At 42.4% G+C, this 144,179-nt stretch overlaps 1 protein-coding gene and 2 pseudogenes across 1 annotated transcript; 1 reads left to right on the top strand and 2 right to left on the bottom strand.

The window, feature by feature from the left end:
* The first annotated feature begins 35,359 nt into the window (after positions 1–35,359).
* Positions 35,360–137,165, top strand: NOS1 (nitric oxide synthase 1). The gene is made up of 28 exons (XM_088449102.1): positions 35,360–36,068; positions 65,272–65,377; positions 74,966–75,103; positions 75,425–75,570; positions 76,398–76,560; positions 83,814–83,905; positions 84,251–84,392; positions 85,429–85,568; positions 87,544–87,718; positions 92,328–92,429; positions 92,667–92,861; positions 98,219–98,304; positions 98,407–98,551; positions 99,932–100,036; positions 107,968–108,026; positions 109,308–109,424; positions 115,976–116,150; positions 120,639–120,777; positions 121,686–121,764; positions 122,348–122,541; positions 124,160–124,329; positions 125,038–125,248; positions 126,229–126,316; positions 130,357–130,478; positions 130,815–130,963; positions 133,969–134,163; positions 134,460–134,591; positions 136,538–137,165. Exons 1-27 carry the CDS (start codon positions 35,374–35,376, stop codon positions 134,580–134,582), a joined length of 4,251 nt encoding a protein of 1,416 aa, XP_088305228.1. The 5' UTR covers positions 35,360–35,373; the 3' UTR covers positions 134,583–134,591; positions 136,538–137,165.
* LOC148502987 (5S ribosomal RNA) lies at positions 44,388–44,506 on the bottom strand (annotated as a pseudogene).
* On the bottom strand, positions 50,514–50,632 carry LOC148502986 (5S ribosomal RNA; annotated as a pseudogene).
* Positions 137,166–144,179: the final 7,014 nt, after the last annotated feature.

The following is a 144,179-nucleotide window of genomic DNA, read 5'->3' as shown; positions in this document are numbered from 1 at the left end:
AACGCGTTAGAGCATTTTATTCAAAGGACCTGACTTTTTGATGTATGGACGTTTATCCAGTCAAGCAGCGGTAATAACTTATCCGCGGATTACGGCACGGCAGAATGAGGCCAAACAAAATAAAGTACAGATTGCTCCTCTCCTGATAAGTCAACCGCTTTCTATATTGTCACATGAAATAAAACAAGTAGCGCTAGTGATATAGTTATTAACATAACATATAGACTGTGGTATTTGAATATATAAAACAATTTATTATAAAAAATGTTGCTGATTCCACAATAAAATATTGCCTATCAGCATTTAACAATAAAATCACAAGTTCTCACCCATATTCTCAAGTCTGTATTTAAACTTTGATATAAGATCCTAGTGGGGTACCATCCATGTTGCCTCAATTGGGGACTGTTCTTTAGATGTTAGTACTGGTTGCCGCTAGAGGAGCCCGATACGGGGTGGAGATCGTTTTAAGAAGCTCTGCAAACAAGAAGTATTCTGGATGTTTAGAATGAGTTGTATACATCCGGAGGGTTTGAATGAAGCAGTAGAACTTAATTCCATCAGCAACTAATATAGGATATCCATCATCACCACTTCCAATATATTGAATATATATGGTACTTTGGAACCATCAATAATTCTCTCCCTATGGTTTTCGTATATGTTCAATATATAAGGAGATTAGAACATTTGGGTTGTTATTTGTGTAAACATCATGTTTTCCTTATTTATATGCTAAATAATCTGAGATATACTGAAAGAACTATATGTAGATATATTATTAATCTTCTAACTACAAGTCCCAGAAGCCTCGGCTGAACTACCTTTGTTGATAGAAGTATATTAATCATGTGATCGCGGGATGTAGATTAGGGCGGATCACAAGACACTCACATGTGACCAAAATAACATCTACATCTAATTGCCAATGATGAGCTTAACTACGCACCATGTGACTTTACGTCACACAGGAGGAGTGACTCCGATATCTGACAGGGACATGTGACCGCACTATGAGCTATTGAACGCGGTACGGAGATTTACAGCTCAAAAATGAAGGTAATCACGATCTAGTGACCCTGTATAAACTCTCTTATAAGAGAAAATTTAGTTAGATAGCCGCGATCGGCAGAAATAAGGGATTAAATACAAACAGTACTCCCTTGTTTTCATCACGTGATGAGGTATTGAGAAATTGGAAACCCTAATAATGTTTTCTATATAGTATAGTAACAAAAGTTCTTTTGAAAAATGGGTCTGCATTCTAAATGTCTATATGTCTATATGTCTGCATTTACTTATGCATGGTTAAAATGGAAATTTGGTGAAAACGAGTAACAATTGTATCTGTGGTATTTTCTTAATTGAAATCAGGTGCCTCTTAATAACCCTATTTAAGGGTATAAAAGCACCATGCTTGACATACATTCCCTACCTTTGATAAAGCTGCGCCTAGACACAGGGAAACGTGTCAGGATTTTTCTCATACATCACCCTACTTTATAGCTCCTCAACGGAACATCGTTTGCACCATCATCTCTCATCCCAGCAGCTCTTGGAGCTAAGGACCTGGAGATTGGGTGACTATCTTCATATACAAGTACACTTTGCTGCTTAATTACCACACTAGCCCTTGGAGCTGAGGACTCAGTGATATACTTAACATAATTTATGCTGCATTCAGTAATTTGCTATTTAGCTACCGCATGAATTGAGGACCCAATACTAGAACTATTCTATACAAGGGACATTCCTCTAGCGGCACCAGGCATTTTACCAAACAGCAACTGTAATATATAGGAAACCGCATCACTTGAGGACCCACCAATTGGATTATAATACCTAAGGGACACTCCTCTAGCGGCAACCAGTACTAACATCTAAAGAACAGTCCCCAATTGAGGCAACATCGATGGTACCCCACTAGGATCTTATATCAAAATTTAAATACAGACTTGAGATTATGGGTGAGAACTTGTGATTTTATTGTTAAATGCTGATAGGCAATATTTTATTGTGGAATCAGCAACATTTTTTATAATAAATTGTTTTATATATTCAAATACCACAGTCTATATGTTATGTTAATAACTATATCACTAGCGCTACTTGTTTTATTTCATGTGATTTTGTATGTATAGGGAGTGACTCCCCTACTTCTCATAGTAGCTGCTAGAAAAGCAACACATTTCAGCGCCTGTTTATACCCAATTGGGTATTCCCTTTTTTCCACGCTTTCTATATTGAGCTGCAAAAACAATCCAAGTACCATGGAATATTTTTCCTATGGATCATAAGCACATTTGCGTTGCAGGAGCTGCTAGCGGTGAATCTATATGGAGTGACAGTGGTGACGATACCCACCAGGATACACAGGTATCTGGGACAATGATTTCACTATCTCGGCTCCAGCTATGCCAACATGTGGTAACAAGATCCTCTAATTGTGCACTAATTATTATCTGGATACTGTGCAGCTACTCTTCTCCATTTTATAAGGAGATAAAGACACTGCTTGACAATTTGTTTCCATTTAAATTAAGACTTTTTATTATTCTGGATACTCTATGCATATGCTACATATATTATTTTCATCCTGAGAGACACTTTGTCTCTTTATTTTTTATGTGTAATAAATTATATGTTTTTTTAAATATACATGTTTTTTCTGATTGTGTGTTCTGGTTACAACGCGCACCCATTGTGCATTATCATTTGCACATGTCATATACTCATTCTTAGTTTAAGCAATCCAGATTTGCTTATTGGGGAGAAGCGTGTGTAAAGTGTTTTGGGTTGTCTTAATATATTGGCTTTTATTATTTATTAAGGTTTGTATTCCACTAAACATATATATATATTTCAGAAGGGTTGCACCCGGTATTGGAATAACATGTTGTGATTCGCTGGTGTTTAATTCTATTTAGTGTAACCAGCATTTAGAGCAGGCAATATTTAGTATAAGCAGCATTTAATGTAAGCAGCATTTAGTGCAGGCAACATTTAGTGCAAACAGCATTTAGAGCAGGCAATATTTAGTGTAAGCAGCATTTAGAGCAGGCAATATTTAGTGTAAGCAGCATTTAGAGCAGGCAATATTTAGTGTAAACAGCATTTAGCGCAGGCAATATTTAGTGTAAACAGCATTTAGAGCAGGCAATATTTAGTGTAAACAGCATTTAGAGCAGGCAATATTTAGTGTAAGCAGCATTTAGAGCAGGCAATATTTAGTGTAAACAGCATTTAGCGCAGGCAATATTTAGTGTAAACAGCATTTAGCGCAGGCAATATTTAGTGTAAGCAGCATTTAGAGCAGGCAATATTTAGTGTAAGCAGCATTTAATGTAAGCAGCATTAGTGCAGGCAACATTTAGTGTAAACAGCATTTAGAGCAGGCAATATTTAGTGTAAGCAGCATTTAGAGCAGGCAATATTTAGTATAAGCAGTATTTAATGTAAGCAGCATTTAGTGCAGGCAACATTTAGTGCAAACAGCATTTAGTGTAAGCGACATTTAATTCAGGCACTTTTAGTGCAAGCAACATTTAGTGTAAGCAACATTTAATTCAGGCAGTATTTAGTGCAAGCAACATTTAGTGTAAGCAACATTTAATTCTGGCTCTATTTAGTGTAAGTAGCATTTAGGGCCATATTTATTAATATAATAGTTTTTGCCTGCAGCTTCGCCCACAATGAAATAGCTTCTGCTAACTTTTTTTCAATTTGAGGTGTTCTAGTTGTATTGCTTTGCATAGGGGCCCAGTCGCAGGAGTGGCCCACGTGACCAACAGCGCCATATAGACTGGCGGCAGCAGTGCCTTCACCCACCACTCACACCAATGTCACTGTGTGCCCTGTGCACAGACTGCTATGTAGCCTATCCTATTCAAGTAATCGCGGGCCCAAAGCACCTCTCTCCCCACCCCTTACCGGCCACGCTCATGGTGCCAGCCCTATCTCTTGCATTGATGATGTCAATAAATGTTGTTTTTATTACTAGGCATTAACTTAACTGATTGAGATGAAACAAAGTGCAGGTTATTTCTAGGGGTTTCTACTACAAAATGTTGCAGTTTTCATGAAAATCGCTTCAGTATTAGCTTTTGCGCCAAGTTGAACATACAGACAAACACAACGTTCTTATTATATTAATATAGATGCGGCCAAGCCCCAATATGAAAGCTTTCTTATTTACCTAAATGTATTATTTCTGAGTCACGATTACATTACTTTCTACTTCGGCCAGGTGCTGTCCTACTGCATGTGCGAGCAGGCAGCAGCGGACCTGTCCTGATAAATTTTACATTAGGTTACCATGGGCTAAAGTGCTGCAGCTCCTGTGTGTCCAAAGGATTGTGCTCCAGTACCAAAGACTTTAGCTTGTAAGACACACAGGGTGGATTCTGGAACCTTCCGGTTTGCAACCCCAAGCTAAACTCCATCCATCTTCTGGTACAGGCAGCACCGTAACAGTGCTCAAGTGTGCCCGGTGACAGCCCCTGTAAGTGCAGCACTGACCAGAGCATCCTAAGGACGCTGTTATCAGCTGTTCAGACTGCAGGGTGCATGTCTGGAGGGTCCAAAAGACGCTGTGGGCTACAAATCAGCAGCCATGCTGGCTGCATGGTGCTGTTCCCCATGGCCCGAACCAAAATCAAGGGCTGTGGGGCAGTGACAGTGCGGCCCACAGAGCCCTGTGCTCTATGCATTGGTACCACTCGCACACCCCTAGTTATGGCCCTGCTGGCATCTTTGTTACTTATGCTCTGCTGTGAGCTTTACTACTGACATTACATTCTCATGTTTGAGTTTCCTGTACTTTTTATTTCATTGTTTTCTGATAAAATAAAAAAATATTTTTTATCATGATTTTAAATTTAATTAATATTTTTGCCTAAAGGTGGAATGTTTTTTGTATAAGGTCAGATGACTATTCATGTTAAATATGTTTCTCTGTTCTCTTATTCTGTACATCAATGAAATACCTTCACATCCAGAACAACAATAAAGGGAGGTAATTATTTTCTCATATTTTATTAGATTTATTTTGTTATTGTATTTGATGTTAGGGCCCAGGGTACACTACCAATTAACTTTTCTGAATTGGTCAATCTGACAACCTATCAGCCCCCATTGAAACCTATGGGGGGCTGCTTCTGCTGTAGGAAATGGAAGGACCATGGAAGATATCGGAGATAATTGCTGGTGTCCCTCTATGGTACATCCAAGGGATCCTTAATGTTTGTCGGTACCCCCTGAAAATGGGTGCTTTAAGGGGATATCCTACAAATAGTATGATAAACAGGCCCCTTAGTGTAGGTAGTATCATGTGGAAGAAACATTTAGTGCAGACAGCAGATAGTGTAAGCTGCATTTAGTGCAAGTGCAGGCAACATGTAGTGTAAGTAGCATTTAGTGCAAGTGCAGGCAACATGTAGTGTAAGTAGCATTTAGTGCAAGTGCAGGCAACATGTAGTGTAAGCAGCATTTAGTGCAACTGCAGGCAACATGTAGTGTAAGTAGCATTTAGTGCAAGTGCAGGCAACATGTAGTGTAAGCAGCATTTAGTGCAAGAGCAGGCAACATGTAGTGTAAGCAGCATTTAGTGCAACTGCAGGCAACATGTAGTGTAAGCAGCATTTAGTGCAAGTGCAGGCAACATGTAGTGTAAGCAGCATTTAGTGCAAGAGCAGGCAACATGTAGTGTAAGCAGCATTTAGTGCAAGTGCAGGCAACATGTAGTGTAAGCAGCATTTAGTGCAAGTGCAGGCAACATGTAGTGTAAGCAGCATTTAGTGCAAGTGCAGGCAACATGTAGCGTAAGCAGCAGTTAGGGCAAGTGCAGGCAGCATGTAGTGTAAGCAGCATTTAGTGCAAGTGCAGGCAACATGTAGTGTAAGCAGCATTTAGTGCAAGAGCAGGCAACATGTAGTGTAAGCAGCATTTAGTGCAAGTGCAGGCAACATGTAGTGTAAGGAGCATTTAGTGCAAGTGCAGGCAACATGTAATGTAAGCAGCAGTTAGGGCAAGTGCAGGCAGCATGTAGTGTAAGCAGCATTTAGTGTAGGCAGCAAAACTACTCATTTTATCCTTCTCTGGGCATCTGTGTAGAATGATTCAAACACCATATTCCAGACAGCATAAAAGATGCTCCTAAATATTGAAGAGCATATTTCCCTTGCTGAGTTTCCTCCAGTGAAAAGCTCTTGTACTCCTAGCAGTGCTAAGCAGTATCTTATAGTCCACATGATACTGTATATACAGTACTAGTGCTGTCTAATTTGTCCACCAATAGATTAGATCTGCAGGAAAATTAGGAGGTTCCACTGCAGTCAGGGTGAGGGTTATCCTGCCGACTGTGTATAAAATATAGGGTGGTTGGAATGTTCTCACATATTCCATGGCTATTGGTTCTGTTCAAACATTTTGATAAACTAACCTAAGTGGTACGTAATAATCTCTGTTATTAAATTCTGAATATATTGCCTATCTTGTGACTGTGTTTTGGGATTCATTTTTAATGGTCCAGAAAAGTGCAGTGACCTGCAAAAGGAAAATGAGACAGTTTTAGAGTTCTAAAGATCAAAATACTGTCAAGAAAATGGCTAAATAGCCACTTAAAGTCAGCAAGTTAGTCTTATTTACTATGTATTAACAGTTAAAGCACCGTATTAAATTCTAAAATTTAGGCGTCAATTACGATTGAAGATAATTGGATTTTGGAAAGCAGTGGAATAACAAAAAGCAGACAGACTTTCTTGTTCCTCAGCCCCCATGGGGTCTGTTCATGTGGGATGCATCCAGTAAAATATGTTCAAACAAGGAGTAAAAACAAGACACTGTTTGCAGTGTAGATCATGTGCATCCAAGAATATTTTTCATTAAATGTGTGGATTACACTGTTCACTGGGAAACACAGATCCGATTGTTTAAGTGTCCTTTTGTAATGTGTGCTGATAACCCATGTTCTGGTACAGTATATGGCACATCACAGAAGGCTACACTGCCCACCTGGCTCTGTTTCATCTTCAATAGGAATCGCTGTCTGACTATTTCAATTATTTCATTTCCAAGAAAGACATCTTAGATTAATGAGTCTTTCAGCAGATCCTTACCAGCCTCATTAGCACTAGAGTGAAGGTAGAAGGATTGTCAACAGGTAAACCACACAATGGCATGAAAGAATAAAAATCATTCCTTTGGTCTTATTCTTAATAGGTCCCTAATTGCGCACAGATATTTGTGCTTGTTGAGATGTAGGGAATTAAGTTATGTAACAGATGTATGCATTTTCTTGTCTGCTGGTTCTCTAAGTTAATGATGACTGTTTCGTTTCACTCCACACCCATAAAACTCTGGTTGGATGTCAAAGTTAATTCGTTTCAATGATGATAGGATAAAGGAGGTACATTAAGCATTGGATTTCTCCACACCACCCTGTCTGAGCTCATGCTTCATCTCTTGGCTCCCTACGTATTTATAGAGCATTTCTATCTCCTACTTGGAGTGGGAGAAGGGTGGAGAGTAAATAAGAGGGAGGGAGGGAGGAAGGAAAGGGGTGGGAAAGACGTTTACTTGTATCCCCCCATTGTTCATACTCAAGAGGAGAGCATACATTAAAAACTCTTTCTGGAGAAGGGGAAGGGAAGCTTGTTGGAGGTGAGTACCTCTACTATCACTTGTTTTGTGCTGCACAAGTATGATTTACATCTCTGAGGGTAGCTATAGTGGCAACTCTACGGTACGTCCCATCACTGCACAGGTAAGTGTGCTAGCTTTTATTTTGATGGGGGAATGTACAAGTTTGACCTAGAAACAGTAGAATTACGTGACTCTAAAACATTTTTAATTGAACTTGTCTCTAGAAAGTGTTCTCTTCAGCCCAGGGTCTGCCACTTCCCACGCCCGATGGCGATACAGTACGTGTATATGTTATGTAAATACAGCGGTGGGGATGAAATGTATTGGTTTAAAGTAACTTAAGTAATTTTCCCCAGGGCGTTCTTGTGAGAGTGACCAGGCTTGCAGGGTTAGAGAAGGCTGATAACAGAAGAGAACAGGGCGTCTATTACAAAAACATGCTACACTGCATCCACTCTATATGCTAATAACAGTCATTGGAAAAATAGAAGAGGACAATTAGGAAACTTCTAATTTACAGAAGTGTGTTATTCACCTGACAAGCATCTCTCTCTACTACGGAGCATAGAACTTTAACTCAGTGGCCAAATCGCCAAGCCAGATTACTGTTTTGCAATGTAATGTGGTGAGGATTGAATTAGTAAACGTTATTCTATATCTCTGGTAGTGTATACAGTATATTTTATCTCATTTATAATTATGTGTAAATTGTCACCTTTGCCACGTGTATATGAGAGGTGGCAGTGCCATGCCTAGCTGCCTAGCTGCTGGGAGCATTGGCATCTAGAGCCTGTCCGGGGATAACAGTGTTTGACTCAAATGATGAAAATCCAGATCCCTCTCCGAAAACAGCCCAGATGTTTAAGACTGCACATAGATTTACTGGATAAAATAGCGTGGAACCCATATACAGATTAGAATACATAGTGGCACAATAAAGAGTTATAGCACACAGGACATTATTGTTTATATCACTTTTGTGGTGTTTTCCTTACGTCTGGTCTTTCCTTTAGCCTTCTCCACTACACGACACTTATTTTATCCCGCTGAAAAAAACTCCGCTACTTCCCACATTAAACTTAGTAGGTGTGGAAAAAACATTATGGAAGGGTCTGTCCTAACCAAATACATGTATTGATACAGAAGATAGCAGTGCATTGGGAATGACTTACTGACCTTTACTCTGTGCAAGTAAAAAAAAACTCAGATATCAAGAAACGATGATCTGCCCATCAGTTGACTCGTATTTGTATTATGTCGGTTGTATCCATAGCTTGTGTTCTATGTTTAGCTATCAAATTGCGTGTTTGTGGGTATGTATAAAGACGAACACAGTTAAATACTGGCAGGCAATCTTCAATCTGGCACATTGTAAAGCAGATGATATGCTAATGATTTTCTAAGGCTTTGCTAAAATATGATAACCCTTATGCTCAGTGTGTGAAGAGAGACAGGGTTGACCGAGAATCCGTCTTATGTTTAGCTTAGCAACCATCATAAACCCCATTCACAAATGTACAACTGGAATAGCATATTATTACTCATATCCCTCCCTACAAATCTCTGATCTCTCTCAATGATTGTGTGTGTGTGTGTGTGTGTGTGTGTGTGTGGTGTGTGTTGGTTGGTTTAGGGGACAATTCTGAAAGGCAGAGGCGCACAGGTGTAGTCCGAGGCGCAACTTAGAAAGCAAATAAAGCGCAGATAAACGCTTATTGTCAATGATGAGAGTACTGACACACTGTTCTGCATTAGTCTCAGTGAACATGGCATGCCTTTGTACACTCAAGGGGAAGTTTGTTTAAAATATATAGCCATGAAGAGGCAAATCTTGACATATTTTGTGTTTAGTCATGTATATGCTGAATTACTAGAGCAATATTCCCTTAATAATACACAGCTGGGGGAAATATTACAGGTGGTGTTAATGAACAACATTTTCTTAACATGCGAAAATATAATGATCACACGCTATTTAGAACGTTTCATTAATGAATTCTTCACATAAACATAGTAGATCAGGACTGATTAGTAATCTAGAGAGCGCGTGGACCGGAGGCGAGGGAGTCTCTGTGGTGCTACTGTACAATACCTCACACTCGCAATGCTCATCGTAACCCAAGACGGGATGCAGTTTATAGACAACGCTGCGCACGAATAGACTGCAAGCTCTGCAGCTGGGGAAGAAACATTGGCTATACAAATGTGAACATACATTGTAAAATCAATCTGAGGACAGACATACACACGTTGGAGTTTCCAGTCTACACGACATATCAATGTTTTGCCCATGCTTACCATAACAATTTTATGATGGTCCTAAATAATGGGCAGGTGCCTCTCAGGTTGTTATAAAAGTACAAGTCCAACAAGCCTCAGAGCCTTAGGAGTATTAGTTCCACAACAGTTGGAAAGACAAAAACTGCCCAGGTGTGTTCTAAATGTGTGACATACTGTAGTTAATAAAGACGACTCGTTAACAAAGAAGACAATTACTAAAGTCACACATGCACATTACCTGTACTGTATTATATAGTAGCTGGAGTATATTACTGCGGAACACCAGAAATATGTAGGAGTAAAATGAGTTGGACCTGTATAGGGTTATAGAGAAGTTTCAAGTCATTCTTTTAGATGTTACATAATAAGGGACTTGTTTTACAGTGAAATATACAGATCATTGCCACTTGAATGGTATTATATGAATGCGCAGAAGTCTATTTGTATGCAAGGAGCAGGCGCAAGAGGTATATAACATGAGCAAGTATTAGGGATTTCCAGTGAAGGAGGCAGAGAATCACCCTGGTCTATAGAGTTCTCTGTGCTCAGTGCTGAACAGACAGCTCCAGCGTGCGGGCGGAGCGCTTAGTACATTCTCTCACTCACTGAGCGCTCTCCAAGGTGCTGGAGGGAATCTCGTTGGATCTGAGCGCCGCCCGGAGATACAGTATGCCCAGGCTGCCGAGGGGAGCACAGCACACGCCGGGTATGTAATCTACTTCCAGGCTGCGGGCTGCCATCTGTCCCTATCTTGTGTCATAATGAATAGCTATGTATTGTAGGCTATACCCATGCTAAGAGTTGTAATGACTTATTATGTATATTCCAGAATCCTTAGACAAATTACACTTTACAGAAGACAAAAAGTGAAGCATTAGTACAGTATATTTCATTTCCCTGTAAACTGTGTAAAGCTGATCGCATATATTCAATACACTAATGCATTTGTCTTAAGAGTGACACATCCTCTAAATATGTATAATTGTGCCTATAAGATAACCTTAAGTACTTTTGGTGAACTTGTTATCAGTATACCTCTAGGCGTTTTTTGTAGTTAATAATTTTTAGAGACACCGTGTTAGCAGTTTGTCGTGTGTATCTTTTATATTTTGTATTGTATTTTATGAACTTGGAAATTGATGAGTACTACTGTATCATCTCAATACATTGTATAAGTACAACTGGCTAGTGTCAATATGGAATTTTAATACAAGTAATTATTAAACATGTTGCATAGAACAGAATTGCACATCTGCAAACCTTAGTCATACTTTAACCTAACTGAAAACTTGCTTGCCACTTTAGGACAAAGAAGATTCTATTATATTTGGTGCTCCAGATCTTACTAGTACATTTAGTGAAAGGGATTGAGAAAACAGATATATGTAGAGTAGTCCTTCTCTTAAACGTTAAATACATTACTTTTTTGTGTTACATAATGGGGCCTGTTTGTTAACTTTTGTTTGCTATAGCTTATGACATAAGTCTTTACATTCCTTCCGAAAGCCTTGCATATATGTAGAAGTTAGTTCAGCACTCTAATTCATAAACTAGACAATCACTGTAGTAATATGAATATTGTGTGCTCTGTATATAGCATATGAAAACAAGGTTGGCCACAGTGGATGCTGGTTATTAAGGTAATCTGTTATGATATATAGATGTCTCAAGCCATTTTTAAGTAACTACACCTGATATATAATTTGAGTTATGTAAAGTGAGAATATGCCATTAATAGAATTATTTGGATATTTAATTTCCAATTTCCAACCCGTGACTTAATGGGTGACCGAAATCTTTACAATAATGTTTCAAAATGCAGATTCTATTTGTGCCACTGTAGGGTACCTACACAATTATTTCCACACATTTTATATTCTCATCTTAGACTTATTTAGATGGCTCTTCATTTGCAGTCTCTTTGAGGGTTTTTCTCAACATGTTGTCATCCAAATCCCATGGGTGTTGCAGACAGAAGAGTCTAACACATTCTGAGATTATGGAAAAAGAACTTTACTCCCTGGGAAGTTCATTATCTCTTCCTGAAGTGTTCAAATGACAATTGTAAACTAGAGTATAACTGAGAATGATTGTTCTATGTTTCAGATTTGATACAGTTACAACCTGAGAATTGTTTTTGTTTTTCTCTTATAACAATTCTATTTTTTTTCTGAGATCTTTGTACATAATATGGCAAATATCTTAATAAACCCAGATCAGCTATATGGTACCTTTTTGCGCATACATTGCTATACATCAAACTATTATATGAACAATGCTGTTAGAGTATATTGCAATTTTTTTTAATACAAAACTTAAGCAGTAGTGCAGGACCATGAGATGATATAAATATATATAGATAACATTACTAGAACCATGTCAACATTACTTACATGGGATGAATAAACATGAATAAGGTAGGTAATGGTGCATTTGCAGCCTATGTATTCTTGTAAGGGGATATACATTTGGTGAATAATATTTTATATTTGACTTACTACTTTTATGATACAGCTCTTTAATTTTATAAGACTTGTTGGTATTTATTTTGAATATACAGTATGAGCTGCACACAAGTCATTGTCTCTGTGAATCTTGGCATGAATTTGAGAAGTGACTTTCCAAATGTTGTGGCAAGCAGACTCAAGCTTATTTCTAATAGTGGCAACATACCCTACGTTATACTGGGTTCAATTTTGCCTTAAATGAATAGTACACTGGTGTGTTAGTTTTGTGCCCTAGACACCTGGTACCTATAAAATCTATGCAATGTGTTGACACATTTCTTGTCATTCTTATATTCTTTGGAAAATTTCCCTTTTAGATGGGCACTCTGCTCGGCTAAGTGACAGCAGGAAGCACACACATATATAACATAGCATGCTGAATAGTCTATGGATTGTTCTTAAAACATCAGTTTCTAGTGTTCAGATTTAATATATGCTGTAGTAGACACTGTACAACTTACATTTAGATTGAACCTAGAACAGCCCGTTTGCTTAGTTACCAATAGCACATGGATTTCTTATTTGTCACAGAATGTTGTTTTTTTTTTGTTACCAAGAATAAAATTAGCAACGTGAGTCATCCAGCTCCATGTAAACTAGTGGTAAATGGATACGAGATCTCAGAATTATTTTGCTCTTTCACTTGTTGCATTGTGCCAGCCACAGCTACAAAAGAATATACAACGTTAGAATATAGTTATATCAAAATAGAGTATTGTGAAGGATATGGGCAAAAGAAACAATAATAACACATAGTCACCTCTTGAATATTTGCTAGAAAGTGGAAATGTAATCTTTGCTGCAGAGAGTAATGTTTGCCCCAAAAAATAATGCCTGAAACAATGTACAAAATGACTTCTATGTTTTGTGGCAATAATCATTGTTGTTAAGGGGTAGTGATATTAGAGCCCTCTGCTACTCCACTGCGGGATAACCTAAACTTAGTATCTTGTCTACTACCAAATCACTGCAGTTAGAGTGCTAAGTAGTGTACAGAGTGCTAGATTAAAGGTAAAGCATTCCAACAGATCAAGAACAAATTTAAATAATAAGATACATTGATCCACCTTGCAGTAATTCCTTACTTTCCATATGGACGTTCATGATACCATGCCTTAAAACACTTAATCTAAAGTATAATGTATACATTCATTTATGTTTTTGTTTAAATTTACACTTGATCTGTTGGAGATCTTTTTCTTCTGTCCAGCACTCACCATACTACTTAAGACTCTAACTATCTGGGTGGAAAGAACTGACAGGATGTAGTTCAGGAGAAATTGGAGTGCTGTGTATTACTTTTATCTGGATTGCAGTGTTCTTATCAGTATGTTTAGTAGAAAGAGTAGTTGGAGCATGTCAATATCTGCAGCTGACACACATGCTAGATTCAAAAACTGTCCTGGAGATAGAGATCCGGAAACTAATTTGGAGATGGTATAAGTCCCTGCACTGTCAAAAATTGCCTAGATGTGTGTAATATTGATAAATATTATCACTCGTGAATAAATCTGCTAAATGTGATTTCCATCATACTATAAAATGTCATGATTTGCAAACATTGTTAACCACTTCCCACTGTGTTTTGGATGCAAAACAGCATTAGGGGCATATTTATAAAAGAATATTTGCGTTATCCCCCAAAAACACTTGTTTAGGTGGGCTACCTGCAAGTACTAAGGATCCCTTGAATGTATGTACAATGGACCACAGCATATATAAGTGGTATCTGCTGCGATCCCTTGTTTTCAATCACGAAAGCAGCCCCCATAGGTTTTTATGGTGAATGCTAAAAGGCTGAATAAGCCACGATTCGGAATGTGAAGCTAATCCAGTAGCTAACACTACCTTTTAGATGGCTTTAACTATTGTAACCATTGTAACCTAGGCACTACATATCACAACATTTACAGGGAGAGGGATCCCTAGCATCGCTCCCTGGCAATGGCTGCTTGCACACGTGTGGTCTCACTAGCGATCACCTTTCTTCTAGCACATTGTAGGGAACAGCTCCTATTGGTGCCTTTGTCCCTGAATGTGACTATTCATGCATTCTGGCGATCCTTAATTTCTTATTACCACAATAATCAGCGATAATAAATTGTAATTATCAGGACCAAGTCTCAATAATTTCTAAGTATGCTCCTTAAATGTATTAGCTTGCCTGCTGTGCTAATATTAACTGTTTTTTCAGTGCAGATACCGTACTTGCAATATTGTTTCAACACAGTAGAAACTAAAGCTGGTTATTAACCTTATGATTATTTACCAACTAGTTTGCTGGTTGGAATAAAAATGTCTGGGAGCAAATGACAATTGTCATTTACTCCCAAGCACTGGAAAAAGGCCAAAAACGGTCAATTGGACAAATTGGTTAAATCCGTTTGATATAACCAATTGTCTGAACAACCATTTTTGTCCATTTTCTGGTGTTGGGGGGGAAATGGTCGATTGTCATTTGCTCCCAGACATTACCAGATGTTTATCAGGATACCGGTGCTTAGGATCCCGGGACTCAGAATCCTGACACCGGAATCCCGACTAGGTGAGAATGCCGACACCTGCAGGTAAGTATCCTAACACCAACCCTACCCCTAAACCTCGCACCCACAGCCTAAACTGAACCAAGGCTGGCTCTAGGGGTGTTCGACCAGTGCAGTCGCAAAGGGGCGCCACCCATAAAGAGCGCACCCCTCCCCAACATCCCGATTTCAGCGGGTCAGTACTGTCCTGCTGTTCCACCTGTGGGCCGGGTGGTCAAATCGGGAGGTTGGGGACCCCCGGAGTGTGAATGGATGCAGTGAGTGCATGCGCGCGCCATCCATTCACTGACGGGAGAGGGCTGGGGGAAGCCCAGCCAGTGACGGAGGGCTGGGCTTTACCCCCAGCCTAATGTAATTAGGAGGTGTGCGATGAGGGCACGCCTCCTAACAATGTCATTTAGGGCGTGTGGCCTATGGTAATGAGGCCACACCCCCAATTTCAGTCGCGCGCATCCTAATGGGCCGGCACTGGGTGCTCAGACCCCTGGAGCTGGCCCTGAACCTAACCCTTCCCTCCCACAGTCTAAACCTAACCCTCCACCCACAGCCTAACCCTAACCCTCCCCCTAATGCGTAATCCTAACCCCTAAAATTAAACCTAACCATCATACTTACCGTCAGGATGTCAGAGATCGGGATGCTGATGCCAGGATTCTGGCTGGTGTTGGGATTCCGGTGCCGGCATTCTGAGTACCGGCATCCCGACCGCCGGGTTTATAACTACATCCTCAGTTGAAGATATGACTAAAAAAACAGTACACGCCAGCATAATTGCTTTCCTTCTGTAAAGAAATAGCTACAGTAGCCTTACAGATACTCCCAAAGTTGTTTTACTCTGGGGCTTATACTAGGACTAAAAATGAATAACTAGATCTCTATAACTATTGCACTTTGCTAATACGGGGGCTCATGTAGAGTTGTAATTAATCAATAATTACACATTTCTTTCAATGGAAATTGCTCTTTTTTTCTCATATTTGCAACAAAAATTCATACACATCTTAAGCTATAACAAGTGATATGTGATTGATTACTCTAAGGGGGACGGGAGTTGTAAGCTCAGCCAATATACATTATGGGCATGTTCACATAAAAACTTGTCACATGGTGACCACAAAAAATATGCTGATGCACCTGTTAGGAGGTATATCACACCTGTGCAAAATGTGAACTGATGATGATGATTGGCTTAACGCTTTTGAAATCCTCACATTTATGTTAAGTCTGTAGTAATGTTAATGCTACAATCTATTGGCATTATTACAGTAATATTAGCTATCGATCCTTAATGTTGCTGTAGTTGTCCCACCAGTTTAGTAGAAACCATAAATGAGTTTGAGCACATTGTCCATGTATAAAGCTACCTTATGCACTTAGAAGCCAACTTTGATTCTGGAGATATCTGCTTGTGCTGTTATTCCGGTAGTAAATTGCTCCATCATTCATGAAAAGATCAGGGAGGGAAAGGAACATCCAGGTTTTGTGGCATTTGTTATTTCAAATGCATCAGTTGATAACCCATTGGTCTCCTGAGGGTTTATGGAATAAAACATTTATATCATGGAGGAAATTGTCTCTCCACCCTATATAATAATAATAAGTAGTTTTTTTGAGAATAACATTGGGTACACACTGCATGATCCAATGTACGTCACAATATATCGTTACATGCTGCACGTAGCAGCATGGCGTCATTCATTGTACCATCCCATCTGTTGTGTAGAACAGATGACAGATGGGACGATGTGATGAACGATCATCGCGAACGATGGATCAGGCGTACATACCACATGATCTATACGATACGTATAGCATTCCTATCCATGATGGAACGATATATCGTATGACGGATCGCATAGTGTGTACCCATTAACAGTTATCCCCTGATGTAGTTGTATGCACAGATGATGTTTTGGTCCCATCACTTCCACCCTTTGTCTCCATCCCTAACTTGTGCAGGAAAGTTGATTGCTTATAAATGCTGAAAATACTGAGGTTTTGCAGTTAATTTTCGGTGGCTTTCTACAAATTAAATGCAGGGGAACCTATCTGACAACACAATATGAACAATAAACTGAGGACCTTTAGCCACCACTACTGGATATTTTTGTATTGAACTCTATTGCTGAACTACAGTACTGCATTACGCTCAGAAAATTCACATGACTTAGGCTGGGTACACATTAGACGATATGTAGTCCGATCCGGCGGATCGGACCAAGATACCGGGCACATTGTCTAGAGTTTACCTACTATGTCACTGACGATGCCCGCTCCCGCGGTTCGCCAGCGACATCCTCCGTCGGCCTTACATACAGGGCATTAGCGAGGGCCATGATTCTGAATGCAGCATGGTCCCTGCTGTCGCTTCATTGCTGCCCGCTTCGGCAAGTGTATATGCACTTGCTGATGCCGTGTCCTGTCACTGCTGATGTCGGGCTGGGTACACATCATCTAGTGTGTACCCAGCTTTAGAGCTGTTATGGAGTATATTTATAATATATGCCACTATAGGTAAGTGCAGCGAATTACACGTGCCTAGATTATTTAGCCTTATTAAAATATAAATTAATGTTGGAGCAATAGTCGGGCACACCTGGAATAGCAAAATTAGTCTGAGCTGGTCACATTCGAATGTCTGTAGCTGCAGCTCCCTTCCCTTCAAGTACCTTTGTCAGATGCGGCTGGGATACGATTGGAGACGTGGCTTCACTGTGAGTAATTGAAATGCTAAATATTGCAGTAACATTGGAAACACATTAGAGTCACTTACTGTCCGTATAGTGCATATAATAAACATCCAAGTGGCTTTGAGCATCTGAAATACAAAGGAGATGTGAAAAGATTTTTTTTTTATGTCAAAATGTTTATATACGTGCAGGTCCCTTCCCTACATTCTGCATTTGTGTAAAACGAGTGTGCACTGCAGTGTAAAGTGACTTTTGAACATAAAATACTGTTTCAGCGGTTTTAGCATTTTTGCATAAATAGGTGTGGTTTAAACGTGTGCGACCAATCATTAGTCATCATCATCAATTTAAAATTGTGCCAGGATTGTCGCTGTAGTCATAATAACTCAGGGCTACAAGGCCACACCACGTTCTTATAGGGGTGCAGAGAGGGGGGAGCGGGTACTAATTATCCAAGCTTGTTGGAGTGGCCTGGCGGGTGGCCCAGTCCGACAACCCTCCTTCTTATCTCTCAGCTGCCCGCTAAGCAGCAGCAGCAGTCTTCTCTACTCTGCCTGTAGGTGGGAGCGATCACACTTAGAGGGGGTCACCATTGGATTTGCGCTGGGCTGAAGGGCTCAAAGCACCCCACACCCAGCACGCAAATAGGTTTTTCTTTTTTTTTCTAAGGAGGTGTGTCCATGCATCCCATGATTAGACCATGCCCCCGGGTCTGGGCTAGCTCTCTATGCCCCTGTGCTCTTATGCTGGGTACACACTAGATGATTTCTCGGACGATATGCTGAATTGGAGTGACTCTGTGGAGTGTCTAGTGTGTATGTTCTATGCGCGCTCCTGAGTGCTGACATTGGGGTCGTTCTGTCGCCCATGCATGCACAGCCGATGGAGCAACCCAGCTGCTAATGCCAGGAAGTTGAACTATATATCAAGCAGTCATTCACCGGATTGTGCAGTGTGTACCGCCCGCCCGATATACTGTATTGTGCCATCGTACCATCATGCATCGCCTTGATGGGTCGCCTAGTGTAGACCCAGCCTTACTGTACTTTGGTTCCACCTGCATGCATATTTCAGCCACCTAATCCATACGGAATTACGGGTCCAGCATATGCCTGAAACAATACACACATTGTGAAAGAATGCACATACACACAAAAAAAAGCAAAAAAGAAAGCTGCAAATTGCGTTTTGTCTGACTCTGAATAAGGCCCACAAGCTCTAACAGTGCAGAAATACACTGAAACAAAGATGAAGAGAATATATCTTAAATCAAGAGACAAGATTTTCAAGAGAACCAGGGTCCTGTGTGCCATGTATTCTATGTTATATCTCAGGTCTTCATCCTGACCTCGGGCAAAACACATCCAAAGCTCTAAATGTGAAACAGCTTGAGATCAGAAAGCACCCAAATGTTTCAAATGTTCTAGATTAGAATTATTTAGCTCTCCACAAGTTCCTCAAGAAGCTCTGTCTTGTATCCAAGCCAGATCAATGCATTTTGGTCATAACATAAGATATACCAAATATATGAATGGTTTTCCTGCTATAATTTTGTTTTAATGCTTAATAAAGGGCATGTTCAATAATTTAGCAGACAGACTTACATGCCTTAGGGCCTGATTCAGGAATTTACATAAATCTGATATTTACTTAAATCTCTGATGTGTAATGATCTGTGCATGTGCAGATCTGGTCCTGTGCCCCAAAAGCCACAAAATGATTGACATGCTGCTGGGATTCGGGGGGGCGATGTGGAGGGTTGCCCCGTTTTCTGGGCGTGCTGAAGCCAGTGGCTGCACCCAGCTGCTCTGGTCCCGGCAGCGTGATTTTCCCGGACAACCTAAGGGTTGCTCAGATGTCTGAGGTACACGCACTTGATCCAATGCTACTATACGCCATCAGAAGCTGGCATTGGATGTCTTTTCGCTTAAGCCACCTCCTGCAGCCTTTGCATTGTTGCGCACAGCCGCTGTGCACAAAGACAAAGCAGCGGCAGTGTAATTAGCGGATATCTCTGAATCAGGCCCTTAGTGCGTTATATATCATAGATTCATTTGCACCAGTGAGCTGCTGTTAGATCAGTGCGGGATGCCTCATATCACATATGAAATAGAAAAGTTATTTTGGATCAGACTCTTCAGTGTTTCCTTTTGAATTGCCACTGTTTAATCATGGCACTTTGTACAACAGACTAATCAAAACATGAGACCTACTTTTTCTTAATACCTTCCTTGCTAGAAAAGATCTGGTACATTCATAGATAATTAAATAATCTCCTCTTTCTCAAGTCAACACATGCATTTAAAAATAAATACTTGGGAAACATAAAAGGCTTTGAATAAAAAACTAACAAGCAGAATAAAAATAACGTTTGCTTTGTTGCTCGAAAGAAGATATACAAAAAGCTGCCATTCGCCATCATAAAATATAAATAGAAGACACTGAAAGTGGCATATGCAGACTGAAATATCTATATGCAGATATTAACCTATTGGCTGCCGTACCCCTAAAAGCACAGCGTTATTTACAAAGCACAAATGACCGGGGGCACAACACAGATGAGATAAGTTATCCCTTGCCGAGTTCAAAGTAGGGCCACCTATGGCCTAGTGCAGCAGTGCAAAAATAAGATTCATTTTGCCGAGTGATGTTGCTGAAACAAGATAAAAGGGTTATTTACAGGGATGTTCCTTGCTGCGCAGAAGAGAGAATGGTCAATTTTACTCCACTTGGTGAAGATCAGGTCTTATCCTAATATTTATTGGAGTGGATTTTGCACCCGTATATTGCACTTCTAGTTGCACTCAGAGCAATGTAGGAGAAAGCTTCACACAACAGTGCCACATAGAGTGGCAGACCCAATGTTATCTTATCTCACATCCATGATTAAGTTAAAGTATAAATTAGTTTCAAACAATGAATGGGAAGGTTCTAAAGTAACAGTAGCCTGCAAAACAGTAGTCGTCTTCATTGACGAGCGCTGTGCGGACCACCTATGCGCATGGCTAAAAAAACCAAGATGTTTTGTGGTACATAAATGGGGTCCAGTGTTTTTGTCTTTGAAGCAGGTTGAATTTTGTAGGAGTGATTTGGTTGTCTGTACCCAGTGGCAGAATATGGGGTTAAAGATAATTTAACCACTTATTATGGAGACATTGATGGGCATTTAAGTTAGGGTAATATTAAAAGGTTAGTTGTATTTGCTGTTGTCCTCTGGTTTACATTAGTCATATATATATTAATAAAATAGCTGACTACTTGAGGAAGTGGCCATTATACTCCTAGAAGACAGCTAATTATTCCTTTTATGTATTCTTTTTTTGGTTTATTTTTTAATGCCATGTTATTTTATTAATGCTGTATTTTTGAAATACTGTACAGTTTTATATTAATAAGTGTCAGTAAATAGCAAAAAAGTTTTATTGTTACATTTGTCCATGACAGAAATTGTTTAGTACTTTTAATGCCACTTAGAAATGTATATATACTAATTATTGATTTAAATCCTTTATTAATAGTTCTAAGGTGTTACCCAATTGTATAATAGCTGTGATAATTATTTTGACCTCTCCCAATCTACACATGGGCTCTCCCTCTATGGGTGAGTAAGGGAAGGTCTAATCACAGTATAGTTTCATAGACACCATTTATTGAAAGTAAAATAATTATATCTTACCCTCTTCCAGCACCAGATAATGCTTCTTTTTATATCTAAACACAATAAGAGCGATGTAGACTCAATTTACATAATGTATAGGCATACTAGAATTTGCAACCATAAGAATTATGCAGTTTGTGTGATGTGCAGAGATACATGTATTTTAGCAAGTCAAATGTGTACTTTTCATAACTTGCATATTTACCAATAACAAAAGATACCATCATAGAATTAGATACACTAATAGCGTATCATACGTTAGCATCATATAATCTCTGACCATGGGAAAACCCACTGTATAAATAGAAGTGAGTAGCTGCTTGTTTTTCATTTGTGCCGGACTCTGTAAGGAGCAAGTTGTCATCCAATGAGGGTTATTTATATTATTTCAAGCAGTAGATGCCTACATGGACCTTAGATGACCCTCCCAAACCACGGTATTTAGGTGAGCAATAAATTGGTGATTGAGAGTTTTGTGTGGAAGTATTTTTATTTCTATAAAAAAAATGTATTTACAGTATATTAAAATTAAGTATCTGTTGTTTTTTGTTTTGCTAAATGTATTTCTCCTAGGCATGCTACAGGTCGTATTTGGCCCTGGATGTCCTGGCATGCTGGTACTTCCTCAAGTGCCAGCATCACCTAGCAGTCATAGGTATGCTGGAGCTTGTAGTACTTCAAGCAGTGCCGTATCTACCGCCCCCAGTGCAGGCCACGCCCCCTCCATATGATGTCATGTTGAGGGGGCGTGGCCTGCACCTGGCGTCCAGAGCGGGTGATTACAGCAATGCCCGGACCATCCTCAAGACGCTCCAGGCGGCACTGCTGCAGAGATTCTGGCAGCAGGGTGCCGTTACAGCTAGCCAGTTGCAGGAGCGTGGGTGATTGGCAGTGCCTCCCACGGAGCGCTGCACTCTGTGCGGTCACACTGCTTGGACACCCCTAGTTATGGCCCTGACTTCATGAGCCAGTGTGCCATCCGCTTACACATGGTCTTGGCATATCGGGTCCTGTATTGTGCCACTGATAAATTATAATTTTAATATTTATTGTAATTAAATAACCCAAACTAATAATAATATATAAAAATAATAACCCAAGAGCCCACATTTTATTTGCAGTTCTGACGACCTTAGGGAATACTTGCTGACCCGGCTAGGGCTGGTTGGTAACATAGCAGGCGGTTGTTACACTGTTGATTTCCCTGCTGTAGTACCATAGACATAGTGCTGGTGTTTGTCATTTCAGGGTGACCTGATGCTTAGTGTGCCCCTGATTTAGCAGATTCCAGCCTAGGCTATCAGCTGCAGTCTTGGTTTCACCTTGGGGAGTGTTTGCTGTGAAAAAATAAATAATCATTATCAGTATGGACAATACAGCAGAGAAAAGCTGCAGTAACGGACATAGACAACAGGCATATATGAAGCTGATTCTCCCCTACATGGCACATAAGGGACGCTAACACGTCCTACTATACTCAGGCTGCTAAGCTCCTTTCACTGCACATGCTTAGAGCACTGAGCCCCAATGCCAGTAAATATACCATAGCGTCTGAATAACGTTCCCAGATATATCTTTTGACTAATTGTTGCATTCAAATAAAACACATAATTTGTGTTTCGTAGAGTGAAGTAAGCATAACAATATTTTGAAGTGTCCAACTAATGCTGCCCATCCACTAGGCGATTATACCTAGCAATGGAGCGATAACGATGGTCGTTATCGCTCCATCGCTTGGTAATCGCCCGCAAATCGGGCAGTAAAAGGTCAAAAATGACCAGCGATGTGCGCACCCACTGGTCATTTTTAACATCAATCATCGCCCAAAGATGATGGTCAACCTGACGACTGCCGTCAGGTTGCCATGTTCGGGGATGTAGTTCAGTGTATGCAGTTCACCCTGCGGGAGACGACGGCGTCGTAATCGTGCCGTCGTCCCCCGCATCGTTAAATGGATGGGCAACATAAGAGTCCAATGAGAGAGCAGAAAGCTACAGTGTGTATATTTAATAATAACTGTGTATATTGTCAACCGCACTAAGCATACAATAGAAATATACTGATGTATATAGACAAATCTTCTATACTGTAGATAAATACAGTCAAACTGTTATTATAATTAGGCTTTTTTTAAAAAAATATGTGTCAGTGTAAGTGCTGTATTTAGAGGATATTGTGAATTATGCAAAAAGAAGCATAGAACCAACTCACCTTGAACAGACTATGGTTACCTCTATTTTGGCACCTATGTAAAATGTGAGAATGTACTGGACTGTGTTTGGATATGATAGAGGCCAATATATAGGCCTTCAGGAGAAGGCTTGCATGCTAACATGCAGCAAGGGTATTGGGGTATTACTGTAGAGTAGGGGTGCGGGGGCAAATTTTGGTTATTATCAACACAGGGAAATTGCTGAGTACTTAACTCCACCCACAAAAAAAAAAATCAGATTTGTGGCAAATAGTTTATTACATATAATATTACATATAGTACATATTAATAGTCTACTTTCAATATGTTGGTCGTGTGCGCTTGCTATGCAAATCTTAGCTCTATCAGTTTGCATTGAAAATTTTCCTCTTATCAACCTTGAGGCAGGACATGTCTGGTGAGGGCGCAAACTTAGAAAATGTTGGGCTTACAGCCTATGCACCAGTGTATATATACAGGCAGCTTGGAGTTCAGCAGCTCATTCATATGAACAAAGTGTTCTCTCTCCTCTTGTGAAGAAACTCATCTCCAGCTACAACAAACTCATTCTGATGTACTGTTCAAACCCATTTCCACTTCATATTGGAACCGAGACCGCAATAAGTGCAAAGCCTGACACGTCGCTGCCCAATTTACAACATGTCGAAACAATGAACAGTCCTTGTACAAGGGAGATAGAGCAAATTATTAGGAACTGTAGAAGAAAATCAGGAAACCTGCAAAACTTCTACATAGCGATAAACAGGCTCTTTAGAATGTATGGTTTTGTTCATAGCAGAATTAAAAGGATAATGCACTTTCCCTCTGTATCTTCTCTACATTTATAAGATCGAGGAAGGAAAAACACATGGAATGTCATTCTGCCATGACTTGTCATACATTCAAGCACCACAGGTTTGCAGAGCAAATCTTCTAATCAGCCATGCACTTCTATGGCATTATATGGCATTAATGCAACCTGTATCCGTAGTGTAAGTGACCTAGTAATGTAAATTATATCTCAAAACACAATTTACATTAGCATGACAGATCAAAAAAATGAAAGTAATAATTGTGCATGCAATTGAATATGTGATGTTATTGCGTATACATCAGTTAAGATCAGCATTAACAATACATTTTAAGATTAAAGCCACTTTTACATATGTTTATACATGTATATATCTTTCTGGGTGCTCATTTTATAATTTGTATATAGTATGTGTGTTAATTGAATGGTTAAACTACATTGTTTTGAATAGCTGTGAGTTTTGGCAAAGTAGTACCTGTCCCCCACATCAGTCTTCATTGGTATAAGAGTAAGGAAATAGCAGAGACATGATAGTGACCAGCTTTGGGCAGAATTCAATTGATTACGCGGTCCGGATGTCCCGTCTAAAGTGACAGGAGATCGCGGGCTGCGATTCAATTGATGCCGTTTTTCACGCTGATCGCGCCCATAGAGGTCAGGTTTAGCCGCGTAAAGCAGCTAAACCCGACCAAAGTGCTGGGCGCGACCGCGAAAAGTGCTGTTTGGGCGTCAAACAGGTCACTTTTTGCACATTTCAGCTCTCATCCCCCTGGGGCTGCGAGCTGAAATGTAGCGCTGGCATCCGATCGCGCCTGACAGGAGCAAGAATTGAATAGCTCCGTCGGGCGTGATAGGGGCTGGAATCAATTGAATTCCGCCCTTCGACTGAATACAGTTTTGTGGGATTAAAGTTATGGACAAGAGGACTAAGGTCATCTGTGACTTTACAGCACTAGTTGAAGAATAGCTGTAATATTAGTACTGTAGCTGACAGCCCAGTAATTGTATGCTGTTACCGTGGCTGTGGCCTTGGAACGTTAATAATAACAACATTTGTTAAAGAGCCAAACAAAGTGATATATGTTGGCTTGAATAAAAACATTTCATTTTCACTGCATTAGATACAGCACCGTATCTAATGCAGTGAAAATGAAATGTTTTTATTCAAGCCCGTTCCGTCTATCATTTCCAAGTGAGCAGAACATGTGAAATACCTGAATGGATTATCTGCATCATTATTACCCCTAGTATGAAAATATTGTAGTGTTACATGTTTTAATCTACACAGACATTGTATGACTATAAACCTGATTCTAAAATATAGTCAGGACTTGTAAGCATTTATTTTGATTACACAAAGTACTGTAGGCTATATATTATTAGAAATATTTACCAAAATTATGAATTTTGTGCAACCTATCCAAAGCAGTACAAGTGAGGTCAAAAGAGTTTCAGTGGTCCACGTGGTCCTCAAACTATTATTATTATTGTTGAGTTAGATGAGGGGTGTAGTGAGGGGGGCTTTGACTGCACCCCTAATTTTAAACATACTAAGGTTTAGTAGAACATACTGTTGAGTTGTAAGGTGCCACAGTGCTCTGCAGTGCCAGACAGTGGTGAAAGCCAATAATACATAAATAAATAATACATAAATAAAGGGGCGCGTAATGTAGACAAATACTTACAAACATGAAAACAAAGGGTAGGGAAGGCCTGGCTCGTGAGAGAGTTTACATTCTAATTGGGAGAGGACACAGCAGAAACAAGAAGAGCGAATGTGTCAAAGCAAATAACGGAACAATTGCGATGGTGCAATATTGTGGGCAGTATAGGTGATATAAGTGAGTGTTCAAAGATTTGAAGGATGCGGAGAGGCTAATCTGGCAGGGTAGGGAAATCCATAAGAGGGTAGCGGCATGGGAGAAGTCTTATAGATGAAATGAGAGGTGGTTACCAAGTGTGAGGGTACGGTCAGAGGTAGATCTAAGAGGGTGGGATAGCGAATATCATAAGATTTGACAAGAAATAGGGGTGGCATTGTTGACGACTGCAGAGCCTGCCCTGGGCTTAGACCATATAGGTGGATGCCTAAGTCACCATTGCTCTACAGTTTCACCCAGTGGCGGCTCCTTACCTGTCTGGCCGAGGGGTCTGCAGTGCACATCCTCCCTTGCCATCCCGGTGATTGACAGCTGATGCCACCGGAAGGCAGGGTGTAAGTCTGGTTGCCTAAATCCGGGTTTAAGCCCAGAGCTGCTGTTAGGGTAGCAGACAGGATGGCTTTTAGGGGCTGCATTAGCTGCAGCCCCTATGAGCCAGATAAGGCTGCCGTTATAGCAGGGGAGAAGCCCTCTCTCTGCTATTGCAATCCGGACTGGCAGTCCCAGGGGGAGAAAACCTCCTCCTGGGACTGCCTGTCTGGCTGTGATCAGCAGTGAGTGCTTCCAATGAGAAGTCATTACCACTACTGCTAGCCTAGGCAGTCCCTGAGGGTGGTGGATTTTACAGGGGGTGCTGCAGTCCCACAGCCCCTAGGTAAAATCCACCACTGGTGGCACCCAGCAGGCACGATCTCATGTCACCCAGCACACAGTGACAGGAGGAGACACCAACAGATGTAACCTTTCAGCAGTGGCACTACAGTAAGTGCTTCTTCAGCATTGTCACACTGCCACAAAAAGCCACTGCTGGAAGAGGTCATGTCTGCTGGTGGCTCCTCTGCGTGTCTCTCCACCACACCATTGTGGTGTATCCGTGTTGTAAAAAATTGTCGTGGCCTGTGCTGGATGATCATTGGGCCACCCAGCTCCTCACCTGTGACATCATTTTCTGTCCATCTCATGATTTCATCAAACAGCATCATGCATGACTTGTGACCGAGAATGTATCCAACAGCAGGAGGAGTGTCTAGAGGTGGAGAAGTGGGTTGCTGAGGAGGCTCAGCCACACTCCCAAGACTGTGTGACCCACCCCCTTTAGCAAGTGATGCAAAGATGGTTTTCAGAAAAGGGTATGACCACACCCCCACATGCTTGGCCACACAGCCTGATACCAGGGCCTGATAGAGTTCTTGGTGACTCAAGCAGCAGCTACCCAGCTTTCTATACAAACATGCATATATGCCCCCTGGTTCCCACACAAAAAACCTTGATAGGTCCATTCCCACTTCTTTGCACCTCTTGGAAATAGTCTTAAAGATTTCAATTATTAACTACTATTTGTCATTAATGACTAAATGGTTGCAGTAACTATGTTAATGATGTACTGCTACTATATAGTTTTGCAGGGCGCCTATTTGAGATGTGGCCAAACTTCACTTCTCTGCGATTAAAATTTTCCTGTAGGCAGCAGTGAGGAGTTTAAGTATATCGCTCATACCGCGTGGGACCTGTACAGCTTCTCTGGGCCCTTTGCTATAAGTAAGGTGAAGCCATACAGAGATGGCGTTACTGTACAATGAACATCACTTGGTGAATCAGTCCCCTTAAAGATTTAGGAAGACGGCGGAAATATCTGTATATTGGGTGTGAATCCTTTAATAAATTGAATGAAGAGGTACCATAGCCATAGCCATTATCTGGGGGAAAAATGACATTTCATTCAGAGTATTGGCTGATCGTAGCTTAAAGAGAAAGAAGCGTTGAAAGAGTGAAAGATGATTGGCAGATTGCTGGCACTTGGCTAAATTGAGGGAGAGGTCCATATCAAGGTAATTTTATTGGTTAGCAAAGTTATTAATTTGAAATGTAAAAACTAATTTTAAAGAGTTCTTCTGATAGATAGGTGGGATGATTTTTACAGCTGTATGGCTATATTCAGAAAGCAGCAGATATTTGTAATACATGTAGCTGTCCTGCCATTAATGGTAAAGTTAGACAGTACAGGTCTTTTTTTATTACGTTATTTATTAATATTTAGTTCTGCTTTAACATCTGCAATTATCTAAGTGATGTCACAGAATTTACTTCACTTTCCATGCAGATACTGTATGATGAGAGTAAGGGAAAAGTTTACAATTATATTTCTGTTCCAGGCTCAGACTCCTTGGCAGAAATTGGATGTCCTTAGATCTGAGATGAGATTTTATCTCTGCCACCATTGATTCAACCTGCTATTTATATTACTCTCTTATCTCTTATATTATATCTTATCTCTTTAGATTGTTCAGAATACTTTAATTCCCTGTCTGTTTCTGTCACCCTGAAAACCACCTGAGCAGGTCATTCTGAAGTTGGCTGTGCTATGCCACTTAATAATAAAGGTGTCACACTAGTGCAGGGTCATCCAAGCTTTTATCTTGCAGTGCCTCATTAAGAAAATGACTTTGGGCCAATGGCAAAATATATTTTCTCACACTTGGCCTATGATCAGTTATGAAATGGTTCCTTGCTGGGTAAATCTTATTCTTAGAATTACTAAAACTAATTAAAATATCTTGAAATACACATTTTTGTGAATGATTTTAGATTTTAATTTTGAGATGAGATGCTTTATATGCCACACAACAGTGTCCCCAATTTACAGAGCCATAACAGGGCTTTACAGCGCCTTGTGCCAGCCACGCCCCCAGTCACATGACATGCCGTGAGGGGGGCGGGGTAGGCCAGTGTCGGTAAGGACATCAGCACCATTGGAGCATCCGTAGGATGCCCTGGGATGCTGACAGGCTGCCAGCTGCATGTCTGTAGCATCGCTACAACACCCTGCTAGCCAGATGCAGGGGCTGTGGGTGGTCGGCAGTGCTGCCCACAGAGCCCTGCGCTCCATGTGACGGCACCGCTCACATACCCATAGTTACGGCCCTGTCAATTTATAATATGCCACACAGCAGTTTCCACAATTCATACTGTAATATGCCACACAGTAGTGCCACCAATTGGTAATTTGCCTCATAGTGCCCCCAAGGAATCCGGTCACATGGTCGACCCGTGACCAAGTCGACATTCATAATGTCAACATGGTTCAACATGTTGACATCCTCGGAATGTCGATATGTTCACAGTGCCGACATCTGAAATGTCACCATGGGAAATGTTGCCATTCTCAGAATGCCAAAGGTTAGGGTTAGACTGTGGGGGGAGGTTGGGGATTAGGGGAATAATACTTACCCGAACTAACGGTCATCAGACATCTGCACTGGAACTGCTGCACACATGATCACAGGGATCTGGAAGTAGACGCTGAAGCTGTTGCAGCCAGTACCACATAAGTGACTGCTGGGCAGCCCGAGACGTTAAGTTCTATCATTCTATCATGTCAACGTGTCATCCATGTAGACATCATGAATGTCAACATGGTCACTGTTTAAATGCTAAGTATATTGACATACTGCATGTTGACACTTCAAACATGTTAACATTCTCATATCTACCTGATTCAAATCAACATAATACAGGTTGATCTAACATACCACCCCCACTCCCAATTGATAATATACCACACAGTAATGGCCCAATTGATAAATGCCACACTGTAATGCCACATTGTATAATATACCACGCCTTAATGCCACAATTGATAATATGCCACGTCATAATGCCCCCAACTGTTAAAATGGCACACAGAGCCCCCTCAGTCATTCCCCTTTATATTCCAGCTTCAGTGCGCCCTCAGTCATGCCCCTTTATATTCCAGTTTCAGTGCGCCCTCAGTCATGCCCCTTTATATTCCATCCTCAATGCGCCCTCAGTCATGCCCCCCTTTATATTCCAGTCTCAGTACGCCCTCAGTTATGCCCCTTAATATTCCATCCTCAATGCGCCCTCAGTCATGCCCCTTTATATTCCAGTCTCAGTACGCCCTCAGTTATGCCCCTTTATATTCCATCCTCAATGCGCCCTCAGTCATGCCTCTTTATATTCCAGTCTCAGTACGCCCTCAGTTATGCCACTTTATATGACTCAGCCCTCAGAGCCTCCTCATGCCCTTCTAAAAGTCCTCCTGTCTACTGTCTATGTCTCTGCCTGGCTCCTATAGTAGCTACTACAGTCCGCGTCTCTGTCACCCCAAGCCCTGCACTGACTCCAGTGATCATCTATTTTATTTGAAGAGCAGAACGGACTTCAGCTTGGCTGAAACAATCATTTACCACCTCCAGATGAATACTGAATGGGGGGGGGAATATTTTAGCAAGGGGTGGACCACATTTGGCCCATGGGTCGTAGTTTGGCCACTCCTGTACTGGTGTTATATAAAATGTTAATTATATGTTGGCTTCTTGAAAAAAAACTTTTGCTGTATCCCCTCTCTGACTAAGTGAGATAATCTATAAGTAGGGTGGGAGGGCAATAGTAAAATATTGAATATATTGTGTTATTTGTGTGTTTTATTGTAATTTTCCCTGTATGGCACTATGAACAGTTTGTGGCACCATATAAATAAATAATAATACTAATGGAAAATACAAATTATACAAGTTAGAGACTTTGACAGTAGTAACTGTTAGGGCTCCCGGCAGGAATAGAATCAGATGGGAGTAGGAGAGCTATTACTCAAGATAGGAATTTTGAAAGTGTGTTTGAAAGGTTAGGAAAATATCTGGTCGGGCAGAGTGGGGAGCTCTGTCAGTGTCAGACTGGAGAATAAAGGGCCCAACAAGGAACATAACAGTAGGAACCAATGCTTAAGGGATGGGGCCAACCACCAATCTGTGGTCCTGTTCCACCAAGTAACTGACCAACAATGTATTATTTGATGCATGGTCTGGAACCTGACTCATAAGGGAAGGGGAGGGGCTCTCAGACAGTGGGGCCCATTGGCGGTTTCCCCTGTGCTCTTGTGGGCCAGTCTGACAGTGTTCTCTATGGGGAACAGCACAAGAGAAATTTGGGTGGGAGTGAGAGGTAGTTAACAGAGAGGAGGCTAGACAGAGGTCACAGACATATCTAAAATACCAAAAGGGAAAATATCTAATGACAAGATCAAATATCTATTACCATGCACTGCAAAACATGGAACACATAGATGGAGATTGATTACAAAAAGATGCTGTGATCCTAGTCAAATGTACCCTAAAAATAACTTAGGATGCTATTCATTATCATTTCTGATAAGATTGTCGTTATAACTGATTTATATACTGAACAGTGCTGTACCAGGGCACTTCTGCACCTTGGTGGCCCCGACATCCCAGCACATATGATGTCTTAATTCATGTCACAGAAGAGGAGGCTGAGAGCAGGAAGTTGAGCGCCATAAGGAAGATTCCTCTCAGGTAACCCCATACACTTGCGACAGCTGCCATCCCCTTGGCCTTGCGCTCTGGGCAGCGACACGGTAAACCCTTGTGCAATGCGTGGTGACCCATAGATTTTGCAGAATTCATGGGTTTCCCAAAATGATAAATCCAAGACAGTGCATTTCAATGCAGACTTTTCCACACAGCTCATGAGGCTGCAAGGAAAGGGTGTCCCCTCTGGGTTTAACGGGTGGGGGATACAGGACCTAATTGAGTAGATCCGTGTCGGATATGTCTCACATTGACCCTACTATAAAAATATATATATTTGATTTTTATTTTGTAGAATATTTATCCTTGAATAAATGCACATATCTCAGGGTTCACTTGTGAAAAAAGTCGGTGTTTTATATATTCAATCCTATATTTGTTTATGTTAAATTATTTTATAGTAAATAAACTATATTGTATTATGCAAAGTCTGTTCCACGTGACTATTTGCTATGAAGAAGAGGAACAATAAGTGAGCTTGACAACTGTGTTCTAGATTACTACATTGGGCAATCAATGATACTGGGCTAGTAGTTACATCTCATTCATTTTCTTTATACAATGCTAAGAGTGACTGTATCAACTTTCAGGGAAAGGCAAGAAAGAACTCCCAATATACAGTATGCTTCAACAATTGTTAGTTAACATGTTTCACTTTTTTTTGTTAACCCATTAAAACCCATAATACAAAAATGTATATATTCAAAATATTTATTGAGAAACTTACTCAAACATTCTAAACATGAATACGCCAATAATTTTACAAATCAAGCCCCAGTTACAAAATTATGAAGTGTCCTATGTATACAAATATGTAAGACACTTTAAGTTGTGTACAAATGTATGTCATATTAATAAGACAATGGGTCTTAACAGGTTAAATTGGTCTTTAAGTTGCTTTACAGACCATTTTCCTCCTGCTAGGTATTGTTACTCATATAAATGTTACTTGCTCTGCACCAAAATGGTTGGAAAGAAAGGGTCCTTCTGTTTTTGTTTCCAATAATATCACTAAGGCCTGTTCTTACCCTGATTTCCTCTATGAACATCTGCTGCCCACCCCTAGTCAAGTTCTACCTTCTATCCTACTGCCTCATCCTAGCCTACCACAGAAAACCCTAAACTCTCCCCCTGCATCCTATCCTATTTGGTCCAACTTGGGGCTACAACCAGGTGCTCCTTGAGGCATATACAGTGGTGAATGGGGATGCACAAAAGGGCTAGGAGTGGCAATCAGGAGATGAACATGTAAAGTGGGGCAGCAGGAGGCATTCGTTATAAGTTGCAACTGATTACAGCACTTCCCCACCAATTGCTCTGATGAGCAAGCATCTCAATACATTTTTAAAAATTGTGTCACAGGGAATTATTTGTATACATTTTGTACTGTAGTACATACTTACAGTCAGGTGCATAAATATTGGGACATTGACAGAATTTTCATATTTTGGTCTCTATTCACCACCACAATGGCTTTGAAATGAAACAAACAAGATGTGCTTTAACTGCAGACTTTCAGATTTAAATTGAGGGTAATTACTTCCAAATCAGGTGAACAGTGTAGGAATTACAACAGTTTCTATATGTGCCTCCTACTTTTTAAGGGGCCAAAAGTAATGGGACTATCAACTCAAAAGCGATTTCATGGACAGGTGTGGGCTATTCCCTCATTATTTCATTATCAATTAAGCAGGTAAAAGATCTGGAGTTGATTCTAGGTATGACATTTGCATTTGGAATCAGTTGCTCTCAATATGAGATCCAAAAAGCTGTCACTATCAGTGAAGCAAACCATCATTAGGCTGAAAAATAAAAAAAAACCATCAGAGAGATAGCAAAAACATTAGGTGTGGTCAAATCAACTGTTTGGAACATTCTTAAAAAGAAGGAACACACCGGAGAGCTCAGCAACACCAAAAGACCCGGAAGACCACGGAAAACAACTGTGGTGGATGACAGAAGAATTATTTCTCTGGTGAAGAAAAACCCCTTCACAACAGTTGGCCAAATCAAGAACACTCTCCAGGAGGTAGGTGTATATGTGTCAAAGTCAACAATCAAGAGAAGACTTCACAAGAGTGAATATAGAGGGTCCACCACAAGATGTAAACCATTGGTGAGCCACAAAAACAGGAAGACCAGATTAGAGTTTGCCAAACAACATCTAAAAAAGCCATTACCGTTCTGGAATAACATCCTATGGACAGATGAGACAAAGATCAACTTGTACCAGAGTGATGGGAAGAGAAGACTATGGAGAAGAAAAGGAACTGCTCATGATCCAAAACATACCACCTCATCAGTGAAGCACGGTGGTGGTAGTGTCATGGAGTGGGCATGTATGGCTGCCAATGGAACTGGTTCCCTTGTATTTATTGATGATGTGACTGCTGACAAAAGCAGCAGAATGAATTCTGAAGTGTTTCGGGCAATATTATATGCTCATATTCAGTCAAATGCTTCAGAACTCATTGGACGGCGCTTCACAGTGCAGATGGACAATGACCCGAAGCATACTGCAAAAGCAACCAAAGAGTTTTTTTAAGGCTAAAAAGTGGAATGTTATGCAATGGCCAAGTCAATCCCCTGACCTGAATCCGATTGAGCATGCATTTCACTTGATGAAGACAAAACTGAAGGGAAAATGCCCCAAGAACAAGCAGGAACTGAAGACATTTGCAGTAGAGGCCTGGCAGAGCATCACCAGGGATGAAACCCTGCGTCTGGTGATGGCTATGCGTTCCAGACTGCAGGCTGTAATTGCCTGCAAAGGATTTACAACAAAGTATTAAAAAGTGAAAGTTAGATTTAGGATTGTTTAGTTTGTCCCATTACTTTTGGCCCCTTAAAAAGTGGGAGGCACATATAGAAACCGTTGTAATTCCTACACCGTTCACCTGATTTGTATGTAATTACCCTCAAATTAAATCTGAAAGTCTGCAGTTAAAGCACATCTTGTTGGTTTCATTTCAAAGCCATTGTGGTGGTGAATAGAGGCCAAAATATGAAACTTCTGTCAATGTCCCAATATTTATGCACCTGACTGTATGTCTAGGTGGTAATGCAGGAATCTGTAATAACTGCAAACAAATACATGTTTTCCTGTAGATGCAAAAACAGACAAAACATTTATTTATTTCTACTTTACATTCAGCCCTTACCAAATTCTAGCTCCTGCACATGATTGGTTGGTCTCTATCTGGACCTGTTTACTGTTTATAATCTGTGAAATATTTAATTCTATATAATAATTTTATGTTAACATTTCTTATGTATTTAAATAGTACATCTAAGAAACAAATAACACTTATTTGTTACATTGTAACTTTAAACTTGTATTTTAAACCTGTCAGCAGCTATTGAGATCAGAGTGTAATATAGACAATTTTGTATCTTTTCAGCTACCACAAATCCAGATGGAGACTAGACGCACAATTTCAAGGATGCCTGAGAATTAAGATGTTAAGCCACCTATAAATGAACTGTTATTAAACGCCTGCCAGACTTCTACCGACAAAGCAGAGGTTTGTTTGGATTTCGTGTTACCTGGGAAACCTCAGAATTATAGGCTGCTTGCACAGCAAGTTTCCTGAAAAAAGGACCAAAGCATGAGATAGGTGAAGTGACGCTAAGTTCATCTGAAATCCAATTCTTTACAGCTGAAAATCTGTAGCAGGGCTCATTAAACATCTAAGGAACCAGCCTGTTTGGCAAACTTAATTTCAAAAAGACTCTCACACTGCTCTTGTTATTTTTAGGTAAGGCAATTGACATAACCTTTTCACAGTTTCATTTATTACTCACAGACTGAGAAGGGCATTGTCATGGAGGAATATGACTTCAGTGTTAAACAGTTGCAACCGAATGTCATATCGGTGCGCCTCTATAAGCGAAAAGTGGGTGGGCTGGGGTTTCTGGTCAAGCAAAGAAGGAGCAACCCTCCTGTGATCATTTCTGATTTAATTCGAGGTGGAGCAGCAGAGCAGAGTGGGCTGGTGCAGGTAGGTGACATTATATTAGCTGTGAATGATAGGCCACTTGTAGATGCCAGCTATGAAACTGCCCTGGAAATACTACGCCGCGTTGCTTCAGAGACATTTGTGGTGCTCATCCTTAGAGGCCCAGAGGGTTTCACAACACACTTGGAAACCACCTTTACTGGGGATGGAACACCCAAAACTATCAGAGTCACCAGACCTCTGTGCCCCAAATCTAAGTCAAGTGACTTGTCAAGTCAGAGCCTGTATAGCAAAGAACAGCAAAATATGGTGGACAGTGCCACAAGTTCAGCTGGCTCTTCGTGGCAGGAAGTCCACCAGCTTCTTCACTTAAATGGGCTTGATGGAGTCAAAGGAGATGACATCAGCATAAGTCCTTGCCTTAATGGGGGAGAAGAAAGCAATGACATCCTCAAAGAAATTGAACCTGTAGTGAATCTGCTACAAAATGCCCAGAAGGAGTTAAATGGAGATGGTCATCATCTCGTAGAAAAGAGGGATGCAGAGGTTCAAGTAGAAAGGTAAGACATCTGTAAGATGTATGTTACTCTTCCTTTATTTTATATTGCATGTATAAGTATACTTTCCATTGGATTTAATTGTATGCATGTACTGTAACACAAGTATTTGGACAATCTGGTATAAAACCTGTGAAAAGTAATCAGTTTTTCAGTTGACAGCATTTCCTCAAGAGCATGTTATAGGTCAGCGTGGGCTGGAGTTATTATTGTATCATCCTGGATAGAATTCCTTATCCCCCTCAGCACGCACTCTCCCCATCCACTACCTGACATAGGACAAAAGATTCAGTCAGTCAGGGAAATGCTGGCGGTTATGTCTTTTTCAGGATGGAGTGGAAATCTCCTGGTTCACACTTTATGGAAGAGGATGTTTATTAGTTTTCTGAGTGTACTTTATATTGAACCTTGACTATAATCACAGATTAACTATTTCAAGGACCAAGTAACAAACCAAGCAAAGCACTAATGAAAACCAACTAATGCTACCTTTTTTAAAGGTATTTTAAAGGACATATTTGCACAGATCTTATGCCATTTTGTATATCTCTTCTTTAGTTGATTACAGTTATGTCCTACATTGCTAAATCTGATATTCATTCTTTGTATTATTTAATCATATATGTGTTAATAAATATAGTCACTCTATTTAATACTTGGTTTACCTTAAAGACAACCAGAGTACATATATCTAACATTGCTGCTCATGGGTAGCATAGAAATAGTATCTGGATGTCTGACAATTTTCTTTTTTGATATTTTGCCTTCACCAATCTTCCATTCTTCTCAGTAGAAATAATAGAGACAAGAATGTTGGAAACATTGCTAGGAGCATGTCAGTGTACAGCCATGGCCAAAAGTTTTGAGAATGACACAAGTATTGGTTTTCACAAAGTTTGCTGCTTCATTGTTTGTAGACCTGTTTGTCAGATGTTACTATGGTATACTCAAGTAAAATTACAAGCATTTCATAAGTGTCAAATGCTTTTATTGACAATTACATTAAGTTTATGCAAAGAGTCAATATTTGCAGTGTTGACCCTTCTTTTCCAAGACCTCTGCAATTTGCCCTGGCATGCTGTCAATCAACTTCTGGGCCACATACTGACTGATGGCTGCCCATTCTTGCCTAATCAAGGCTTGGAGTTTGTCAGAACTTGTGGGTTTTTGTTTGTCCACCCACCTCTTGAGGATTGACCACAAATTCTCAATGGGATTAATGTCTGGGGAGTTTCCTCGCCATCCTGAGACCATTCATGTGTGGGGTTGCTTCTCAGCCAAGGGAGTGGGATCACTCACAATTTTGCCTAAGTACACAGCCATGAATAAAGAATGGTACCAAAACATACTCCAAAAGCAAGTTCTCTCAACCATCCAAGAACAGTTTGGTGACGAACAATGTCTTTTCCAGTATGATGGATCACCTTGCCATAAGGCAAAAGTGATAACTAAGTGGCTCAGGGACCAAAACATCAAAATTTTTGGTCCATGGCCAGGAAACTCCCCAGACCTTATTCCCATTGAGAACTTGTGATCAATCCTCAAGAGGTGGGTGGACAAACAAAAACCCACATATTCTGACCAACTCCAAGCATTGATTAGGCAAGAATGGGCAGCCATCAGTCAGTATGTGGCCCAGAATTTGATTGACAGCATGCCAGGGCGAATTGCAGAGGTCTTGAAAAAGAAGGGTCAACACTGCAAATATTGACTCTTTGCATAAACTTAATGTAATTGTCAATAAAAGCCTTTCACATTTATGAAATGCTTGTAAATTTACTTCAGTATAGCATAGTAACATCTGACAAAAAGGTCTAAAAACACTGAAGCAGCAAACTTTGTGAAAACCAATACTTGTGTCATTCTCAAAACTTTTGGCCATGGCTGTACATTCACTAAACAATTCATTGTTACTTACATGCTAAAGATACATACTAAAATTAATGTACATCATTACTGATGCATATACCCAATATATTGCATTTCTCGGTATTGACATTATAGAAACATTTTTAAGTTTATGTTTAGAAAGATAATTGCACAGTTGTAAAATATATATTTTTATTATGAAAATGTTGCCTGGGATTATTAGTCAATAGAAATTATACTGTGTGCAATACGCAATTAATTATGACAATTATCTATATAATTGCAAGAGATGTGTATATATGAAAAATATCCTGGAAACTATGGGCCTGATTCAGAGATGGTTGGAAATGCAGCGCTCTCTCGCAATAGCGGTTGTGGGTATACGCAAATGCCAATCTCAGCTTTTACGTGATGGTGCGATAGAGTGTACGAACAGTGAGACGCCCATTTTTAGGCTCTGTGGTCTGTGCATTTGCGATGGAGATGGTAAACACTCAAACATCGACACAACATTGGTTGCGCCGTTCGACATTTGCAGTAGCCGAGGGTCTACTCTAGCTACTCTTCTGAAATCCAACTAAACATGGAATCTGAAGCTTTGGATTTCTGATTGGTACCCAGACACACCCGTGACACTATCATAGCACGCCCATGAAATGGCCCCTTTTTGCATTCACCTTAGGTCACCACCTAGTCTCCACCCTGATACGCCCAGGGATCGCAAATCACTTCTCAAGTGTCAGCAATGACATGCGCAATTCCGGGAACATCCCATCTCTGAATCATGTCCTAGATCCACATTTTTGGCGAATTAGGAATATCACGTCTGTCACTTCACCCTTTGTAAAAATGTTCTAGGGAAGAGATAAATCTGGGTATAAGGGTCAACTCATACAAATTACTTTCTGGGTTTGAAATTGAAACATGTATATTATAAAACTAGTTAGCAGCCCGTCAAAATGATGGGATATTGTCACCGCCGTGAAAAGTCCAGTTTGAGCACTCAAACTGGTCACTTTTTGGTCAGTTCTGCTCGGCAGTTCGGCGGGCTGCGAGTGGAAATATCAGCACTGGCTCCGTTGGGCGCCATCTAGTGGCTGCCGGCGCACAACACACTTCAATTCCCCCCATAGAGGTGAGGAACAACGTTAGCCTTTTATATATATAGATTATATAAAAGTCACCTCAGAGTAACATTACCTGTATTAAAGGACTTTGGGTAATATGTATCAAGACCTTTTTTTACTTAAATCTGTAAGTAAATGGGCTATGTAGCAACAGGATAATACAGGAGATTTCTGTGAAAAGGCTAATTAGTGCTGCAGATTGAAGTCTCCATTATTCTCAAAGGGGACTGAAGTCTAAGCCCTATGTACCAAGCTCCAAAAAGTGTAGCTTTACCGATTTTTACCCCGTAAGTTAACACAATTTCAGATGGTGTTAACCACTGTATGTCTATGGAGGAATTCTCTCAGGAAGGGATCTTGTGATTCCTCCCCTGCAGCCTCCGTCCACCTTCGAAGTTTTTCAGACAGTGCATATGCAGTGTCGGAGAGTGTGGAGGGGTCTTTCAAAAATGAGAAACTCGGTTTGTGCCAGGTTGTATTGTGCAGGGACAACTGGTTTGCTCAGCCGCTGGTCCTGCATACATATGTAAAACATGTGATAATTATGTTAAAAATGCGGCACTGACGTGTTTATTACTACGTGGGCGCTTTGCCTGTAGCTTTGTTCTTCCTTCAAATTCCTTATTCACCTCCCCTGACTGCCTGAGAATCCTGTAACATTGGGTGTGTGATGTAGATCTTACACAGTGCAGGTGGTATTTACAGTGCATGATGGAATATAGATTGAATGAATAGAGCAAAATCTGTCTGTCTACTGTCTTGATTTCTACCTTGCTGTCCCCTATGTCCATTCATATGTCCTTTGTGACATTCATAAGGATATTATCATCATCTGGGGTGCAATTATGCTTTCCTTACCACCAGGTGAATTGAATACAACTCAGACAAGCATTCAACGTGATGCAATTGCATGGGTCAGTGCACAATTATGACTTATTTAGACTATTTTCCCACACCATGATATGAGGAGAGAGTTCTAAAAATAATACAGGCTCAGGATTCATGCCAGCAGATATCTCCTGTCCCCGACACTATGTAATACACGACAAAACCAGAATATCTGTGGTCTGATTGTTTATACTGAACATACACTTGTGTTCAATCTGAACAACCCTCTAATTTTTGGCATGAAAACCAAATCTGCCCTGCAAGTCCTTTCTGATTCTGACTAAGCACAGTAATTTTGCTAATCACAGCAGTAAACAGTTCGACTCTACACATAGTTTACAAATTGGATGGACCAGCCATTCAGGGCCAGGGCCATTTCTCACGGGGTGTGAGCCAATCAGCGGCCGCCTTACATGTAGTGGCCGTTCATTGGCTGGGACCCACGTGGAACTAGCCAATGAGCTGCCGTGAGTGGCTCGCACCCCTTGAGAAATTACAGCTGACTTCGGTCAACTGTCATTTCGCGATGTGTAAGTATATGCAACAGCATACACTTACACATGTCTGCCCTGGTTCGGGTAAATTGTTTTATTGTTTCAACAAGACCCTGGATGCTGCGGAGACCAGCGCCAGGATCTAGGTGAGTATAGACTCTTTTTTTGCAGGTCATTACACACAGATTCTACATTGGAGAAGAGGACAGAAACATCTGTAAGCAGGTAAGTATGTGTGAGTGGGTAGGCCCAGTACACTCATGTTTTTGGGGCCCCCTATCCCCTCTCCTAGCCCTTATACTAGCCTGTAACACACCCCTCTTCCCCAGCTTCTGTGTCTCTCACACACCCCTCTTCCGCAGCTCCTGTGTCTGTCACACACCCCTCTTCCCCAGCCCCTTCATCTGCAGCTCCCCACCACTCACCCAGAGACTCTTTATCCCCAGCCCGCCCCTGCCCAACACTTACCTGCTGCGCTGCCTGTTTTCCTCAGTCTTCCCTGGCATACAGCTCATACCTGATGGCTCCTCTCTGATTCAGCAGCGGCGCCAGCCCGGGCTCTCTGTCACTGCTGGGACTCGGGAGGATCTATTCTGGTGGTAATGTGTAGATGCCCTTCACAGAGAGGACCCCTATTCTAGCGGTTCTGGCTGCAATCGTCGTGTTGGGTACCCTGCTTACACAGCAGGTGGCAGAGACAAGAGGGACACGTGAATTGGGCTACCGAAATTCTTGAGGGTTTAGGTCCCCTTAGAATCTCGGGGCCCGGTACAAGTGTCCCCTTTGCACCCCCTGTTGCCGGGCCTCATTGTGAGAATGTTAACAGTTGGTATGTCAACAATGCAGTTTTTTTTTACTTTTTGATCAAGTAAACCTAAATCTAAACCCTAACCACAGCCTAACCCTAACCGCACCTTAACCCTAACTACAGCCCAACTCTAACCACAGCCTAACCCTAACCACACCTTAACCCCAACCGCAGCCTAACCTTAACCGCACCTTAACCCCAACCATAACCTATCCGCACATTAACCCTAAGCACTGCCTAAAACTTAGCACAGCCTAACCTTTAATGCACATAGACCCTAACCGCACCTTCACCCTAACTACAGCCCAACTCTAACCACAGCCTAACCCTAACCACACCTTGACCCCAACCGCAGCCTAACCCTAACCGCACCTTAACCCCAACCATAACCTATCTGCACATTAACCCTAACCACTGCCTAAAACTTAGCACAGCCTAACCTTTAAGCACATTGACCCTAACCGCACCTTCACCCTAACTGCACCGTAACTCTAATGGCAGCCTAACCGCGCCTTAACCTTAACTGAAGTCTATCCCTAACCCAGGCTTGCCTACCCTCCCGGTTTGGTCGGAAGCCTCCAGAATATTGGGTGCCGCTTCCGACCCCCCGGAAAGGCAGGCTAGCCACCCGGCTGCTGCCTGACCCCCCCAACTACTACAAGAAACCCCGCAGCGGGGGGCCCGATGACGCGATTTGCGCTGAATTTGCCTCACAATGCCAATATTTTCAGCATTGTGAAGAGGGGGCGGAGCCGCGATGACGCAATCACATGGATCCACCACTAAAACCGCGTTATTACCCGGCCACGCCCCCCACTGTGCACAGACATTCAGCTCCCTCCCGGAAGGAGGGAACTGAATGTCGGCATATATGCCCTAACCCCACCTTAACCCGAATTGCAGCCTAACCATACCTTAACTCTAACCGTAGTCTAACCACACTTTTACCCTAACCGTAGCCTAACCCTAACTGCACCTTAACTCTAAACTGTTGGCAACATTCAAAATATCTACATTATAACAATGTTGACAATGACAATGTTGATATTCTGATATTGTCAACATTGTGAATGTTGACATGTTGAATGTTAACATTCGGGGCCTGATTCAGAGCCGGACGCTCTTTGACAGCGCTCGCTCTGAATCAGGGCGTCCCTGTTTTTTTTTAAAGACGGCCTCCTGGCCGCTCGCTAAGCTGTGGGTGACCACCCACAGCTTTAGCGAGTGGCCAGGTGATGGTCGCGATGGTCACGACCATCGCGACCATCGGGGCTTGCGACGAGACCCTTGTGATAGGGTCTCGTTCTCGCAAGTCCCAGTGAGCTTTCAGCTCTAATAGAGCCGGAAGCTCACCCACTGACATCACTCGTGATATCAATGGGACTGCCCTCAAACTGCAGGCGTTCCTTCGGGAATGCCTCCGTTTGGCCAGCCACCCCCCCTGCCCGCCTCCAAAATGGTGCAAGCTGTCTATCACAATCGACAGCTGTCCTGCTTTGGTGCAAGACCCGTAGCGATGGAGCCAGAGCCGGCCCTAGCCAATTTGGTGCCCTAGGCAAAATTTTGGCTGATGCCCCCTAGCATGTATTATTATATATATATATATATATATATATATATATGTAATTGTACATAGAGAATGACTGTAGAGTGACTGATTTAGTTGTTAATAAATATATATATTAAAAAACATGTGTAAAATTATGATGTGTTAGCTGGATAATATATATTACAAAACCATGTGTAGAAGCTGGATAATAAAGTGCAAATGCTGATATATATATTACAAAACCATGTGTAGAAGCTGGATAATAAAGTGCAAATGCTAATTGTGCAAATAAATACAAAATTGTGCAATAATATGCGATTTTTAGTGCAAAACAAGCTGACTCATATATAATTAATTATTTTTCATTATATTAAAAGCTCATAAAACTTAATAGAAGATGCCAAGTGCAACAAGTGATAAAATCAAACCAAAAAATGTATTATCACAATAAGATTAAAAACAAGTCAATTAATACACAATACACATACGGATAAAAAAAAAAAAAAAAAGGATTGAATAGGTAGAACAGCTTATCTGTGGTAGAGGTTTTAAAAGTTCATGTAGCAAGCATGGACAACAGCAATCACCAACGCGTTTTGTCAATTCAAGACTTCTTCAAGGGAGTGATGTTAAGCTGTGGGGTCTGTGTTTATATACCCCCCTGCAAGGGACTCAAATGAGGAGCAATTAGCATGAATTTCTGGTAAACGCCCCTTTTCCAAACTGTGGGTAACATTCAGAATGAATAAAATAAACCGAGTATGGGCTGATCAAAATGGTCCATGTAAGGCATTTACAGCGCTAGTTTTCCGGATAAATATATTCCAAGGTGGCCATAGAAAAACGGATTTGTTTAAAACACTTCCGCCCACACAGGGCTCCTCCGTGCGTCCTTCCGCCCGGGTTCGTGACGTCATGTCCGCCTCTGTGCCGTCTGTTTCTTGCCGATTCCCGGTAGCTGCTTTTCATGGAGGTCCTCTCTGCGCTGCCATACGTCTCGATGGTCTTTAGCCGCGAGTCCTCCCGCTTGAAATTCCTGACTTCCGCCCACACTGTCAGTATTACGGCCGCGAAGTATAGGATCTCATTTCACCGCTTCATTGCGCATGCGTATTGTGCCCGATCTAGGGATAATAAAAAACATGTAACAGACACTGTACTTAACATTTGTTGCCTCTTACAGCATGTTATTAATTCTTAAAAAAACTGTTAAATTTTTTAGAATAGAGAACATGTAAGCATTCATGGGATCATAATTATAAGAAATGAAATATTTGAATCATTTATTAAAATATAAAATATAAATATTTGGATGATATAAAGTTGAATTCACAACTACAATTTGCTAGCCCAAAAATCTAGACAATAGCTATATATTTTAAAGTAATCTAATAATCATAAAAGTCTTCTTATTAAATGAACATTGTCCATGTGTCAGATCTTTTCCAAAAATAGTCTCAAGACCAAAATTGGCACAAGTCCAGGATGAGAAACCAAAATGTTTATTTTTTAGTGGTTATTTCTTTCTTCATTACATTCATATTCATTCTTTAAGATCATGTTGCACGACTTTGTAGAGATGGATAGCATATACTTTACCCGGTGTTCCCTGGAGGTCTCCTATCCAGGTACTGGCCAGGCCCATCTCTGCTTAGCTTCCAAGGTCGGTCAAGATTGGGCGTAAACAGAGTGGAATGACAGTATATAGATTATATCTCCAAATCTCTGCTAGCTTCTTCGTCCATCCTCATCTTGAGTGCAGTATGTCTTATTATAATGGAATGTAATCAACTCCAGGAGAAGGTCTCAATAGTTCTCTTAGTTTCGTATAGCGATTGATGGTCCCTTGGTGATATTCCAGGCAATAATTCATTAAAAAATGTACTTAATTCTACTGTACCCGATATTCCCGGGAGGTCCTCCATCCCAGTACTAGTCGGGTCCAACTATGTAAAATGGATCCAATTGGACTTCTACATAGTGGTAAAACAGTAGATATTCGTACATATACTAGTTTCTATTCATCCTAAAAAGATGTTACAGATGACTCTTCAACCTTAGGTGTACCTGTGTCTACTGTACCCGATATTCCCAGGAGGTCCCCCATCCAAGTCCTAGTGGGGCCCAATTATGTAGAATTACCACAAACACTATGGGCTTCTACATACTGGTATAACAGTATGAATTGGTACTTGTACTCAATTCTCATCTTCTTGTCCAGAATAGTTAAAGGAACGGGGCTATTTCATAGCTTTCATTAAAGCCTGCCGGGATAGAGTGTTCAATTCAAAAATCCAGTACATTTCTCTTCTGGAGAATAAATTACTTAGGTCTCCACCTCTTTGACCCAGCGTGACATGTTCGATAGCTTTAAACGTAAGATCTTCTGGATTGGAATTATGTTTGGTAGAGAAATGCCTTGAAACTATATGTCCTTCTACTTTATTTTTTATATTTCTGATATGCTCTTGTATCCTTATTTTTAAGGTTCTTTTGGTTTTACCCACATAGTCGCACCCACATGTACATTCTAAAAGGTAAATCACTGAAGTGGAATTACAGTTCATGAACTCCTTGATTTTATATTCTTTGATCCGTTTGGAGTCTTGGAATGTTTTCCTTTGAGGATGATGAAATTTGCAGATATTACAGTGTCCACATTTGAAGCTACCTACACAATTCAGAATCATATTTAATCTTGTGTCAGTTGTTTTCAACATACTAGGAGCCAGTACATCTTTCAAATTCCTTGATTTCCTGTAAACAATTTGAGGTTTTGGCTGTAATATATCTTTCAGCACAGGATCCATCTGGAGAATATTCCAATGTTTTTCTAGGGACTTTTTGATGGTTTTTTCTTGTCCAGATCTGGGAAGGACTTGAAGATGTTTTTAATCAATTTTTAACACATTTGGGTAACAATAACATGAAGCTTAAATTTACATCTAATGTTAATTCAGCTACCATTGAATTTTTAGATTTAATTCTTACGGGAGAAAAAGATAAAATCTCCACTAAAAACTTTACAAAAGGTGTAGACACTAACAGCTATGTACATTTTAAAAGTTGTCATCACAATAAGTGGAAACGGAACATCCCTTACTCTCAGTTCCACAGGATCAGAAGGAATTGTAGCAATACTGAGACATATAATAAACAGATGGAACTGTATGCTGAGAGGTTTAAAGAGAAAGACTATCCAGAAGAATTATTGAATGAAGCAATTTCCAAAACCATTCTTGCCTAATCAAGGCTTGGAGTTTGTCAGAACTTGTGGGTTTTTGTTTGTCCACCCACCTCTCGAGGATTGACCACAAGTTCTCAATGGGATTAATGTCTGGGGAGTTTCCTCGCCATCCTGAGACCATTCATGTGTGGGGTTGCTTCTCAGCCAAGGGAGTGGGATCACTCACAATTTTGCCTAAGTACACAGCCATGAATAAAGAATGGTACCAAAACATACTCCAAAAGCAAATTCTCTCAACCATCCAAGAACAGTTTGGTGACGAACAATGCCTTTTCCAGTATGATGGATCACCTTGCCATAAGGCAAAAGTGATAACTAAGTGGCTCAGGGAACAAAACATCAAAATTTTTGGTCCATGGCCAGGAAACTCCCCAGACCTTATTCCCATTGAGAACTTGTGATCAATCCTCAAGAGGTGGGTGGACAAACAAAAACCCACATATTCTGACCAACTCCAAGCATTGATTAGGCAAGAATGGGCAGCCATCAGTCAGTATGTGGCCCAGAATTTGATTGACAGCATGCCAGGGCGAATTGCAGAGGTCTTGAAAAAGAAGGGTCAACACTGCAAATATTGACTCTTTGCATAAACTTAATGTAATTGTCAATAAAAGCCTTTCACATTTATGAAATGCTTGTAAATTTACTTCAGTATAGCATAGTAACATCTGACAAAAAGGTCTAAAAACACTGAAGCAGCAAACTTTGTGAAAACCAATACTTGTGTCATTCTCAAAACTTTTGGCCATGGCTGTACATTCACTAAACAATTCATTGTTACTTACATGCTAAAGATACATACTAAAATTAATGTACATCATTACTGATGCATATACCCAATATATTGCATTTCTCGGTATTGACATTATAGAAACATTTTTAAGTTTATGTTTAGAAAGATAATTGCACAGTTGTAAAATATATATTTTTATTATGAAAATGTTGCCTGGGATTATTAGTCAATAGAAATTATACTGTGTGCAATACGCAATTAATTATGACAATTATCTATATAATTGCAAGAGATGTGTATATATGAAAAATATCCTGGAAACTATGGGCCTGATTCAGAGATGGTTGGTAATGCAGCGCTCTCTCGCAATAGCGGTTGTGGGTATACGCAAATGCCAATCTCAGCTTTTACGTGATGGTGCGATAGAGTGTACGAACAGTGAGACGCCCATTTTTAGGCTCTGTGGTCTGTGCATTTGCGATGGAGATGGTAAACACTCAAACATCGACACAACATTGGTTGCGCCGTTCGACATTTGCAGTAGCCGAGGGTCTACTCTAGCTACTCTTCTGAAATCCAACTAAACATGGAATCTGAAGCTTTGGATTTCTGATTGGTACCCAGACACACCCGTGACACTATCATAGCACGCCCATGAAATGGCCCCTTTTTGCATTCACCTTAGGTCACCACCTAGTCTCCACCCTGATACGCCCAGGGATCGCAAATCACTTCTCAAGTGTCAGCAATGACATGCGCAATTCCGGGAACATCCCATCTCTGAATCATGTCCTAGATCCACATTTTTGGCGAATTAGGAATATCACGTCTGTCACTTCACCCTTTGTAAAAATGTTCTAGGGAAGAGATAAATCTGGGTATAAGGGTCAACTCATACAAATTACTTTCTGGGTTTGAAATTGAAACATGTATATTATAAAACTAGTTAGCAGCCCGTCAAAATGATGGGATATTGTCACCGCAGTGAAAAGTCCTAACCACTGCCTAAAACTTAGCACAGCCTAACCTTTAAGCACATTGACCCTAACCGCACCTTCACCCTAACTGCACCGTAACTCTAATGGCAGCCTAACCGCGCCTTAACCTTAACTGAAGTCTATCCCTAACCCAGGCTTGCCTACCCTCCCGGTTTGGTCGGAAGCCTCCAGAATATTGGGTGCCGCTTCCGACCCCCCGGAAAGGCAGGCTAGCCACCCGGCTGCTGCCTGACCCCCCCAACTACTACAAGAAACCCCGCAGCGGGGGGCCCGATGACGCGATTTGCGCTGAATTTGCCTCACAATGCCAATATTTTCAGCATTGTGAAGAGGGGGCGGAGCCGCGATGACGCAATCACATGGATCCACCACTAAAACCGCGTTATTACCCGGCCACGCCCCCCACTGTGCACAGACATTCAGCTCCCTCCCGGAAGGAGGGAACTGAATGTCGGCATATATGCCCTAACCCCACCTTAACCCGAATTGCAGCCTAACCATACCTTAACTCTAACCGTAGTCTAACCACACTTTTACCCTAACCGTAGCCTAACCCTAACTGCACCTTAACTCTAAACTGTTGGCATTCTTTATGTCAACATTCAAAATATCTACATTATAACAATGTTGACAATGACAATGTTGATATTCTGATATTGTCAACATTGTGAATGTTGACATGTTGAATGTTAACATTCGGGGCCTGATTCAGAGCCGGACGCTCTTTGACAGCGCTCGCTCTGAATCAGGGCGTCCCTGTTTTTTTTTAAAGACGGCCTCCTGGCCGCTCGCTAAGCTGTGGGTGACCACCCACAGCTTTAGTGAGCGGCCAGGTGATGGTCGCGATGGTCGCGACCATCGCGACCATCGGGGCTTGAGACGAGACCCTTGTGATAGGGTCTCGTTCTCGCAAGTCCCAGTGAGCTTTCAGCTCTAATAGAGCCGGAAGCTCACCCACTGACATCACTCGTGATATCAATGGGACTGCCCTCAAACTGCAGGCGTTCCTTCGGGAATGCCTCAGTTTGGCCAGCCACCCCCCCTGCCCGCCTCCAAAATGGTGCAAGCTGTCCATCACAATCGACAGCTGTCCTGCTTTGGTGCAAGACCCGTAGCGATGGAGCCAGAGCCGGCCCTAGCCAATTTGGTGCCCTAGGCAAAATTTTGGCTGATGCCCCCTAGCATGTATATATATATATATATATATATATATATATATATGTAATTGTACATAGAGAATGACTGTAGAGTGACTGATTTAGTTGTTAATAAATATATATATTAAAAAACATGTGTAAAATTATGATGTGTTAGCTGGATAATATATATTACAAAACCATGTGTAGAAGCTGGATAATAAAGTGCAAATGCTGATATATATATTACAAAACCATGTGTAGAAGCTGGATAATAAAGTGCAAATGCTGATTGTGCAAATAAATACAAAATTGTGCAATAATATGCGATTTTTAGTGCAAAACAAGCTGACTCATATATAATTAATTATTTTTCATCATATTAAAAGCTCATAAAACTTAATAGAAGATGCCAAGTGCAACAAGTGATAAAATCAAACCAAAAAATTTATTATCACAATAAGATTAAAAACAAGTCAATTAATACACAATACACATACGGATAAAAAAATAAATAAAAAGGATTGAATAGGTAGAACAGCTTATCTGTGGTAGAGGTTTTAAAAGTTCATGTAGCAGGCATGGACAACAGCAATCACCAACGCGTTTTGTCAATTCAAGACTTCTTCAAGGGAGTGATGTTAAGCTGTGGGGTCTGTGTTTATATACCCCCCTGCAAGGGACTCAAATGAGGAGCAATTAGCATGAATTTCTGGTAAACGCCCCTTTTCCAAACTGTGGGTAACATTCAGAATGAATAAAATAAACCGAGTATGGGCTGATCAAAATGGTCCATGTAAGGCATTTACAGCGCTAGTTTTCCGGATAAATATATTCCAAGGTGGCCATAGAAAAACGGATTTGTTTAAAACACTTCCGCCCACACAGGGCTCCTCTGTGCGTCCTTCCGCCCGGGTTCGTGACGTCATGTCCGCCTCTGTGCCGTCTGTTTCTTGCCGATTCCCGGTAGCTGCTTTTCATGGAGGTCCTCTCTGCGCTGCCATACGTCTCGATGGTCTTTAGCCGCGAGTCCTCCCGCTTGAAATTCCTGACTTCCGCCCACACTGTCAGTATTACGGCCGCGAAGTATAGGATCTCATTTCACCGCTTCATTGCGCATGCGTATTGTGCCCGATCTAGGGATAATAAAAAACATGTAACAGACACTGTACTTAACATTTGTTGCCTCTTACAGCATGTTATTAATTCTTAAAAAAACTGTTAAATTTTTTAGAATAGAGAACATGTAAGCATTCATGGGATCATAATTATAAGAAATGAAATATTTGAATCATTTATTAAAATATAAAATATAAATATTTGGATGATATAAAGTTGAATTCACAACTACAATTTGCTAGCCCAAAAATCTAGACAATAGCTATATATTTTAAAGTAATCTAATAATCATAAAAGTCTTCTTATTAAATGAACATTGTCCATGTGTCAGATCTTTTCCAAAAATAGTCTCAAGACCAAAATTGGCACAAGTCCAGGATGAGAAACCAAAATGTTTATTTTTTAGTGGTTATTTCTTTCTTCATTACATTCATATTCATTCTTTAAGATCATGTTGCACGACTTTGTAGAGATGGATAGCATATACTTTACCCGGTGTTCCCTGGAGGTCTCCTATCCAGGTACTGGCCAGGCCCATCTCTGCTTAGCTTCCAAGGTCGGTCAAGATTGGGCGTAAACAGAGTGGAATGACAGTATATAGATTATATCTCCAAATCTCTGCTAGCTTCTTCGTCCATCCTCATCTTGAGTGCAGTATGTCTTATTATAATGGAATGTAATCAACTCCAGGAGAAGGTCTCAATAGTTCTCTTAGTTTCGTATAGCGATTGATGGTCCCTTGGTGATATTCCAGGCAATAATTCATTAAAAAATGTACTTAATTCTACTGTACCCGATATTCCCGGGAGGTCCTCCATCCCAGTACTAGTCGGGTCCAACTATGTAAAATGGATCCAATTGGACTTCTACATAGTGGTAAAACAGTAGATATTCGTACATATACTAGTTTCTATTCATCCTAAAAAGATGTTACAGATGACTCTTCAACCTTAGGTGTACCTATGTCTACTGTACCCGATATTCCCAGGAGGTCCCCCATCCAAGTCCTAGTGGGGCCCAATTATGTAGAATTACCACAAACACTATGGGCTTCTACATACTGGTATAACAGTATGCATTGGTACTTGTACTCAATTCTCATCTTCTTGTCCAGAATAGTTAAAGGAACGGGGCTATTTCATAGCTTTCATTAAAGCCTGCCGGGATAGAGTGTTCAATTCAAAAATCCAGTACATTTCTCTTCTGGAGAATAAATTACTTAGGTCTCCACCTCTTTGACCCAGCGTGACATGTTCGATAGCTTTAAACGTAAGATCTTCTGGATTGGAATTATGTTTGGTAGAGAAATGCCTTGAAACTATATGTCCTTCTACTTTATTTTTTATATTTCTGATATGCTCTTGTATCCTTATTTTTAAGGTTCTTTTGGTTTTACCCACATAGTCGCACCCACATGTACATTCTAAAAGGTAAATCACTGAAGTGGAATTACAGTTCATGAACTCCTTGATTTTATATTCTTTGATCCGTTTGGAGTCTTGGAATGTTTTTCTTTGAGGATGATGACATTTGCAGATATTACAGTGTCCACATTTGAAGCTACCTACACAATTCAGAATCATATTTAATCTTGTGTCAGTTGTTTTCAACATACTAGGAGCCAGTACATCTTTCAAATTCCTTGATTTCCTGTAAACAATTTGAGGTTTTGGCTGTAATATATCTTTCAGCACAGGATCCATCTGGAGAATATTCCAATGTTTTTCTAGGGACTTTTTGATGGTTTTTTCTTGTCCAGATCTGGGAAGGACTTGAAGATGTTTTTAATCAATTTTTAACACATTTGGGTAACAATAACATGAAGCTTAAATTTACATCTAATGTTAATTCAGCTACCATTGAATTTTTAGATTTAATTCTTACGGGAGAAAAAGATAAAATCTCCACTAAAAACTTTACAAAAGGTGTAGACACTAACAGCTATGTACATTTTAAAAGTTGTCATCACAATAAGTGGAAACGGAACATCCCTTACTCTCAGTTCCACAGGATCAGAAGGAATTGTAGCAATACTGAGACATATAATAAACAGATGGAACTGTATGCTGAGAGGTTTAAAGAGAAAGACTATCCAGAAGAATTATTGAATGAAGCAATTTCCAAAACCAAAGACCTGGACCGTAAACATCTGTTGGAATACAAATCAAAAACCCAACAAGCAACAGAGATAGTTCCAGTTATAACAACTTTTAATGGACAAGAAAAAACCAGGCCCTCTGTTCCTGTCAGCATTTTGAATGTTGACAAACAATGTTGACAATCTGGTCCTAACTTTCATGCAGTGTTTCAGAGCTGTAATACATAAAAAAAGACTTTACAGCAGAAATCATTTCAATATTGCATAGAGCCCAGGGTCAAGACAGGCAAAAAAACAACAAACTTGTATTTTTCAAAGTTAAAAATCTATTATTATTATTATCATTATTATTATTATTATTATTATTATTATTTTCTTTACAGGGCACTGCCAAGTGTTCATAGTGCAGTATATGGAAAGTTATAGCGAAACAGGGAAATGTACAAACAAGACAGTACAAGTGGCAAACAGTGAAATATTTAGATATTAAGGGGTGAATTAAATTAGCTGTGGTAATTTACCGCAGGCTAATTGATCCCCCGGGGATATTTGCTTAGCCCTGAAGTGTAGCACTTATCATGGATTATTTTGCACCACTGCACAGGCAGTGAAAAAAATTCCTGGATAACCAGGTGGTTAATGCACAAATTCGTGATCTGTGTCAATTTCACAGGTGCTAACAAAGGTATCGGGTGAAAAAGGTAGCCTAATTGAATAGCCTTGGGTGATAAAGCCCAAGGCTACCTCCCTTTTTCACCCGTGAAAACTTTTCACTGCTATTTAAATTCTCCCCTAAGCATAAAATGCAGTAAATACCCACAGTGCCTTAAATAAGGCAGTCGGCAGGTGAAACACAATAAGGTATTCCACCTTATCATTATAAGAAGAATGAGAATTTTTTCAAATTGTTTACAAAATAATATTATCATAAAATAGAAATGAAAAATATACAAATCACATATGATGATACATACCATAGCATGAACACGTTCTATTGAATCTCACAAATCAAACCATATTTTCAATTTGTTATCATAATATAAAACTAAGCCATTTAATTTTATTTATCAGGAGTAATTTGAGTAGCTTGTATTTTTTTTTTAATCCTTTAGCATGTAGCCCTGGGGTCTGTATTTAATCATGATTTTATTATCATTTTTGATGTGTGTGATTAAAAGATAAATGATATAGGATAAGTGACAACTGTAAGCTGTATATCTGCACGTTATCCCAGTTACAGGATGTAATAAGTCGGCTGTGTTTATTATAGATTTGCATTGTATGTAGGCGTCCACAAGATATGCCATCTTTATCCTGTTTACTTAGTATTGATCTACAGGGGAAATCAGTCAAAAGGTCGACAGTAACAATGTTGACATTCATAATGACAAAACCACAATGTCGTCAGGTTTGATAGGCAACAAGTCAGCATTCTCTGACTGTCAACATTATCACAATGTTGACATATGAAATATTAACATGTGCAATCCCGGCATTCTTATACTGTCGACATTAGGGCAGAGGCGTCACTTACCTCCATGGCATCTGGTGCAGCAGGAGTAGCTGTATTGCGCGTCGTAGGCGTGCACGCCCAAAAGGAGGTGTGGCTTAGTGGAAATTAGACGTGGCTTCGTAGAAAGTGGCGTGGCCTCATCTTGCAGAGCCACGCCCCCTTATGTGTGCCGATCTTGGGGGCATTACTGTCTCCCATTCTCGGCACAAAGTGGGCTTCCCCAGTGCTCCTGCAGCTGCTGGGGCAGCCCACATCTCTCCCTGCCTCTCTCCATGTCACGGTGATAGCATCCCACAGGGTGAAACCAAAATAGCGGAGCAGCTCTGCTATTTTGGTGTCACCCCGTCGGATGGTGTCACCCAGTGCGGCCCGCACCCATCGCACCCCCCTAGTGATGCCAGTGCATTAGGGTTAGGCTGCGGGGTTGGGTTAGAGGTTACTGCCTGACTGTAACGCTGCTTCATCAGATGTCTGCGCCAGAAGTGTCAATCTCATAACCACTGGAGCCACTGCAGCCATCGGGACCAGGTAACTGACCACTGGGCCATCCGGGATGATCTGTCAACATTTCATCTGTGTCTATGTGATTAATGTCAACATGCTGAACATCACCATTATGAATGTCGAACATCTCATTCCACACCCAATCTACAGTATGCATGGGAAACATATGTATGAATGAATCTTTTGACTAAACTAATAGCTCTTTTAGAAATACATTTAAGGTTTGGACCTACTGGTTCATTGCCAAATATCAGTTACAGACAGTATTGTTGATTGGGGATCCGGTCAATCGGGATGCCGGCACTTAGAATGTCGGTGCTGGAATCCCGACACCTGTCAGAATATCACCGCTGGTATCCTGGCGGTAAGTACTGTGGTTAGGGGGAGGGTTACGGCTAGGGGTAAGGCACTAGGGCGACGGTTAGGCACTAAGGGGGGCATTAGGTTCAGACACTAGGGGGGGTAAGTTAGGTTCAGGCACTGGGGAGGGAGGGTTAGGGTAGGAAAAGGGCCAGGATAATGATCGACAAGTGTCGGTATCCTAACCCTGTCGGGGTGCCGGCGTCGGGATTCTGGACTGCCGGGATCCCGAGCGCTGGCTTCCCATACCCATCCCGTTGATTGTTTGACTAATGTACTGTATTTAGTCACTGTTGAATATTTTGTAATTTTGGGTATTGTTTTTAATTGGGCAGTAACTTACAAATATTGACATACTTTCTACTGCTACCTTGTAATTATCAGCTGGTCTGGATAATGTACAGTAAGTGGGCATTTTCTGTGTTAAAATCTATTAATCATGACTGGTTTCAGTATAATTATCTTTTTCAGTGGATTTATTGCAAATGGGCAGTTCTCTCCTTCTTAGATAGTCATTGATGTATGTTATACATAATAGCTACAGGCTGTATATTTGATGGTCCCAAAGACAAACCTATATTATCCAATGTGCTGAATATACAGTACACAAGCAGAACTATTCTGTTCAATCTAAAGATAGTAGCAGCCCTACTGTCCCTCACCAGTGAGAATTATGTGTCACTGGACAGTTTCACCTCTAGTTACTCTGCCACTTAGTGACACAGATGTGTGAATGACCTGTCTTATGTATTACTTCCAATTTAACAATTTTCTATCCCCTGGAGGATGCACTGTGATGTCTCACAACATTTAACCAAAGGAAAAAACCCAAGATCTTGTAGTTCAAAGTTAAATCACAGCCTGACATATAATAGCTGCAAATAAGTGTTAACATAGACAAACTGAATCTAATGTTGGCTGAGTTTATTGTTTAATGTGTCACCCGGCTGTGCATTATGTGAACAGCTCTTAACAGTTCACTGCTTGTTACATTATATTCCAACCAAGGCTGCCATATAGTATGTACAGTACAAATGTGATCATTACCAACCAAATAGAAATGAGCTGAGGTCCAGTGTCAGTCTTTATGCAGTCCTGATATGGGACATGGGGGTACCGTGATCTGAGTGTACCGTTATGGTGGCTGGGTCCTATTGTTTCCTCCTAATATAAAGAAACAGGAAGAGACTCCTGGATATACCGTTGAGGCATACTTGCCTACTCTCCCGGAACTGCCAGGAGGCTCCCGAAAATCAGGAAGCACTCCCAGAAGCCCAGAAGAGGGGGCAAGTCTACCGGTCAAAGTTGGACATTGTGAGTTAAGGTAATGAATGTCATGAGACATTTGTAGGGATCAGCTGACTCCTTTATGTCTGACAAGTAGTGGCAGAGGTGCATTTACGCAGTGCAAGTTATTCTGTGATGTCAGATATCATGCACCTATTCTCATGCACCAGTTGTTATGACAAACTCATAGATCTGCACTTCAAGATGGTGGAGTCTGAGTGGGTGTAAAAGCTGGTACTTTCTCATAGGAAATACTTAGGCGGATCTGGGCACTCCTTGCTTAATGAAAGTTGTGCCCCTCATATTGTGCTCACATGCAAAAGCAAAGTTTCACTTGGCAGGACTAGATATTTACATGACATTCAAGGTGGTGTGTTAGGTGTGTACCCAGCTTTGGAGATGATTTTTGACATTGTTTAAAAAAAATATGTAAAAAATAATCTGTTAGTAAATGTGTGATTTAGGGGCCTATTCATCATCACTTAATTTTCACAAAAGCAGGTGAAAAAGCACATTCTCACCCGCAATTGTGAAAATTAAGTATTCAGGCCATTCATTAAAAAGGTAAAGCAGGAGATATCACAGATATCTTCTACTTACCTTCCGTTTGTGGAATGGCCCGCTGTCCCCATACACTAGTATGGGGATAGAATTCATCAAGCTCCGAAAATATTATATTTTCAGAGCTTGACTGCAGGGGCATTCACCATCTTCAGATGGCGAATACCCCCGCTTGAGGATCGCTATATGCTCTTTCCTATGGGAAGAAGGTCTGGGTTGCGAGAAGGGATCCTTTCGGATCCTTCCGCCTGTCCGGCTCCTTCCGCCAGACGTCGGGGCTCTTGTGCGCATGCGTGACCTGTAGGTCGCGCATGCGCACCGCCGTCACTGCTCCGACAGGAGCAATGAAGCCACTCGCAGGGGCAGCTGATTTTACATCACTTGCCACCGCGCTGGAGCAATGCTGAATTGCTCCGGTGGCGCGGCGAGTTAGAATGTTAATTATCGGGGTCCGTTCAGACCCCGATAATTAACATCATGAATAGACCCCTTAGACCCTGAATCACAAAAACGACAAAACATCAGCCAAAAATCGTCCAAAATCGACTGTTGATAAATATAACCCTTTGCCTCTAGTCGGATTCTATTACATACAGAAACTTTCACTAAGCCTTATGCTCATGTTTTCTGCAATAAAAGGTAAGAATATATCCCCAAGTGCCTTGAATTATAGAGCAAACCTGTCAGCCCAAGATCATTTAATCCTATCATAAAAAAATATTTTCCCAATGATTAAAACTTCATCTCAAATAGTTGTTTTAGTAAAGAACTCCTGCTTCTCCGCGCGTGTTGCTATGTACAGGCCATGAACACATTTATCTTAGCCCTAGTTTTAGTGCTACAATAATTGCTTGTTTAGGGAAGGAGTCTCCAACAAATCAGTACAGTCAATCTAGATCAATGCTTTATCTACTGTATATATATATAAAATCAAATGTCCTGACTGACTGACCTGACCATGGAACCACATGTGATACGTTTTTATTTTGCTGTCCCCTGAATGGCCACAGAAGGGGCTGCTTTGGCCCTCAGCATTATACTTGAGGACATTACTTCTCCCATAAGTGAAAGTACTACCATGACCCCACAAAAGGAGCTGATAATCTAGATTCAAACCACATGGTTTGGGTCCAGGAACGGCCCAGTGATACCCAGGTTCAGCTTACTGACTCCTTACTGCACCAAGTGGTCTAGGTGATTAGGGATCCTGGCAATGAGTTTGGGTGGATAGTTAGGATTTTATTTTCTATTTACTTATTTTTAAAGTAATACCTTTATTGCATGGTATGCATTGTTTGTTGCCATGTTATCTTCTAATCTATATGGTTTTACCTAATGTTTGACAGGAGACTTTTTTCTGTATATTTATCCTGTGTCGGACTGGGGCATGAAGGGCTCACTGGGTTAAAACATTGGCAGCAGCCCATGCTTAAGGAGTGTGGCCAGCCCACAAAGAGGCTTGGCCAACCATTAGAGAGGCCAGGGGTGTGACGGGATTACTAAATTTGATTAGCAAGATGGTGAATCTTGGTATAGTTTTCATGGAAATGAACCAAGCCCCCATGTTCATGCATTGTCCTGCTCCACCAGGTAACTGACCCTCTAATCGAGTACCAATGTATAATTCAAGCACATAGTCTGGAACCTGACCTCTAGAGGATGGGGCGGGGCTCTCAGGCAGTGGGGACCGCTGGATTTTTCCCCTGTGGACCCGTCCGACTCTGTGTTTATCATATCTCACTGCTATCTTGCAATCATATAAACTTTCTCATGACATATGTACAGTTAGTTGCATGAACATTAATGTATTACAAGAATGAAGAAAATTGACGTTTAACTGACATGTGTTACTTAACAGTTTGACCATTATAACTAGCCGTTTTGTGAATAAGTTTAATTTATGAACCACAAAAATTGCAGCGCTCTTTTGTCTGCGTAAGTAGGTCTAATTATTAATGGAGCAAAGGAAAACAACCCCATACAATAAACCTGCCCTGTATTTGTAGATCTGTGGATGCTGTGAAAATTGTGTATGGTGGGAGCATGGCTACAAGGTAGTGACCGTTCTCTACTAAAATACTGCTAAGTGTATCCTCAGCTATGGCTTACACTAATCCTAAAATGACAGGACATCAAGACTGTCTTTTTACATGTCACTTTTTTATGTTTGAATTTTTCTATCATATTAATCTGTAGTTCTGAACGTGACCAAAAGTTTGTTTTCCTAGTGACAGTATTGGGATGAGGTTGAGCCAGAAAATACAAGTCCTTTTTGGGGGAAGAAAGGGCTATGCACCTACCTGTAAAATAGGGATCACATCCCTAATATGCATATTCTACCCATGCCAGTTCATTTAATAATCCCATCAAACAGAATTAAATCTTTTTCCTCTTAAGTGCAAAATTCTGATCAGCTCCTTTCATCAGACCCCCCCCAGACACTGCCATCTTGGCATGCAAATCCATGTAAAGCACAGGGGGATTTGTACATTAGTAGACATAGAGGGCCATTTGCAAGTGTGAAGGAAGGCAGGATATAAAACCTTAATTACACTGCACAGTTTAATGCAATGGAAGCTTTTATTATTTTTATAGTTTATTAATCAGTCTCCTATGTACATTTCTTTGTTCTCTCCCAAGGCTCCTCTCATAATCCAATACACCCACCAGCACACTAATGGCCCCCACAGCACCATGTCCAATCAGAATAAGATGAATAAGTGTAAATGTACATCTGGGACTGACAAATGATTAAATTCAAAAAGTGCCATTTTTATGTATGAAGCATAAAAGTGTAAATAATAATAATCATAATAATAATAATACATGCATTATTTTATAATCAATATTATTGTTACAATTTAAATTGAATAATATTGCATACTCTGTAGCACTTCACAATTGGCAACAAACAATAATAAATAAAGACTGGGTAATAACAAACATAAAGGTAAGTTTACAATCAATAGGAACAGAGGAGTTTGAAACTAATGGGTACTGTAAGTGAATATTTTGAGTGAACCATGTATATTTTAGTAGGTAGAATCATCTAAGGAGATCAGTAATATAGCTATTTAATTTGTACAGCTTGCTTAAAGAGGTCAGCTTTCATGGTAAGCTTGGTTTGAAGGGTTGGATAAAGGGCCTGATTCAACAAGGAACGCAGTTGCTAATACGCACATAATAGATCGATTGTTGCATTCTGCACATGCATATGCATCGCAGAGCGCGTGCGCAAACTAGCAATTGCGATGGGGACTGCGTTTTCAGAGGCTACGCAGACCCAGAGCAGAGTGATTGACAGGAAGTGCTGCTTGTGGGTGGTGAAGGGGAGGGGGGTGGGTGGTCGGGTGAACGTAGGCGTGCCAGTGAGTTGCAACATCGTTGCAGGGGCGTGCATAAATTATCCACCGCGTGGCCATAAGCAGCCATAGCACTTATAACGTGCGTGGCTGTTAGAAATTTCTAAGTAAGGTCAAGGCTTGTACAAGTGTACATATGGGTCCGATGTTACTCTATGTTACTGATTGTTTTGCTATGTTGCTCTAGTATACGGATGTGAGTAAGGGGAACTGGGTGTCCTTATGTCTGGCTGCGTTCGCAATGTGAATGCACACATTTAAATAGCATCACTGATATTAGCAACTGCGTTGCGTGCGTATAAGCAGAATTGCGAACCATAGTGAATCAGGCCCTAAGTCTGGTGAGTGCCGCCCAACAAACATCCTGTAATCGGCAGTGGTAGCAGGTAATGAATGTGGATGAGCAGATTGAAGTACTAGCTCTATAGGAGAGGGGTTGAGGAAGATATTTTGAGACAAGGGAAGACATGTATTTTAGTGCAGTTGCGTTACTGGTATTTTATGTTTGTAGATATATTTTCTATTGGATTTGGGAAATATTGGCAACCAGTGTGGGACTCACCCACTGGAACAGCAGTACAAGAATGTTGTAGATGCATTTAAAATAGATTGATGGAGTAAAAGTTTGGTTAGGAGAAAGCCAGTAATAAGGGATTTATAGTCAGGCCCGGTGACAGGGGGGTACAAAGGGGACACTTATACCGGGCCCTGAGATTCCGAGGGGCCCGACACCTCAGGAATTTCTGTAGCCCAGTTCATGTGTCCCCCTTGCTTCTGCCCCCTGCTGTGTAAGTTGCTTACACAGCAGATGGCAGAAGCAACAGTGCCAAGGCGCCCGGCACAGCTGCGGCAAGCTCCCCCGAGTACGGCACAGGCAGACTCAGAGTCAGGGAGGATAACAGCCGACGCAGTGTGTGACCGCTGAATCAGGGATCAGCCGCCGGCCGCGCCGGGTCTGAACCACAGGGAAAAGTAATACAGGCAGCTCAGCAGGTAAGTGTGGGACCGGGACAGGCTGGGATAGAGAATCATAGGGCAGGCCGCAGGTGGTGAGGAACTGCAGATGAAGGAGGGGGGTGTAAAAGACACAGGGGCTGGGGAGAGGGGTGTGTGTGATGCGTTCTGGGGAAGATGGTGTGTGTGTGCGTGACAGACATAGGGGCTGATGGAGAGAGGCTGTTTGACAGGAGCTGGGGATAGTAGTGTGTGACAGACATGGGGCTGTGGAAGAGGGAGGTGTGTGACAGACATGGGGCTGTGGAAGAGGGAGGTGTGTGACAGATAAGGGGCTGGGGAGAGGGGTGTGTGACAGAGGCTGTGGAAGAGGGAGGTGTGTGAAAGGCACAGTTGCTGGGGAAGAGTGGAGGGGGGGTGACAGACACAGGGGCTGGGGAAGAGGGGTGTGTGTGACAGACACAGGGGCTGGGGAAGAGGAGGAGATGTGACAGACACAGGGGCTGGGGAAGCGGGTGTGTGTGACAGACAGGGGCTGAGGAAGCGGGTGTGTGACAGACAGGCTGAGGAAGAGGGGGGGGGACACAGGGCTGGGGGAAATCAACCTGAGAGACACATGGGGTGGGTAAAATTAAGCCAAAAGACACAGGAGCTGGAAAAAATTAAGCCAAGAGATGGGGGGGCTGGGAAGTGGGGGGGGGGGTGACAGACACAGGCTGAGGAAGAGGAGGGGGGTGCAGGGCTGGGGGAAATCAGGCTAAGAAACACAGGGGCTGGTAAAAATGAAGCTGAGAGACATTGGGTCTCGGGAATGAATCTGAGAGACACGCAGGCTTGGAAATGAATCTGAGAGACAGTGAAGCAGATGAAGCTGAGAGACATGGGTGGGGGATAATTATGCTGAGAGATACAGGAGATATAAGTGGACGGCTGCAGATGGAGAGGCACAGGGGATGAGGCTGAAGACAGGCATTTTACTGGAGAGATGAGGGTTGAGGCTGGTGCAACACAGGCGAGGATAAGGCTGAGACACAGTTGGGAATGAGGCTGGACAGACCATCTCTCTCTCTCCCCTCCTCTCTCCATTTCCCTTTCTTCCCTATCTTTGTTTCTTTATAATTTTTCTATTTTCTGTCCACCTTTGTTTCTTTTCCACTGCTCTCTCTTTCTCTCCCCTCTGTCTTGTTTTTCCCACCTCTCACTCTCCTTCTCCTCTGTCAGTTTCTCTCATGTCCCATGGTCTCTCTTTCTCCTACCCCATGATCTCTCTTTCTCCTGCCCCATAGTCTCTCTTTCTCCTTCCCCATGATCTCTCTTTCTCCTACCCCATGGTCTCTCTTTCTCCTGCCCCATGATCTCTCTTTCTACTGCTCCATAGTCTCTCTTTCTCCTTCCCTATGATCTCTCTTTCTCCTAACCCATGGTCTCTCTTTCTCCTACCCCATGGTCTCTCTTTCTCCTGCCTCATGGTTCTCTTTTTCCTTCCCCATAGTCTCTCTTTCTCCTTCCCCATGATCTCTCTTTCTCCTACCCCATGGTCTCTCTTTCTCCTTCCTCGTAGTCTCTCTTTCTCCTTCCCCATGATCTCTCTTTCTCCTACCCCATGGTCTCTCTTTCTCCTTCCTCGTAGTCTCTCTTTCTCCTTCCCCATGATCTCTCTTTCTCCTACCCCGTGGTCTCTCTTTCTCCTACCCCATGGTCTCTCTTTCTCCTGCCTCATGGTTCTCTTTTTCCTTCCCCATAGTCTCTCTTTCTCCTTCCCCATGATCTCTCTTTCTCCTACCCCATGGTCTCTCTTTCTCCTTCCCCATGATCTCTCTTTCTCCTACCCCATGGTCTCTCTTTCTCCTTCCTCGTAGTCTCTCTTTCTCCTTCCCCATGATCTCTCTTTCTCCTACCCCATGGTCTCTCTTTCTCCTACCCCATGGTCTCTCTTTCTCTTGCCTCATGGTTCTCTTTTTCCTTCCCCATAGTCTCTCTTTCTCCTTCCCCATGATCTCTCTTTCTCCTACCCTATGGTCTCTCTTTCTCCTTCCTCGTAGTCTCTCTTTCTCCTTCCCCATGATCTCTCTTTCTCCTACCCCATGGTCTCTCTTTCTCCTACCCCATGGTCTCTCTTTCTCCTGCCCCATGGACTCTTTCTCCTGCCCCATGATCTCTCTTTCTCCTGCCCCATGGTCTCTCTTTCTCCTACCCCATGGTCTCTCTTTCTCCTACCCCATGGTCTCTTTCTCCTGCCCCATGGACTCTTTCTCCTGCCTCATGATCTCTCTTTCTCCTGCCCCATGGTCTCTCTTTCTCCTGCCTCATGGTTCTCTTTTTCCTTCCCCATAGTCTCTCTTTCTCCTTCCCCATGATCTCTCTTTCTCCTACCCCATGGTCTCTCTTTCTCCTTCCTCGTAGTCTCTCTTTCTCCTTCCCCATGATCTCTCTTTCTCCTACCCCATGGTCTCTCTTTCTCCTACCCCATGGTCTCTCTTTCTCCTGCCCCATGGACTCTTTCTCCTGCCCCATGATCTCTCTTTCTCCTGCCCCATGATCTCTCTTTCTCCTACCCCATGGTCTCTCTTTCTCCTACCCCATGGTCTCTCTTTCTCCTGCCCCATGGACTCTTTCTCCTGCCCCATGATCTCTCTTTCTCCTGCCCCATGGTCTCTCTTTCTCCTGCCTCATGGTTCTCTTTTTCCTTCCCCATAGTCTCTCTTTCTCCTTCCCCATGATCTCTCTTTTTCCTACCCCATGGTCTCTCTTTCTCCTTCCCCATGATCTCTCTTTCTCCTGCCCCATGGTCTCTCTTTCTCCTGCCTCATGGTTCTCTTTTTCCTTCCCCATAGTCTCTCTTTCTCCTTCCCCATGATCTCTCTTTCTCCTACCCCATGGTCTCTCTTTCTCCTTCCTCGTAGTCTCTCTTTCTCCTTCCCCATGATCTCTCTTTCTCCTACCCCATGGTCTCTCTTTCTCCTACCCCATGGTCTCTCTTTCTCTTGCCTCGTGGTTCTCTTTTTCCTTCCCCATAGTCTCTCTTTCTCCTTCCCCATGATCTCTCTTTCTCCTACCCCATGGTCTCTCTTTCTCCTTCCTCGTAGTCTCTCTTTCTCCTTCCCCATGATCTCTCTTTCTCCTACCCCATGGTCTCTCTTTCTCCTACCCCATGGTCTCTCTTTCTCCTGCCCCATGGTCTCTTTCTCCTGCCCCGTGATCTCTCTTTCTCCTGCCCCATGGTCTCTCTCTCTCCTACTCCATGGTTTCTCTTTCTACTTCTCCATTGTCTCTCTGTCTCCTGCCCCATGGTCTCTTTCTCCTGCCTTTCTGACTCCTGCTCTTCTCCCCCTACATTTCTCTTTTTTTTAGGATTCACAGTAGGTCATTGGGCCCATTGTCATCTATATGTCTCTCTAATCAGATACTGGCTGTGGCAGGCATGTACTATGCATGTTATGACCTACATGCACACATGCACACTGTATGCAGGGAAGGGGACACACTACACCTCACAGTATAATAACACCACACACCAGACCCCACAGTATATTAATGCCACACACCAGACTACACAGTATATTAATGCCACACACCAGACCCCACAGTATATTAATGCCACACACCAGACTACACAGTATATTAATGCCACACACCAGACCCCACAGTATATTAATGCCACACACCAGACCCCACAGTATATTAATGCCACACACCAGACCCCACAATATATTAATGCCACACACCAGACTACACAGTAGATTAAACAAAAAAAACATGCAGTATATAATATAGTAATGCTGTGAGGACTCCACTGTAAGCAACCTGGAAGTGATGCAGAGGTGAATGAAGTCTGCATGCGAGGGACCAGTCACCATGAAGAGCAGCAGTGCCTGGCCTGTGTAGCCCCACCACCTCCTAGGAGAAACAACTGGAGGAGTAGAGACAGCCTGTTTTCAGCCCTTCAGCGGGAGTACATTATAGAACCTGCCTGGGAAGGCATATACAATTAATGTCCAAAATGACAAATATGCATATGCCAGATGATGAATACACATCTTATCTAAATGATAAGTCACTAGGCTCCCCAGATAGCTGTATCCTCAGAGATTAAATATTTGGTACATTGATTGCAGGATCGAACACACTACTATAGCCATCCCAATGGCAATAGGTGAACTAGTCCCTAGTATAATAGTCCTCCAGCACAGCTCTGTTACTCATGCAGAATTAGGGTGGATGCAGTAAATAGATTGTTGATAGTGGAATACTGTATATTACATACTAAACTGACTAACACAGAATACATCAAGTGCAAAAAAGCATATTCATCTGTGTCTGCCATATGTATGTTTGCTTGTGAATGGATCTTGAAAGCTGCTGCAAATTCTATAAAGAGTGTATATGGTTATAAATATAATATTGTTAGGAGTATTGGTGAAACATTGTCACATTGCGCTACTGGATATATTTTACTTTTATGTCAAAATTAGGTTAATATAATATTCATTTTTACCATTGATCTCTTGTAAACTGGACCAGACTGACTTGCATATCAGTTTAAATAGTCTTGTTCTCCTTAAATTCTGAATTGACTATATGCAATATTTTCATTTTCAGTAAGTCACAGAAAGCAGCAGAGAACGACACAGCCTTAAATGATTTATGGAGGAACAACAATAATATGCCCGTTGTATTGAACAATCCATATCTAGAGTGTGGGCAGGTAGGTCAATGCTTTGCCAATTACATTTTGTCTGTAACCTGTATGTTATCAACTATTCCAGATTCTTTACTTGCCATATTAGATCTGTACATGAAATAATCTCTAGATCTGCTGTGTACCATTTATTGAGTACTGTCATCCTCATTGTACATGGTTGTAGAGTATTGACTAAGAATCAAGGTTGTCAGTAAAATATCTAATTTTCCTAAGGTGAATGATACAAAAACAGCATTATTGATCCAGGATTATGTTATTTTTTCAAAACACAGATGCTATATAGATTATTGTAATATTCATTGTCCAGTGAGTTTTACATTGATATTTGGACACATATTCAATTAAAAAATAACTTTAGTTTAGTTAATTTACCATGCATTTCAGATGGATAATACAAAGATCACAATGAACCTCTGCTGCCTTTTGCTCATGTGGTTTATTGTAGAGTTATTTGGGCAATATGTTTCTAAAGCATTTCCAATCCTTTACAATGCAGGAGTGAAGTTCCTCACATCTGTATTTCAGAATTCCAATCAATTAAATATTCTTTGTAACTTCATGGTTGGGTTTTATCATTGAAAAACAAATGATTAAAAAGAACATTTTAACAAGAGTGTAGAACACAACAATCGGTTGTTTTTTTTTTTTTTTTTTGGGGGGGTGGGGGGTAGATAAATACCAAGTGGCTTATTTACTAATATAGGGGCTGATGCAGAGTTCTACGTAAGTTAGCCATAATTGCATCCACATTGCGTGCACTGAACTAAGGGCCTGATTCAGACCCGGTTGCAAGCGCTGTGCGCTCGCAACTGGGTCCATGGCTGGCCAGTGCGCATGCGCACGACGGAGCCGGCTCCGTCGTGTGCATGCGCGAGACCTGGATAGCGACGGGCACTCCGTCGCTCCGGGTCTCGCAACAAAGGGGGCAAGCTGTCGATGTTGACTTTGGTGGGCGGGCCGGGGGAGTGGCTTCCCAAACGTAGGCGTTCCCATGTGAACGCCTCCGTTTGGGGGCGGCCCCACTGACTTCACTAGTGATGTCAGTGGGAGAGATTTTGGCTCTGTTAGAGCCGAAATCTCTCTGGGGCTTGCGGCAACGAGACCCTACCACAAAGGTCTTGTCGCAAGCCCGATGGTCGCGATGATCTTGACCATCGCGACCATCTTCCTGGCCGCTCGCTATAGCTGTGGGTGGTCACCCACAGCTATGCGAGCGGCCAGGAGGCCATTCTAAAAAAAAAAAGACCGGCAATGATTCAGAGCGAGCGCTCTATCACAGCGTCCGGCTCTGAATCAGGTCCTAAATGCGTGTACACATCTCTGTGGTCGGTCCACAAGTATTTGTTTACTTGGTTTCATAGCCGTCATCATTATCAGTGCACACTTGCACCAGCCACATACTGGGTGCAAAAGATGTGTCTGAAACCAGGCGTATTTTGGCATATTCAGAACTCTGCAAAGCCCACAATTCTAACATGCCCTCTGTGAACGTTGGTTATGTGACAATATATTGGGTATGGAATGCCAGCAGTCAGAATACCAACCCAATCAGGAAAGTGTCCTAACCCTAACCCCTAACTCACCCCGTAACCCTAACCCACCTTTCCCGCAGCCTAACCCTCCCCCCTGTAGCCAAACCCTAACCCAGCCCCCCATAGCCCAACCCTCCACAGCCTAACCTTCCCCATAGTGCCTAACCATAACCTCTACCCGTAACCCTAATACTTACCGTCGGGGTGCAGGCGGTCAGGATTCTGGCACTGGGATTCTTACTGCTGTCGGTATTCTGAGCGCCGGGATTGTAACTACATCCCTGTGAGAATTGCCCCATTACAACCAAGTTCCTCTCTTTCAATCATAAGTGGAGATGTGACTCTACAAACTCTGCATCGGCCCTATAACGTATAAATATCAACCTGCCGTCTGTGAAATGTATAAATAATATATCTGTAAAAATATCAGAAACCTGTCCCACCAGAGAAATATATTCCATGTAACCTTTGGGAGCCCATATTCATCGGGCACTTTAGGTTTATTTTCTGAAATTCTTTTCATACCACAGAATGTTGTTTGGAATTGGAATATCAGGGAGAGCATCTTGTCATGGGCAAGATTCTGAGAGAGGCGGTGCATTGCTTTTACAATGAAGCACATCTCTCCCCACTTTATAATATGACTGAATCCAGGTGCTGTGGGCAGAGATGAGGTAGTGTCCAGGTGCTGCCCTAGGCATCTTGCGTTCAGGACCCTTTGCTGACAATGGGCCTGATTAAGCAAGAAACACACGGTTGCAGATGCACGCACCCGTCCGCTGCGTAAATATGCTAATGAATGCATACGCACGGCAATCGCTACGCACGGCAATCGCAGCAGAATAAGCTGCTGCCCAGCACATTACATAATAACACCCACTTCCCTTTACTTGCGTCCTCTATACCTCCCAAGACAGCGGAAACATTGGCAACATCGAGAACCATCGGATCCATACGCACAATAGTGGATGACCTGAGCCTCCCGCAGACATAACTAGACCTCAGGCTGCATCCGTCGCCGCAAGGGCTTAATTATGCATGTCCCTGAAACGCCGTCCAAATGCACAGGCACGCCTGCGTTTGCCCGACCACCCCCCCGTCACCACCCGCAAACGGCACTAACTGTCAATCACTGTGCTCTGGGTCTACGTAGCCTCTACAAACGCAGTTCCCATCGCAATAGCTAGTTCGCACACGTGCACTGTGATGCATACACATGCGCAGCGCAAAAACATAGACCGATTGCATGCATTGGCATCCGTGTGTTCCTTCTGAATCATAACCTATATCCAGTATTTAGTTCAATAGTTCAATAGAGCATCCACTATTTGTAGTTTAAGTCTTCCCACTTCATAATGATATATAGATGATTAGGTCTAACACATATATAGAAACCAGTATGTGCAGACGATTTGTGCAGTCTGATATGGGCATACTGGAAACAATGTTAGTCACTTTAAAGTCCTGCCTACTTCTCCTTAAGAGCACTCCCTTAATTATAATTGATCCTTCAATGTATTTAACTAATGACAGTAAGGGGACATTGGGGCATTTGTCCCATTATTACATTTTATTTCACATATTTTACATTGGCAGAATTTTATAAAGGCCTGGTGTACGTAATCGAATTTGTGTGCTCTTAGCTCTCATATACTATATGTGTTTGGCTACTCAGCTTCAATGAAACGCCAACCCCGAGTTCAGTAAAATAGTTGCAGTATAAGACACGGCACAGTCGGCACTCAGGGCCTAAATGTGCGCCTTTTGCAGAACGTATATTACATGTTGTGCGCATGATACAGAACTGAGGGCCTGATTCAGACTCGCTCGCGAACGCTGAGCGCTCGCAAGCGGGTCGATGTTGCCCAAGTGCACATGCGCACGACGGAGGCAGCTCCGTCATGCGCATGCGTGAGACCCAAATAACGACGGCCAAGCCGTCGTTAAGGGTCTCGCACCGAAGGGGGCGTGCTGTCGATGGTGATTGACAGCACGCCCCCTTTGGTGGGCGTGGCTGCCCAGACCGAGGCGCTCCCATGGGAACGCCTACCGTCTGGGGCCGCCCCACTGACATCACTAGGCTTTGATAGAGCCAAAAGCACTCCAGGGCTTGCGGCAGCGAGACCCTACCACAAGGGTCTCGTCGCAAGCCCGATGGTCGCGATGGTCTTGACCATCGCGACTATCATTTTGGCCGCTCGCTATAGCTGTGGGTGGTAACCCACAGCTATGCGAGCGGCCAGGAGGCCACTCCAAAAAGTAGGAGGGACGGCCCTGATTCAGAGCGAGCGGTCTGTCCGAGCGTCCGGCTCTGAATCAGGGCCTCAGTCTCTCAAATTGTAACAGGTCACTGGTGGCAGCAATAGATAATGAACCACTCAGATAATGATAGAGCCTCTGTGACATCTGTTTTAGCTATGGGCATGTACACCAATGGGAGCTGGTGAGTTTTCTATAGCAGCGCTGCTTTGGATGTGGATTGAAAAATCTAGAGTGTCTAGATCAGGGATGGGAACCTCAGGCGGGGGGCCGTATAAGGCCTACGGAGTCATTTGGTCTGGACCTCAGAGCTTTTCTCTACTAGTCTCGTCCGGCTAGCAGGGTGCCTAGAATGGCACCATGCAGCCAGAATTTATGCAGCAGTGCCGTCTGGAGTGTCCTTAAGGCGCTTCAGATGGTCACATCGCTGCCCTTACAGCTCCCCGGAGCATCATCAGGATGCTCCTGGTACTGCTGTAATCACCGGCGATTGTGGCCCCACCCCGTGTGACGTCACATGGAGGGAGCGTGGCCTGCACCAGGCCCGCGAATAATGTTATATATATCAAAATGGCCCTCGGCAGAAAAAAGGTTCACCACCCGTGGTCTAGATAGACATTTAATAGGTTGACACCAGATGGTCGACAGGCAATAGGTAGACACGGTCAAATGGTCGACTGTTAAATGGTCGACATTGACAAGGTGACAATACACCAATTGTCGACACAGAACAGGTCGACACACATATATATATATATATTTTTTTAACCCTAATCATCATCCTCTTTCTAGGGCCTAACCCTAACCGACCCCTTCCACAGACTAATCCTAACCCTCCACCAGGTGCTTAACCCTGACCCTAAATCTAACTAAAAACCTAGCCCTAAAAATTATGAAAGATCATGACTCACAATTTGTGTGTCGACCTTTTGAATATGTTGATCATTTGACCCCGTCAACCTAAGTCCATGTTGACCTTTTGTCACCAATTTAACCCTGTAGACCTTTTGACCCTATCGAAATTTACATGTCGACCATAGGTGCCTATTTATTAATATGTAGTGTTAGTCCATATTTTGTTTTTCACTGCTGTTAGCTCTGTAATTTATTATTATATTATCACCGGAGCAGCTGAGTGATAACCGGTTTGTCAGTTAACACCAGGCTTTCAGTTCCGGTCCCGCTGCGCACGGTCTCTTGGGACTGGAGAGACTTCAAGACGTCTCTCCACTGCTCCCACAGTTCCAAGGGAGGTGTTGGTGAGTCGCCGTCAGGGGTGCAGTATGATAGGCGGCAGCAGCAGCAGCATGTCCATCAGTATGCAGCAGGTCCTAAAGACAATGACAGGTCCGGCGGCAGCCAGCAGCACCAGCAAGTCTGTGACAGTGTCAGTGGGGAGAATGTTTGATCTCCGGCAGTCACTCATCAGTGGCGCTGTCCTAGTGCTGCAGCGGCAGACTAGTCACAGTGTATGCATTTGAGGGGGAGATTATTCATCTCAAATTATGAATTCAATTTATGAGAATCCCCTTAGAGCACTTCTACTGTGTGGTCATAATGTGTATAAGGTGCACTACTGTGCGGGCATAATTTGTATAAGGGGCTCTACTGTGTGGGGTAACAATTATTAGGTGTACTACTGTGTGGCGTAACGTGTATAAGGGGCTTGGGGTACTACTTTGTAATGTAATGTAAATAACAAACACTATTGTGCGGTGTAATGTGAATAACGGAGTGTAAGGTGAATTGGTACTTTTCTGCGGCCATATCCCTTCCCTGTGAGGCCATGCCCCTTTTATTTTTGGCACGTCTTCGCCGTGCACTATCCCTGTTTAAAATATAGGTGGGGCACCAATGCTCTTTCTGGCACAGGGTACCAAAATACCTAGTTATGGGCTCTACTAGGGACAAATCCCCAGGGAAAGGCAGCAAAGAGCTGGGCTGACTACCGGCAATAACATGGCGGTAGCCTTTCCTAGATAAGGAGATATGGATTTTCTCAGATCCATAAAGAGAGTCCATTGACAGATACAGAGCTCTGCAAGTGTTAAAATTTCCTTTAAGAATTGTAATAAAATGAAAGTGATTTACATGAAAATTGAAATCAAACATGTGAATAATAAAAGTTCTCCAGAGGTGCCTGGGATTCCCTTTAAATGTCACAGCACATGAAGATTATGGGAGTCCCCTGCCACATTGGGCTAGAATCTCTCTCTCACTAAGCTGCAGGGTCATGTTAATCCTTTTTACTGAACGCCTGTCCTGCTCCCCTATGTTAATCTGCTTTTAACTTATATTTCTGACATAAATACAGGATTTCCCTTCCAGCTTGGTGCTGATCCACACTGAAATACCCATCACCCCACAAGAAGACTCTGAATCCTTAATCTCTTTTATGACAGTTCCATTATGTATCATGTATTTATTTAGTGATGTAGGTTTACAGTCCCCATGAGGAGATTTACTATCGTGTCAATGAAGAACACACTAGCCAGAATGTAAATATTTTCACTACAGGCTGTGTTTGAAAAATGACAGGAGCGGATTGGTTGGTACTTTATCTCTCCCCAAGGCTTAGTACATCTATTCCATAGTTCTACTGAGTCTCTAATACAGCATAGATAACATAGCACATACATATGCTACCATGTGGATTCCAGAGACAATCTTTCAGGGACAAATTATGGAAACTTTTTTTTTTGTGACAAGTACTAATTCATCAATTAAAAAATGTCATATGGGGTATTATGAGCTTGTCCAACTATGTACCATGGTTTATTGCACATGTAATAACAAGGTTACCGCTTTTCAACATTCAAATGATCCCATTTTATCGCTTATGATACAAAATGCAGCTGTCTATCGGAGGTGAACCTCTGAGCCCCTTTCCTTCAAAGGAGGGAATTCACTTAGCCCTGTTAAGTTAGCGGGTGCTAATTGAACACCAGCCCCTATTCAATCAGCCCTGCTTATCGTGGGTTTAAATTCGGGTCTCCTGAGATGCGAAAAGAAATCTGCGTTAACCCTGCAGTTATCGGGTGATAACAGCTAGTTAATGTACGAATCAGTATACTTTACATGGATTCTGTGTGTTAACGAACACGTTCATTTAATGGGCGTTAACACAACTATCAGGTGAAAAAGGTAGCCCAAATGAATAGCCTCGGGCAATAAAGCCTGAGGCTACCTCCCTTTTTCACCCCCACTAATATATAGGGGCTAATTGAATTCCCCCCAAAGATTAAAATTTATTATATCTGTGCAATAGACAAATATATAAAATATTCCAGCTAGATCAAATATATGTTGCTATTTCATCTTCAGAATAATTTTGAATGCTTAATGGTAGATTTGCTAAAGCTTCTGAAAAGTTGTTGTCCTTAGCAACTAATCTAGTGAAGTTTAGAAAATGCTACAGTAGCTATAATTTGATCGGTTGCTATGGGTAACATCTGAACTTTTCCTTTGTGCATGATGATGATTTTGATCTACAAAATTATGCCATACTTGGCAGTTCAGTACTGTGGTATAAAATTACACTTACTACAAAACACCTGCATCTTTTCTTGTTTATAACAATTCCATTTCCTCAAACCTGCTGGCGTCCATTTTGTTTTACCACATACATTTCATAAAAGGACATCAATAAATATCCTCAAGCGTAAAATACTTGGCGCAGACCAATCTTCACCTGACAGAGGTTCCTGCATCCTCTCAGCACTTTCTGCTCCCAGGTGGGGAAGCTTCATATATAGGATACTATATATAGAACAACAAAATACGTCTTACATGATAGAGACTAACAAGGGCTGAAGAGATAAGCCTCTATAATGTAAGCACCTGGAGCCATGTATTCCAGATTTATTCATAAGTTAGTACAATTTACACTGAGGCCTTTAATCTTTGAGAGTTAACAGTACATACTGAGAGGGCTGCTAAATCTAAACTGCATGTTGCTGTATACAGGGAAAGCGAAGCACAAATCTAAATCCAAAGTGACTTCAACATAGCTACGAACAACATTCACAAATGTATATGTGCATCTGATCATGCACACAGCTATTTGGGTCACCAGTTAGGCTGTTCTAGCTCAATTTAACCCGACATTGACTGGTAATCTTGGTAAACACCCAGAATACCCTAATCACTGATAATTGGTTATGGACCTATATATTTCTTGCTGTACATTTATTTAGACTACTAGTAGTTTTTATTTTATTTAAGGCAACTAGTGTAAATGACAATGATGTAGCATCATGAGATGTGTTTGCCTCTGAATAGGCAGCATATGTGCATATTTACAACAAGTAATCCTTAATGTTTATTTGCATCCTAACAAGTACAGTATATATGCAGGTGACTACTGATCTATATTAGCTTTATTTGGGTGAATGTGCCCTTTACTTGGCCTGTGTTAGAATGCCCCTTGCCTTCCCCGGTCCACTTCCTTAGTCTTAGGCATTGTAAGTGCCATATGCGTGCAGATTTGCAATCCCATCTATGATTGCATTTGCTTCCGAGCATGCGCAGAGGGAAATAACACAAGATACACTATGATGGTGTTGCACTCTCTCTGCATCAACTCCTTTATGTCTAGTTTATGGTATTTCAAAAGAACTCCTAGTTACATTCATTAGCCAGTATACAAGTGTTAAAGGCCCTATACATCAGGCGGATGTTTCACTGATTCCCCAATCTGACAGGAACCACAGATCCGGTGGTCTGGAGTGCCGGTCGGCGTCTATCCGTCAGGGGATCGGTGAAATTCTTCATGTTAAAAATCCCCGATTTACAGATCATGATCATAATTTGTTCATGATCGGCAAATCATGGAATTCAAATGTTAGATTTCACCGAAGCCCCGACCCCGGCATCTGGGAATTGGGTCAATACAACACAGATGTATGGGGGCCTTTAGTCGGGCACATTGTCGTAGCCTAAGCATTAACAGAATATAGAATGCTGGTAATAGGCTACAAAGCTTGTTCTCAGCTGCAGAAAATAACAGGACAGTTCTGTGGGGATAAGTCTCTGCTTGTATTTGTTTAACTTGTTTCCTAGGTTTAGTAGTTAATAGAGAGATACATATGCTGGCACTCTAGTCCACTTGTGAGGTGACTCATTCATGAAAAGTTAATATTCATACACATTTATTAATTATTATCCTTTATTTATATGGCACCACAAGTGTTCCGCAGCGCCTTACATAGTACATAAACAAATAATTTGACAACTGACTTACAGTACAGAATAGGACAAGGACATAGATAATATACATTGCTACATTAGTAACCATAACACCTAGATATGCAACCAAGTAAGCAACCAAGTGTTAGGTGCCCTGGTGGGGGGTAAGTAGTGGGTGAAAGTAAACTAAGGAGAAGCACAAGAGGGTAGAGGCCCTGCTCGTAAGAGCTTACATTCTAAAGGGGAGGGGTAGACTAACAGCTGTGACACAGATGGGGTAAACAGGGAGGAAGGAGCATGTAAAACAAGTTAGGATGGGAGCTGGGAGGCTTTGATGAAGTAGTTATTCATCACTTGGAATCTGTAAGTTCTTTAAGAAATCAAACAGGATATAAAAACTCATTTAACTCATTGCAGGTTTTTTGTCCATTATTCAATGATATCGGTGTCTTTGTGGAGAATTAATTATTTCTGTCATTTGGCTTAATATATCTGCTTCATTGTGCTGCCAACCAGATATACAGTATACAACTTAGAACTTCTCTATGGCTCATCCTGATCTCTTCTCTCCTTCCCCTGTGGCTCTGGCATTCTATGTTTCCCTCATTTCCAGGTTTCTGCCTCCGGGAGACAGTCCCCTGCAAAGAGCCAGGTGAATGAAAGTCCTTCCAAGTGTCCTCGTTATCTGAAAGTGAAGAATTGGGACACAAACACCATACTGCATGACACCCTGCACTTCAAGGCTTCCATGGTAAGTTACACATCACCACTGCCAGTCTGTAAACAGGTGCAAATTAGCAATAAACACAGACACGAGCATACAAACAGGCTCAAAATAGCATAAAAATAACTTTGGCAGTAAAACTATAAGAAATTGGCAAACACGCATTCAACAGATAACAAGGGGAGTAAAGATTTATACACAGTATGAATTCAGAAATATATACATTTATCAGACATGCGATAATAGGTGTTATATATGATATATATATATATATGATGACACACACATGATTATTAAAATAAAGCTGCAATATAATTCTCACACATTTAATTATATTTGTTTCTTTAGCCTACGCCTTGTACAGAACAGCTCTGTATGGGGGCTGTCATGACTCCTCCACAGTATGTCCGTAAGCCAGAAGATGAACGGCCTAAAGGACAGCTTCTTCCCCTTGCCAAGGAATTCATCGACCAATATTACACTTCAATTAAAAGGTATTCAGCTAACGGTATTCTCTAGTACATGGCAGTTTTAAGGTTGAAGTACAAATAATCCATGTCATTTTAAAAATTAAGCAATTTACCACCATGCATTGTTGTGGTCTATTTCAGCAGACATATTTTTGGTCCACGATTGAAATGTACATCTGTGTATCCATCTGAAAATGCATTTGCTAGGAGTAAAAATTTCCCTTTAAAACCTATTATGTAATTTTGACAACTCTGCATTTGATATATAATTCATGACATTAGGGGAAACCGTTGATCTGTCTTTAATTAAATTGTTTTGTTTTGTTTTTTTTAGTAATATTCATTTAGTTACTTCCTCCAGAAGATGTAGCTAAACTGTGCAAAAACCTGGTTCCTATTACCCACATCTGCAAGACAGAGAAAGATCCATCTGTTTTGCAGAGCTATAAAAAACTTTGCAGGCTTCAACTAAATCAAAACTACTCAATCATCACCCCTTCCTGTTTTTGCCATAAAATTAAATCTTGCTTCTGCCTTTGTTTATGAAGAGAGGAGCATTAGTACAGCTAGTTGTCACCTACAAAGAGTTATTTACTGACATTGTTGAGCCTGCACTAAACAGTAGGAACCATTTGGACACTTGCTTTAATCATCTAAGCTGCCATAGACATATAAAAGCTTATTGCTGACTGGCCACTATGGTTTATATGTAGATGATTTTTAATTTATAATCAAATTAAACAGGATGGAGAAGGGAAATTAATGTTAATCACAATATGATTTCCATCAAGTTTACACCTGTGGTAAATATTTTGTGGATCAATAAACTATTATTTATTTCTGTCTTGAAGATTTGGCTCCAAAGCTCACTTAGAACGATTAGAAGAAGTGAAAAATGAGATTGAAACCACAGATACCTATCAGCTCAGAGACACTGAGCTTATATATGGAGCTAAACACGCCTGGCGCAATGCTGCTCGCTGTGTGGGGAGAATCCAGTGGTCCAAACTGCAGGTAAAGCTCTTCTCTATTTAGAAATATGGTATATCAGCTGACACATGTACAGGGGCAGATAGGGATGGAAAACCAGCCTGGGAGATTTTTGAAGCAGCCTTAAATGTGGAGGAGGGGTAGCCTGTGGACATGCGGTGTCTGATGGCATATCTCAATATGTTCTGATGGTATATAAGAGGGAATCAATATGAAATAACGGTGGCTCAATAGCCGGTTCAAAAACCGACAGCGGCATCCCGATAACTGAAGATCCCGACAGGGGTGGTAAGTATACCATCCATAACTCTCACCCCCCCTAACCTTGACCCTCCCTTAGTCTTGCCTAACCCTAACCTCCCCCCGGTGTTGCCTAACCCTAACCTCCCCTTCCCGCACTGTAAACCTAACTCCCCCCTGTGGTGCTTGACCGTAACCCTCCCCGGGGTGTACCTAAGTCCCCCCAGGGGTGCCTAAACCTAACCCTCCCCCCCTGCGGCTATAACCTAACCTGTCCCCACTTACCTTCGTTTCGGGATGCTGACTGTCAGGATTTCGGTGTGGGACTAAAGATAGGCGTCGGGATTTTGGCACCTATGTTTAGTCCCGGGTCGGGCTTCCACTGTTGGGATTACAACGGCCTGCATCCCGGCCGTCGGTAATCTGATTACATCCCTATAAGGGGCATGTGGCAGAGTGTGATGACATATAAGGGCGTATGAAGGAGTCTGAAGGGGCATCTGGATGGTCTGATAAGGTATATAAGAAAATGTTACAAAGGGATGGAGGGGCAGGGGGCGCAGAGCTGACTTTGCCCTGGGTGACAGAAGCATAGCTTCAACCCTGGGTATAGAGCCACTGATTGCACAATAATACTAAGGAGGAGGAGATTATGGCACAGGTGAGTAATACATGTGGATAGAGGATCTCTCTTGTGAGAGCTTATAGTCTATGGGGACATCTGCCAATGCCGCTGTGTCACATCGCTGAAAGTACTGGGAGGAGCTGGGTGCATCTGAAAGTAGTCCATGATTGCTATGCCCCGATAGGGAAGGTTGGTGCCCAACCAAGCCCTGGTACCCTAGGTTGAAGTCTGATCTACCTAATGGTTAATCAGTTACTGATCATCCTCTTGCCCCACACCCACATCCTCTCCTCCATCACCCTCATGACCTGGCCACATCCTCTCCACCATCACCCTGCACCTTCTCCCACATCCCAGGCACTTTCCTTCCTCCATCACCCTGTTCCTTCCCTCACACTCTTCCCTCACCTTCTTCTCTTTCACCCTGCTACTTCCCTCACACTCTGGCCCCTCCTCTCCTCCATCACCCTGCTCCTTCCCTCACACTCCGGCCTCTCCTCTCCTCCATCACCCTGCTCCTTCCCTCACACTCTTTCCTCACCTTCTCCTCCATCACCCTGCTCCTTCCCTCACACTCTTGCCTCACCTTCTCTCCTCCATCACCCTGCTACTTCCCTCACACTCCGGCCCCTCCTCTCCTCCATCACCCTGCTCCTTCCCTCACACTCTTTCCTCACCTTCTCCTCCATCATCCTGCTACTTCCCTCACCTTCTCCTCCATCACCCTGCTCCTTCCCTCACACTCCGGCCCCTCCTCTCCTCCATCACCCTGCTCCTTCCCTCACACTCTTTCCTCACCTTTTCCTCCATCACCCTGCTCCTTCCCTCACACTCTTTCCTCACCTTCTCCTCCATCACCCTGCTCCTTCCCTCACACTCCAGCCCCTCCTCTCCTCCATCACCCTGCTACTTCCCTCACACTCTGGGCCCCTCCTCTCCTCCATCACCCTGCTCCTTCCCTCACACTCTTTCCTCACCTTCTCCTCCATCATCCTGCTACTTCCCTCACCTTCTCCTCCATCACCCTGCTCCTTCCCTCACACTCCGGCCCCTCCTCTCCTCCATCACCCTGCTCCTTCCCTCACACTCTTTCCTCACCTTTTCCTCCATCACCCTGCTCCTTCCCTCACACTCTTTCCTCACCTTCTCCTCCATCACCCTGCTTCTTCCCTCACACTCCAGCCCCTCCTCTCCTCCATCACCCTGCTCCTTCCCTCACACTCTTTCCTCACCTTTTCCTCCATCACCCTGCTCCTTCCCTCACACTCTTTCCTCACCTTCTCCTCCATCACCCTGCTCCTTCCCTCACACTCCAGCCCCTCCTCTCCTCCATCACCCTGCTACTTCCCTCACACTCTGGGCCCCTCCTCTCCTCCATCACCCTGCTCCTTCCCTCACACTCTTTCCTCACCTTCTCCTCCATCATCCTGCTACTTCCCTCACCTTCTCCTCCATCACCCTGCTCCTTCCCTCACACTCCGGCCCCTCCTCTCCTCCATCACCCTGCTCCTTCCCTCACACTCTTTCCTCACCTTTTCCTCCATCACCCTGCTCCTTCCCTCACACTCTTTCCTCACCTTCTCCTCCATCACCCTGCTTCTTCCCTCACACTCCAGCCCCTCCTCTCCTCCATCACCCTGCTCCTTCCCTCGCCTTCTCCTCCATCATCCTGCTACTTCCCTCGCACTCCGGCCCCTCCTCTCCTCCATCACCCTGCTCCTTCCCACACACTCTTTCCTCACCTTCTCCTCCATCACCCTGCTCCTTCCCTCACACTCTTTCCTCACCTTCTCTTCCATCACCCTGCTCCTTCCCTCACACTCTTTCCTCCATCATCCTGCTACTTCCCTCACACTCCGGCCCCTCCTCTCCTCCATCACCCTGCTCCTTCCCACACACTCTTTCCTCACCTTCTCCTCCATCACCCTGCTCCTTCCCTCACCTTCTCCTCCATCATCCTGCTACTTCCCTCACACTCCGGCCCCTCCTCTCCTCCATCACCCTGCTCCTTCCAACACACTCTTTCCTCACCTTCTCCTCCATCACCCTGCTACTTCCCTCACACTCCGGCCCCTCCTCTCCTCCATCACCCTGCTACTTCCCTCACACTCCGGCCTCTTCTCTCCTCCATCACCCTGCTACTTCCCTCACACTCCGGCCCCTCTTCTCCTCCATCACCCTGCTACTTCCCTCACACTCCGGCCCCTCCTCTCCTCCATCACCCTGCTACTTCCCTCACACTGCAACTGTCAAATACGAAGGAGACTTGCTTGCAAAATATAGAAAAGGATGTCTGCGCTGGAATAGCGAATTTAACGAAAATAAAGTGCACCTGCAGCATGCAAATGAAGGGGAATTTGCAACCCCACAAAACTAAACATAGATTTTAATTGTAAAAAAGTATATCCACAAAGTGAAAACACTTCCAACACATTGCAGCGCTGTATACACTTAATAATGCATCAGTGTTAAATAAATAAAATTCAATAAATAGCCCATAAATACAACATTACATATATTGCTGGCTCCTGCGGCGCATGGGGTAGATGTAGTAAGCCCTGGAAAGTGATAAATTGGAAAGTGATAAACTAATAACCAATCAGCTCCTGTCATTTTTAAAATACAGCCTGTGAAATGACAGGAGCTGAGTGGTTGGCAGTTTATCACTCTCCAATTTATCACTTTCTAGAGCTTAGTACATCCAGGCGTGCTGACAGCCGCTCAGGGCCCGGGTGAAGGGGATGTGGCCTACTCACAGGAGGTATGGCCAAGCCCCCTTAGGGGGGAAAAAACGCAAAACATTTTTGCAGCACAGCAAAGCGGCGTTGCGGAGGGGGGCAGCTCCGGAACCCCGTCGGGCCCCTCCAGGAAGCCTTGGCCCGGGTAATTAGTACCTGCTCTCCCCCACCTCTAGATGCCTGAATACTTCTCCCCCCATGTCTCAAAAAAACCCTACTTTATTCAAATATTTATTGAATAAGACAGCCGCCGGCAAGCACCAGCGGCTGCCCGGCTTTGGACATCTACACTGGGTAGGAGCCAGGGGTGGGCTTGGAACCCCAGTCCTGGCAGTTCCGTCCTGATTCTACCCCCTTGCCGTGGGTGGCACCACCGGACAATGCCCCCCCCCTCGGCCGGCGCACCTGGTGAGTGCCATCCTGGCCAAGGGGTAGATACCCCCATGGTCCAATGGAGGAACACTAGTGTAGGTTTTCAAGATGTCCAGCACAGGAACACTGGTGCAGGTTTTCAGGATGTCTCGCAGAGGAACACTGGTGCAGGTTTTCAGGATGTCTAGCGTAGGAACACTGATACAGGTGTTCAAGATGTCCAGCGTAGAAACACTGATGCAGGTTTATAGGCTCTAAAGTGCAGAACACAGAGCAAGAACTCGGAGCAATGGTACCATAACCTCTGGGAGAGCAGTAGTACTGGTGACACATGGAGACCAGGAGCTCAAAGGACACAATCTAGCATAGAGAGATGCAGCTAGGCATCCAGAGATACCTAGTCCACACCAGGCTGATAACAATTGACGATCCCACACCTTGCAGAGTCCAGAGCTGCTATTTAAAGAGTGTAAGAACTGCAAGGTGCTGCAGGTGGGACCAAAGTCAATTAGTGTCAACTAGAGCAGAGTTTCCTAAACGCGGTCCTCAGGGCACCCCAACAGTTCAGCTTGTAGAGCTATCCATGGTTGAGCACAGGTGGTTAAAACAAATTAAGTCACCTGTGCTCGACCATGGATATCACTAAAACCTGAACTCTTGAGTACCACGTTTGGGAACTTCTGAACTAAAGTGTTGCTGGAAAGGACTGAAATATAATCAAGGAACTCACCTCAAGGAACTCAGCTTTTGCAATATCTCTTCTTGTGATTTGGCTTTGCAAAAGAGACAGTTCCTAACAACCTATATACATATGTGGTGTCTCCTACCTGTTGTCTTTAGGGGGGTCCCGCAGCGCTGCCAGCCTAAGCCTAAGCAGTTTCATGTGTGTAGTAGAGGGGGAAAGACCCCAGCAGACACTTGCACATGTGCACAAGCCACATCACAGACAAAGTGTATGGGAAAAAAAAACAAAACCCAGCAGACATTTTCACATGCACACAAGCCGCAGCGCCATCTGAGTGTATGGGGGAATCTCACCAATACTTGCGCATGCGTACAAGCCCCCAGCTTCTAGGGATTGCATAGGCTGCAGCCCCTAGAAGCCCATTATGGCTGGCAAGGGAACTTGCGCATGCGCACCACCCCCCTTCTCCCCTGTGGCTTCTAGGGACTGCATTGTCTGCAGCCCCTAGAAGCATGAGAGTTGGCAGAGTGGCAGAGGAGTGGCTTCCCATTGGAAGCATTATCTGCCAATCGCAGTCCAGACTGCCTGTCCAGCATGTGATTAGCAGATAGTGCTGCTGATGGGAAGTCACTGCAATCACTAGGGGCTCACTGGTGGTGGCAAATTTGATCTGGGGGAACTGCAGCTCTGCAGCCTATAGGTAAAATCCACCACTGTTGGGGTCACGGGTCATTTATAAGGGGAAATCCAAAAAGCACTAATAGTATGTGTGTTATCCAGGTAGGACCTTGCTTGTTTTGTTCACAGCCCATAGACCTGTGAGTAAAAAATGAGTTGGATTTACCTCACACATTTACCCACTATGTGCCCATCCACACATTGCGCAAGATATCATCAGAGCATCATGCTTAATTGATACTCCCCCATAGTGTAGTACATGTACAGGTTCCCAAATGTATCAGAAAAGTTGGAGACTAATATCAGCAAAAAGCTCCAATGGCAAATAATGGGTGGTCATTGGAATTTCATCGTTATATCTGCTTGGTCTAGAGGTAACATGGTTTCTCTGCATGCAGTACAGGTTGAGTCTCCCATATCCAAAATGCTTGGGACCAGGGGTATTTTGGATAATGGAATATTCCGTATTTTGGAAGAATTGCATACCACAATGAGATATCGATATCTTGGGAATAAGACCCAAGTATACACACAGAATGCATTTATGTGTTATATACACCTTATACACACAGCCTGAAGGTAATTTTATGCAATATATTCAATAACTTTGTGTCTCAAACTAAAGATGCATACACACGGTCAGATTTGTCAGATGAACGATTTGACCAACGATTTTGAACTATGAACGATTTTTGACTGCATTAAAATGACTGAAAACGTCCAAAACTAACTGCAAACACATCAGATGTCAGATATCGTTATCTGACCATCGGGAACGCGCATCGTTCATCGTTCAGATATGTCAGATTTTCCTTCAGATATGAACGTTTGAATGATTTTTAAAATCGTTATCGTTCAGATCTGAAGAAAAATCTGACCGTGTGTATGCACCAAAAGTTTGTGTACAGAAATGAAAATTCATTTATGTTTCATATACACCTTATACACACAGCCTGAAGGTAATTTTATACAATATTTTAAAAAATGTGTGCCTTAGACAAAGTTTGTGTACATTGAACCATCAAATATCAAAGGTTTCATTATCTCTGTCATGCCAAAAAAATTCTGTATTTCGGAATATTCCTTATTTCGGAATATTTGGATATTGGAGACTCAACCTGTACCAGTATATATAGAAGTATGTTAGATGAAAAGAGAACACTACACTTTACTTTTTTTTCTACATTCTTAGTTTGGGTGTAGTTTTCTGTTATGCTTCAAACATAAGGGATCAGAATATAACAATGTTTTCAAATCATTAATTACCAATTTGAGGATTGAGTGAAAACGTAATTTATTTTTAAATTAACTGAAAGACATGTTTTCAGTTATAAGAATAATTTAGTATAACTAAACTATAATATAAGTTATCTATTCTAATTCCGTGTTTATAAAAGGTTTTGGCAAAAACAGCAGCATTCCTAACTTTGGCGCATCTAGCAGATACTTATAGTACATTATGTCCTAAGATTAATGCCATACAGCTGACAAAATGGTCTCTCCCAACAGTATGATTCAGTCATGGCTAAAGTGTTTCCTGTCCCTGTAGACAAAATATTGTATCATCTGTACGAATGCAAGCAGCTGCGTTTCAAGGAAAACATGTTATCTTACTGATAATAAAGCAAACTTGCATCACATGGCTATGCCATGTTGTATAATGCAGTTTGCACTAGCTATTAGAACAGCTTTATGTTCCATTGAGAAAACAGATCACGTAGTTATTTCCTGACGTATGTTGTAGTCTTGAAGACATGACCCAGTAATGTCTCTATCTCCATAAAACATTTCCCCTCGTATATGAATGATACACATGATATGCCATATTGATTCTAGATTTTCGGGATTTGTTATGTAAGAGATTTATCTTGCACTACAGAAAGTTAAAATAATGCATCTTTTGCGGACAATGATAATAAGTTCCTTTATATCGTCTCAGGTCTTCGATGCTCGAGACTGCACCACTGCTCATGGAATGTATAATTACATCTGCAATCACATCAAGTATGCCACCAACAAAGGCAACCTCAGGTGAGACCATCCTATGTTCACATATGGGACGCATATACCTAGTAGTAAGGAAAACAGCAATAGAGCATGAGCAATAGAGCATGAGTACAGTAGGTCCTGATCTACTGGGGACATGTAAGAAAACTGCTCTGTCATTAACTGTATAGAAAAGATGCTGTTTTCCATAGCAGAGTCTAGCTATCATATTCTAGTCCAGGTTCCTCACAATTACAGGTGGAAAACTTTTCATAAATGTAACTTTCTATGGTATCATATTATGCCTATACAAGTTCCACTGTACTACATTATCCCCCGCAGACCACTCTAACAGTGTCTAATGGGAGTTGCACTGATGTCTCTTCACAGATCAGCGATCACTATCTTCCCCCAAAGGACAGATGGGAAACATGACTTCAGGATCTGGAACGCACAGATCATCCGTTATGCAGGATACAAGCAGCCAGATGGCTCGGTTCTTGGCGACCCTGCTAATGTAGAGCTGACTGAGGTGATCCCATGTGTAGCATAGATGTCAGGGTTGGTTGGGCTAGATCAGGGCTTGTCATCATTTTATACAGGAGTACATACACTGGATTCAGTGGGTACTACCACTTGTTAAATTCAACTCAAATTAGCCAGTTAATGCAAAAGTAATGAATAAAGTGCTATTTGGAAAACATTTTTACACAGTGAAGGATATTTGGAATAAATATAAACACTGTAGGGGGTACTTGGGATAAATTGCTGCACAATGCCAGACATAAGAGGATAGATAATGCAAATATTTGAGAAACTCTGGTCTGCGCGTTCGTAACTTGTCGTTTGCAACACAAAAGATGTATTTTTTTCGGTGGTATGAGTTACTGAACAAATTATTAGATAGATTTTAAATAAGGCAACACAAATAATTTGTATCCAATGGTAACATACAATAATGAAAGAATGATTGGTTCCCTACTTACCCATAGGTTTCACAACTGATTCTTATTTTGCTAAAGTAAACTAACAACCTCTACTCTGTACAGATGTGTCCAAATACATGTACAGTAGCCTCCTTGCATGTTATACAGCCCTTCTAGTCGCGTCATGCCATGGTGTGACTCTGTGGGCCCTGAGCGTCTTTTCATGCTACCTTTTCCCCTTAAAATTTGTTTTATTTGCAAAACATTGCGAATTCTGTGTGCGACTGCGGGTGTATCTGCATGCGAAACGCTAAGCTACAGTGTCACAGCCAGAAATATAGACATGCCGCATATCATTTTGAATCTGCTTGTGTGTCCTATTCACATCGTTTTGCGAATAAGATGCATTTTAAGGGAATAAATTGCACGAAAAGATGCTCTGCGCTACTGAGTCGCACAGCGCTCATACATTATATGTAACGCGGCTTGTAGAGCATGGAGGATACATGTATGTGGACACATCTGTAAGCAGAGGGTATTATATTTACAGAGTAAGACATATGAAACCTAGATGTGGAATACTAAGCTTATGTTTTGTTAGCAATATACTAATGCATCACTTGGGATTATTTGTGTTGGCAGATTTGCATTCAGCAAGGCTGGAAAGCACCAAGAGGTCGTTTCGATATCCTCCCTCTTGTTCTCCAAGCAGAAGGCAATGACCCTGAACTTTTTGAGATCCCCCCAGAGATGATTATGGAGGTTCAAATTCGGCACCCTAAGTATGATACCCAGTTTTGTGGAAAGACTTGTTATGGTTCATGTAGTTATATAGGTGATAATGTACAACCTATTGTTATTTATGTAGGATACAATTATGCTGGTCACAGAAACATGACATGACTTTTAATTTCCTCAATTTCTTATGGAGAGAACACATTAATGTCAATTTTATTAGACATGTGTTTTTCAATAAACTTTTAATTATTAAGCATGTTCAAAATGTTAGTAATATCAACATTAAAGAAGAGGTTACAGGGTTTTAAAGCTGCACTACCACCTTTGTGCAGTATTTTCTCCTGGGGTTGCAGCTGAAAATTGCTCTGTGAATGGGCTTCTGGTTCATTTGGCGAACATCTGGGTGAAGCGCTGCACTTTTTTATATATGGGAAAGTGATGTGTAATTTTGTGATTTCTTTCATTTCTTTAATGCACCTAGGGCCTGATTCAGAGATGGACACTAATGCGATTTTCACGCAGATTGCGTATGCGTATAAGCCACACTGTGCGTGCACCACGATCACATTACGGACGCACAGAGGATCCCATCACAAAGTGACTGACAGGTTGTCAGCATTTGGGGGTGGTAACGGGGAGTGGTCAGAAAACCGCAGGCGTGCCTGTCCGCTTAAAGGCCGTCACATGGGTGTGCATAAATTAGCCACTTTGAGTGCATGCGCAGCTCTGCGTGTCGGAAGAGCTCCCAAGGCTGAAGCAGGTCAGACCTGCCACAAGGGTAAGATAGCCGCAGATGTGCGTTGATGTTACCGATATTTATGCAGGTATGCATCGTTGCACGCAGGTACGAAGGCAGCAGTGGGCGTCTTTATGCTCGGGTGACCTTTGCTAACATTAACATATTTTCACTGCTGCGTTGTGTATGAAATTGCAGCTGCGATCGCATTAGCGTCCGTCTCAGAATCAGGCCCCTAGTTATAATCATTAGATAAGTATCAACAACTGGGCAGAGTTGACAGCAAGTTGACTGTAATTGGACCTGCAACGCCTGCACAGAACTATATGCATATACTGAGATGTATTTATCACTGCGGCCAGACCTCCCCCATCCGTTTGCTTAGCTTAATAGCCATCATCATTATCAGTGTGCAGTTACAACAGCACTATCCTTGGTACAGGCCTTATTGTGTGCAGTTCTGTCCATATGTCTAGACGTGGCCTATATGCAAACACAACATAGTCACCCAGCTATGCCCCATCAGGTGTACTCGGACATGCGACCCATGAATAGATCTCAGCATTGTCTGTAGTTGCGAATGCTCAGCTCTGAAACAACACATAAAATATGTTTGCAAAACTGATTTGCGTTCGATTTCCCATCTAGGACCAGATTAGGAGCCACATGGGTCATTAGCTGACAATGATCAAGGGCCTGTTGTGAGAAGCAGAGGAGCTGTGACCGGTGCTGTGTGGGTGTGGCCAGTGCTGTGTGGGTGTGGCCAGTGCCATGTGGGCGTGTACACCCCTACACTGTCAGACCTGATGTCTCCCTAAATATGTAAAAGTAAAAATTTGCATCATTGTGTGAGGAAATTAGAAACACAATCATCATACTGTCATGATGATGGGCTTGTGTTTATGTGTAGTCCTGGAGTTGTAGTCCCATCCATCCCATTGTTAATATGACCCTCTATACATCAATCTCAGTGTTATCAAAACAAATATGCATGAAGCAGCCATTAGCAGGTTACTTTTTACTTGTTTGGCAGATTTTGATGCAAATTTGCAGGAATGTAAAACAATGACCTAATTGAAAAGCAAGCATGTAGTTATTTTCATTTAGCTTATTATACTGTATTACCATTTAGAAAAGACTAGTTATTGTCAACATGTGCAAAGATTGATTTTTCATTATAAAATATAAACTTGCAGACCTATATTTACTACAGTAGTAATTCTGTGTGCGGGGTTTTGTGTGTGCAGGTTAACCCCTCCAAAAACATTCTCTTTTATCTTCAGATTAGAGTGGTTTAAAGACTTGGACCTGAAGTGGTATGGATTGCCGGCTGTATCCAGCTTGCTGCTAGAAGTCGGAGGTTTAGAGTTTACTGCATGTCCTTTCAGTGGATGGTACATGGGGACTGAAATTGGAGTTCGAGATTACTGTGATAACTCCCGCTATAACATACTGGAGGTACTGTGGCCTGGTAAAGAGCTCCACCTTTTGGTAGCTTTAGATTTCTGCATATCACATTTCACATGCTGCTTGCCTTCTTTCCTAAAGTTAGATATAGGGGGGTATTCAATTAGGTGCGAAAAGTCAGTTTCTGCGAAAAAGTTTTGCGGTGACGTCATTTCGCCGGGCGAAAACTTTTCGCGTATTCAATACCACAGACTTTTCGCCGGTGCGGAAAGTCAATGCTTTGGAATAGGCAAAAAAGTTTCACCTATGAAAGCTGTCGTAAAAAAAGAGCAGAATTGGGGTTTTGGGGTGCAAACTTGCGGCAACCACCCTGCACCCTTGGGACAGGCCCCCAAAGGTAAACTGTGTCAAAAAAAGTAAAAAAAACCCATTAAGAACACCCCAAAAAAGTACTCATTTTGGGGGCGAAAAAAAAACAAAGTTGGGGGACAAACTTAAAAACTAGCTAAATAGACTCCAGGGGGGTCCCCAAGTATGCCCCAGTTGTTTTTAAGATTGCAGGTGTTTGCGGCAGGTGTTTTTTTTTACGGTTTTTAATACCTTACTTTAAAATATGCTAGCACCCATTTTCATGTACCTCAAATTTGCTGGGACTACTTATTTACAGGAAAACAAAAAGCTAAATGCTATTCTTCACCACTTCTGCAAAGACGCTAATTAACAGCTATTGAGATCATTTAAGTACCCCAAATACCTTCAGCAGGCCTATTCGGGGTTATCTAGAGCACATGTTCTCAAACTCGGTACTCGGGACTCCACACAGTGCATGTTTTCCAGGTCTCTTCACAGAATCAAAAGTGAAATAATTATAACCACTTGTGGATCGTTTAAAATGTATCAGTGAGTAATGAATACACCTGTGCACTTGCTGGGTGACCTGGAAAACATGACCTGTATGGGGTCCTGAGGACCAAGTTTGAGAACCACAGATCTAGAGTGATCCCCAATGTCAGTGTATCTTTTGGGGGGTGTCAGGCTGATTTTCCCTAAATGTGACATGACTTTTCGCATGTTCCGAATTCGGCGGGTTCCGTGTTCGCTGATTTGGAATTGAATACGGGGAGAAGCGGGGATGAGCGCAAAAAGTCCGACATGCGAAAAGTACGGGACTTATCGATTCTAATTGAATATGCCCCATAGTCTTACTGTGTACTCATGCACAGGTTGCTGTCTAGATTACAATTTTAGAAAAGTATATGGTTTGATGGTTTGCGTTTGGAGCTATCTTATGTTATCTTAAATTTGGAAGTATAATCATTCTCTGATCATATTATGGTCATAGTATACATAGGCATGTGAGAGGATAGACCTAGACTGGCATTGTCATTGGTAAATGTATGTACAATGTTAACCATTAGTGAAAAATACTATATAGGTTAAAAGTAAACATTCTTGCATTGCATTTTTAAAAATATGCTGTAAGTAGTACAATTATATGCTTGCAAAACAAAAAATAACTTGCCCACAATTACCTGATCTGGGGCTGTGAAAATGCATCATAAGACCTGTGGTGGAAGATTTCCATGGGTGGTATCATGGCTACTCTGCATACCACTTGTTTTGTTATTATTATTATTATTATTATTATTATTATTATTATTATTTATTTCTGTTAACATTGTGGCTCCCTACTCTCAATATTGAACCTGCCTTGTTTTGATTTATTGTTTTTGATGTTGATGTTTTTTTTCTGTATTTTTAAGTTATGTATGTTTTCACCATTTTTCATGTGGGGCCAATTACAATTATGACATTAATGTGATGACAATTGTTGCTAATTAGGCACCATTTTCTCTTTAGCAATATCCAATTAGGTGCGAATTGCAAGTAGCAAGTTTGTTCCCAAGAATTCTCCAATCCAATTAAAAATGCCTATTCGCACTACTCGCAGCGGAGGGGTGCGAATTGACTGCCAAATGAGATTTGCGAGAAATGCATGAAAATGTGGGGAGACCACCCTGGAACCCCCAAAATGGATAATTTCGTTAGCAGGACCGTATAGAAGGCTGTTTGTGGCAATTAGGAAGGTACTGTAGGTTTTGAAATGGTGTCAAATGGCTGATTTGTGCTTTTTTTTTTAAATGCAAGAAAATGATAAAAAATAAACTTTTTTCGTTTAATCTCAAACGAAGTAAACGAAAAATGCAAAAAAAAGTAGGAAAAAGGGTGATTTTGGGGTACTTTGAGGGCACCTTGAAAAATGGGGAAAAAAATTATAAAAACAATAAATTTTCAACTAAAAAATTATTGTAAGGGTGCCTAAAGTAACAAAAAAGTTGATTTGGGGATAATTTGAGGTCATTTTTTTACCCCAAAAATGACATGTAATTACTTGACTAAATAAGCTAATTAGAAACTTCCAATTGCCTAATTGGTCATTCGGGGGGGGGGTGTCCAAGGGGTTCAGCACAGTGTCTCCACATTTTAACCTTAAAATTAAGATTTTTCTTTCCATCTCTCCCTTCAGGGAGGTGCGAGTGGAAAGTTGTGAAAACAGGGCCTGATTCAGAGCAGCTCGTAAGCGGCCGCTCGTTCGCTCCGAGCGATGTTTGCCCAACTGCGCATGCGTACGGATCGTTATACGCATGCGCGAACCAGTCAGTGCGGTCGAAATTCATGTGCTCGCAAAATAGCGAATGCCTGAAAATTTGAGTGACAGAAAGAGGCGTATGTGGGTGGTAACAGGGGAAGGTGCTTGAAAACGGGGAGTGGAGATCCGATCGCAGGCGTGCTTAAAGGTCAAAACGGGCGTTTTATGGGTGTGCATATTTAAAACAGCAGCATCATTGACCACGTCACTGGGTTATTTTATAGCCAGAACTGCTCGCAAGATTGTGGTAGCAAAAACCAACCACAAGAATAGCGAGCAGTTCATATGCTGGTCGATGTACTCGATTAATCTAACAAATAGTGGACATGACGTAGGATGCGAGCGGCCAGGGGGCGTATTTTTCAAAAAAAACGGCCGCAAGTTTTGTTCGCTCGTTCAGACTTAGAGGCGTGAACAGACCGCAAAGAGCGAACGGTTCATTTGAATAGCCACCCCTATTTTCTGGACGAGCGAGCGCTAATTGCGTCCGGCTCTGAATCAGGCCCTCAGTCTGAATGATCTGTACGAGTTGCTAATTGGATTGCAAAATGAATTTGCTATGCGAATTCGAAGTGAAAATCGCAATTCGCACCTAGGATTGACCCCATAGTGTCTGTCACTTGTTTGTTTGTAAAGCTTGCTAAAGGACTCTTGAGATCCAAAATGTTGCTTTATACAAAAAAACGTTTGAGTTTTTGTAGTTACCTCTTTTGGAGTGCAAATAACAAATAAGATATGACTTCAATCATAATTAACAAAACTGTTCTCATTCCCTTTACCAAAAACTGGGCTCACTTTTTTTTGGTGTTTATGGATTTCTGTAAGAAAAAGGGGAAAAATAAGTGTCCATTGGAGAGTTTTCTTGGGGAGCACACTGTGAATTTTGCAGGATAAAGTATAAATTGCTATAGAAAGAAGCCTTTTACCAAATATATTTAAGTGAATATACTTTTTTATTTGAATTCACTTTAGCCAACTTTATTCCTTGAAACTTGTTAGGTCTTTATATTGGCCTTCATGTTTACCCAGAGGCTGTGTCATCCAATAGATGTTCAAATAACATAGACCGTAGCATAATATTATAGTTAAAAATAATCAATATATAAAATAACTAAATAATACATGCACGAAAAAACAATACATATATGAAATGCACACATCTATTTTCCTTTAGTGTCAAAAAGGGCAATTGAGCTATACCAACAAGCATCCTGTGCAATTCAGATAAGCGATTATGGGACAGCGCGGCAGCCAGATTTACTGCCATGTGTTAATGCGAGTATCCGTACGGCTGCATGTTATGGTCACACTGACCACTGTCTCACAGCAGCCCCAGGTGTAAAACATCTGTCTCCGTATGCATGGCTCAGTCTATCACAGAAGTCTGGCTACGTGCCCACGACATCCCATGAGATGGACCTTTTTTGTGCATATGCAAGGTTACCATCCAGAGAGTGTTTGCATGGTGCGGCGCTGTGCAGTCTGCAAATATTCACAGGATGCATCCAATATTGTGTATGCTTGTGACTCTAAATCAGGCCCTATATGTGCTACTGTATATTGTGTGCGTGGATCACTTACCTCCCTTTGACGTACTGTATTTCTACATTTCATGCTAGTGTTTAATTACAGATTTATATATGTGTTTGTTCATATCAGGTAATTATTTACAAATGTAGTAATGATAAACATTGGGTTAAAATACATATTATTTCCATGGATTGATTTATACTTAGGAGATGCACATTGCAAAGAAATGTACAGTAAATCCATGACTGATAATAGTAACATATACTGTGCCTTGCAAGTAAAAGAAGACTTCCCATACACATACTGTACATAGTAATCTAAAACAGCTAGAAGACTTATTCAGTTGAAGGGGTCATCAAATAGTAGCTAATGCTATTGTCCAACATGTTACAGTGGGCTAATATAATCCAGGCACATTTTTCTGACAATGCAATCATTTATCATGGGGACAGATCTCATCTAGTAAAATATTTCCTGCAGGAAGTCGCCAAAAGAATGAATCTAGACACAAGAAAAATGTCCTCACTATGGAAAGACCAAGCACTGGTGGAAATTAACATCGCAGTTCTACACAGTTTTCAGGTAGGTCACTAAAATAGCATTTTGCGGTGATGGGAGGAGCATTCTGGGGACTCCAATCAGTACGATAGATGATATACAGTATGTAAGGGTGTTCTTATAGCAATGTATCTACAAATGTGTAGCCCATGTTCTAGTTATTATTTGTATCAAGTTCCTTATTATAATTTACAACAGAGTATTAAAGGAGAAGTGCATTTTTTTTTAATTTTAAGAATTTGTTTTCTGTTTTTTCCCCAGAGTGATAAAATAACAATTGTAGACCATCACTCCGCTACTGAATCATTTATTAAACACATGGAAAATGAATACCGCTGTCGAGGCGGCTGTCCGGCTGACTGGGTTTGGATTGTACCTCCAATGTCTGGAAGTATTACCCCTGTATTTCACCAGGAAATGCTTAATTATCGCCTCACACCTTCCTTTGAATATCAGGTATTGTGCTTTGCATGTTACAATAACACATACAAGCTGGGTTTTGATATAATTCCCAGTTGCCACTGTGTGACAAAAGCTTGGCTGCGGTAAAACTCATGTTACATTAGGAATACGAGGACATGTACTGATGTGGGCAGTTTTATATGACAAATTCTAGTGTGGTTTAGAATCTCATGTGGTTGTCAGGGAATAATTAAGATAGGGAATCTCATCTCTCATGTAAATTCAAACATTGGGCATAATAAAAATAGTCTCCTCCAGCTGTTAAAATATGTAATAGCAGAGATTATCTTCTTATGGTGGTTCATGGAACTAACCTTGGAAGCATTTTAGAATAGTTTTCATCAGGGTCAATGATTTTCACACAGAAGGGACTGACATTGAATATGCATGAGCCCTGCGCTGTTCTTAATATATATATATATTTCTGATATATATACAGTCAGGTGCATAAATATTGGGACATTGAGACAGAATTTTCATATTTTGGCCTCTATTCACCACCACAATGGCTTTGAAATGAAACAAACAAGATGTGCTTTAACTGCAGACTTCCAGATTTAATTTGAGGGTAATTACATCTAAATCAGGTGAACGGTGTAGGAATTACAACGGTTTCTATATGTGCCTCCCACTTTTAAAGGGGCCAAAAGTAATGGGACTATATACTCAAATGCTATTTCATGGACAGGTGTGGGCTATTCCCTCGTTATTTCATTATCAATTAAGCAGGTAAAAGGTCTGAAGTTGATTCTAGGTGTGACATTTGCATTTGGAATCAGTTGCTGTCGACTCTCAATATGAGATCCAAAGAGCTGTCACTATCAGTGAAGCAAGCCATCATTAGGCTGAAAAATCAAAACAAACCCATCAGAGAGATAGCAAAAACTTTAGATGTGGCCAAATCAACTGTTTGGAACATTCTTAAAAAGAAAGAACGCACCGGAGAGCTCAGCAACACCAAAAGATCCAGAAGACCACGGAAAACAACTGGTGGATGACAGAAGAATTATTTCCCTGGTGAAGAAAAACCCTTTCACAACAGTTGGCCAAGTCAAGAACACTCTCCAGGAGGTAGGTGTATATGTGACAAAGTCAACAATCAAGAGAAGACTTCACAAGAGTGAATATAGAGGGTTCACCACAAGATGTAAACCATTGGTGAGCCACAAAAACAGGAAGACCAGATTAGAGTTTGCCAAACAACATCTAAAAAAGCCATTACAGTTCTGGAACAACATCCTATGCACAGATGAAACAAAGATAAACTTGTATCAGAGTGATGGGAAGAGAAGAGTATGGAGAAGGAAAGGCAGTGCTCATGATCCAAAACATACCACCTCATCAGTGAAGCATGGTGGTGGTACTGTCATGGCGTGGGCATGTATGGCTGCCAATGGAACTGGTTCCCTTGTATTTATTGATGATGTGACTGCTGACAAAAGCAGCAGAATGAATTCTGAAGTGTTTCGGGCAATATTATATGCTCATATTCAGTCAAATGCTTCAGAACTCATTGGACGGCGCTTCACAGTGCAGATGGACAATGACCCGAAGCATACTGGAAAAGCAACCAAAGAGTTTTTTAAGGCTAAAAAGTGGAATGTTATGCAATGGCCAAGTCAATCCCCTGACCTGAATCCGATTGAGCATGCATTTCACTTGATGAAGACAAAACTGAAGGGAAAATGCCCCAAGAACAAGCAGTAACTGAAGACATTTGCAGTAGAGGCCTGGCAGAGCATCACCAGGGATGAAACCCAGCGTCTGGTGATGTCTATGCGTTCCAGACTTCAGGCTGTAATTGCCTGCAAAGGATTTGCAACAAAGTATTAAAAAGTGAAAGTTAGATTTAGGATTGTTTAGTTTGTCCCATTACTTTTGGCCCCTTAAAAAGTGGGAGGCACATAAAGAAACCATTGTAATTCCTACACCGTTCACCTGATTTGTATGTAATTACCCTCAAATTAAATCTGAAAGTCTGCAGTTAAAGCACATCGTGTTTGTTTCATTTCAAAGCCATTGTGGTGGTAAATAGAGGCCAAAATATGAAAATTCTGTCAATGTCCCAATATTTATGCACCTGACTGTGTATATATATATATATATATATATATATATATATATATATACACAATCCACCTTGAAGCAGCCAGAAGGCAAACAGCAGGAGACCAGCACGCCACCAATACAAAAGCATATTTATTTCAGCATCCATAAAGCCATCATGGAGTATAGGCAATACTTATCAGCTTTAGGGCCATATCCAATTAGCTCGCCCGGGGATATCCAATTAGCCCTGTAGTCGGCCTGACGACGGCACTTAACAAGGTTTTTTTTTCGGGACCTGATGTGTCCCAAAAAAATAATCCACGATAAGTGCCGTTTTTTCACCCAAAATTTTTTCGCTCCTATGTGTTAACGGGCGAACTATCCTATTCTCCCGAATTAATAGGATAGGGAGAAAAAATATATAGGCGAAAATCGGGGATTATCGGCGAAAAATCCACATTTTTCACTCATCGCGGGGATCACTTAGCACCGGAACAGAGTTTGGGGCTAATTGGATATGGCCCTTAGTATTCACTTGGGTTCCACACACTGGTTGCTACACGTGGATCACCAGCTTTACACACAGGTGGGTGGTTCGTTTACACAGGTGTTTTTAATGTTTATATCTGCATCCAGTATACATAGCCTATTCAGTTGCTCATAGCTGACCCTTGACAAAGGTGGATTAACACCTAAACAGCCGTCGGGGAGGCCGGGTGCTATGACCAAATATGCTTAATACTAAAACTGATAAGTATTGTCTATACTCCATGATGGCTTTATGGATGTTTTTGTCTATGATGCTGAAATAAATATTATTTTTTGATACTTCTAAGTATTGGTGGTGTGCTGGTCTACTGCTGTTTGCCTTTTGGCTGCTTCAAGGTGGATTGTATACTAATTACTTCACCTGGCACCCTTCCAGTTTGTGGGTGTGTGCAATTTTTTTCTTGTGTGTGTGTGTATATATATATATATATATATATATACATACATACATACACACACACACACACAAAGGTAATTCAATAAGTAAGGCAGTAAGCTAACCAGACCTCTCACATGTGTAATGTTCTTTATTTCATACTATTTTACCACCACGCCAGAGCAGGAAGACCACTGCTTCCCCTCACAGCCATTAGACTGCGCCTCATATCAGTCATACTGTCCCAACATCAGTTGTAAGATGGCGTGGCTGGCGGAAACATGGTCAAACACTGAGGTGTGTAGTGTGATCAGATTTCTGCATAAAAAAGGGCACATCAGCAGCTGAAATTTATTGCAAACTTGTCAAGGTGTACGGTGATAATGTCATGTCACAGGAACAGGTTTGGCTTTGGAACGGGGTCTCCGTATCCCGAAATGTCGAAATAATTAAACGCTTTTTGTGAAGTCTCCTGAGTGCCGCTGTACCTATTGTGGACTATACAGAGGGGAGTGGTCTCCGCCTCACTGAGGGCACCTGGAGCCAGACATTTACCCAGTTGGGGATTTATGGAGTGCCGGGTCTTTCTTATGTATTTATATATATATATATATATATATATATATATATGCATACATACACAGCCCCCGAAAATCCTGCGTCTGCCCCTGTATTATATATATATATATATAAATAAATATATATATATATATATATATATATATACTGTATATATACATACAGTACATACATACACACATGGGTGGTTCACTATATAAGCTAACAAGAGCTCTTATTGCGTACGTTTATTCAGCTTGTACATCAACGTATAATCAATATTATGGCCTTGGTACAGATTATTTTTCCACAAAATCCCAATACTTATCTAAGCATTTGTTTCAACGGTACACCAAGGCATCTCTCATTGAAATGGTATGCATGGTATGCATTTCGCTTGCGTGGGGGTGTCCAATTACTTTTGTCTACATAGTACGAGGGCTGATTGAAAAGTAATGAGACTGATTTTTTTTTTCAAAATCTGATGACTCCACAGGATCTGAACATTTTTCTTTTTCAAAGTAGCGTCCTTCACATTTAATACATGTTTTGCAGCGTTTCAACAACGATTCAAAGACGTGCAGTAGACTGTTTTGTGACATCACTGTTAGTGTTGCAGCTGTGGCATTTTTCACTTCATCATCTTTCAGAACTTATGTCCGCGCAGTAGTTTCTTCAGGGTTGGAAATGTCCAGAAATCACAGGGCGCTAAGTCCGGGGTATATGGAGGGTGTTCCAGTTCTGTCCCATTAATTTCAGTCAGTGCTGCCAATGCATCAGCAGCAACATGTGGTCCAGCATTGTCTTGGAGCAAAAACCACTGTTTCTTCAGCAAATGTGGTCTTTTCTTCCTCATGGCTCCACGCAAATTAGTTTTCAGGACGTTTGCATGGTAGTCACCATTAATCTTCTGTCCATGGGGAACCCAGTGCTGTAGGATCATACTGTGCGCATCAAAGGAATCACACAGAATTTTTTTGGCGGAGACGAATTGGCGTATTTAAATACCCTGGACTCTTGTTTGGATTCCGGATCATAATGACAAATCCACAAATTCGTCACACGTCACAATCGATGTCAGGAAATCATTCGAACGGTGTTCTTGCACGATTCAACTCGTCATTGCATCTGTTCTTCTGTGAGATTTCTGGGTACCCACCTGGCACACACGTGAAGCATTTTCAGGTTCTTTGTCACAATATGCTGAACCCATTGGAATGAAATGCCAAGTGAAGCCGAAAGTTCACGTAAAGTGAACCTTCTGTTATTTTGCAACATCTCTGCAGCTTTGGCAATGTTGACATCTGTAACCGTGGTGGATGGGTTGCCAGAACGCACTTCGTCAGTCACTCGCGTTTCACCCTCTTTGAAGTGCTTCCACCACCGTAATACTGCAGCACGGCTAATTGTTTCTCCACCGAATGCTTGCTGTAACATTTCATGAGTTTCATTTCTGTTTTTTTCACGTTTAACACAAACATTTTTTTTGAAGGATATAATTTTTCATACTGAATCATACATAACAATACTTGAGAAATGTGTCACCGCTAAATTGATAATAAGTTAAAAGTGATGCTAACCTATATAAGGGCTCTTAAAAAAAAGTTTCTGATTATAAGATTTGTGTATTATGAGGAATATAATACACTATACTATAAATTACCTGTGACATGACTTTAAGCTCTCAGCTTGCAGTTTTTTGCCTTTACGTGGTCAATGACTTCTAATCCCTATATACAACCAGTAATGGGTACAATATCCTGTATCTGTAAACTAACACCATGAGTATTAGCATTAAACGGATCTTTTCTACATACAGCCTGATCCCTGGAACACTCACGTATGGAAAGGAGTAAATGGTACTCCAACTAAGAAACGAGCCATTGGATTCAAAAAGTTGGCCAAGTGAGTAATGCATTCAGCAGCCTCTCCGAGAGCTGACAGTACAAGCATATTGCTTTCTGTGGCTGTTTATTATTATGACATCTGCCATATTTCCACCTACAGGGCAGTCAAATTTTCAGCTAAATTAATGGGACAAGCAATGGCAAAAAGAGTAAAAGCTACAATTCTGTATGCAACAGAGACTGGGAAATCTGAATCCTATGCAAAAACATTATGTGAAATATTCAAGCATGCCTTTGATGCTAAGGTAATATATAGCTTTCAGTCTAGTGTGTTTTATGATAATGTGTAACAGAATAAAGAGATGCATAGCGTTATGCCAGTCAATATTTGCACATACAGAAATACAGTAAACTGGTAACTGAAATATATGGACTAAGTAAAATATCTTTGGATTACTGGGAAATTACAGTTTACCATTTCATTAATCCTGCTATAGCACTGAATCCTAAAATTGCTTTGTGTAAGATTAGAATCATAATGCCCTCTAAGATAAAGTCCTAAGATTGACCTGTGTAAGATAGAATTTGCAATAAGATATTATATTTTGTTTGGTGTAAACATATAAATGTGCTATATTTATAGAATAATAATAACCATAATATATTCATCTTATTCCTTGATCTATGTAAAATAGTGTGAGAAGTCCTGTAAGATAGAGTGAGGAGACTGCTGTCCTGTAAGATAGAGTGAGGAGACTGCTGTCCTGTAAGATAGAGTGAGGAGACTGCTGTCCTGTAAGATAGAGTGAGGAGACTGCTGTCCTGTAAGATAGAGTGAGAAGACTGCTGTCCTGTAAGATAGAGTGAGGAGATTGCTGTTCTATAAGATAGAGTGAGGAGACTGCTGTCCTGTAAGATAGAGTGAGGAGACTGCTGTCCTGTAAGATAGAGTGAGGAGACTGCTGTCCTGTAAGATAGAGTGAGGAGACTGCTGTCCTGTAAGATAGAGTGAGGAGACTGCTGTCCTGTAAGATAGAGTGAGGAGACTGCTGTCCTGTAAATTAGAGTGAGGAGACTGCTGTCCTGTAAGATAGAGTGAGGAGACTGCTGTCCTGTAAGATAGAGTGAGGAGACTGCTGTCCTGTAAGATAGAGTGAGGAGACTGCTGTCCTGTAAGATAGAGTGAGGAGACTGCTGTCCTGTAAGATAGAGTGAGGAGACTGCTGTCCTGTAAAATAGAGTGAGGAGAATGCTATCCTATCAGATAGAGTAATGTTACTCATTATGAAGACACAAGATTCCTCCCCAGTAAAATAGAGTTAGATGAATAGTCTCCTGTAAAAGAAAATACCTGGAAACTACATCTATAGCATATTTCTCTTATAGACACAATGTAATCTCTCTGAACATCATGCACCATTCGAATGTAACTGCGTATAATAAGGAGCAATCTGCTATACAGGGACGAATGAAGAGAGGGAGGGCCCGTGTGCAGACTCTGTGTGTGTGTCCCACCGTCACACGTCTTCTGTAAACGCTGGCACTGTGCCATTTTCCTTGTGATTTTTGTAGTGCGCAGATTTCACGGAAAGTAACGTGAATGGATGCAGGGTGTGTTGTTGATTTATAAATTCATCCAGTTTCTACTTTGTTGTACATTTGTTAGTAAATACCTTTCACCGCAGGTGATGTCGATGGAAGAGTATGACATTGTACATTTAGAGCATGAAACTCTGGTTTTGGTGGTGACCAGCACGTTTGGAAATGGAGATCCACCAGAAAATGGAGAGGTATGAAACACGTCTGAAGGGCTGCATTTATAGTATATAATTTTTTTTACATTGATTAGTTTTTGATTGAAGTTTTGAAATACACCCAAAATGAAATGAAACAATTGAGCGGTGGCAGATGTGAAGCAACAAATACAGAATGTGGTAGGCAATAGCATAGGTCATAAGGCATAGTACACAAATGTGGAATATAATATATAAAAAACAGAATATACTCAGTACTCCATAGCGTATAAACCTATAGGAAAAACTCAAAGGCGCTATTGGAGCTCACAGACCAGATATAAAAGAAGTACAATAGGTAAATAGCACATAAAAAATGTTGTGACACCAATACCCAACCATTACAAACCTAAATATAATAATCGCATACCAAAACAATAGAAATGATCAAAATAGTAAGTATCCACAACCGCCCAGATAACAAAATTATACACATACCCCGAAAAGAAAATGAATAAACAAACCTCCGCATAACAACCCACCCACCCCGTATAACCAAAACCCCAACCTAGACATACTTGGATCCCTCTAGAAGATGTTTATAAATTATAAATATCTTCTTTGTATTATTCTAATCATTTTATATCAAATCTGCCTCCCCTGCCTGCATATCCCTGTCAAGGACACGCAGAAAAGAACAAATAGTACTTTAATGAGAAATCCTGGAGCCCGAGTAAAGAACTGATCTTCGAAAGAGCCAAAATCAGAATCATGGCACCCAAGAACTGAGAAGGTATCAAGCTCAGGAGTAAACACATGCAATGAACAGGATAGATCCAGAAAGTGCTCTTCTTAGAAGAGCACTTTCGGACAACCGGTACGTCGTCTGCTGCGCTGCTCAAGGTGGTGCCCGCCTCGACGGATACTGTGCTTATTATTCTTGTCAGAATTCTCTGACCAAGACAGTGGGGCCAGCCACTGAGGAGACTTCACTGTACAGTATCTACTGTAACTTGGCGGGCCCTCCGCCAGGCACCAGCGAGATGTGCATGTGACAGTCTCTCTCTGCCAGAGTTTCTGGCTGCAGACAGTCTGACACATGCACATCACGCAGGTGCTGCATCGCGGCCGCCGGCACTGCTGATGACGGGCAGCAACCGCGCTACCCGGCTGAGTCCATGAGTCTCTTATAATAAGTGGGCGGAGCTTTCGGGAATCGGGGATGTGTGTACAGGGAGCGAACGCCCTGATCGACTCCCCCCCTGGATCCGCCACTGCTCCAGTTCATACCCCTTTATCCATTGTCTGCTCCTCCAGTTACACATGCTCATACCCCTTTATCCATTGTCTGCTCCTCCAGTTATACACATGCTCATACCCCTTTATCCAATGTCTGCTCCTCCAATTATACACATGCTCCTACCCCTTTATCCAATGTCTGCTCCTTCAATTATACACATACTCATACCCCTTTATCCAATGTCTGCTCCTCCAATTATACACATGCTCATACCCCTTTATCCAATGTCTGCTCCTCCAATTATACACATGCTCATACCACTTTATCCAACGTCTGCTCATCCAATTATACACATGCTCATACCCCTTTATCCAATGTCTGCTCCTACAATTATACACATGCTCATACCACTTTATCCAATGTCTGCTCATCCAATTATACACATGTTCATACTCCTTTATCCAATGTCTGCTCCTCCAATTATACACATGCTCCTACCCCTTTATCCAATGTCTGCTCCTCCAATTATACACATGCTCATACCACTTTATCCAATGTCTGCTCCTCCAATTATACACATGCTCATACCCCTTTATCCAATGTCTGCTCCTCCAATTATACACATGCTCACACCCCTTTATCCAATGTCTGCTCATCCAGTTATACACATGCTCATACCACTTTATCCAATGTCTGGTCATCCAATTATACACATGCTCCTACCCCTTTATCCAATATCTGCTCATCCAATTATACACATGCTCATACCACTTTATCCAATGTCTGCTCCTCCAATTATACACATGCTCATACCACTTTATTCAATGTCTGCTCCTCCAATTATACACATGCTCCTACCCCTTTATCCAATGTCTGCTCATCCAATTATACACATGCTCATACCACTTTATCCAATGTCTGCTCCTCCAATTATACACATGCTCATACCACTTTATTCAATGTCGGCTTCTCCAATTATACACATGCTCATACCCCTTTATCCAATGTCTGCTCATCCAATTATACACATGCTCATACCCCTTTAATCAATGTCCGCTTCTCCAATTATACACATGCTCATACCCCTTTATCCAATGTCTGCTCCTCCAATTATACACATGCTCATACCCCTTTATCCAATGTCCTGCTCCTCCAATTATACACATGCTCATACCACTTTATCCAATTATACACATGCTCATACCCCTTTATCCAATGTCTGCTCCTCCAATTATACACATGCTCCTACCCCTTTATCCAATGTCTGCTCCTCCAATTATACACATGCTCATACCACTTTATCCAATGTCTGCTCCTCCAATTATACACATGCTCATACCACTTTATCCAATGTCTGCTCATCCAATTATACACATGCTCATACCCCTTTATTCAATGTCCGCTTCTCCAATTATACACATGCTCATACCCCTTTATCCAATGTCTGCTCCTCCAATTATACACATGCTAATACCCCTTTATCCAATGTCTGCTCATCCAATTATACACATGCTCATACCACTTTATCCAATGTCTGCTCATCCAATTATACACATGCTCATACCCCTTTATTCAATGTCCGCTTCTCCAATTATACACATGATCATACCCCTTTATCCAATGTCTGCTCCTCCAATTATACACATGCTCATACCCCTTTATCCAATGTCTTTCCCTCCAATTATACACATGCTCATACCACTTTATCCAATGTCTGCTCATCCAATTATACACATGCTCATACCCCTTTCTCCAATGTCTGCTCCTCCAATTATACACATGCTCATACCACTGTATCCAATGTCTGCTCATCCAATTATACACATGCTCATACCACTTTATCCAATGTCTGCTCATCCAATTATACACATGCTCATACCACTTTATCCAATGTCTGCTCCTCCAATTATACACATGCTCCTACCCCTTTATCCAATGTCTGCTCATCCAATTATACACATGCTCATACCACTTTATCCAATGTCTACTCATCCAATTATACACATGATCATACCCCTTTATTCAATGTCCGCTTCTCCAATTATACACATGCTCATACCACTTTATCCAATTATACACATGCTCATACCACTTTATCCAATGTCTGCTCCTCCAGTTATACACATGCTCATACCCCTTTATCCAATGTCTGCTCCTCCAATTATACACATGCTCATACCCCTTTATCCAATGTCTGCTCCTCCAATTATACACATGCTCATACCACTTTATCCAATTATACACATGCTCATACCACTTTATCCAATGTCTGCTCCTCCAGTTATACACATGCTCATACCCCTTTATCCAATGTCTGCTCATCCAATTATACACATGCTCATACCCCTTTATCCAATGTCTGCTCCTCAAATTATACGCATGCTCATACCCCTTTATCCAATGTCTGCTCCTCCATTTATACGCATGCTCATACCACTTTATCCAATGACTGCTCATCCAATTATACGCATGCTCATACCCCTTTATCCAATGTCTGCTCCTCCAGTTATACACATGCTCATACCCCTTTATCCAATGTCTGCTCATCCAATTATACACATGCTCATACCCCTTTATCCAATGTCTGCTCCTCAAATTATACACATGCTCATACCCCTTTATCCAATGTCTGCTCCTCCAGTTATACACATGCTCATATCACTTTATCCAATGTCTGCTCATCCAATTATACACATGCTCATACCCCTTTATCCAATGTCTGCTCATCCAATTATACACATGCTCATACCCCTTTATCCAATGTCTGCTCCTCCAATTATACACATGCTCATACCCCTTTATCCAATGTCTGCTCATCCAATTATACGCATGCTCATACCCCTTTATCCAATATCTGCTCATCCAATTATACACATGCTCATACCCCTTTATTCAATGTCTGCTCCTCCAAACTAGGCAAATGCCTAGGGTATTTGGAAGGCCTAGGGTCGGCGCCAGTGGAGGTTTGGGGCACGCCGCGGGGACCTGCTAGATGCAGGCGACTGGGAGACTCCCTGCTCTGGTGGCTGCAGCTACCTGTCTTCTGAATTATTCATATATCAAACCTCAGGCATATGACAGGGGAGGCAGAGCCTCCCCTGTCATACTCCTCAGGTTCGATATAAGAATGATTAAAATAATGCAAAGAAGATATTTATAACTTATAAATATCTTTGTTTATTGTAATAAGTTTTATAGTTAACACTCACCAGCTTTGTGGAGCTTCCTGGGTTTGCAGTGAGATGAGAGATGAGGCAGCAACAGCTCAGTCTCGCTTCTTTATAGTCAGACACTACTTGCAGAGCTGGGGGCAGGGCCACACCAAAGGCAGTAAGCTGAACAGAAAGAGAGCTAATAGATGCATGCTTTTGAGTATGGCGGGTGTACCTTGAACACTGATGTACACCTTGGATGTATCCTATGACTAGGAAGTGCACTGCACTGTTTAGAGATCGGAGCTCACTCAGCACAGTCAGCAGCAGCAAGAGGAGGTACAGTGATGCAGGTAGGAAAATCAATGGACACTGAAGCTTAGTGTAGTGAGGGGAGATTTACAGTGAGTAGGGGTGGAGACAGGCTCCCAGCATTCAGACCCATCTCCATGTGTGCCTCCATAGCCAATGACCTCACCGCACATCACTGCCGGCAGCTACTGTGACTGCAGCTCTCAGCTCCGACCAGGCAGCTCAACCAGGCTAGGGAGCTGAGACAGTCATTGGGGGCAACAGGTAACAACAAAAGTGGCCACTGAATTAGGGCTGCTGTGCATGCCCTCCCACAGCAGCTCCTCCTCCTATGGGCTGTGCTGGGAGATGGTGCTGTATGAGAGGTGATGATTGAAGGGTGCTGTGCTGGGAGAGGGTTGCTGACGAGGGATGCTGTGTGAGAGGTGATGGGTGCTGAGAGAGGGGTGCTGGATGAGGGGCCCAGTGCAGTGAGGAGAGAGGGGTTATGTGCTGGGAGAGGGTTGCTGTGTTGGGAGAGAGGTGCTATGTGAGGGGTGATGGGTGCTGTGCTAGGATAGTGGTGAGGGGTGAAGGGTGCTGTGTGAGGGGTGTTGTAAGAGGGGTGCTGTGCTGGGAGAGTGGTGCTGTGTGAGGGGTGATGGGTGCTGTGCTGAGAGAGGGGTGCTGTGCTGGGTGATGGGTGCTGTGCAGTGAGGGGAGGGAGGTGCTGTGCTGGGAAAGGGGTGCTAGATGAGGGGTGCTGTGCTGGATAAGAGGTGCTGTGTTGGGTGATGTGCAGTGAGGGGAGAGAGGTCCTGTGCTGGGAAAGGGGTGCTGTGCTAGGAGTGGAGTGCTGGATGAGAGGTGTTGTGCTGGGTGAGGGGTGATGGGTGCTGTGCTGGGACAGGGGTGCTGGATGAGGGGTACTGGGTGAGGGGGTGATGGTGACTTTGCAGTGAGGGGAGAGGGGTGCTGTGAGGGGAGAGCCTGGCGTGCTCTGTGAGGGAAGAACGGTAGTGTTAATCTACATTTAATTAATTTATATTCATATTGGTTGGGTTTGAAAGGAAGTACTAAGGAATTCATTGGAGTGTAAATGTTCATGTTGAATGCAACATTAAGCTTGGTGGTGGGATTATCTGCTAGGGGGCACCAGCCAAAAGCTTGCCTAGGACACCAAATCGGTTAAAGCCGGCTCTGCCTTTGTTAAATATCCCCTTACCAATATATTATTAGGGAAATTGCTGATTGTAATTACCCTGAGCAGTGCTTTCCAGGGCATTGCCTGATTGGGCAATATGACATCATTGCTTTGTGGTGATCAGAGTATTAAATCCCAGTCTGCCCTGATTCATGGAACACCCCTCTGCATGTCCCGGAAGAGAGCTCATCAAAATTGTCTTTGTTTATTAAAAACAGAAGATTGCAACAATATGCAATAAATATAAAATCATAAAATACATATATACAATGCATTGTTGCACAATAACACCAATTCTTTGCGAAAGATCACACATCACCTCTTAACCTACCCACATACAATACCCCATAACTACCACGACAAATCCCCCAGACACCCCACACACCCCTCCCCCCACACTCTTAACCTAACCTAACCCTTGAGTAATATTTCATAATATTATATTATATATAATTTTGCACCATATTCTAATCCAGGGTCAGGCAACAGTTTTCTCTTTGGGTGCCATACAATCAATAGTACAAACCAAAAATGTTTCTGGAGTGCCTCCATCATTACAACATAGCCAAACATTTACAAAAATAATAGATGGGTACCTGTACTAAAAATGTTAGTGAACTCCATGTCCTTCGTTTTTTAAAGTCAGGTGCATCAGAATTTTGTACTGTTATTTGACTGTCAACAGAACTAACTGTAGCTCACCTACCAGAGGCCCAGGCTTCACTATGTGTGGGGGCCACTCTTGGGTACTTCGGTTTGGATAGGGTCTAGTGTGCCAAAAAGGTCTCTGTGAAGGAAAGAAGTGGAGTAGGAGGGGAGGAGCAACGCCTCTAGGAGTGTAGGGACTGACCCCGTGTGTGCCATTCAAAACATCCTCGAGTTACACTAGCATTTGACATGTTATATAAACAAAGTAAAAAGCATGGAGCTTGAGGAAAGTATATGGCAGCAAGAGCAAAACATATCCAACCTTGAAAGCACTACAGCTGTAGAAATACATTACTGCGTTCAGGGTGGATTACTGCATCATCTTTGGCCCCATAGCGAAATATGAAAGAGAGCTCTGCTATGGCCCTCACCACCTTAGGGCTGCCAGAGCAAGAGGCTGGGCCACAACAAGAGTCCTACAGAGATGACGGAGTGGCAATACAAGATCACTGTCTTGAGACCCTTCTCATAAGAGCAGAGCAAGCTCTGGTCTTCTGAGAACAAAATGGCATCTCAGCGGGGTGATCCATCATTGCTGGGCTCCCCTCACCCCATGCAAGTGGTTTTAGTTCTACACATTATTTTATTTATCTATTCACAGTTATTTATAGAGCACTTACATATTACACAGTGCTTTACATTTAGCCACTCACCATCAGTCCCTACCCAAGTAGAGGTTACAATCTATATTCCCTACCACGTGAAGACACACATATACACACTAGGGTTCATTTTCTTTTTTCAGAAGCCAATTAACCTACCAGCATGTTTTTGAATTTTGGGATAAAAATGCGAGGAGAACATACAAACTCCACATAGAAAGGTCCCATGACCTCAGTGCTTAGAAACAGCAATGCTAATGACTGTGCCAATGTGCTTCAGACAGTTTGTGTATAATTGATTGGATAAAATTACTGGGCCAGAATATATATTTTAATGTAATTTTTCAAAATACTTTTCTTCTATCTCCACACAAATATACAGTGATTTGCAAAGCAGGTTCAATCATTTGCCTGCTGCCTTAGGGTTGAAGTACAGCACAAATTAAAACTTTTTAGGAATATCAAACTAACTGAGCTCAATTTTCAGATGATTTTCATCAAGATAATATCTAATAAAACGTAATGATACAGGTAGTCTACATAAGGTGTATTGTTGTCTCAAATAAGACGTGATAAATAAAAGTTGTTTTACTAGTTTCAGTCTATCTGTGTTGTTCGGAAGCGATCTGTGCTTATGACTAACATACTTATCTGTTTAATGTAATTGTTAAAACAAATATACAATCTCGCAATAAATAACGAATGAATAACAACAATTTTCATAATATATGTAATCATTGCTTTATTTATGTATAGAAATTTGGTACATTTGAAGTGTTTTTACTTTGCAGAAATTTGGCTGTGCTATGATGGAGATGAGGCATCCCAATTCTAATTTGGAAGAGAGAAAGTGAGTTTGCATTTAGGAGAGAGCTTATCAAGGGACTAGAAGTAAAGAGCGGCAACTTGGTGGACAATATTTTATAAAGCGTATTTGCAACCCCAAAACATTTACTTGGTGGTTGGAGAAACTTTTATTATTCTAAAACAAGAAGTCAAGCAAAAATTAGCAAATACATTGTTATCGTCAAGGCAAGAAGCCACAGTTTGGCATGGAAGAGGCAAATTCTGTATGAAGAAATATTATTCTATTATTAAATATATAGTACATAAAAAATATTTATAAACATGTTTTTAGGAAAAATTACCTGTTTTTAAGAAACATAAGCATTATCTAACTATCTCCAAGGGCAGAAATCTCATAGTTTGTGTGTGTGTGTGTGTGTGTGTGCCGGGTGTCTTTCTGTGTGTGTATCTGTCTGTGCTGAGTTTGTGTGTGCGTTTCTATCTGTCTGTGGGTGTGTGTATGTGTCTGTGTGTCTGTATGTGTGCGTGAGTGTGCTTGTCTATCTGTCTGTGGGTGGGTGTGTGTGTGTTTGTATGTCTGTTTCTGTGTGTGTCTGTATGTCTGTGTCTGTGTGTGTCTATCTGTCTGTGTGTGCATGTCTATCTGTCTGTGGGTGTGTGTGTGTCTGTATGTCTGTGTCTGTGTGTGTCTATCTGTCTGTGTGTGTCTGTATGTCTGTGTCTGTGTGTGTCTATCTGTCTGTGTGTGTCTGTATGTCTGTGTGTGTCTATCTGTCTGTGTGTGTCTGTCTCTTGTGTGCGTGTCTATCTGTCTGTGTGTGCGTGTCTGTCTGTGTCTGTGTGAGCGTATATGTCTGTGTCTGAGTGTGCATGCCTATCTGTCTGTGTGTGTCTGTATGTATGTCTGTGCGTGCCTATCTGTCTGTGTGTGTATCTGTGGGTGTGTCTATCTATCTGTGACTGTGTGTGCGTGTCTATCTGTCTGTGGGTGTGTGCGTGCCTATCTGTCTGTGTGTCTGTGTGCGTGTCTAACTGTCTGTGGGGGGGTGTAAAGAGCTTTAGTTACACTTTGGCTGCCATAGCAAATCCTGTCACATTTACAAGACAGTGTGTTGATATATGTCTCAGAAATCATGTTAATTAGGTTTCATAAATAATTACTCCTAATTAACCTAGATATGGGTAGACTCCGTTCAAAAATTGAATCAAGAATGTATGTGTCCGAAAAAAGGGTGTAAGCAAATGAAATCTTGGAAAGTATGTAAACTATATATTAATTGCAATGTGATATAGCTTATTATAATATGCGTTTGTCTGTCTTCAGGAGCTACAAGGTGCGTTTTAACAGTGTTTCCTCTTCTGCCGATGCTCGAAAGTCAGCAGGCGATGAGACAGGACCAAGAGACAATTTTGGAAGTGCAGGTCCTTTAGCTAATGTTAGGTAAGGGTAGAATATTCTCTGTGTAGCTGTTTAGAATTTCAATGATCTTAAACTGATTGCTACTGTATGATCAACTTACTTGAACAATATTATGGGTATATGTGTCCTGTATTGTATACATTAAAAATATTGAATGTTAATGGTGTACAACATAACACACCAGTTTGTCACAGCTGCCATTTGCTAGAAACCAGTGACAGATCAGTCTGACAGACACATGTGTACAACATGCTTTGGCATGCAGATATTATTGTTTGCACCCACAATTTAGTCATTAGTCTATTAAAGTAATTATTGTTTTGTATTTTATTAGAGGGCTATTTAGAGATTTATTTTGCTAACATACAGTATTCGCTATAACTAGGTTTTCCCTTTCTTTTCTGTTTTTTGGTGATTATTTTGTTAGCCACTTTTTTAGGTGTTTAGGAATCTCTATCTTATAGTGTCCATTTAGCCAATTGGTTCCTTCCAAAATGTACACCTGTACCAGCAGTAATCTATGTACCAACTGAAAACAATAACTACACCTGTACCAGCAGTAATCTATGTACCAACTGAAAACAATAACTGTACACCTGAACCAGGATTAATCTATTTACAAACTGAAAACAATAACTACACCTGAACCAGCATTAATCTATGTACCAAATGAAAATAATAACTGTACACCTGAACCAACATTAATCTATGTACCAACTGAAAACAATACATGTACACCTGAACCAGCATTAATCTATGTACCAACCGAAATGGGACGTGTGCATTTACCGGCGGCCGGGATTCCGGTCGTCGGAATCCCGACAGTGGGAGCCCGACCCTTGACTAAAGATAGACGTCGAAACTCCGCGCCTATCTTTAGCTTGACGCCGAAATCCCGACAGCCGGCATCCTGAACGAAGGTAAGCAGGGCCCTGTAAGGTATTAGCAGTGTGAGTGAGAGTTCGTTTTAAAGACCCTAGGGGGAGATTAGGGTTAGGCACCCCCCAGCATGGATTTCATACCAAACCCACTGAAAACAATAGCTGTACACCTGAACCAGCAGTAATCTATGTACCAACTGAAAACAGTAATGTACACCTGAACCAGCAGTAATCTATGTACCAACTGAAAACAATAATGTACACCTGAACCAGCAGTAATCTATGTACCAACTGAAAACAATAATGTACACCTGAACCAGCAGTAATCTATGTACCAACTGAAAACAATAATGTACACCTGAACCAGCAGTAATCTATGTACCAACTGAAAACAATAACTGTACACCTGAACCAACATTAATCTATGTACCAACTGAAAACAATACATGTACACCTGAACCAGCATTAATCTATGTACCAACCGAAATGGGACGTGTGCATTTACCGGCGGCCGGGATTCCGGTCGTCGGAATCCCGACATTGAAAGCCTGACCCGGGACTAAAGATAGACGTCGAAACTCCGCACCTATCTTTAGCTTGACGCCGAAATCCCGACAGCCGGCATCCTGAACGAAGGTAAGCAGGGCCCTGTAAGGTATTAGCAGTGTGAGTGAGAGTTCGTTTTAAAGACCCTAGGGGGAGATTAGGGTTAGGCACCCCCCAGCATGGATTTCATACCAAACCCACTGAAAACAATAGCTGTACACCTGAACCAGCATTAATCTATGTACCAACTGAAAACAATAACTGTACACCTGAACCAGCATTAATCTATGTACCAACTGAAAACAATACATGTACACCTGAACCAGCATTAATCTATGCACCAACTAAAAACAATAGGTGTACACCTAAACCAGCATTAATCTATGTGACAACTGAAAACAATAAGTGTACACAGGGCTGGTTCTAGTTCCCAGTTGCGCCCCCCCCCCCCACAAAAAAAAGTTTGTATAGATGGCGTTCCTCTGTGCGTGCGCTTCTAGAAAGGACAGAAAGGAGGCGTGACTGATCGGGGAGGGGGCATGTCCTTGCAGAACACCGCAATTTCATTACACTGAAGTGGGGCTTCACCCAAGCTATCCCATCACGGTGAATAATTGCTGTGCGCAGCAATGCACCTTACACAGTAATTCCCTTTAGAACACATTATACCTCACGCAGTAATGTCCTTTATAACACATTATGCCACACTTTAGTAGTATCTGGGTATGTGAATGAAACTCCTCCAGTAGTCAGTGTCAGTTTCCCTATTAATAAGTGGTACCTGGGTATGTGTAGGAGCCTGTCTCTATTGGTAAGTGGCACTTGGGTATGTGTAGGAGCCTGTCTCTCTAGTGGTATCTGGGAATGTGGAGGAGTCTGCCTCCAGTAGAAAAGGGTATAGAGGTAGAGCAGCAGTGCGATGACATCGGCAAAAGCCGATGGTAGATAGTTAATAGTGATGCTGCGGCTTTGAGAGCCGATGGTGCGGCAAATGTGCCGATGATGCAGCAAATATACACCTAAACCAGCATTAATCTATGTGACAACTGAAAACAATAACTGTACACAGGCCTGGTTCTAGACATTGAAGAGCTCAGGGTGAAAGTTCCCAGTTGCGCCCCCCCCCCCCCAAAAAAAAGTTTGTATAGATGGCGTTCCTCTGTGCGTGCGCTTCTAGAAAGGACAGAAAGGAGGCGTGACTGATCGGGGAGGGGGCATGTCCTTGCAGAACACCGCAATTTCATTACACTCTGGGGCGTGCCCAGCACTTACGAAGTGGGGCTTCACCCAAGCTATCCCATCACGATGAATAATTGCTGTGCGCAGCAATGCACCTTACACAGTAATTCCCTTTAGAACACATTATGCTTCACGCAGTAATGTCCTTTATAACACATTATGCCACACTTTAGTAGTATCTGGGTATGTGAATGAAACTCCTCCAGTAGTCAGTGTCAGTTTCCCTATTAATAAGTGGTACCTGAGTATGTGTAGGAGCCTGTCTCTATTGGTAAGTGGCACTTGGGTATGTGTAGGAGCCTGTCTCTCTAGTGGTATCTGGGAATGTGGAGGAGTCTGCCTCCAGTAGAAAAGGGTATAGAGGTAGAGCAGCAGCGCGATGACATCGGCAAAAGCCGATGGTAGATAGTTAATAGTGATGCTGCGGCTTTGAGAGCCAATGGTGCGGCAAATGTGCCGATGATGCAGCAAATGTGCCGATGGTGCAGGTTCTGTGCCGATGGTGCGGCAAAAGCCGATGGTAGATAGCTAATAGTTGATGCTGCGGCTTTGGGAGCCGATGGTGCGGCAAATGTGCCGATGATTCTGCAAATGTGCCGATGGTGCGGCAATAGGCGATGGTAGACAGTTGGTTGTAGATGCTGTGGCTTTGAGAGCCGATGGCAGCACAGTTGTATTGATGCGGCTAGGAAGCTGTAGAAGAAGCTGGAGAGCCGGTGACAGCACGGAAGCTGTCCGGCGCAGCTAAGGTGTCAAAGGTACGGCTACGGCAACAGCCGATGGTAGAGAGTAGGTAGTTGGTGCTCCGGCTTGGAGTGCCTTGGCAGCACGGTGGTATAGGTGCGGCTAGGAAGCCGTAGGGAAGCTAGAGAGCCGGGGACAGCAGAGAAGCTGCTGGTGCGGCTAAGGTGCCACTGGTGCGGCAAAAGCCGATAGTAAGGAGTAGGTAGCAGGTGCTGCGCCTTTGAGAGCCGATGTCAGCACAGTGGTATAGGTGCAGCTAGGAAGCCGTAGAGAAGCTGGAGAGCCGGAGACAGCACAGAAGCCACCACAAAAAAAAACAGAATCTTCACCACGAGGAGGAACAGAACGCTGACCATGCAGCCGAGCTGAGGGAATCCACAGATACGCTATAGTCGGCGAGGCGGCAAAAGTCCAGTGTGTACAAATAGGAGTAACCACCAATCACGCTACAGTGTGGATGACACGTTACTTCTTAAGTCGTGCCGATCGTCCAGTAACAGGAGAAACTGGAGTAACCCCGTCCTGACTGGGTAAACAGCTCGAGGGAGACATGTCGTGACCGCGACTTGTAACAATAGGTAAGGAAAGAATCAAGCAAAGGCAATACATAGGGGTTGCAAAAAAAACATTAGGCATCCAAGTGACATAGACTAGTTTGTGGGGACCACATTAAAAAAACTCAGAGGCCCGGCAGAAAAATAACACTGATTATATAGAACTTTTTTTTTCTTTTTAAGTGATCTAACATTGTAGTCTCAGCTGATGAGTGCTACAAATAATAAAAAAAAAGCATCTAAAATGTATTTCAAACTGTCATAGCCCCAAAAGCTTCTGGGTCCTAGGTGGCCCCCAGGCCCCCCGTCATTATTTACACACACACCGTAGTGTGTGTGTAAATAACAGTTTTCACATTTGTTTTGGCCTGTTAGACTAGCATGGCAGGAGGGTGGGGGGGCAGTAGATGGCGGCAGAGAGGAGTTCCACCACCTCTCCAGGACCACTTTAAGCCCTACTTACATACGTTCAGTCCTCCTTACTTACATACGTTCAGTCCTCCTTACTTACATACAGTCCTCCTTACTTACATACATACAGTCCTCTTGTATGATTCCAAGAGTCAGTGATACAGATATGCCATCATGTGCTACCAGCCCCAATTAGCCCTACTGCTACCCTGACTGATGTGTGGGGAGAGCCGAATTCTAATAATACAGTACAGTGTTAGTAGCAGGAAGACCCAGCTACCAGGCTTGGCTAATGCTACAGCCAGCTACTAAGCTGTCAGGATAAAGGATCCTCTATATATCATGCATTGATCATTAGAGAAGCTCTAAGATCAGTAGAACTGTCTGTACTCACTCCATACAGTATACAGGCTCCCCCCACCAATTTGTCACCTGCTGAAGGGCTTCTCACCAACCTGCCGGCAAACCTCTCACAAGAGCAGCACTCGATTACACTGGTCTGAGGCAAGCTGTTTAATGGATCAGGTCACCGAGCCTGCACTCCCCAGGGCCGGCTCAGTGGGGTCGTGGGTCAGGAATAGCCGACTGAGGCTAGAACCTGCTGCCGCCACCAATACTTTCTTTTTTTATATGGGGACTCAGCGGCCCCCTCTGGGGGCCGGCGCTCCAGGTGACGGCCCTGTAGCCCACCCCTAGAACCGTCCCTGTCTGTACCCCTGAACCAGCATTAATCTATGTACCAACTGAAAACAATTCGGGGCTAACTCTGAGTTAGAGACGTATTCATTTAGAAACGAAAAGCCAGTCCCACAGTGCACTGTAGATTCTGGCATGTGTGGGTCTCCGGGAAAATTGCGCCCATGCTGTGTTCCCATGGACAGTAGTACGCCATTTTCCAAGTGATTTTGCTGCTCTGCAGCGCCGGCTCGACGGTGCAGAGCAGCACTACGGACTGGTAAGTATAGGACTATGGGTGCAGGGTGTGTGGTGTGGGCCCCCAGGGCCTGTGTCGCAATGGTGATCCGTGGCAACATCTACGAGCGCTGCACTCAGATCTCCGATACAGCAAGGAGGGGTCTATTTCCTACAGACACCTCCTGCTGCATATGCACAGCGACTTCCTTGTGTCTGTGGAGTAACGTCCATCTCTGAATCAGGCCCTAAATCTCTCTGCACATTTGAAATATCCCCCACCTGCAGTGCAATATGTATGCCGATACATAGGTGCAAACAGTACAGTACTTGCTTTTCTTGCCTTGCTCCCACCACAGAACCAGCCCCTAAATGTACACCTGGGCCAGCATTAATCTATTTACCAAGTAAGAACAATTACATTTTACACTCTCTTTGACAGGGTTATTTTAATAATGAGGAAAGACATATAGGGTCAAATTTTAAAAGGTACCAGTTTATCCTAACTATAAATTTACTATAGTTCAATCAGTAAAAAACACTACTAGATGCAACATAATAGACTAGCACACAATGTAAATTGTAGAACAGGAAACATTAAAAAGATTAACATATACGGTATAGTAACCAGTTTATAACTTCGACCATTTACTGACTGCATGGTAACGTTAACAGCTGTTCTGAAGACAAAGGGTGGTCACACCAAATATTGATTTCGATTTCTCTTCTGTTCATTCACTTTGCATTTTGTTAATTGATAAAAAATAAACTATTAACACTTTACTTTGCAGCATTTTTCCACACCTGCCTAAAACTTTTGCATAGTACTGTATATATTATTATTATGCTTTATTTATATGGCACCACAAGGGCTAAGCAGCCCCTTGCAAAAGTACATAAACAAATGAACACACAAGAAAAACAGTTATTAACAGTACAAACAATGCAGGACGAATACATGATTTATAAAAATTGCTGCATAACACTTAAATAAGCAGCAGGGCATCAACAACCAAGTGTTAGGTGCTGTTGTAAATTAAAGTATAAGTAAGGGAAGGAGAAACACGTGAGGGAAGAGGGCCCTGCTCGTGAGATCTTACATTCTAAAGAGCTTACATATAAATCTACATAAGAGAAAAATATGCATACAGTACGTCCAACTCTGAATAAGGCCCTTTGTGTATATTTGTTGCCTTACATGTTAATGTAGCACATAGTTTTTTATTGATATTTGGTGTTTTTTAGTATTTATTTGTTCTTAGTTGTATTGCTTATTCTACTCTAGATTCTCAGTCTTTGGACTTGGCTCTCGAGCTTACCCTCACTTCTGTGCCTTTGCCCGAGCTGTGGATACTCTGTTGGAAGAGATGGGGGGAGAACGAATAATGAAAATGGGGGAGGGAGATGAACTATGTGGACAAGAGGAATCTTTCAGAACTTGGGCTAAAAAAGTGTTTCAGGTAATATTTATTTTTTCTTTAGAAACTGCTGTTGCATACAGAAACTACTGAACAATCCCAGGGTGGTATTTGTTTAGTCCCATGGCCACGCTTGTCATAAAGCTGCACTATCACAAATAAACTATTTTTCCTGAGGTAGCTTCTCCCCCTAGCTGGAGTCCAGCTAGTACTGCACAGATAAATTACTGATATTGAGAAAATAATTTCCATATGAGGATGATAAAGATCTCAGCTGGCGCAATGGTTAATGAAAACCTACATCAAATGTCTTTTGAATGGTATGGTCAGTAGAGCAACTGCAGTATACTGAAACTATAGCTGTCAAAGAGGATGCAATGGCTGTGGGATCTGAGGGTGGGAGTAGCCCAACAATGCCAGTTTCCTCTTTGCTGTTCTGTTCATGAGCATGGACTGGCACATTCACAGTGGATGACCATTGAAGATTTCATATCCAGAACAGAACAGAGATTTACTACACATGCTCTGAGGAGTAGAATTGGGACCTCCAGTGGGCTTGTTTTGCAATCCCCAAATTTCAGAAATTTTGTGTTACACCCTGAATATAGATACAGACTGATACTACTTTTACACCAAAGTCTAGGGTTTTTCCCTGGATTTGGAACACGTTTCCAACCGGGATCAGACCCGGGACAGACCCTTTTTACACTGCGGCGCCAACCCGAGGTATGCCCGGGTCAGCACCGTTCACACCCGACCCGGGTCTTCAGTGACCCAGCTCTTCCAGTGTTGCAGTGGACGGGTGAAGATGATGTAGTCTCCAAGCTCCACTGAAGCCGGCCAATCGAGTAGCATTGTGACCCAGATCGCGCCATTGACACTGCAGGGTGACACGGGAACGACCCGTGGCCAACCCTGCAAGCTACCCGAGTTGGATCCCCGGGTCCCTGGACCTGGGCGGATCCGTTTACATTGACAAAAATCCAGTGTTGATGCGCATTCATGTGCAACAAATCAGGATTTTCATGTCAGTGTAAAAGGGGTATTAAGTGATTACTTCCCAGCACATCTGATCGTGCTTATGCTTGATAATTAAAAGGGCAATGCTTTTACTAGTCGTGTCTTGCTTGTATAAGCATTGCCCTTTTATATATTGGCCATAAATGCAAACAGAAGCACCAGGTTATACAACCCAACGTTTCGTAAATAAACCCCTAAATCTTTTTTATAGCTACTTTATATATTGAGACTGATATTTAATCTTGTTTGTTGGAGGCATCTATACATTAAATCATGATCAGCAGAAGAGAGCCAACAGCAGCATAACGTTCCTTCATCTGAGAAAAAAAAGTCTTAACGTGACACTGAGCAGACATTTGTAGCTTCCTGGCAATCCGGTGTAATATAAATCAGTGTCTGTAGCTTATTCTCATATGTTTACTTGTCATAATAAAAGAATGAGTGTTCATCACCTTCACTTTTTATTTCATGATAATAAACATGAAATAAGATACTGTAAGGGAATCCTACTGTCGTTTCACATAATATAACTAATATATATTTGTACTCCAGTTGGACAGGGTGTACTAAACCTTAAATACAATATTTACAAATTGACATTTTGGATCATCATTTATACTTATAATATCTTTAGTTTTAGTTAAAATTGTCTGTTCAGTGTAGAACTGGTAATGAACAGTTAATAGGAGGAGTGGGGATAATATGTCTAAATCATTGTGTCCATATTAAAGTTAGCAGCAATTAATATGCTATAACTATTAATATTAGACACATAAAAAACACTCTGGGCCTCACTTGCACGATCCATCCATGTACGTGTGGCACTTTGGAGTCTTGGAAGCTGTATCCTGCATTGGACTAAGTGCACCTAGAAGTTCCAAAGCTGGGTACACACCATACGATGCATTGTCAGCACATGGAAACGATATATAGTACACAGTGTGTACGACCGATCCGTTGTTTATTGAATTGTCCCATTGGATGTGCTGCATGCCTAATGGGACGATTCAGTGAACGACGCGGTATAGTTACATGCAGTGGTGGTACTATAGGTGGTGACACCCGGTGCGCCATGATGGTCTGCGTGTGCGTGCCTTTGGCACTCGCACAAAAAGAGGTGTGTCCTCACAACTTCAAAGCCATGCCCCCTGTTGTGTGACTTTTGGGTGCGTGACCATTATCTCATATCAGTAATCTGGCTCTGAACATTGAAATCTTTTTTCTGCCTTCTCTGAAAACATACAGTACAAGTACCAGTGTGTCTACTCCATTCCACAAAAGTCCTAACTCCTACCAGTGGTCATTGCAAACTTCTCTCCAAAGCATCTTATTTTGCACTGTGAACCAATTCTCTTTGGCAAAAACATAAGAGCAGCTGAGTTACACAGCACTGTAGCTTGAAGCTTTCTGCCTGTTGTAAAGCTGGGCATACACTTGAGCGACCAAGCAATCTTGCAATGGTCCGATACGTCCAATACAATATATTGCGTCGTTGTGATCCATCATGGATTGCAAGATTGGCCAATATATTGTATGGTGTGTATCCAGGATGTAGTCAGGATCCCGGTGAGGTCAAAATGCAGACAAATCACGATGGTGAGTATTAGGGTTAAGATAAGGCACGGGATGTAGTCAAAATACACACGCACGGGATGGCGTCTGTAGAAATCCTGGCATTAGAATCCCGACCCGGGATTAAACGGCTAATTGCCAAAGCCAGCCTACACACCGACGCCGGAATCCCGACAGACAGCAACCCGATCGAAGGCAAGTGGGGCACCAGTGGCGTAACTAGGGTATTTGGAGCCCAGGGGAAAATGGAGCCCCCCCATTTGTACGCGGCCAAAAATGGGCGTGGTCACATGCCACAAGGGGCGTGGTCACATGCCACAAGGGGCATGGTGGTCATTGAAAAATGGGGTGTGTCAACATGACACACACCCCTCTCGTCACTCTGGGAACATTCCTTTCCATTTCATATGCACCTTAATGCCCACTGTACTAGTGCCCCTTATGCAATGTCCCCATGTAGTAGTGCCCTTTACACAGTGCCCCCAGTAATGCACCCTTATACAGTGCCTCCAGTAGTGCACCCTTATACAGTGCCCTTATGAAGTGCCCCCAATAATGCACCCTTATACTGTGCCCCCCTATGCAGTGCCCTCAGTTGTGGTCCCTCTTATGCAGGCCCCCAGTAGTACCCCTTATACAGTGATCCCAGTAGTGATCCCCCCTATGCAGTGCCCCCAGTAGTGCCCCTTATATAGTACCCCCAGGAGTGGTCCCCCTTATGCTCTTTGATAAAGCCTCCTAAAACGGAAGCAAAACGTGTCAGCGATATCTGCCACCAATATTACTACTTACCTTGCCGGACTATATTTGACTTCAGTTGGAGGTCTTATGATACAGAGTGGGAGCTGTGCATTTACAGGTGGAGATGAAGTCCATAACACCCAGATTATAGTAACGGCTGGATAAAGGCGGTCACGAGCTGACTAAATTCTTGTAGTAATATTGGTGGCATATAGCATTTCGGTTCCGTTTTAGGAGGCTTTATCAAAGAACATTAGGCACCACGGGTGGGTGGGTTAGGCTTTGGGGGGGGAGGAGGTTAGGGTTAGGCACCACTGGGTGAGGTTAGGCACCACTGGAGGGAGAGGGTAGGCACCACTGGGAGTGGGGGGGTGGGGTTAGGGGGGGAGGATTAGGGTTAGGCACTAATGGGGAGGGTTAGGGTGCAAGAAGGGAAGGTTAGGTTTAGGAAGAGAAGGGGGGAGGGTTAGTATACTTACTCGACCCGTTGGGATTCCAAGCATTGGGATGCCGCTGTCAGCATTTTGACAGCAGGCATCCTTACTGCCGGGATATCATACCCAACCCTTAGGCACTAGGAGGAGGGTTATGGTTAGGCTTCGGTAAAGGACGGTTCGGGTTAGGCTGCCGAAGGGGACGGTTCGGGTTAGGCTGCGGGAGGGGTGGGTTACAATACTCACCAAAATCCGTCTGGATTCTGCTGCGGGTATTGTGACAGTCGGGATGTATCGTACCCAACTCATGTATCCAGCTTAAAAGGCCACAGTATGACACCTACAGTAATTAAGATACATGTTATAGTTTTCAGTGCATTGTGCAGCATATATTCAAACTAAGTTTAAGTGCAACCAATCATTTTCTGTTTACAAGGCTGATTATATGGCTAAAGTTCTACCTGGAGCTATACATTTAGAGGAGCTACGAGGAAAAATCTGCATTAAATACACCACCTGGGGATTAATGTGACGCGTAACCCACAGATTCTGGGTACTTAAACGTTAGCCGCGAATTTGCGGAGCAATTGACTAACAATTTAATAGCTCTGGGCATTAAAACCGAAGCTTTAGCGCGGTAAACACAGCGCATAATTAAATCTGCCCCTAGGAGTTTTACAAGCAAAACCTATTCTCAAATATTGACTTTTTTTTCTGTATGGTGAAAACACATCTAACAGGATACTTTTGTTTTTGTATACAGGCTGCATGTGACGTCTTTTGTGTAGGAGATGATGTGAATATTGAGAAAGCAAACAATTCTCTGATTAGCAATGACCGCAGCTGGAAGAGGAGCAAGTATCGGATCAGCTTTGTGGCTGAGGCTCCAGAGCTCACACAAGGTATATGATCTACTGTAGTTTCACATTGCACAAATGTATTCTTCTTAATCATGATAATGTATCTGTAAGGAGGACAGTAAGGCAGTGGTTCCCAAACAGGGTGCCGTGGCACCCTGTGGTGCCACAGCACACTTGCAAGGGTGCCACGAGTTGGTAGCTCAGTACCAAATCAAATTATTTATGGTCAATGTGATAAGTAAAACCAGAGCTGGTGGCAGTCAAACAGAAGCGCAAACCTGTCCATCAATGTAAGCACAATTAACTTTATGTAATCATTTTTACTGAATTTCTCAATAAGTAAATTTTGGCCTAGAGGTGCCTTGAAAAAAATGCCTCTGCTCTAGGGCAGAGGTTCTCAAACTCGGTCCTCAAAACCCCACAAAGGTCACGTTTTCCAAGTCACCCGGCAGGTGCACAGTTGTAGTCATTACTCACTGACACATTTTAAAAGTTCCAAAAGTGGAGCTAATTATTTCACTTGCGATTCTGTGAGGAGACCTGGAAAACATGCACTGCTTGGGGTCCTGAGGAACGAGTTTCAGAACTGTGTTCTAGGGTGCATTGATTCAAGAAAGTTTGAGAACCACTGCAGGAAGTAATAACTATGTAGCTGTTATGCTGATGAGGACTGATTTTCCTTTCTTGGTTCCTCAACATAAATTAAAGATTAAATGGGCCAATCTATTCTACTGACAAGGTTACAGATGAAACAGATTTCATTTCTAAAAATAATGAATTTATAAATGAGTGGTTCCATGAAAATGCATAAGGCTTCTATAGTATTGCTGAATTGCCGCTATCCTACAAATGCCTACGGAATTATCAATGACTGTATGTAGAAATAGAACTGGTGGATGTAACTTGTTAGCACAGTGACCTGTATAAATTGTCCCCAACTATTTTAACAGCGCTCTACAGTATTCACAGAAAGAAAGTATATGGCGCTCGAATGTTGTGTCGACAGAACCTTCAAAGTTCTAAATCCAGGTATAGTATTTGTTTTGTTCCTTATTTATATTACTACAATGTGTAACAGACATTAGATCTGATTACTAAGTTAGCGGGTATTTCAACTTTAGTTATAATATCTAAAGCTGTCTGTCCATATTCCATCTTTTCTCTACTCCACATAAATCTTAGGGGTATATTTACTAAGGAGCGGGCTGTAAAAGCAGCAGATTAATGGCGGCTTTGACCAGTTTTTTAAAACAGCAATAGAAATAAATGCTAAACTAGGCTTGTATTTTTTTTGCTGTTTTAAAACTATCATATCTGTCAAAGCTGCCAATGATCGGCGGATTTTACAGTAAATATACCCCTAAGAATTATGTGGAGTAGAATTAGTTTATTTGCTGACCATTTCTTATTAGTCAGGTATTCCAAAATGTTAAGTTGTAGTAAAGCTAAATTTATGAGAGGAATAAGTACATGGTACCATAGGAAAATTTCTAAAGGCATCACACTGGGGACATTATACTGTAACTCCTGACCCCGGGGCAGTTGTTAGGGTTCTATGGATATAGTCAAATCACTGAAGTTTCTGATGACTAAAGTAGTAATTTTTCTATAGCCGCTCCACTATATTCCTTCGACTTCACACCAATGGACACCAAGAGCTAAGATATAAACCAGGTGACCACTTGGGAGTCTTTCCTGGCAACCACGATGATCTCGTCAATGCCTTGATTGAAAGGTTGGAAGATGCACCTCCAGTCAATCAGCTGGTGAAGGTGGAGATTTTGGAGGAGAGAAATACTGCCTTAGGTAAGATAAATATATTTATATGAATATACACATATGTTTCCATTTCACAGTTGTGTGCTTTTAAGCACAGTCATACTCTTTGTACAGTAAATACATACTGAACTTGAAACTCTTATAGAATATAACTATAAGGGGTGATTCAATATTCTGACGGAACCTCGTGGGCTGATACATTGTGGGATATTTGGCCAAGGAAATTACGCTTGTCTTAGAGATGCGAGCAAAAACAAGTGAGATTTCTGTACCATAATGGGCAGAAATCATATCCGGGCATTCACATCAATCACATCATTACTGTGAGCCATGTGAATGTGGCAGGCTGCTCAGGGAAGGGACTAAGCAGATTGCGCAGAAAAAAATATATGCTGCATCGCTTTCTTTGATGGCCGAGAAACATCGGACCTCTGCCATCAAAAAAACATTGACCATCTGTGTCAAACCATTAATGGGTGCTAACCATTGGTGGTCGATGGCCAAGATAAGGGAAGATCACAGTTAGATCCCTGTGTTGAAGTGTGTGTGGTGGTGGGGGTTCTAGGGTCCCTCTGTGTCATGCTGACAGTGTCTCGTGTCTACTGAGTTCAAATAGAGCACCCCTTGTTACCAGGTCGTAAGAGCTCCATATTATAAGAGAAGGGGAGTCCCCTCACAAAAGTTCTCAGCAGGGAAAGAGGATTACTGCTGACAGGAATATAATAGCACTGAGGCACCATTTTACAAGGAAGCATTGAAGAAGAAATTTAGGGCCCCATTTAATAACGAGTGATATTGGTTGGAGCACCATTTAAGATTAGTAATGAGTGATAACAAGCATATCACTCGTTATTAAATGGGGTAAATAATGTTCTAGCAAAGCAAAAGAGCCATTGATAGAGGAAGTACTGCTAAGCTGTGTAAGAGTCTAGCAGCCTTTTACTTTTTTTTTGTATGTGCCAGACTCCCCTAGGGAAGTCAGCTCCATGCTGAATACACTAGGGCTGGGTGATATTATGTCAGCAGAGCCCCATACTGTTGGTTTTCTTGTGATAGTGTCACCAGTGCTGGTAGCAGCATTTTTGGGAGAACTCCACTACTGTATGTTCATCCACCAGAAGTTGTTGTTAACTATGAGCACTGGTGGCAGTAACACTTTGATGGGGGCATACTCCTTTTTATTAGTTTATTTCAAAGTTTTTTTTAACACTAGCAAAGTCTATACTGATGATCATCATTATCAACATGGATCTTGCATTAGGCCTTCAGCAGTGGTATTGGATACGGATCCTGACAGGGATATGTGTTGCTGTGTCCAGGTCATTGTCCCTTCCCTCCACATTCCCACATCTCTAATATGAACTAGTGGGACTGAATCTGCATATGGATGTAGGCATACGCATTTATGCAATACAAATTTATTATACTTATCAAACAGGGAGATGCCTCTGCCTGGGTCCTGCTGCTTCCCGGCCACTATACGTCCTCGCTTAACGACCGATTCGTTTGACGACCGAGTCGTACGAACGGAACTCAGTCGTTAAGTGAGGAATGTCTGTAGCTGTAACATTTCTTTATGTTAAGTTGGTGACATGCTGTAGAGAGGCTCAGTCCTACTGTATGCTGTGTTGTATAACCTGCACAGGTGTAATTAGTAACTGGACAGAAGAGGAGAGGATCCCTCCATGCACCATCTTCCATGCCTTGAAATATTTCCTTGACATCACAACTCCGCCCACCCCAGTCCTCATGCAGCAAATCGCATTTCTTGCTACCAATGAAAGAGAGAAAAAACGCTTGGAGATCCTGAGCAAGGTGACATGTTCATTCATTTCTAATGTCCTCCATGACCTGAGCAGGTGCAGTTAGATAAACAGCCTGTACTGTAAATACAAATTGATACTTTAATATATCTAACAGAATCATATCTACAATAATATACCAGCAGCTACTTTTATTTCATTACTGTATATTGACATGCAAATAGGAATGTATTATCTGAGATAATTTGGTATCTGCAAATATAAGTATCCCCCATTTGTACTATGGAGGGATCGCAGCAGATATCGCCGATATCTGCTACGGGACCTCCATTTCCCACAGCAGCCACAACTCCCAAAGGTTATTATGGGGGTTGCGAATTTGTCAGATGTACGAGATTTGTAGATGGCGTTGTGCTGCTGTAGCCTATGGGCTACGCTTTGCAAACTTTACCAGGAATGGCCGCTGGACATACGTGGTCTGTAGACAGCACATGCGCAGGAGCCCCGATAGAGGAGTGAAGATACCACTAATGCTGTCACTGTACCTTGAGCACAATGCAGGGGGGGGAGGTGCCCTGTTCCTGTATGTGTAATTTAATACATTCATGTGCTAATATCGTATACTGCAGTGCGATCATGGGCCACATTGAGTATGTGAATATTGATAAATGGGCCCCTATATGAGAATTATAAGTAGGTATGGGATGCATGTACAGATCTTGTTGTGCATGGATATTAATGATTTTCCTTGGTTGCCAAGGGATTACAAGAATATGAAGAATGGAAGTGGTACAAGAACCCTACTATTGTAGAGGTGCTAGAGGAGTTCCCCTCAGTTCAGATGCCATCATCTCTGCTACTCACACAGCTACCCCTGCTGCAACCTCGTTATTACTCCATCAGCTCCTCTCCTGACATGAACCCTGATGAGGTGCACCTCACTGTTGCTGTTGTGTCCTATCGTACAAGAGGTAATCTTCCATTTCTTATGAAAAAAAAATATTCTACATTTTGGGCAGTTCACTTTGAAAGGAAATCATAACAACTAGAGTTATTCATTTTTTGCTGGCTCCTTGTGGAAAATTATAAACATTTTAAGGTTATTCCTAATCTTTCTTGTGAGCTTGAAAGCACCTGTATTCTACCCTCTGGCAGAGAAGCTTTTTTCCCACCCAGTTTCCACACAATCAGTTTCTTCTTGACAGGGCAAACTGTCTCTCTCAGAGCCGTAACTAGACTTTTTGGTGCCCTGTGCCAGAAAGAGCATTGGCGCCCCCCAATTTTTCAAATAGGGACATAACGCACCCAAAAAGGGGGAATGGCCTCATGGGGAACTGGAAGGGCCAGGGAAGAAGTAGGGGAGGCCAGGCGATGCTGGGGATAAAATAAGATGAAGCTACAAGTTAGAATGATAATAGAAAACTGACAGGCCTGAACAGCGCCCCTTGCCCTGCGGTGCCCTGTGCCATGGCACAAGCCGCACTACCCTAGTTACAGCCCTGGTCTATCTATCTATCTCTGTCAGTCTGTCCTGACTGACATTGGGAGACTTTATTCGGATCTCATTCTAGTAGAAACTGTAAAGTCAGAGAATAATATCTTCTCGGAAGATTATTATGGAAATCCTGTTCTGGTCTCTGTCTCAGATTCCGGAGGGGAGTACAGCTAAACATCCAGAGATATCAAGAGACAAAGTTCCTGATACAGAGATGGACGCAAGTAAAACATCAGACACAAGAACCCAATGTTTTACTTACGCGCATGAGTTACCGCCATCAGACAGGCGTGTCAGTAGCGTGACAGGGTCAGGGACTACGTCGGAAGATGCAGTTCCACTAACACCGTCAGCCAAATGCCATCAGACATTCTGAGCAACCATAGTTCAGTATTGCTAATATAATAGTATAAAATGTAATATATTTTAACAACTGGATATGTATTTATTTTTCAGATGGTGATGGGCCCATGCATCATGGTGTCTGTTCCTCCTGGCTTAGCAGAATACAGCCAGATGAAGTTGTTCCGTGTTTTGTAAGAGGGTGTGTTATTATAATTATTAATAACCTTTGATAAAATAGCGATAATATGAAATACTTCACAAAGATTGTTTCATCAGTCCCTGCACCAGTGGAGCTTGAAGTCCAAATTCTCTAACACATACAGTGACATTAACCTGTTTTTGTACTGTGAGAGGAAGCCAGAGTATGTAGGCAAAACCCATTTGAATGGGTTTCATCATATGGTACACGTACAAACTCCACTCTGATTGTGTATTGGTCGGAATAGCATCCATAGCCCCAGCATTGAGCAAGCAATGAAAACTAATCACTGTGCAACCGTGCTGTCACACACTATTACATATAAACACAAGAAGTGGACTGTTAGTAATGCTAGTATTACATTTTGTAGCATGGATTAACTAAGAGAAATTGCAGTTTGGACAAATTCAAGATCAATGTCCTGATTGCGTGATGCTCCATTCAAAGTTAGGGCTGTCCTGTTGCATTTGGGACAGTTGGGAGGTATATGACGGTACATAGGGCCTTATTCAGCTACGGACGGAATTGCAAAGCTACTCGCAAGCAGCTTTGCAATTCCTCCTGTGCAGATATGGTTTTTCAGCAGGAGGCATCACGCTCCCTGCTGCATTACGTATCCAAGCTGCATTGTCCAATGCAGCATCGGATACCCTGCTGATCATTGGCCGGCTAAGGTGACCCATGGGGCCACGCAGCTGGCCGCCGCGGATGAGACGAAGAAGCAAGGAAATTTCCATCAGCCGATGGAGATCCTGGCCTCTTCTCTCCCCCCCCCCCCAACGACGGCAATACGCGCCCGTTTCGGAAAACGGAGGACATCGCCGCCCCCTCCCCGTCCACAAACGCCAGCAGACTGTCAATCCCTGACTGCCTGCTGCCAGTCTGCGTGCGGGATCGTAGACCCGTTCTGCACATGCACAGAACGGGTCAGATGCCTGCGCAGAATCCTGATTCATGCTGAATAATGCCCATAGAGTCCTGTCATAGTACTGTGGGAAGACAATTACCATAAATTATTAATTAGCACTTTCTCACTTTTAAAAGCAGCATACACTAACCACCACTGTGCCTGATTCAGCGATGGACGCAATGCTGATATTTACGGTTGAGTGATTAATCTGTAAACTGTGCATGGGTCGCAAGTCGCACCACACGTGTCAAAGTACATTACCGTAGTCGCTCGTTGTGACTATTTACTCGTAGTGTGATTGACAGTCAGGGGGAGTTGGGGGGGGAGTGGTGACAAAAGTGCGGGCGTGTTTAGCCCATTTTTGGGGGCTCCAGTGTCTCGGTAGACACAGCCGTAGGCTTACTCAGAAGGCTGATTATCAAAGGCTCTGCGACTGATGCTGCTTCTTTATAAGAAGCTGCTTGGATATGCAAAGGCCCCAGTGGGCGTCTCAATACAAATCTAGGCGTCTTTTACATTTGCATATTTTCCCACAGCAGCTCGTGCAAATTCACAGCTGTGGCGGCATTAGCGTCCATCTCTGTATTAGGCCCAGTGTTACTTCCCCCCAGTACCAGGCTGATAGTAAATTAAGTATTACCTCACTAGAGCTATACTGCATTGTCATGGTCCTATTGAACTAAACTACAATAGGCCAAGAAATCACTTTGTATGCCATGACGCCTTAAGCCCAAACTTCAATTTAGGTTTTTCTTATACACCCACCGCATTCTGTGTATATCCATTTCATTCACGGTCGTGATCTATTAGACTCCCTCAGCGTATACTGTACTTTAAAAAGAGCTCTCAAGATGAAACCTGACCATTGGCATTGTAGTTGTGCCCTACATAATGCATCTTCAGTGAACTGGAACTAATCTAGAACCAACATCAAGATTTTCCTGATTCTTCAGTTATTTAGGGCGGGATATACTAAACATTGCATCCACGATGCTGTACATACCACCCATTATGGGGTACAAACCAGCGATAATATCGTCGATGTACCTACAGCTGTTCTTTGCGATAAAGGTACTTCCGGGTTTATGACCCAGAAGTCCCTCTGCTGTCCTACTGCGTATGCTGCGGGGGATGCTGGGAGGGATCCAATTGGATTCCTCTCAGGGGGGCATCCTGATTAGAAGCCTATAGGCTTCTATTAGGTAACGCCAACCGAGATGAAGTACATTTGAGAAATGCGATAAACACCCCGAAAACTGCATTTTCGGGGCTTTACAGCATTTCTGCCCTTAGTTCACCAAGCTATTATTCTTCTGCTCAGCTCAAAGCATTGAACAATCGACCTTGTTGTTATATCATCATACACTTACATACAAGGATGTAAACTCTCATGAACTTGGTCTTCTTCACAATTGTTACTTTTTTTTTGCATGTATAGTTTATATTTAGTTATTTAAACTTAGAAAATGGGATACAAAAATAAGACCAGGGAAAGAGGGAGGTGGTACAGTAAAGGGGTATGACACAAGTCTACACAGACAGTTTACTAGCAGTACAAAATGTGTAAGCAATTAACAACACAACGCCAAAAGAAAAGGAACAATGGAAAGCCAACAAAAAGGCACTCTGCCTTCTTAAACCATGTTCATTAAGGTTTAAAGGGATTGTGCTGGGGGAGTATGTGAGCAGACGGCCCCTGCTCCATCAGTGGTAAATTCATGCCAGTAAAACCATTTAAAGGGTCTGTTTGTGAGCAGCATGTAAAACGTCTGGGTGCAGCAAAGTGCGGACGGCTACGCCGCCAGATCAGATACATACCTTATGTTAAGGTGCATAGCTATAAAGCTACAAGCGGAAATCATTCATCATTAGTATTGGCACTTACAACTGCCCCATGCTGGGTGCGAGAGATCTGTCAGGTGTCCCTTCACAGAATAGCACAGATTTACTAGCCCATAACACTCCAGTAAGACATGCGTTTGCAATGTTGTTGCCCAATTACTCCCATTTCATGGACAGAGAGGACCGGCCAAGACCCTTCCAACTCAGAATTGTCCAAAGATAAGCACTTTGCTAAAATTTTATTCTGATTGTGACGGTATATAGAGCCGACTGAGAATCAGAACCAGGCCCAAAGAAAGGAGAGGATGCAGAGTAGTTTCCTTCTGGAAATGGAATTGAACCTTATTCACAACCTTAGTAATTGAGGGAGAAGAAGGGTCTTTCCAATGCTGCCCGATTAGCAGTCAGGATATGACACAACACCAGCAGGGATACAGGCGCAGTAGTGCTACTGTACCTCCAGATCAAGGGTACCCAGTGTGTTTAGCACTGTAGAAACCAGCTGAAACAAATCTGTTCCCAAAGGTTGTATCACTGGGCAGCCCCAAAAGATATACATTATATCTCTACTGAGGGAACAATTGTGGTAACAGAATGGAAAACAAGAGGGCCAAATCTTATGCAGGTTATTTGGGGTAAAATATAATCTACTATGTAATATAACCATCATTTTTGCATGGTTGAGACAATTGGACATACCATCAGAGGTGAGATAAATTGTCTCCCATTGGTGGTTAGTATATGTAAATCCGACTCCCACTGATGTCGGGCGGCAGATTTATCTGGGTAACCCCGGAATGGTAAGCACCAGTACCATACCAGAATCCTATACAGTAGCTTAGTGGTAGGTACCTCTAGTAAGACTGAGCAGTATATTAAGATGGGCGTTGGATACAGTGAGCATTTTGCATGTCCAGTGTCTAATTTGCAAATATTTATACACATCCGATAACACTAAACCATATTGCTCTTTTCTGTGGGGAAACAGCTGTATTTACCTCTATTTAATATGTGCTACTTTATTTCCTACTTGGACAATCATGCCCATAGAATATTGTCCAGTGCAATGTGAATGCACAATTTCCAGCTATTGATGCAATTCTTTATTAAAGAATATCCCCATGATATACAAAACAACGTGATTGAAAGACAAGTAATAGTTTTGTATGAGGTTCATCTTTTAAAACCATTATATGAATAAAATGGCTCAGTTCACATACCAAAAAGAAGCATTTACTCACCAGCTCGCATAGGTTTCATCATCTCACTGTTATTATCTTCTGAACAGTGCTGCAAGTTTCCACATGCCACAAGATCCACATGTGCCCTGCATCCTGATTGGTCCTGGCACTGGCATTGCACCCTTCAGGAGCTTCTGGCAGCAACGTATCTATGATATGCAGCACAAAGGTGGGGCATTTCATTTTACTAGGGTAAAATATTTTCCTTAACAAGGAGCAGTTATTACTTATTTATAGCTTTCTTCTACTCTCTTTAGGCAGAATCATTTATTTGGTATTAATTAAGTCTGATTTTTTTTTTGGAAAATTGAGATATGACATTATCTTATATGGAGTACAAGCAGGGACAATTCTAAAGACAAGTTAAAAATTCCATTCCTCCACCATAGTGCTGTTTTGTATTCCTTTCATGGTATTAATAGAAGTGATCATTTGTGAGTTTTAGGTTACACTTATCACTTTTATTTATAGTAAGTAAATGATGATTGATGGGCTATTATTTTAGGAATGAAACCTTGTCCAATGATCCTTGTCTTTGGATGCCGGGAATCCAAAATTGATCACATCTACAAAGAGGAGGCCATGCTTGTGAAGAACAAAGGAGTGTTTAAAGAACTGTTCACAGCATATTCCCGGGAACCAAATAAACCAAAGGTAGTTAAAACATAGTGTTTAAGTTGGAACAAGACTATAATGACAGTGTATAAGTGTTTAGGGACATATTTGCTCATCAAGTTTATTAGTTGCGCTTCTTCAACCAATTAAAAGTAATTGAATTTCATGTGTAACCTGACTTTTTAGGGTGTGCTTGGCTAGATTTAGAGCACTAACTGTATCCATCCATCACATACTGTTTATCAATATGTCCACAGTTGTAAATTCAGCATAGCCAGCACCTCATTGAGACTATCTGGATCTTCACATCAGAAGACTCTAAATGATGAGTGTGTTCAGCTGTGTATCACCAGGCTCATAATCTTCTGGGCCTTTGTACCTGCTCTGAAAAGATCACAGCAGTGCCTCTTACGAGCATGTACAATCGGCGCATGCAAACACCGCACATGCATCAATTAGGGGATGCCCACTTTGCTATTTCATAGCAGAGTAGGGTTCTGGGTTGCAGGGTATCAAAAGTGTGTGTCAGGGAGATCAGCATTGTCTAATCACCCTCACCTTCAAGACCCATGTTGGCCACTCCCCGTGCAGTTCCACTACTGAGTGTGCTGATCTTGCAAACGGTAGTGATCTGTTCACTTGTGTGACTTTATATATAGGACAGGGTAGGAGGGAGGTCAGGCGTGGAGGCAGGGCAAAGGCTGATAGTAGATGGGCCAAAGTTCCTCTCAAAGTTGTGCTTCAGAGCTTGTGGTGTGAAATGTACTTCTCTATGTACCTTTATATTATATCCAACAGGCTGAATTGTGAATGGATGGCTACATCTGTTGATATATAGCAAAAAAAGGAGAATCTAGTAAAGGTTAATTATGTTCATTGATCAAACACTAATCTAGTAAATAATGTATTTTTCCTAAATAAAATTATTTGTATTGTTCTGGAACAATTTAGAAATGGGAATTTGCTTTAAAATATAGCCCCTCTTTCCTTTTCTTACAATGGTTCTTGCATTTCAATAGGCTTTACTGTATGTGCTCTACATGCAAAACACCTATTGAAAAGAATGGGGGATATAAACTCCAGTAAATAAATATTTAGTTCCCACCACCACCATATACCTCAACCAGCCCCAGTGCTAGTCAGCCTGGCATGGTCCACCCTACAATGTGAGATAATCGGTACCAGGCTTGGCAGGTTGGACTGTTCCCACTGAGACATGGAAACCTGCACCATAGGCTTTCTCCTGTCATAGAGGGAACCAGACACAGCCTGCTAAGTATACGGTTTGAGATACTTGGGACGGGGCCACAAAAAAACAAGTTAGCACTTGGGCTCCTCTTGGTATGCCTGAGCTAGTGCCTGCCAACATAATTCTTATACTTAAAATAGATTAAATATTACTTAAACTTGCCAATGTTAATTAACTCCTCTCCGGGAAAAGCCCGTAGAGGAAATGTAGCTGACAGCTTCGGGGGGGCTGGGCTCTCCACGTCATTAGGTCCTGCCCAGTCATGGAAAAATGGAGCAATTTGCAGGTCCACAAGGAGGGGGTGGGGCTAAATGACGCAATTTGTGTCATTTTAGTTCTGTTCCTCCGTACAGATCCGCAATTTACCCCTACAATCTCCCCATCCTGCCACTTCACTGGGAAGTGGACGGGATGCGGAAGATCCGCCTACTCTTCCGGGGGTGCAGGGGACTACCCGAAATATCTGGAGTCTCCTGCACCTTCCGACAGAGTATGTGCAAAATGTGTGCAGCTCTGCATTTGCATGTGTTAGCTTTCTGGGCAGTGTGAACTCACGTAGGATACACTCACAGACCGGCATAGTACTCAGGGCCTAATTCAGTAGTGCATGCTAGTGCACTGTTGAACGCAGATTCCCAATGGTCAAGAATCTGCGCAGACACCAGACCCAATCTGCGCATGTGCACAACGGGTCTGCGAGCCTGCACGTAAACTGAAAGCAGACTGTCAGTGATTGACAGTCTGCTGCCATTTGGGGGCGACGATGGCCTCCGTTTCCTGAAATGGAGGCGTGTCGCCGCCATTGTGGGGGAGGGAAGAGGCCAGGATCTCCGTCAGCTGAGATTTCCTGGCCTCTTCCACTCATCTGAGGCGGTTGGCTGCGTGATCCCATGGGTCACCTTAGCCAGTTCATGGTTTGCAGAGTAACCGATGCTGCGTTGGACACGTAATGCAGCAGGAGGCGTGATGTCTCCTGCTGCATTACCATATCAGCACAGACGGAATAGCTAAGCTGCTTGCGAGCAGCTTAGCTATTCTGTCTGAAATTGAATCAGGGCCTCAGTCTGTATCAGCCCGGTATGTAGTCAAGAAGCCGGCGGTCAGCATTTCGACAGACTGAGGCCCTGATTCAATTTCTGATACAGGGCTGATACAGACTGAGGCCCTGATTCAATTTCCCAACTGTGAAATCCCAGAATCGGAGTAATTCCGACGCCTATCATTATCCACCCACCGAAATCCAGACGCCTGGCATACTGAACGAAGGTAAGCCGGGCGTCGCGAGCGGACAGCCGCGGGGGGGAGGGTTAGGGGCACCCAGGGGGACAGGGTTAGGCACCCACCCAGGAGGGTCAGGCTAGGGGAAGAGGGGGTTAGGGTTAGGTACCCGCGGGGGAAGGATAGGCACCCCCCTGGGAGGGTTAGGTTTAGGGTGCCGGGAGGGGGAGTTAGGTTTAGGCACCCTGAGGGGAGGTTAGGGTTAGGCACCCCTAAGGGAGGGTTAGGGGGGGGGAGAGGGGTAGGGATAGCGTACTTACCTGCCCTGTCGGGATCTGTGCTGTTCGGGCTGCCGGCGTCGGGATTTCAACCGCTGGGCTCACGTCCGGCGGTCATTCATGCCGATCCCATTAGCCCTGTGATGTGCATGCATAGGTTATTTTTCTCAGAAATGTTTAGGTATATTATTCTTTCATGTATTAAAATAAAAGTGACAAAAATTTACCATATGTGGCGTTACAGTACTTCAGTGCAGCGTAGAGCAGTCTAGATGACACACTTTTATTTTGAATGACAGAAATACGTGCAAGATGTGCTCCGTGAACAGCTCTCTGAGGTAACTTTCAAAGCTCTGAAGGAGCAAGGAGGCCATGTATATGTATGTGGCGACGTCACTATGGCCGGTGACGTTCTCAAAAGTCTCCAATACATTGTGAAACTGCGTGGGAACATGAGCACTGAAGAGGCAGGAGCCTTCGTTAGTAAGCTGAGGGTGAGTATACATATACACATACCATTGTTCACTGTGTATATAGTCCCATTTTCACTCATGTACCATATCTTCACTTGCATGTCTGTTCATTTTGTTTCTGCCGTGTCATCTCTGCCACCTTGCCTAACTCCATGATGCCTACTGTGCCTCCAGTTTGCTCCTCTTGTCTTCACTTTTTTATGGCTGCTTATTTGAGCAGGTGAAGAAATGAAACATGACCATGGCTGTGATTAACAAAACCTTTACAGTTAAGCTGCAGATATGAAATTGATTACTTAAATTGCCTCTTATTTCAGGATGACAATAGGTACCATGAAGATATTTTTGGAGTCACACTGCGAACTTATGAAGTCACAAACCGTCTCAGATCTGAATCTATTGCCCATATTGAAGAAAGCAAAAAGGACTCAGACGAGTGAGTTTAAATGGTACTGTTACAGTCACAAAATTACTCTTACAGAAAAGTACACTTGTTAGAAAAATAGCAAAATCCAGCAACTGCTGAAGCATGGTGTATGTATCTTATAGAGCTACAGTAACTCTGCACCCTCAATTCTGTTTTATGGGTGGTGAGGTGAGATTAGTCATCTACCGTGCAGTTATTAGGCTGTTCCACTAAAACTATTATATTGTTCACCAAAAAGGAACCTACTCCATATGTAATTAGAAAAGAACATGTTCATAAAACTAGTAATAAAGTACTATGTAATATTTCTCATCTTTGTTGGGTAATGTTGACATCATTTTCACACATTTTCAATATTAGCCAGTTACTGACATTAGTAGTAACTAGAAATTTCAAAACTGTACTTTAAATGCACAAGCGTGGGAAATCCGGATCTCCCCATGCTGTAAATGGGGCTTGGGTCGTCCAACCCAGGTTACCCATTTGCACTGTCCCTTAAACCGGGTCCTTCCTGTGTCCAACCCTGGTCGCTTCACTTATTTTTTTTTAACCCTTTTCCACTGATCCACGGCCCAGGTAAACCCTGCAATAACCCAGGTTATTGCAGCAGTGGGAAAGGGGTATTACTGAGCTCCCCTTAGGCATCTTTTGTTGGCCAACCAGGTAATAAAACTAATTGTACTACGGTGAATCATGTTATAGCCCTTTTAGTGTGACCCAAGGAGACGTACCCCACCGCCTCTTATCAAGCTTCTATTCCTACAATCTGCTGGGTATGTTAAGATGTAATGGCCACAGTTGTTAAGGATAACACGTCCGCACACGGGGCCTGATTCAGAGCCGGACGCTATTTGCGCTCGCTCGTTCACAAAAAGGGGCAGGCTCTTTGCGGTCTGTTGACGCCTCTATGTCTGAGCGAGCGAACGAAACATGCGCTCGCTATTTTGTAAAGACGCTCCCTGGCCACTCGCATCCTACGTCATCTCCGCTATTTATTTGATTAATCCAGTACATCGAAAGGCGTCTGAACTGCTCGCAGTGCTTGTGGTAGGATTTTCCTACCGCAATCATGCGAACAGTTCAGGCTAAGAGACAACCAAGTGACGTGGTCGATGACGCTGCTTTGTTAATTATGCACACCCTTAAAACGCCCATTTTGACTGTTTGGCACGCCTGCGTTCGGATCTCCACTCCCCGTTTTCAAGCACCTTCCCCTCTTACCACCCACAAACGCCTCATCCTGTCACTCAAATTAGCAGGCACTCGCTATTTTGCGAGCGCTCGATTTCCGATCGCACTGACTGGTTGGCGCATGCGCATTGCGACCCATATGCATGCACAGATGTGCGAACATCGCTCGGAGCGAACGAGCGGCCGCTTACGAGCGGCTCTGAATCAGGCCCACAGTTTCGTCATGACCCCCTCATGACTCCACTGTGTGCAGGCCGCACCCGGGTTTCATGCTCGGAGGGGGTGACACCAAAATGCTGGCTCCTCCTCAGTGACAGGAGCCAGGTGCTGCAGTGTGACATTCTCCTGCAGCACCCAGCTCCTGTCATAGAAGAGGAGCCGACATTGCAGGCTGCCCAGTCCCCGGAGTGAAGTCATCGGGGTCCCCCACGAGGCCACGCCCATTTATTTTAAGTGACACCACATTTTTGGGGGGCGGGCGCGTCTCCGGCGCAGGGATAGTCAGAGTGCGCACCAGATGTCACCAGACCCGGTGACGCCTCTGTCCGCACATTCCAAGTCTACAATTTCATTGTTAAACGGCTTTAAAAAATATTTAACTTTTTTATCATTAGAAGTAAAAGGCCCTTCGCATTTCAATTGATTTATGTTTCATTCAATGTATTTCAGTTCCTCGAACAATATGAATATGTTCTATTTACAGTTTGTCCAAATTTTATGTCCAATTCAAAGTATGTTTTTAAATGAGCTAATATAGTTCTTTTTTGTGTCTTTCAGGGTTTTCCGCTCTTAACTGGAATGTTTCATTGTCTATGGATGGCAAACTTGTCATGTGGCACCCCACGTCATGCACATGGCATATCCCACTTGCATGTACACTGTTTGTGGAGATATACATAAACTGTGTGTACTGCATGTATGACACAAGGCAACCCCTCTGCACCTATATGGCAACGTGGAGATTTACATATACTAACTTGCTTTATCTTTCTCATATAAAGCCTCCCTTACAAGATGGATTTTGTTACATCAGAGGCAAAAGTTAATCTTTGGTTTTTTTCCTATGGGACTATGAGCACCGATCTGCCTGCTGTCCTGTGCTGTCTGTGTCTTTTGCTTATAAACATATAGAAAACTAAGTGAGAGACGTATATATAATATCTCTTCTATTGTAATGATGGGATTCCAGGTGTTTTGGATATAAATTCACTACCATAGTTTTGCTTGAGATTCAGCAGCTGCTTCTTGAAATAAAAATGTAGATGCCCCCATCCTTCCCTCCCAAAACAAATCAAAAACAAACGACCATCATTCACTGGTGCAGGAGAATGGTCATTGTCCTCAGGCCTTGCTTTGCATTGTGCGGACTGAAATATGTCCATTTAGTAAATGAGATCTGAAAATGTCATGTCTATGTTACATTTTTATGCCAGAAGCCAGAATGATTTTGGTCTCCGATCTGCATTGCTTTGTTTTATTCCTTATTTATTACATATATATATATATATATCATACCATGTTTTATACCCTACAAAAACAATGCAACAATGACAAGGCACAGAAATAATGCACTCTAGTCTGCACCCCTTACAGTCTAGTTATTTTGAATTCATGGGATGTTGTGGCTTTGCAAATGTAATAGTGAAGAAGTACATGGAATTGAATGACTACTAGGATAAAGAGACTTTAAACATATTTAAATATGATGTATTATCAGACTGTGGGCCTGATTCAGCTTTGGGAATAGAGTGAGAAAGAGCATGTAACTCTGTACCAGGACAAACCATGTTGCAATGCAAGGGGTGCAAATACATACATTTTATTTTGCATGTAGGGTAAATAAAATACTGGCTGCTTTTGCATGTAGCCCACAAATACTGCACAGCTTTATTTTTACACTGCAGTTTAGATGTCAGTTTGGAAAAACGGTTCCCAAATCTACATTTCTCTGCCTATTTTACATATGCCCCACCTGCAATGCAGCATGGTTTCACCAAGATGATCAGTTACGTGCTGTTTCTCACTATTCCCAAAGCTGAATCAGGCCCTGTGTTTCTAGGTTTAACACCTGACTCATACTTGCTGACTCCCCAGAGAGAGTACGTCAGTCTCCTGCATGTCGCACCCTTCAGTGAAGTAGGTGGTACGGTGTCTTGATGATGTGATTGGCGTCGAATCACATTATCGTGGAGAATTGCTACCTTCTACAGTGGGAAGGGAAGCTATGCTTATGCAACCATGGCGCCATGTCACCCCACACCTTCCCCCTGGTTACCCCCTCTGGGGATCTCCTAGAGTCTTATAAATAAAAGTCTGCAAGTGGAGAAGCCAATCTCAGGATCCTGACCTGCAGGATATTGGGATTTAGCCTCAAAAACTCAGAGATTTTAATTCCGGGATTGGAAGCAACAATTATGAGATTTTGGTAGAAAAAGGGGCCAATCTGCCAACCATCTAAGCATGCAATGACAGGCTGCCAGAGCATCAAGTGTTAATGGGGCCCAGTAGCTACATGCCCAGCAGCTACATGATCAGGGCACACTGCAGTGCGCTGCTGGGTAAATCCCATAACACTGCAGAGGGGTCAGAGGAACATGTGCTGAGCTCTGATTGGAGGAGCCCATCACCTGCTTCTCTGGCCTGTGGAGATCAGGAGCAGTGCAGCCTCATGGGAGTGATTCATTGTGAGGCTGTGTCTTCTCTGCCGCTGGCTGAGGCTTCTTGTGAGTACAGTGTATATTACAAATACAGTCTCTGGTTATTTGACCACTGATCTCAATAACAAGTGTGTCCCTAACCATCAGTCGCTACCTGTCAGATACCCCTTTTAAAGCTGCCCATAAGCAGACATGTTGTTATAAAGAGTGTGTTATCTAAACTTTCAAATAATTTTCCAAAGAAAAGAATAAATAAACAAATGATCTCTCTTAGAGAATAAGGCAGAGTACCATACCTGATACACTTTGGGAACCACAGAATAATAATAGTTTATTTGTAGAAATCAGTTCCGTGATTACAAAAATGGGGTGGGATTGGCTTCCCTATCTGCAAATATGATTTAAATGTATGGATGTGGATAGATCCCCTTCAGATTCTGTACCCTGACGTCATCAGTTACTGTCCAACGTCATTCCCTACTATCCACCTGGGCACAGAGGGGGGAACATAATCTAGTGGCGAGCAAAGTGAGCCACCGTGCCCGAGTGAAGCGAGCCCGCAAGGGGACAAGTTTCTTTTTTTGGTGGATTGTATGAGCAGGGAACTGCACTTCCACCCTCAGTGCACTTCATTTCCAAGTACAGAGACTGAAGGAGAATTATACCTTTCCTTAAATGTATCCCCATTGTGAAGGTGAAGCGATTGGGCAGGGTATGAAGTGCCTGCGCAGGGTATGTGGTGCTTGGACAGGGTATGAAGTGCCTGCGCAGGGTATGAGGTGCCTGGACAGGGAATGAGGTGCCTGGGCAGTGCATCACCTCTACTGCTCTCTTTGCCCCGGCTAGTATCAGGGTGTGGTCCATAAGAGCCAAAGGGTCCCTCACATGAAGGTTTTACAGCAGCTTGATGTAAGGTGATGTCACGTGGTGGTGGTGGTGGTGGTGCAGTGTAAAACAAATAAGGGGAGCCAGCTCATCTCTGCTCACAATCTTTACTTATTCTTCCTGCAGCACATATCTTGGGTTTCAAAATAGACAAATAAGGATTCTCCACTTATTCATCACTCCTGCACATGACTCGTCAAACAATACCAATATGGTTTCAGCCAGCTTTATATTATTAGGTAGGTACTTGTTCCTTCTGCTCAGTGCTTAGACAGTTCATCAGGAGGCGCTCCTGACATTTTGAACATCACCTTCTCCCTCCAGCTCAGTCTCTTGGACATATTAAGAATATGGTTGTTAATCTTCTGTCACCACCTGCTCCAGATGAAATAATGCTGTATAATCAGGTTTCACTCACACAGCCACTTAGTAGAATACATTTCCAGGCTTGTACCTGTAGTTCCACAACAGGAAACATACTTCACGTTACTGAACTTGTATCACCCTGCATCTCACATCTCGTAGTACTTGGTGGAAATCACATTTCTTGCAGCAGCTCTGACGCTTTTCTCACAGTATACTGTAGCTCTCAGCTGCTGCTCATATCGTCACCAAAGGACACAACTCTTCACATGGGGTCCTCTCACAATCTGCCTATTATTCCCCCTCTGCAGACTATTTACAGATGTCTCATACCCAGTCTGTGTCTCATTGCTCCAACCTCTTCATGGGACTGGCAATGCACATCTCAGAACTTAAGCTCTCACTGCTTTATGTCTACCCTAGGACCTCTCCCCCTCTTCAAAAGTCGTCACACCACACTACTTCACAGTGACCCCACTCTATTCACTGCAGGGGGTTCATTAGATAAGATGGATTTGATTTATGATGCAGAAACTGCCCCTCCAATGACTGCTGGGAGCTATTTTTATCAGGAGACTCTCATCTTCATATTAGCCAGAAGCTCTTACCCCTCTCACGGGCAGTTCTCTCTCCAGGGCACTATATTTGCACTTACCCTTTTATACAGTACTGGGCTACAAAAGAGCGTCTCTCACACAGCACCTCCATCTTGGCATTGGTAGGTGTTTGTACACTTCATTAGCCAAATGAGGCTTAAATGAAGCATTGTAGCAAGTCCATAGACCTATTTCCTAGCTAAACCTTGAATAATCTCCACCCCTCCATTCCAGGCTAGCCAGAATAAAATAAAAATAACATTGTGCGGCCATCGGACATCTGAGTAACCATCAGGTTACTCAGGATGTCCAGAAATCATGCTGCCGGGACCACTGAAAACTGCGTCCCAGGACGCAGCCACTGGCTTAGGCACAACCAGGAAACAGGGACGACACACCTCCATTTTTTGGAATGCTCCCCATTGACAACCCCAAATGCCAGCAGCATATCAGTCATGCTACGGCTTTCAGGGCACTGCGACCGACGTTGCAGGACTGGATCTGCACATGTGCCGTACAGATCCTGCGCATGTGCAGATAAAAAAACCATCAGAAATCTGCGTCCATCTCTGAATCAGGCCCAAAGGCAGGAGACATTTGTAAATATACAAGCCATCCCCATACAGTACATACAAATTCTGGTTAAATGGCCACTAAAATGAATCCAAGTTGATTTAATATTTATGGGTCCTTAATGACATTAACAAAGATAAGCATAGCTGCTAGGGATAGTCAGTGACCATTGATGGTAAATGGTTTAACCATCAATGTATGTTCACCGATGGTGAACATTGGTAGCTGGCGGTCATGGTCTGCACATGTGTGATGGCTGAAATAGAAGAATCTAGGTGCATATGTGAGTAAAAAATAAAATTCCATGTGCGATGGCAGTCTGAGCATGTGTGATCTGGGCCCATTGATGATTCATGGTCGCTGGTTTCAAACCAGCGACCATCAATGGTTAACTAGTCAATAGCCATCTCTAATAGCTGTCTACGTTTCCTCTTGCTTCCTGAAGATGTGATGGTCAGGTAGGAATAGAGCAGGTGAGTGTTGTTCACTGATATATTTTGCTGCATCAATGTGGCAGTGTATTCGCATCTTCAAGCCCCACCAACTAAATGGCTCAGTGATTGCTTGATGGGAATTGCCTGCACTCTCAACAGTCCAAAAAGTCTCATCCTATTTATTTAAGTTACTGGACCATAGTCAACAATATGTATTTATAACATAAATTAGTTTGCCAAGTCACACCTGCTGTGCAAACTACCAGCCATCTCAAATGCCAAAACGATGCACCAAAATGCATACGGCAGGAAGTCAGGTATTTATAAGAATAGCTTGCAGCAATGTGAAGGTAAAGTAATAAATCCAGGTTAACAGTGTCAGACTGGTCCCAGTCATGAAGGGCCCACCAGGGAATATAGTGGTAGGGGCCCAAACATAAGGGGTGTGGCTAGTCGCTAGAGGCCACCACAGGGGGACTTAGGACCTGATTCATACCCGGTCGCAAGAGCTGAGCGCTCGCAACCGGGTCGATGGTGGCTCAGAGCGCTTGTGCACGACGGAGCCGGCTCTGTCGTGTGCATGCGTGAGACCCGGATAGCGACGGGCAATCCGTCGCTCCGGGTCTCACACCAAAGGGGGCGTGCTGTCGATGTTGAGTGACAGCACGCCCCCTTTGGTGGGCGGGCCGGGGGGGTGGCTGCCCAAACTGCGGCATTCCCATGTGAACGCCGACTGTTTGGGGCCGGCCCCACTGACATCACTTGGGGCTTGCGGCCACGAGACCATACCACAAGGGTCTCGTCGCAAGCCAGATGGTCGCGATGGTCTTGATCATCGTGACCATCTTCCTGGCCGCTCGCTATAGCTGTGGGTGGTCACCCACAGCTATGCGAGTGGCCAGAAGGCCGTTCTAAAAAAAAAAAAAAAGACCAGCCCTGATTCAGAGCGTCCAGCTCTGAATCAGGGCCTTAGTCAACTTTTAGAGAAGACATGCAAAGAATAAGGCCCCTTCATAAAGTCTGTGTCAGGATCACCCACTTTGATTGGCAGAAGGGTGAATCTTGTTGTAGCAGATTCAAACCAAGCAAGTTTATCCATGATCCTTCTACACCAAGTTACTGATCATCTAGTAGTAGAGTAACAATGTATAACATGAGTGCATGGTCCGGGAACCTAACTCCTAGAGTAGGGGATGGGGCCCTCGGACAGTGGGTCCCACTGGGGATTTCCCCTGTACCCCTGTGCTCCAATCCAACCCTGCAGGTTGGTAACTAAAGCAAAGAATAGAGAAATAGTAAAAGACTGCAAAAACAATTACAATTTTATGATTATAATTTAGATGCCAAGTGACTTAAATCCAAGGATATGCTGTTGTATGTTCTGCCACATTACATTTCCATAACACTATGTGTAATTATTCTTTAACACAGTGTTCTTTTTCAAGTTTTGCTTGTAACAAAACTGTGTTTTATTATTTTTACTTTTTGCTTATAAGATAATATAGATGTAATATGTTGTACTGTTTGCCAACACCTGAAAACAATCTGTTTAATTTGAAAACTGTATAATCCACTCAACTAGTTATCTGCATGAAACATAAGGCAACAATAGTGTACATCACCTCTTAGTCACTGTGTACTTTTTATACATATGATATTACAACTGATTTGTATAATGAATGTAATGATGTTTGTAAATTGTAAAACAGCACCTGAGGGACAGATAATGCTTACACATCATCAAGAAATGTAATGTCACATAAACACAGTATTGGCAGCCATTTTGTGGACTACACATTCAGCCTTGAAATTCACTGGGAACAACGTTGTGCCTCATACCTCAGTGATATAATTACTAGGGATATCCTTAGGGGAATTATATGCTGAATATTGGATCAAATCCCCAAATGGCTGCCTCTAATGTGTGTCAGTGGCAAGACCACTTCTTTGCAAGATGATACACAAAGTACCTTTGTTTACATGCCCTAAGATTCAAGGATATTTAAAGTATATTTTGTGTAAATATGGAACAAATTCCATAATTACTTACTTATGGAAGGGAGCAAAATGATAAATATTTTTTAAATACAAGGCCTTCTTGGTGAAAATCCGTGCTTGTAGCTTTGTCACACATTTACACCAAAGGCATTTTATTTAAATCCCTGATGTCTTAATGCACATTTAGATGTTTGTATTGATTTATAAGTTAAGGGAAAATATATTAATTTAGGATTTTTTTTTTTCCATTCTGGGTGCTTGGAAGAAAATATTTATCTGTGGTTTAAAGGATGGGTGGGAATTTAATTCATAAATTCAATCATATACTGGAAAGTATACATTTGTAACTAGTCCCTTCCAACAGGCCATAGAGACCTCCACTGAAATCGATTCTATTCCACATGCAAAAGTGGTAAATGGGCAGTATATACAGAAATTTGCCAAAACTTAATTTTAGAATACTGGGCGCTGCAATGATATTATCTGTCAATGTGGGTGATTGTATATTGTACTGAGAACAATAAAACGGTTTATTATGTGCCATAGTGCTACTACAAAACACTCTAGGGTCCTCATTCGGAGTTGGACATAAACCCAAGTTGCAAACTTTTTTTGCTCTTTTTTTTAGTACGTATGTGCATCCACAGTATTTGTTTCCATGCAGGTTGTACTTGTGACTCCCTAGGATACGGAGGCCTGGGACAGGGGTGAAGAGGGCATGTAGATGAGGCCAAAATACAGTAAGGGTGTACTCAATCCCTGGTGCCATTTGCAAACTGATGATGATTATAGCCACAGGCCACATCTGATTGGTTGAAATTGGCTAAATGCCCCCATACATCAGAGATTGATTGCAGCAATCGTGTAATTTGCAATCGATTGTGTATAAAAATATTTCCCTTTTTCAATCGAT

This window comes from Taudactylus pleione, unplaced genomic scaffold (assembly GCF_031769625.1).
Source record: "Taudactylus pleione unplaced genomic scaffold, aTauple2 ptg000479l, whole genome shotgun sequence".
Lineage (NCBI taxonomy): Eukaryota > Metazoa > Chordata > Amphibia > Anura > Myobatrachidae > Taudactylus > Taudactylus pleione.
This window is presented reverse-complemented; position numbering and strand designations above follow the sequence as displayed.

Bases quoted from the DNA above. Each gene is read 5' to 3' on its own strand.
- NOS1 (XM_088449102.1), top strand. From the start codon at position 35,374: ATGGAGGAATATGACTTCAGTGTTAAACAGTTGCAACCGAATGTCATA. The intron at 120,778-121,685 runs GTATATGATCTA...CTATTTTAACAG, and splicing joins GGCTCCAGAGCTCACACAAG to CGCTCTACAGTATTCACAGA. The intron at 125,249-126,228 runs GTAATCTTCCAT...TTTATTTTTCAG, and splicing joins TGTGTCCTATCGTACAAGAG to ATGGTGATGGGCCCATGCAT.